We start from the raw sequence: 119,317 nt of genomic DNA on the forward strand, positions 1-119,317 counted from the left end.
GAGAACAGGCCCTTAGTAGTTAGTAATAATTAGGACTACAACAAATGATTATCAATTGCAAAAAACAAAAGGCGAATTACCCTTACGCTATGTTTGGATAACAATAATGGAGGGAAAGGGCCGGTAGGGGAAGGAAAAAGAGGGAAGGGGAAGGAAAGAGAGGGAAGGGAGAAGGAGACATTTCATTTTCCTTCCAAATCTCTCTAATAATGGAGGGATGATCCTTTCAATTCCCTTCCCTTCCTTCCTTGCATTAGATATCCAAACAAGAGAGGATGCATGCCTCCATTTCTCTTCTCTTCCTTTCCCTTCATTTGCCTCTATCCAAACATAGCGTATGTTAAATTATGTTAATATAACTAATAGCTGAGATTAATAATAGTGAATTGATCAAATTTGATAAATAAACTCAATTTCCCTAATTTTTAGTGGTTATTAATTAGTAATTTTTAATTAGGGGTAACAAAGTCTTTCAACATTGCAAAAGCCAAAAGCTAGCTACTCTTGTTAGTTTTTCCATGTTGGTTTAAAAGCCACATTTTCACCCATTAACTAAAAAGTCAACAACAAAATGTGTTATTTTTAGATGTTTGAACACATGATCAAGCCATTATTTAATCAAATGGCCATAATTTATATTTCGTGCTCTATTTTGTTGTCATCAATTTATATATAGACACATTAGAAAATAAAAACTAGAAACAACTCTTAAAATCTCTATATAATAACTATTGAACTCGTAGGCCATAGACATCAAAGTTACAAACCACAATGAACCCATTCAAGAGGATCTAAGGATACAATCGTTGATTGGTACAGGCGGGTGTACTAGCATTGTACACCCGGGAGTACATTACATATAAATGAAAGAATATTGGGACAAATTTAATGTTCTTTTTATATATTTATATGTATTGTTTTTTATTTTATATGTAATGTTCATTTTCAGAAAACATGGCGTACTCCATGTTCGCTTGTAATGTATAATATAAATTCAAAAAATATTATTCAAGTAAAAAAAAATTATTCTATAATGTAAATAAAAGAACATATTTATATGTTATGTTCTTTTATTAATATGTTATGTCTTTTATTTATAAGTTATGTTGTTTTATTTATAGGTAAAAGAACATAACTTGTAAATAAAAGAACATTACTTATAAATTTCACTAAGGATATGTTTAGTTTACCTTAGTTTTTTATTTTATTTTTATTCTTTTTCAGATTATAAAAAATAAGTTTAGATTAGACAATATCAGAAACAATAAATTTGACATACTTTATCATTTTAAGGATTATTTTTTATCGCTAAATATTTTTAATTTCATAATTAAAAAATTATGAAAGTTACATATTAATAAAATATTTATTATTACGAATCTAACAAACCTAGCTTAAAATATTTTTTCTTTATAGATCATCCTACTATTAGGTAGTCAAATCAAACAATCAGATCAGATCTAATAAGTTTAGATAACAAAAATAGAGGGTCTCCAGCAATACATTGATGGACTGATTATCAGGTGCAGGCGGTGCAGCAAATAGAGTGTGGCATTGAAGAAAAGGGAGGTTGGGAACTTGGGATAGATAGTTGTAAATGTGATTGAACAATCCAATGCAGTAGTGGCCTAGTGGGGTTCAATTTCATAGCTAAAACTAGAAGAAGCAAAGTCATGAAATTTAAAAATAAAATAGTAAAAAAAAAATCTGAAAGTCTGACAAATAGGTAGAGGTAAATTAGCTGCAGAATTGAAATAAGAGGGGATTGGTTGGTGAAGTTTAAAGACACTGACCACACTCTGTCTTCTACCGCTATAACTTAATCACACTCACAGTCTCACACCTACCATAAAACTTACTCTTTAAAGGGTTAAATAACCTTAACATTGATGTATGTAGCTATTTGCCTATGTATGGTATTTATGTCTCTAATTTAATTTGTTGCGTGCATGTATTTACTACATGAATGCACTGCGTTAATTGTGCACTCTGGTCCACCACCGCGCGTTCACCCTTCACCCAATCACCCCTGTGCAGTGCATGTACATCTGCTAGCATCTGCAATAAGCATATGCATCATGTGTGCTTATGAGGCGCCTCTATAAATGCACGTTCGTGAGGGCGCCTCTATAAAATTATAAATGCACGTTCGTGCGTAGTCTGTAGTGAATCTTGTTCAGTTAAAACCTTATCAAACATCACATGTGAATGTCTCAAATTATAAAAAGAAAATGGAGAGTTATCGCATTTGAATAAGTGCATTAGTCTAACTTTTAGATTATTCACATACCAACTTTGATTTGATTTTTTGGACTATTATATAGAGGAAAATTTATTATTATGTAAAGTTTTGCTAATTAAATATCAACATTTTAATATTTTTGCTAATAGCCAATGAAAGAAATTAATGGTCAAAGTTTTGCCTTAACACGTGTGCCAATCAAGCAAATGCACATATTCACATTCATAGGAAGTACTTTATAAGACTAATGAGTTCCTCTTATTGTCATATCTCATCACATGATGATGCGTGATGCGTGCGACGCAAACCTGCTCAAGGTGAGGATAAATGCATAGTAGATTATAGGATTGAAGTACTTATAATGCAACTAGTGAAGAACTAAGAACTACTTTGTAAGACTGTGAGGAGATGAAACAAGCATGCTCTTAGTTTCTTACGTATCTGCTGTCTAGCGCGTGTAGGTGCTCAATAGCTAATCACTTTCTTACTTTAGATAGTATATCATCACCTTCTCCAAATTCAAAGTGTTGGTTTGTAACCAAGTATTAGCACTTAAGTTCCTGCAAACAATACTCAATTTCCTAGCAATTACACACAGAGCTCATCTAAACAGTCTAAATCAAAGACAAAGCAGAAGTCGATAATAGGAGGTAAATTATATACTTCGTATGTGGTATACATACTGTAATCTCGATTTTTATCTTACAAAATTTTTGTACAATTCATCAGGATAAATCAGAAATATGGTAGTGTCTTTTAAGCTGCATTCCTGCAACATGATGTCAATGGAGATTACAGAGAACTCAACTAAGATATATTACAATATTACAGAGGCAAAATTTTGAGCACTAAGTCACGTGCCAAAATGCAGGATGATCACTCCTATCGTCTAGAACAACCAAGAGCCATAGTTGCACTCCTTACTGCAACTTTAACTGCAGCTATAGCACCAAGCTGCCTCAATTCTGGGTTCAATGCTTGTCCATCTTGATCTATACAATCTTCCATATGAACCTCGACAAAGTATGCTACCTGCAAACCACAAAGATTGAGACAATGTAAAATTAAGCCTTTGATCCCAACAGAGGAAGATAGAGGACTACAGCAAATTAACAATATGCCACTTCAATTAGCAAAAGTGGTACACTAGTGTTGCATACAAGTGAATAAAACACAGAATTTTCATTCCCTCGGTGTCTTTTAAACAAAATATTGAGATTTCATAACATTTTCTATTCCCAAGTTCAATTGGATGAGCAAGACTCCAAAAGCGGTCCTTGTACACAACAAGATGGAGTAGTTAGGGTGCAATATTTTTTTTTTTTTGAAGAAAGTTAGGGTGCAATATTTAAACCACGGTAACATAGAGTACTAAATAAACATTAGATAAACGGGTAACAGCCTTTTGCAAAGCACTTATCCATAAAGCTGAAGGACAAGTCATGTATTATACACCAAGTGACAAAGTCTGTAGGCCAAGGGGTCTTAAAACCAAAGTGGCCGGCATAATTGACCCACAGGTCCAGGGTATATATCTGCAAGAGAACACAGTAAAAGCTAGGTGTTCTTCAAGCAATTGAGAAGCTTGAAGTAACTGAAAACTGCTCTCCAAAAGCATAGCACTATTTTTTTAGCGCTGAAATCCACATTCTAATAAGACTTGGAATCTCCCAAGAAAAAGGCTTATGAATCAACAAACAGCTTGTAGTTCCATGCACGAGATGCATCCATATGCAACTGAAGTGAATGCAACAACATATCGTTCATCTCATCAGAAATTTTAAGAAAAAGGAATTGACTTGATTTCAACACAAAAGAATAAAAAAAATTACGAAGCTTTTAAATTACCTTTCCAGAAGCATTTCGTACAGGTGATAAATGAAGTAGATTCCAGAATGAAGTCGTGTCTTTTCTGAAAAGTAAACCAGCCAACAAGATTATCCTACTGTCTCAAAAATCTAGAGAAGCTGTTTATCAAGAATTTAAACTGCTGTACTATACTAATTAAGGTACTAACCTATAATCTAGGATTCGCGCTGTGCATGGCTTGCCATTCTGAATGCACTCATATATCTACACAACAAAAATGGTACAGTTAATTCTTCTCAGTTCCAACCTCAGAGAAAGGAGGGGGGGGGGGGGGTGTGGGGTGTGTGTGCTGGACAAGCTGAAAGGTGCGATTGAATGATAGATAATAACACACTGATAAACAAAAGGCAACAAACCTAACAATAAACCTGGTACTAGGTGGAAATACCTGCAACAAGGTGGATGGATCCGTATCAGAGCCACTTAAGAATCTATGCTTGCGGCCCAACACTTCATGTCTACCATAGCCTACAGGACAACAATAAAATTATTCACATTCCTATTGATCCGACAAACATTCAAGTCATTAATTGCTAGATTTGCAGGTAAGCCAGATGATTATTGGGTGGACAGACGATCATATATCATTTGATCTCATATTGGATGAGAATGTTTGTTTTAAGAAATCCACAAAAATCATGATATTACTCAAAATAGAAATTTCACCCACTCAACCCATGTCATGTGAAACCCCCCACTACCTTCTCTTACTTTGTATATGTACTCTTAATCTCCCACTATCTACCAAAAAATCTACCCCATCCTATTAAAATCAGGAAAATTATTTGAGGATAGAGGGAGTATTGTAATAAAGGATATTCAGATTACTTGTTCTCTTCAACATTTTGTAATCCCTGATCTGGTTTGACATAGAAAAACATGACTTTTAGAAGCCTCCTACTCTTTTTAACTCAAATCTAGGCCAATGCAGAATTTTCCGCCAGTTCCCTCTAATCTCAGTAGTTGATTGTTCAAAGGAAGACCACTTGAACTCCCAACTAACACCAACAAAAGAAGAGCAGAAAGGGCAGATTAACCTAGAGTCATCATTTATGATTCAAATGTGAGTCAGAGCAGGAAGAGACAACTCTACAGATTGTCATTATATCCAATCATAGACTAGATATCAAGATATGGACATGACAAAAGAAAAATCCAAAAATTTAAAAAAATTGGAGACTAAAAGCCTAATAAGGAACCATAACCCACCAGTTAGTTTCAAGAATGCTTCACTTGCATAAATAATGGGCATGCTCGGTAAAAATGGATCAATTCTGAAAGCCAATGAAAAAGTTTAATTAGATATTCAATGCCTATTCAAACAACTGATTCATAATGAGCGGCAACATATAACAATCTTAATAACTCACAATACAAAGCTTTGTTTGATTCTACCAAGAGATGTTAGTAAGGCAGAATTTGGAATGCTATGCCCCTCCACACAGTAACTCCTCTCAGAAATAGGTTTGCCCCGTAATGCACTGTACTGAGTTAGCACAGACAAAATATTGCTAATAGATGTAGTAGCTTTTTGCTTATCAAGCTCACTTGCTTCACAAAATTCCTCAACCTCTACTCCTGTCAAGCACAATATAACACCTTAGAAATTAGAAGCCAATCAAGCCATATATGAACCAAATTTTATACTGCACAAAAAATGTTACATACAGACAGAAGTTAAAACAAGGTTATTTCGAATGAAATGAAAATGAACATAAAAAAGAGAATAAAATGCTCAGCTCACTAGCTCATAAGTTAGGGACTACTCTGTAGTTTTTTAAGGTCAACAGTGGAACAAACATTGTTCAAGTTACACACAATATCATGACTATCAAAGAGAAGCTTCCAAGAATGCAAAATTGAGATAAAGATGACAGTAGTACTGCAAAGCAACTCAAAAAGCTATACTAATTTCCACGTCCCAGTCCAAATCAGAATGTTGTAATGCTTCAGAATACTGAGAAATATTGTTATGCATTTAGTTAGCACAATGTAAAAAGCTATTTAAGCTGCCAATACACCATAGTGACATACACATTCTAATGTCATATGCACAAACTAAGAACTGGCCAAACGAGCACAAGCTTTAAGCATTCCACAGTTAAAACCGCTAAATGTGGTTTAAAATCTTACCGATGAATAAGCTCCAAATACAAGCAGACTTCAGCTGAGTTAAATGATGCAATCAAACAAGCAAAAGAACAGCAATAAGCAAATCTTTAGTGGCAATGTCTTACCTATATCCGAGTCAAAAATTGAATCAAATGCGGCGCTATGACTCAATTCAGACACAGAATCCGAGCACACCTCTCTCCTACAAGACCCAAGCAAAAATTCACGCGACTTAACCCCATCTTCACATAAGCAAAAACCACTCCTACCATGTTCACTCCTCGAGCGCAATGGCTTCCTCGAAATTGGGACTTGAACAGCAACAAAATGGATCACCCTTCCATCTTCCCCACTAAAAACCGGACTCATACCAAACAAAATCCAAAAGGGTGTCCCATTTTTATGATAATTCAACAAACTAACTTGAATTGCTCGTTCTTCACGAATCGCCTCTCGAATTTCCATCACTGTCCTCCTACTAGTCCCTTCCCCCTGAAACATCCTCCCATTTCTCCCAACCACCTCATCTCTAGAATATCCAAACATCTCTAAACAACCCCGGCTTGCAAACACAATAGGGTTACCAGAAATACAAGGATCAGTTATAGTAAATTTACAGGGCAATTCATCTAAAGCTTCATAAACCCAATTTGAGTAATGGGCATCAACAGATTGTTTAATTACTAGTTCCAATTGTGATTCCATAATCCTTTCCCTTCTTTTCTTACAATGGTGCAACAATCCAATCCCATCAGGCAACTTAACCAAGCAATATCTTACCACCTAATTCTGTTACATAGTACAACAACAACAATGTCAATGCATAAATACCAATAAATTTGATGGGGTCGGCTACATGAACCAACCATATAATCTCTAGTGGTTGTTTACCCAAAATAAAACTGTTAAATAGTTGTTCAATCAAGAAAAAATAACTACTCCTAACATAAACAAATACAAGTATATATTTAATCAACTGAAAAATTAAGAAGATTAATACAATAATAATATTCTTAATTTGTAATTATAAAACACAAAGATTGAAAGGGTTTACCTTTTATTAAACTCCCTTTATCGGGATTATGTTTGTTTATGGTGTGAACTGTGAAGTTTAGAGTGATGAATATGGACCCATGATTAATGGAATTGAAAATATCTAATTAAATATGTGGATTTCAACAAGTAATAAAAACCCATAAAACAAACAACTGCTTCTGGTTCATCAATATTGATTTGAAAAGGAAAAATCAAAATGTTTATTAATGATTTAGAGAGAGAAAAAGAGATGAAGAATTTCGTTTTCTTATGAAATTGAAGTAGAAATTAACGAAAAGAAATATATGGTGAAATATTATTCAAAATCATTATACGAAATATAAAGTATTTATGTGATTCACCTGAAGGGGGAGAATTGTGGACCAAAGTTGAAGTTGGTGATGATTGAATGTAGAAGTGTTCCTTGGACTCATATAGTGTTATGTTTTTTTTGGTAATATTAATGGCATTTGGATTAGGCTGATGCAGATCTGAGTAAGCTAAATGTCGATTATGTAACGATATTAATACGGAGAATCAATTATAAGCCAGCTAAGGATAGAGTAGAGAGAGAAATGTTAGTGATTAATCCTTAATTAACCTTGAAAAATAACCTTAAAATTTATTTGATTGTTCTCTTCCGTAATACGAAGTACAAAATATAATAGGGGTATTCGTTCGGTTTTCGATTTGGATAAATTTAATCCGATCTGAAATATAAATGTGTTTTCAAAATTTGTCCAAGCTTTAATATTAATACAAGTCTTGATCTAGATGGGAACGTTAGATTGTGGTTGCTGCCTTAATATTAAGATAATTGGTAGGAAAATTTGCACAGATTAATCCCAACTTTGCTCCATACGCCGAAAATAATCCCAAAATTCGTTTATTCTTTTTATTAATCCTAACTTTATATCAGTTCCTATTTGGCAATTAGCTATTAGTTGTTAATTATATTGACTAGTTGTTAACTAGAAGTTGTTTGCATTAGCTGTTTTGACTAACGGATTATAAAACTCTTTATGTAAATCATTTGGTATATTATTTTTTTTATTTATTTTTTTATTTTTTTTCCCGGCTATTTCTCCAAATGCCACTGAGTATTGACAAAATTCACCAAATGTCATCAAGGTTTTCAAAATTCACCAAATGTCACTGACAAACAATACAATGACACCTCGTGCCACTAATAGCATATGAACGTTAGTTTTCCGTTAATGCAATTCTTATTTCACTAAATGCCATTACATTGGAAAATTATTTCACTAAATGCCATTACTTTTTAAAATTTATACAAAATAATTATTTATTTTAATGAATAACACTTTTTTTCGATTTTTGTGACGAATATTGTTCGGGTAAGGTTTTGGGGGTCATTTTGACTCTTTATGGGTACAAATTAAACTCGAAATTGACAAAAAATAACGTATATACCCTGTTTTGCATTTTTTCTCGAAAAAAATTACGATCTCGACATACAAAACGGGGCATATATGTTATTATTTTGTCAATTTCGAGCTTAAATTGAAACCATAAAGGGGGTCTAAATGACCCCCTAAACCTTACCCAATCAATTTTCATGGTTAAAAAATAATGACACGCTAATCGAAATATTTTTGGACACGTATAACGGAGCAAAGGATCAAAGTGACCCCCAAAACCTTACCCGATCAATTTAGATGGTTAAAAAATGACAACACGCTAATTGATATATTTTTCAAAACACAAAACGGAGCATTTACATTACTTTAATTTTGTCAATTCCAAGCTTAATTTGTACTTATAATGGGTCAAAATGACCCCCAAAATTACATCGAGCAAATTTTTCTATGAAAATCAAGAAAAAAGTATTATTTTTATTAATTAAAATAAATAATTAAAATGAATCAATCTTATCATAACAAGTGTCATGATTTAATCTTAATGACTAACGGAGACTGTTAGTCATTAATGGCATTTGGTGAATTTTTAAAAGCTCGATGTCATTTGGTGAATTTTGCAAACCTTGATGGCATTTGGTGAATTTTGTAAGTATTCAGTGACATTTGGTGAAATAATCGTTTTATTTATTTATTTATTTATTTTTTATTAATTTTTTTTTACGAGATTGGTAAATTATTGTTAGTTACGTTATTTTAGAGTAAAACCAACAAAATGGTTAAAGGCGCTTTCAAAAAGCTCCTCATATGTTTATTTTGGACTGAAAATGCTCTTTCAAACAACTTTGGAAAAATACACTTTAATAATCCCAACTATGGGTGATTTACCTACAATAATCCCAACTACTGTTTATTCTACAATAATCCCAACTATTAGGTCGGTTTTCCTCTAGCGGTCCCAAACCGGTCAACAAAAGTCAACAACCTATTATTGTAGGTTGTTTGACACGTGTCAGCGTGTGAGTGGTTCTAAAAAAACAAAAAAAAAAGAAAACTAAAAAAAAAATCTGGCCGCCACCTCCACCACCTGCCGCCCAAACACCACCTCCAGCCCTAACCACCACCTCCACCTCCTGCCGAACACCTAAATCGCACCACCTCCAGCCCCAACCACCACCTCCACCTCCTGCCGATCACCTAAATCGCACCACCTCCAGCACCAACACCCCCGAAACCCCTGAATCACACCACCAACACCCCCGAAACCCCTAAATCGCACCACCAACAACCCCGAAACCCCTAAATCGCACCACCAACATCCCCGAAACCCCTAAATCGCACCACCAACCGCACCCCCGAAACACCTAAATCGCACCACCAACACTCCCTTGCCCGTGAAACCCTTGCGCGTCACGACCAGCCGCACCCCCGAAACCCTTGCATGTGAAACCACCAGCAGCCCCAAATCGCCCCGAAACCCTTGCCCGTGAGCTGATTGGAGCTTTTATCCGCGACACCCCGCCGGAAATTGCTTCGCGAGATCGCAGGCGGTGGTCGGATGTTAGCTACGGGGCTGGGATTCGGGATGGTCGATCTCGGGGTGCGATTTAGGTGTTTCGGGGGTGCGGTTGGTGGTCAGATTTGGGAATAAAGGGCGGTTGTCGTGGCTGAAGGGAGGAGGGGGTGGCTGGCTAGGCTGAGTTGATTTTTTTTTCTTCTTTTTTTAATTTTTTTAAAATTAAGCCAATCATGTTCTGACACGTGGCAATTAAAAAACCAAAAAAAAAGGTTTACCATTTCAGCAGGTAACCGGTTTTTGGGACTGCTGGAGGAAAACTGACTTAATAGTTGGGATTATTGTAGAATAAACGTTAGTTGGGATTATCGTAGGTAAATCGCCCATAGTTGGGATTATTAAAGTGTATTTTTCCAACAACTTTTTACCAAATATCCTATGCCAGTTTTGAAAATGGTCAGCCAAAAAAAAAAAAAAAAAAAAAAGAGAACACCCCCTTAGTTATAGAGCTTCATTGGTATGTTTTTAAAAATAGAGCTTAATTGGTAGAGGATTAAAGGGAGAAGTTGAGATGGAAAGACAAATATTATTGTAGTAATTTGGATGCTTAGTGTTTAGGGTAAAAATTACCCTATAAACGTGGTCCAATCCCGTAGTGACACGTGCCCAGTCAGGGGCGACACGTGTCCCTATGGGAAGATGACGCGTGTCTGATGCCCAAATGAGCACCTGAAATCAGCAAAAAAGTGGCTTTCGTTACATCAGGGCCCAAATCCCGAGAGATACCTTTGAAAGCCGCAAAGCGGCGCCCCCGTATGACACGTGGCATTCACTGATTGCGCAGCCAATCATGTCACGAAATTTTAGGGCATAAACCCTAGAGGGGCACAAACTCCCACCCCTATAAATACCCCAATCATTTATGATGGGAGGGGTGGATGGTGACATAACCTTAGAAAAAAAAGGATTGAAGAGCTTCAACTTCTCTCTACTTTCTCTCTCTAGGTTTTCCATTTCTCGATATCTAACTTGATCGTCGGAGGCGAATATTCCGGCAAAGGAATATTCGTTCATTTTGCAGGTGTCCGTGTCTCATTGCCTGAAGTGCGTGAACAGTATCCGAGGAGATCACAAAATATCCCGAAACACTAAGAAGCAGTGCAATTGATAACACTACTCTCATAACTCTAAGGTCTCTAACATTGTGTTTTTACTTTGCCCTTGGTCTAGTGAAGACTGAAGAGTAGATTCAATCTCTACTAAATAAATTTAGGAAAGAGGATTCCCTTACCTTCCTCCCACTCTTCCAAATTGTTTAGTCCATTAACGTGATCTTCATGAAGAGTTTTGGCCCGATAAACTCTTAATCATACCTAATTTAACCAAAATAAAATAAAATTCTCATGCATAAAACTGTTTTTTTGGGACTTAAACTCCTGTAAAACTTTAGTGCTCAAGATAAATGAGACGAATTTTGTTGGACATAGTGAGTATTAACAAACACAACTCACATTAATTTATAAAGCAAATTTGGGTAACAGTAATTGGATTTAGTTGAGTGGATGACGATTCCATTAGAGTATGATCCAAAGAGCCTAATAAAAGAAGTTAAGTAGTCCGGCCCGTGTGAATGCTGCCCGTGTTCAAATGCAACAGCTTTTGTCCATACATTTACAAGGTTACACTCTTGAGCTCCATTTTTCTCCAAAAAAAGCCACTTTTAAGCACTTGCAAAGTTGGCTTCTTTCTTTTTTTTTTTTTTCCTCTCTCTCTCTCTCTCTCTCTCAATATTGCCACCATGAATTACTCGGCTAGTGTTATAGGGGTTAATCACGGTTAGAGATATGAGATATCTGAAAATATATGTGTGATATATTTTCCGTATTGATCTTATTAGGAGAATAATATATTTAGGTTTATAATATGTTAAGATATTGTTTAAGTATATCTTTTAGGAAGATTGTTTCCTATCTTATGTTTGTAGGTTTTGTATAAATACTCTACCTATTGATGAATAATAAACAGACCATTCTAGAGTTATAGGGGTACTCTTTTAGTGTTGTAAAGGCTACTTTGTTACGTATTTAAAAATTACTCAGTATGTATAATAAGGTGTTTTTTTTAAGTTTATAGGAATTACTTTATTAATTAGTGTTATAGGAGTTACTTAGTGTTGTAAGAGTTGCACAATTCTTATACAAGCAGCAGCCGCATAAAAATCGCGACGATCAAGTGTTGTTTTTTTACACCAAAATATTCATTTAAAGTCAAATTGGTGAAACTACAAAAAAAAAAAAAAAAAAAAAAAAAAAAACCATGAATTAATCTCTTATAAATCAAAATGTAATCGCCCTTTCCACGTAGATTTATTTATTAGGAGTGAAGAGGAAAGATAAGGAAATCTCCATCCTCCAAAGAGCCCTTAGTAGGATTTGATCTCACGACTTAGCTTAGGCCGAGCCTTGCTTGGTTATTTGCCTCTTTGGATAAATGATACAGTAATATATAGCTCATTGAGTTACATATTGTACCTGTCTAGATGTTGTGATTATTACTTCAATATGTTTGTCGGATCTTTTACCAAAATGGCTAGTTTGACAAAAGTATTTACCAAAATGTCTAATTATAAAATTGAATTCCCAAACTAGCTAAATTTATTGATTTGAAAGGATATTATTTATTTCTTATTTCCATTGAACAGGTTTGCCGCTTTGGTTCACTTTCTTTCTTTTTTCTTTTTTTTTTTCACTACAAGAAAATAACCTTTTTGTAGCAATTATTTTAAGCTTTAGTATCGATTGTAATTGCAACAAAAAGCTTTCCCAACGAATGGTCATTCGATACAATATCCCCCATTGCCTTAGCCTTTAGTAGTGGTTTTCAATATCGTTGGGGTTGGCCTCAATAATAGATACGAAAAACTACATCTAATCGTGGTGATTATTGTAGCGATTACAATCGCTATAAATGTTGAACTCATTTTCTTCAAAAAAAAAAAAAAGCATGCATATGATCTTTATAAGATTCGAACATGCAACCTCAAACTCTTATAGTAAATGTTTCACCAATAAGCTATGATATATTTTATGTATTCTTTGTTCAACAATATTTATATATCTAGTGTTGAAAAGACTTTTCGTATCGATTTTAGGGATTTAGTGGCGATTGTAAATGATTCGATTTCTCAAAATTATATAAATGTGTAAAATTAGTGTGGATATATATTATTATGTTTTTCGTATCGATTTTATTTGGAAAAACCATGGCGACTGTAAAATGATACGACTTCCTTAATGATTTCACAAACATACTTGCATATTGTAACGAATGTACTATCGCTACGAAATAATCGCTACGAAAAGATATTTTTCTTGTAGTGTTTATTTTATAATTTTGTTTTTTTGGTTTTATATTATTTTATTTCCTTAAACATTTTTTAAATTAAGTTGGAAAATTTAAGCACAAAACTACGAAGAACATAACTCGCAGAATCCTAATTTCGATCAAGAAAAAAAAAATTAAAAGCCCTAATTTTTCATCTTGATCATATCAATCACAAAAAATTTGGAATTTCAAGTAGTATTGTTCTATCAAGACTACCGCAAATTTATACGACGATCAGGGATTTTAGGTATTGTTCATCTTTTTCATGTCTATTAAATTAATTGTATGCTCTTTGTTAATGTTGGCTAATATGAATTTTTTTGTTTGTTTGATGTGTATTATAAATCAAACTTACATACATATATTTATGTGATATATAAAGGCAGACAAAGGATATGTTCAGGGAACAATCTGCTATTCGATTGCTTGATCTTGTAAGTCATTCTTGCTCCTCTGATGTGAATATGGATGACCTTATCTCGTACATAGTGGCTAATGAGGTTCCAATGTTCAATAATGAGATCACAAATAATATCACTCACAAAAATATGGAATTTCAAGTAGTATTGTTCTATCAAGACTACCGCAAATATATACGACGATAAGGGATTTCAAGGGATTGTTCATCTTTTTCATGTCTATTAATTGTTGTTGATCTTAAGTTTTGATGATGACTCAAGGAACCTAAGCAAACCCATAAGGGCTTTAACTTTTGTCTATTAGCTTTGATGTATTGACAGGTTTTATATGCAGCGAAGTTCTAGAGTCAGAATGGAGCATGGAACAAGGTCTAAGGATGAGCTGTGGACAAGCATAGAAGACAATCAGAAGCCAAGTTCCTTGAGTGAGGAACTAAAGCTCTAGAGTCGAAGCTTCACTGAGTTCCAAGGAGTCTATTGTATCTTTATTATTTATTTTAGGCTTCTTTTATATATGTTAAGTATGTTGTTAATTGATAGGATTTAAGTGGATTTAATTTCAGCTTATAAAGATTTTATTTTCCTTGATTTAACAAGATTTTATCTTCTTTCGGAAAATTATCTTTTAAGTGAAAATATCTTATTTATTAAAAGATTTTCTAGTTTGATTTCATCCTAATATTTTGGAAAATCTGACTTGGTAAAACTATTTTTAAAATGGCTTTTTACTTGGTCAAGGAGGTTGAGAAAATAAAGGAACCTCTTCCTTATTGTGTGCTTCAGCTTGCTGCCCAAGCATCCACGAACTGCACTTCCTTATTTCATGGAAGTTGTGGTGCAGTGGGAGTTAAGGCAGACGAGAGGTTTTCAACTGCTTTCCTCCTGTATAAATAGGATTAGTTTTCTGTTTTGAAAAGTACACTTGAGCATTACAATTTCTAAGCTTTTTGAAAAGAGTCAAAATCCACTTAAGTCCTTGAGTGTCTTTGTACTTAGCATCTTAGAGTTTTAACTTGAGTTGTATTGGGGTAGAGTTTGGGTAAACTCTAGAGTGTTTAGATTGCTTTGAGTGAAGCAAGGAGAAATAGATAGATTTGAGAGCTCAACTGATTGAGGGATCAGTTGAGGGGGAACTTAAGTTCGTAGAGAAACTTGAGTTTAGAGTCTTAATTTGTAATAGGTTGTTTGCCCTATTATTATTAAGAGTTAAGTTTAAAATCCCTTGTGGTCGTGGTTTTTCTTCTTGATTAATTCTTGATTAGGGCCAAGAAGTTTTCCACGTAAAATCTCTCTTGCACTTTAAAGTTTTTGTTTAAGTTTCTTTTAGAATTCCGCAAAAATTACCCTAGTTCCTCCACAATACAATTCACCCCCCCTCTTGTATTGTTCATTCGAGTCAACAATTGTATACTCTTTGTTAATGTCGACTAATATGATTTTTTTTTTCTTGATCGAAATTAATTAGGGTTCGGCGAGTTACGTTCTTCGTAGTTTTGTGTTTAAATTTTCCAACTTAATTAAAAAAAATCAAAGGAAATAAAAATAAAATAAAACCAAAAAAACAAAATTATAAAAAAAAAGTAAGAAAGTGAACCAAATCGGCACACCGGTTCATTGAAAACAAGAAATAAATAATATCCTTTCAAATCAATAAATTTAGCTAGTTTGAGAATTAAATTTTATAATTAGCCGTTTTGATAAATACTTTTGTCAAACTAGCCGTTTTGATAAAAGATCCATGTTTGTCACTATTAATATCATTTAATTAGATTATTGTTGGTTACAAATGATTGTATTAATCTTGGTTGAGCACCTAATAAAAATTCGACCCCAACAATTTTTCGGGGATAAAATCGAAAACAAATGTAATAATGTACAAGTGATGATTAACTGATTGTAGTATATCACTAGTATGAATTAAGAAGATGTAGTTTATATGTTCTCCCCACAAAAGGAAAATGGTTTAATTCTGAATCACCTTATTGATCCAGTTGATCTGTATTTGTACTTACATGCCCAAAAGAGGTAGTTTAAAAAGTTTAAGGCACCTAAAACACATAACAACCAGTAAAACCTCTCAAGGTGGTACCGATTCAAATTGCTCCCGGCTAACCAAGCATTATGCTCATCATGCCCTCTTCTAGTAGCCGCATTAACAATAGAAACAATAACCGAGCTAAGGTAGTAACCAATGGCCAACGATGCCCAAGAGAGCGAGGTTGCAAGAGACCTCATGCTTGATGGAGCTTCAGTAAAAAAGAACTCTAGCATCCCAGCTAAGCAAAAGAGATCAGCAGATCCAAGCAACGCGTACTGAATGGCAATCCAAAAGAAAGTTACTGGCAAAGGTTTAACCGAGTCAACCATTCCTTGGTCGATTGCAACTTGTTTACGTTTGACCTCAACTAGAGCAGCCACAGCCATGGCTGCAACCGAGAGGATTAGGCCAACACCAATCCTCTGTAGGTGAGAAACACCGGTCTCTCTTTTAGTAATGGTACGTGCAAAGGGGATAATAATGTGGTCATAGACCGGTGCAAGGACCATGATGATGACTATTGGGAACACGGGGAGTGAGGCCGGGGGTACTTTCAAGGAGCCGAGGTTGGTGTCCATCGACGCAGCTTGTTCTACCGAGAAGGTAGACAGTTGGGCTAGACAACAGTTGAGAAGTATTGTACTTGCAAAGATTGGAAAGATTTTTAGAACTATTTTCACTTCTTCTACCTCTTTTATGGTGCATTTTAGAGACGGAGAAAAAGGGTTTGAGTTCACTGCATTGTTTAACGGTTTGAAGCTCTCAGTTAGTGTTTCCAAAGGATCAGATTCTATGATCTCTTGGCCACCCTTCATTGACTCCTCGCTTTCCTTCGAGGTTTGTACTGGATAACTTTGTGGGCTCGCGGCCATGTTTGCTACTGCATTGCTGGTGTTTTTGCTCATGCAGCTGTTGAGTGTAGCAGCTATTAATACCTGCATTTAGAAAATTAAAGCAACGTTAGTTACTCTTACATCATTTATATGGGTAGATAAAACAATAATGCAAGGCCTAAACATCTTGATTTCAACAATATCACAAGTTGATAAGTCTAGTGCACCTTTTGAACATAAACATATCAAATATTTACAACATAATAAGGTGATCAAAATTTGGGCTGCACCGGGCCTTAGCATCAAATATCATGTTCAAACCCGCTAATAAGTGGCATGGATTATGGGGCTAAAGCGGGTTTTTTGGGACCAAATTTGGGTTATTAACAAAAATTGTGTCGAGTTAGGCTAGCGGTTGGGCCATAGTCATTCACTTGAATATATCTTTCTAATATGAATGTCACTATATTTCGTGGCAGTTAATAATTTTTGTCTCATGTATACACCATTTCTTTGGCTCCTTATATCTATCGTATATGGAGTAGGTTATGTAACTACATAAAATACCCCATGTCACAATTAGTGAGAACGAAAGTTGTAAATTAACCAAAAAGAAACCAATTTAGTCGCTAATTCAAACACTTTGGATGCACACTAAATTCACATGGTATGATTGTTGGACCTATATTCATTCCAAGATTTTTTTTTTTTTTTTTTTTTTGAGATAATAATTTTATGTTAAAAAAAAAGTAATTATTATGTCAATTTTGCATACCTTTGATATGGTAGTTAAAGGACTTCCAGAGGGGATCTTGTTACGATAAAATGGAGAGCCACCAAGAAAGACAGGAATAGATAACAATATAGACAAGGTGGAGATAAAGAAGCCCCATTTCCATCCCTTGTTGTCCTCCACCCACACCACGAACGTCGTGGCAATGAGGCCACCAGCTGATAGGCAGAACACAAAGTAGTTGAAGAACGTAGATCTCTTTATCCTTCCTTGAGAAGTGCTCTCATCAAATTGCTCCGCGCCATGGGTTGGTAACGACCCTTTAATCCCTCCAACACCCGCGGCCACTAGGTAGAGTCCTATGTAGAGCATTGCTGCTTCGGAGGTGTTAGGTTCCCGGCATGGTGTTGTGGGGTCCTTTGGGTTACATTGCGGCGGTTGTAGGGAGGGTTTGTAAGCTTGGACGGTTAAGACAACTAATCCCTGTAAAAAAAAAAATAAAAAAAAAGTCATAATCACGATTAGTTACTTTCAAACTAGATCGAACAATATGTTGTCTTGTTACATTTATAATTTATAATAATTCTAATTCGCCAATTTATGATTCGAGTAACCAATGGCATTACAATTTCTATAACTTGATGTATAAATGTATAATGTTTACGCATTTGTCAATTACTGAAAGGTGAAAGTGTTTTAGGACCATTTCTCTTCACAAAAAGAAACAAAACACAAAAATGCATGCATTTTTTTTCATACTAAGAACAAATTTGTGAGAAATTGCTCATTGGTTGATATCAACCCTATAGATTAGGAAACTAGTGGGCCATATGGGCATATGGCCCAATTATCATGCATAATAAAAACGTAGACATTGATATTTACATAATTTTCGTAGAATACTATTTAATGTCAATTTCTTTGCGAAAACACAAAAAAACTGTTGGGTCACTTCGTTCATGTGGGATTTTGTCTTTAATGTTAGAAGACTGGAGAAACTATACTTTAATGCGGTTTAGAATTTTTTTTAGGCAAACTTTAGCAAAAAAAATCACAATGAATTATCATCCGATGTTCCTCCGACCAATCTATATATGCTGACGAGACATACACATCAAGTTACTCCTCAACGATATAGAAAAAATCCCTTACATCATAGTTACATTGATGAGTTTTATTAGAATTATCACACTAGAAGGTTACACAAAGACACAATTATTAATCTTTTTAGGGATGAACATCATAATTGAGGCCCTAAACCTATGCCTTGGCAATAAAAAAAGAACAATTATGAAGTACTCAACGTGTGTGTGTATATATATATATATAGGGTATGATCCAATGTTGAATGTCTTAAACAAGATGAAATGGACATGTGATATTTTGAAAAATCTACTTAATTATAAAACCCATAAAAATTTCCGTCCCAAAACTGCTATTACTCCTTGATGGGAAAGTATGTAACTTTACAAGCTTACATGTGTGGTGATTTTTCCCTCTTCCCTAATATGGAATAGTTTACATGTGCATACTAAAGCAGTCTAGCACTTCAATAACAATATTAATTTTTTATTATTATTATTATTATTATTATTTGATCGGGCTAAGATTCATATATATCATCTCAAACCAACCTAGATTTTTAGAAATGTGTGAATTGTGAACCGTTATGGTAAGACTAATCTCACATTAGATTTTGCAAAGAGAAATAAAGTACTCCGTGTATCCATGGTCATCGTAAAACACAAGTCAGGTATATAAAGCTTTACACATAAAAATTATAATGCTCATTTATGCAAGCACCTATAATCCACCTTATCCACTCAAAAATAGAACATAAGGGCTTTATTAAATTTCATTCTTGTTCTTGTTGAAAAAGTAAAAATACTAAACCAAGAGAAAATCTTGATAATTGGTACGAGTACATATTTTCCATAGCATATTTTATTTACTTATATATCTTTTTTGTGTGGATATCCATCCATAAGCAAAAAATTAGTTGGTCAGCCAAATGACAAACAAAACAAAATATAACCAATCCAAAACAGAAATTGTTTTATCAGCAAAAACGAGGATAATGGAAATGCATGGGTTTTAGCCATTTCTTATAATTCACACCAATGACCACTTATAATATTGGAGTTTTTGGTACACTACAAATTTAATCGCTCATAAGTCAATAGTCATTACTTGCAATCTTGCATATGTTGCGTGTGCATGGGAGATGGGACCCTAATTTTCCACATATATTTAATTAAAGGAAAAATTAATTTACCAATATTATTTCTATATGCCACGTAAACCCCCTCACTGTGTCATGTCACGAACTCAACTCCAATTATGCCATGTCATCTACTCAATTTCTCAATATGCAACGTCACCCGCACTAGTGTTTTACTAAATAATACTACGTATTATTTTAAGCTGAAATAAGTCTAAAGGGTTTAGAGCGGTACAGTGAAGGATTAATTATTTAAATGCGCCTAATGAAAGCAAGACATGTGGCACTAATGATTGGTCAAATCGAATAAAAATAAGTAAAAGACCATTTTGAGGACTCCCCTTAAAGTTAGGGTCTCCTTGAGCTAGCTAGACGATAATTGGAACATTTTAAAGAAGTCCGATCATAATTTAGACAACTAAAGTCGATTTTTCCTACATTAAATCCATTCTTTCATATCCGGAAAAAAAAATTGCAATTCATTTCTCTTCCTAATTAAAAAAATATTAAGGCCAAGTTTGTAAATTGGCTCCTCGTACCTTGTATATCTATCTATACTTAGGGCCTGTTCTGATTGACTAAACTGAATTGAACTTAATGGAGCTGAAAATAAATTGAACTAAACTGAATATTTTATGAGAAAAAGAAATTAAAAACTGAACTGAATTTATTGGAGCTGAAGTGAACTGAAAATAATCTGAAGAGAGGCCCTTAGTTAGTACACCCTTTGTCCCTTATTGATAGTCCCTTATGACCAACTTTTAGTTCCAAATTGATAGTCCTATTTGTCTTTTTCTAGTACCGTTAATATCAAATTTTTACCAAAATTCCCTCCAATATGCAACAATATTTGTGCAAATTTAACTTTCCCAAGAAAATTTTGCAAATTACTTTATCTTTCTACTTTTTTGCATACCCAATGTAAATTTACCTTTTCAATGTACTTTTGTGTTCTTTTACTAGTACTATTATTTATGTTTATGAATTCCTGTGAAAATTGCCAATAAAAGACTATCAATAAGGGATGGAGGGAGTATATAATAACACAAACCATCATACATAAATAATAGCACCACATATCAGTATATTATGTTCACTATTTAACCTTTTATTTTCTTTCTTATTTATAAAACATTTATATTGAAATCATCAATAATTTTTTTTAAAGTTAATTCATTACATGTAATCAACATTATTTCTTTCACATTCTCATTAAATTAAATATAGAGATAGATTATATAGCATTAAACGGTTAAAGACTCTAAACATTCCATAATTTGCATTTAAGTAATAAAATGAGGTGTTTCATTTTGTTTAACACAGCTCAAAATTTTTATAAAAAATAATCCGTGCATCAAACGGGTCAAAAGGCTAGGCAGTTCTTTAATAATATATGGAGTAGTTGTTACACAATTGGTTTGAATTATTTGACCAGCTAATAATTTAATTTAAGCCTGGCCTGTAACGTTGATTGATCATAAAAATTGTTTCCAATCAAATTCTAGCAATTAACAATCGAGACGCTGAAGTTTATATGGAGTACAAATGTATTTTCACATACCATTCTATAAGAAAACATTATTTCTTAACAATATCAATAACAATTGATCATAATGCACAATAATGCATTTAGTCCTTTAATATGAAATAATCAGCAATGTATAAATAATTAAGCTTTTTAATCACTTTTTTTTTTCCGTTTTTTTTGATGAGTAAGCTTTTTAATCACTTAATTAACATAAACTTCATGTATTATTTCGAAGTGGTTGTGGTTTGACTTATCTATAGTGCATCCAACGTTATTCAAGTGGTCAACTCTTCCTTGGTCAACGTAATTTCCTAGTTTTTATTGTTTATATTAACTAGTTGTTGGCCCGCGCGCTACGCGCGCGGTCCCCCAATGGTGATTTCGCTTCGGTGATTAGTGTGTAATTAGTTGTTGTTTATCTGTTCATGTAATTGGTCTCATTTTGATTGTTGATTTTTCTTTGCTTTGATTGGTTAGTGTATAATGATCACTTTAGCTATAGTTAATAAATAAGTGCACAAAACTAATGATGCAACTAAAATTGAAGCAGTTTAACTCAAATGGAAAAGCTATATGCATACAAAAAGTTTTTGTCAACAATTTGCATCATCATTAATATGGCGTATGATCCCCCAATTTGGCGATATTTGATTGGTTTTTATCATCTAATTAGCTTATATTTTATGTTAATCACTACTTTATTAGTTTACTTGTCATAAAGTTATGTGTATTTATAAGTGCTAAAACATTTTTGAAAAATCATCGAACATGTAATTCTTTATAATGTGTATATATATCCAATTTCTCTAAACAATTTGATTTAGTAAATTATACGATTATAAATTACAGTTTTGTAGACAGAGGCTTCATTGTATATGTATGTATATATATATGTATGTATATATATATGTATATGTATATATATATATATATATATATATATATATATATATATATATATATGTATATATATATATGTATATATATATATATATATATATATATTGTGAACAATTAGTATTGTTTGGAAACATGTTATTTTGGGGCGTGTTTATTAATTTGAATGAATTCAATTTCTTATTATGCAACAAATTTATTGATGTTTCAACTTACATGTTGCAGTTGCACTTCCAGTCAACATTTACTTAATACAATACCAACCTAGGTTAGTTAAGAGTCAATGAAATAGTCATTAAGAATATTAATGGTGATTGTAAGTCTGTGACTAAAACTGATTGATTAATGTTGAATGTTATAAATTGTTTATTTATATAGCAGGTTGAGCTATGTTGAGCATGACTTATTCATCTAAGCATTAGTGATTGATAATTCTGAGTTGCCATATGAAATATATTCAGGAGTCAAATATCTAAGACCTTTCAGCTTTAGGAATCAAATATCAAAAGGGTTTTATTCTTTTGTAACACTATACATACATTCTTCTCATAAATTTTAATTGGTTGTTATGATTAAGGAGATTAGAAGATTCGAAAACTGGGTGTTATGATCATAGCGTTTAGAGGATTGGAAAACTGGGTGGTGCAATGATGGGGATGTGAGGATTGGCAAACTATGTGGTACAATCAAGGCAATTGGAGGATTTGTAAACTGAGTGTTGAGATCAGGGCCATTATAGGATTGACAAACTGGGTGGTGTAATCAAGGTGATTGGAGGATTGAAAAACTGGTGCGATCAGGGAGATTGGAGAATTAGCAAACTAAGTGGTGCGATCAAGGCAATTAGAGGAATGACTTTAAAAGTTGAGTAGTGCGATTAGGGAGATTGGAGGATTGTAAGTTGAGTGTTGCGATTAAGGAGATTAGAAGATTGGCAACATCCAATTTGCCAAATTAAAATTGAAATTTAATGATTGAAAAATAAACTTCAATTATCGATTAACCTTATAACTTTGAAAGTTTTACCAATTGTTTGTGTTGACTGAATTAAATGAATTCAATTTCTTATTGTGCAACAAATCTATTGGTGTTTCAATTTTCATGTAACAATTACACATTGAGTCAACATTCACTTAATACAATACCAACCTTGGTTAGTAAAGTGTCAATGAAATATATAGTCAATAGGAATATTAATGGAGACTATGAATAAAATTGATTGATTAACGTTAAATGCTATAGATTGTTTATTTATATAGAAGGTTGAGCTATGTTGAGGCTTACATGACTTATTCATCTAAGCATTAGTGGTTGATAATTCCGAGTTGCTAAATGAAATATATTCAGGAGTCACGACATTCCAGCTTTAGGAGTCAAATATTACGGCTTATATTCTTTTGTAACACTATACATACATTCACCTCGTAAATTTAAACTGGGTATTGTGATCAGGGTGATTAGAAGATTGACAAATTGGGTGTTAAGATAAGAGCGTTTGGAGGATTGGAAAATTAGGTGGTGCGATAAAAAGGATGTGAGAATTGGCAAATTGGGTGGTACAATCAAGGCAATTGGAGAAATTTGGTAAACTGGGTGTTGAGATCAGGGCGATTGGAGGTTTTCCAAACTGGGTGGTACAATCAAGGTGATTGGAGTATTAACAAACTGGGTGGTGCAATTAGGGCGATTGGAGGATTGACAAGCTAAGTGGTGTGATCAAGGCAATTGGAGGAATGACAAATTGGGTGGTGCGATCAAGGCCATTGGAGGATTAGCGAACTGAGTAGTGCGATCGGGGCGATAAGAAGATTGCAGATCGGGTGTTTCGATTAGGGAGATTGGAAGATTGACAACATCCAATTTGCCAAATTAAAATTGAAATTCAATAATTAAAAAATAAACATCAATTATTGATTAAACTTATAACTTTTAAAGTTTTACCAATTGTTGTTACCTTATGTCACTTTTGTTGTAGTGTACACTTTCTCCCTTTTTTCCCTTTTCTCTCTATTTCCGTTTTTCTTTTGTTCTCTCAATCTCTTTCTCTCTCGGGCCTTCTCTCTATCTCCCTTTTTCTTTTGTTCTCTCAATCTCTTTCTCTCTCGGGCCTTCCCTCTTTCTACCGACCTATCTTTCTTTCTCAACCCTTATCTTCCTGTATTGCTTTAGTTCTTTCTCTTTTGATTTCTCATGGTCGTCACTCTCCTAGTCTCTTAATATTGCTCTCCTTTTCTCCCAACTCCTCAACTTTCTTTGTCTCTTTTTTGTAGCTTTTCACTTTGGGTCTTTTTTCTCACTCCTGATCTCTCTCATGTCCGCTCTCTCGTCTTTCTTGACTCCTCACTTCTCCCAACATGCCTTCTCCTTTCCTCTCCTCTCCTCTCCTGGCCTACCCTTTTTACGTTGGCCCTTTTCTTTCTCCTGACCCCTTTTTTTTCTCTCGGCCCCTCTCTCTTCCACATCCCTTCTCTAACTTGGATTCTTCTCCAACAACACATACCTCTATTCCTCCTCCTCTATTGCTCTCTCGCATGTCCCTTAATGTTCTCTCCTTCTCCCTCATCACCCCCCCGCCCTCCGCCCCCCCTCTCTCTCTCTCCCCCCCTCTATCACAATTTTACATTAAGGTTGATTTTTTTTCCTAATTATAATATTATTGATCAATTTTCTTTCTATACAAAGTATCAAATATTGAGTTTGAGCACATAAAATTGGCAATTAAGTGACCACATCTCTCTTCCTCACTCCTTCCTTCCATTACTCCATCCTTCCTTACTTTATAATTTTACAAAATTCATAAAGTTAATCTTTACTTGCGTTCAATTCAAACCACTTCTCCAACCCTCACTTGTTCTCCTCTCCTTTTCCATATTCCTTAACATTTTTACACTTAACCTGTATGGTTTTTAAAATCTTAGAATCTTTTTAAAAAAGTAATTTTTATCACTTCTTTGATTACAATCTATAAAAATAGTCATTGAACCACCTCCTTGTTTTTCTTTTTTTCATTTTCACATTCCTAATTTCTCTCATTTATGTATCTCCTTTGTGACAGTTGTATCTTAATTTTAAATACTAAAAATGATCTCTTAAAGTGCTTTATTCTCACCTACTCTTTCTATTGTCCCAAAGCTCTCCTCTCTTTTTTTGTTTCTCTTCCCCTGACCTTGTCTACTTACTCTTTCTTTGAAAATTATTGATATACACTTGCTTACCTTTCACAATTCCTTCCTTTATTTAACCAAACTCCCTCTTTTTTTACTAATTATTCTTCTCGTAGTTCCCTCTCTCCTTTTTTTTTTATTTTAAAAATTGGATATAAAATAAAATTATAGGTAGTACTTGTTCACCCTTCTCTTGATCCCCCCCCCCCTTCACCCCCCAATCTAGCACAAAATCTTTGTTAAAAATGCTTATAATTCTTGTTGTTACGAGCTATTCAATAAGTGTATCATAATTATAAGTTTTAATTGTTGAACAATTATCTTAAAGGTCTTTATGTTATTACAACATAAATAGCTTGTTCTTGTGTTATTTTACGAAAGAGGTCTAAGTGCTGTAATATCAATAGAGTAAAAATCTTCCATTCATCTTACTTACTTACTTGTATCCTATTTATTTTCTCTAGTAATCTATTTCATTTAGGAATCTCTTTTTAAGTGGTTTATATTCCATCCTCTATTCTCTTTTTATTTGTTAACAATTTGGAGAGTTTATAGTTAAGTGCTACTTGCATATGTACTTTCTTCATTGGGTTTCACATTTATAAGAATATTTATCCATTTCAATCTTATTATTAGAGTTTGTACTTTCTTCCCCTCTATCTTCCTCTGTCTCTCTTCTAAAAAGCACATATGTATAAATCCAGCATAATTCTACTATAAACTCTCATTATTATTGGTGTCTTCTAACCCCACCTTACCTCATCGCTATCTTGTTTCATTGCTTACCTTCTCCTTTAACTTCACCCCGTCTTCTAAGGTTTTACAACAAATACTCTTTTTCAATTTGTTTTTTTTTTTTTTTCATTCCCCATATTAAGTACTTAAGTACTTTCCTTACTGTCTCGTCTCTTATGATTTTGCATATTTCATTGTTGATTTTCTATTTGCTTTGTTTTTCCATAAAATAAAGCATACACTAAACAGTAAACACTAATGATGTTCTTTTTTAAAAAAATGATCAATATACCCAAATTGGAGGTACCGGTCATTTTACCTCCAATTAAGTCATTAGCCACCAGCTATCATAATAGTTTTTTCATTTTACTTGCTAGAAAAATGGACATATGAATGAGTTTAATTAAGATTTAATGAAGATGGATGGGAGTCAAGTGGAAAATCAAGGTTAAATAAATAAATAAATAAATAAATAACCCAATACGAAGTATTTTACAAGAAAAAAATTTATTCTTAATCAGAAAATGAGTGGAATTCTGTTGTAATAGTGTAATAGCAAGTTACACTTAATATATTTATACGAAAAAACTTATTCTTAATCAGAAAATGAGTGGAACTCTGTTGTAATAGTGTAATAGCAAGTTACACTTATTATATTTAACATAACCAACATTAACCAAAAACAAATACATTAAGTTCCAAAATAATTAAAGCTACCTCTGCATGTTAAATACAAACAATTAAGCCCTAAGAAAGTAAAGAGCCACAAGCTGATATTTCACATTTTGAAGATCAAGTATGGGCTCCCTTGTGTGATCCTGCTTTTTTAAATCAACAATACCACATCAATGAGGGCTATAATCCAACAAAATCTAGATTCAATGGAGCTATAAACAATTCATATAAAGAGATAATCAAGAATTTAGCTGCTATTTTCCAAAAATTTAAGATATTAATGACAATATAACAACAATAATTATGAAATCAAATTATACCAAATTCCAATTAATTAAACAAAAATAAAAACAAAATAATCAATTTAATTGCAAAAAATACAGAAAATCTCACCCATATCCATACCCATACGCCATGATCGCAAGATTTGATAAAGAATCAATACTTTTAAATCAGGTATTAACACTCCACCAATTATTTAACAATGCAGGGGTCGTGAGCACTATGGCTGCTCTTATGTGGGCTGCGTGGAGAGGGAGGAACCTAAAGCTCTTCCAAGGTGAGAACCCAAATGCTGTAATGTTGGCTGCTGGCTATGTGCGATTGGTGTCTGATTACAATATATATGCTAAAAAGGTTCTGCCTAGCCCTCATTCTGGTGGGCAGATTTCTTTGAGTGCTGCATTACTGTGGCAAAAACCTAGTCACGGATGGGTCAAGGTAAACTCAGATGCACATGTGCTAGGGGGAAGCAAGGTGGGGCTTGGTGTTGTCATTCGCAATGAGGAGGGCCAAATCCTAGCTGCTGCTGCCAGGGTATCACATTATACTTCCTCAGAGGTGGCTGAAGCTATAGCAATAAGGTATGCGCTGCAGGTGGCTAGAAGGTTTGGGTATGATCGAATTGAGGTAGAAAGTGATGCTCTGAATGCCATTCAAGCTGTGAAGTCTGCTGCTGGTGGGATGTCTCCTATTCACTTGGTCTATGAAGATATTAGAAAAGATAGCTTGCTGTTTGTTGGATGTAATTTTGCTCACATTAAAAGATCTTGTAATACGGTTGCTCACCTCGTTGCAAGGTGAGATACCGGCACTAACTCTGAGCTTCTTCGTTTAGGTCCGTTCCCTCAAAGTATTATCACTTTGGCGGAATTGGACCTCGGTTAATCTTTAATACATGGCTATCTTTTCTTTCAAAAAAAAAAAAAAAAATTTAACAATGATAACAAAAATTTATCTGATATGCACTTCAAAAGTGAACAGTCAAAATCAAACAGCTAAACAGGGGAAAACCACATAAAGATTACTTTTTATTTAAGAACTCACCTCTCAATATATGTTGGCAATTGCACATCATTGTTTTTCTGAGCAACTTGAAAATAGAGAGTTAGTTGTCAGCCAGACCTATTGGTAATTTTACCACTCAACCCTTTCACACATTATTTAACTGGCTTGAGTTTATTTTACCCAATGACATTCTTTTCATAATCAGAACCAGTGAAGCGAAACCAAAAAAAATAAAATAAAAATCAAAACCGATGACTAATACTTCAAAGATCTCAATTTGATTGTAAATTTCCAGTCCAAATTCTAAGGCATTGATTGAAAACCTAATTAACATCAACACATTTTCCCAGCATTAACAACACAAAGTCCAGTAAGTATGATTGCAGATAAAAGCTCAAAATCCCAAAAGTACTACCACCTCATTCCCCTTATAAAAGCTCAAGCTAAACCAACCCACATTCAAAAAGTAAAAAAAATCCATCAAATCACCCAACTAAAACAATAAACAACCACATTTCACAAAAACAACAAGCACCGAAAAACAAAAATCACACAAAATAACGAATTAATACAAAACCATTAATTAATACAAAGTATAAATACTGTATCTAAACAGTGTAGTCTCCAAAGCAAATTTCCTTTCCCACTGTAACCTCCAAAGCCAAATTTTTATTAACATACTTAATGAGGCTAAGTTAATCTCTAATTAATTTATAATAGAAATCTACAGGAAATTAATTTTTGTTCACAATTTTATTAGCTAAAGCTAAAACATAACATACTTAATTAGGCTAATGAACTAATTAACTAACTAAACTAAAACAACATAGCAATGAACTAATTAATTAATTAAATCAACCAAATCACATTACTCATCAAACTCAACAATAATTAAACTAAAATTCGCAAAAAAATGCGAAACAATAACTAACCACACCTCACACATAGCAATAACCAGATCCACAGCTGCGACCAAAGAAGCTCCTTCAAACCACTCCATGAAATTAACAGCTGCCAAAACAAAAAAACACTATTATCTATTTACAATTAACAACAAGAAGCGGGAAAAAAATTGTTAAATTTTAAAACAAAGCCACATACCTTACAAAGAACGAAATGAAGAAGATAAAAGCTAAAAATGGTAATAATTCAAGGTCGATCGCCATTTTGGTACAACGGAAGAAGCAATTAACCCAATGCACCTCACATCCGCTACACCCAACACTTCACTGACTACAATACATACACAGCTTCAAGCTTCTTCTTTTTTTAAGTGGGGAATTCCAATTAAAATACGGCAAAAAACAACTAATTCTCAACCTTACTCAAGTAGACCCAACATTCATTAATATTATACTTCAGACAATACGGAGTACTTATATCGTTAAGCAAAACTACAAATCTACTCAAATCAGAGCACAAAATACTAAAATTCATTGAATTGAAAAAAATACAGTAAGACCCACAAAAATAAAGTAAAAACAGAGCAAACCCAGGTGAGCAAAAAAAAATCATAATTCATGCAAAAAAAAAAAAAAAAAAAAAAAAAAAACAGGTAAATTAAGTAATTAAGATAAAACAGATATAATTAACAAATAAACCCACCTCATTTTCAAGCTTAGCAGTTCTTCCATCCAAATCTTCGAGATCGTCTCCATCCCTAACAGCAATCGCACCTCCATTTTCAGAAATTCGTGCGCTAGAATTAGTATTCGGCACTGGAGTTTTCTGATTCTCTCTCCTCGGCGACAAAGACCAATCCGTAAAAACCTTCTTATGGGGTGTAAACATTGCTTCAAACTACAATTCAATCGATTTACAGCAGAAGAAATGAACCCAGTAACTCAACTTCATCAAAAAAGATGAAGAATTTTGATTAAAGCAAATCAAGATTTGAGTATCTTGAAAACCAACCAAAAACCCTAACCCTAACCCTAACCCTAGAATTTCGAAATCAGGCGAAAAAAAAACAAAGGATAAAACAATAAAACCTCCAGAAAACGCCGGACTTAAAAGTTGAAAATCCAATTCACCGGCAAAAAACTCAAAGTAGGCTTCAATGGATCAGAGAACTCAGAGTGCGCTTTAATGGAGAACTCAAAGTGCGCTTCAATGGAGGAGAGAAAGGGGGAAATTTGAGGATGCTTAGGAGAAGTGATGATGAGAGGAGCAAAAGCAAGAGAGAGAAATGGGCAACACGAAAAGACCAAGAGGATGAATGCCACGCGTCAGCTCATTCAGAACACTTGGAATGTCAAAGCAAAAAGACCAAACCACCCCTGGAAATTTGGTCAATCAAGGAAGGGTGCTAAGGGCAAGGGAGGGCAGAAACGTCAATTTCCTGTTCATAAGGAACAGTAAATGTGAAACAGTAAGGGTGGTTGGGGCTTTTATAAGGGTTATAGATTTAAATAAATATAATATTTTGCTAGCAAGAAAAAGATGACAAGCCATATGAGTACAACTGTACCTTTTACTTAAGAATAATTATTTTTATAAATTCAACCATATCTTATATCCCACTTGCTGATCGACTTGCAAGTATATTGTAACACCGGCCTAAATCTTGACGCTGATCCAAATTATTATTACATATGAATAAATTACATTTTGGTGGACTTTTGATCCCATTACTAAGTAGAATTTTTTTTAAGATTAATTATCCTATGCATAAAAAGAGCTTATTATTAATTATTTAAGATTAAGTATCCTAAGATTAATTATCCTATGCATAAAAATAGCTTATTATTAATTATTTAAGATTAAGGGTCTGTTCACATTACTTAATTTCAGTTCAGTTCAGCTCTAATCAGTTCAGTTCAGTTCAGCTTCAATCAGTTCAGTTCAGCTCAGCTCCTAATTTCCCTCTCTCATAAAATATTCATTTCAGCTCAATTTAGTTTAGTTCAGCTCCAATCAGTTCAGTTCTGCTCCAATCAGTTCAGTTCTGTTCAGTTCAGTTCTGTTCAACTCAGTTCAGTAAATATGAACATACCCTAAGTATCCTAATAATAAACCTTTTTATAATAATGCTCTGATTAAACATACATCTTATTGGCTATATATGATCATTATGGTAGGATTATAAGTATACCTTCCCCTATTAACGTGTTTTTAGCACACAAAAACTCTAGCAGTCGATCATTTCCTAATTAGTGTTTAGCCCTTGTACGATTAAAACCGTAATTCAAAAAAAGTGGTCTATTAATTGAGAGCCCTTCCATAATAAACAACTTATTCTTATATTATACCAACAGATAAGAACATCTTCTAGCAATATGGATGAAAGTAATACTATTAAAATCTATATTTATCATTATCATGCAGATCAAAGAAAGAAAAGTTTATTTCAGTGTATCAATACTAAATAATGAAACATCTAAATAAGATGTATTAAAAGCTTCAATTGTAAAGATTCTTGATTGCAGTAGTGAAAGAATCATATACTCTAATTAAGAAATCACACTTGTTACATATTCAATTCATGTCAATAGACAATAAACAATTGAGTGCATAATTACTTTAATTAATTATTACCCACTAGTTATGGGTTTATGGTATCAACATGTCCTAAAATTATGTTATACAAGTATACGACAATCATAATGCATCCCTTATTAATGGAACAAATCAAATCAGAAGAAACCATGCATTAATGCATATGAGTATTTTTTTGTCCTTAAGTATTTTTTATAAATGTATCTCATATTTTCCATTTGATCAATATATATATACGCTCCAATTCTTAATCCACGTTTCATATTCCCCAAATTTAAAGATTTTCCGATTCAAAGTTTAACAACTACTTTATGTAAAATTTATTGATAAAATTAGTATTCCTTAGTATTATAAGTAAAAATTCTATAAAAATTTAAAAATATGTTTCAATTTTAATACTTCGTATATTTAGATCTAAGAAGCCAGGCCATGTCCTATGGCTTTTCGGGTAATCCGAGAGGAGTATATAGCATATAAATATAGTGTTGACTGATGAGTACATCTAGCTCTAGGTATATATGGTGGAGACATGCTTCTTAATTATGATCTGAGGTTATGATCCAAAATTGTTTTAAAGTATTGTACTCCGTATTAATTTAGGATTGTATGACGAAATCACACGTACATTAACGATACTGTTGAAGTGTATCACCACATGTAAGTGTCCCACATTGGTTTAAGATGAGAGAATTAATCACTTTATAAGGCTAAGGGGCTACTCCTCCTATTGCCATATGGTTTTGTGATGGAACCTCCTTTGATCTTGTGAAGTAGACTCTCTCTCTTGATTTGCGGGTGCGGCCCAGGCCCGCGTTTAACAGATACTTCAATTAACTTAAAAATTTACTTATGACTCAATATAGGTAGAACTATAGATCGAAGGCTTGTACATACGTATCACTTTTCTATCCTTGGAATGTTATCTTGAAAAGTTGAAAGTGAGAAGGTTTAAAAATAAACAAGCTAATGTGAATAGTCAAGTGCACCAAATAAGCAAAAACCACTACTCAGATCATTAATTGTTAAAACTTGTGGGCGCATTTAATTTATTAGCAAGAAACCACCGCTTTAGTATTTTAGCTTTAGACTCAACTTGCAAAAGTTTAATAGAAAACAAAATCATAAAGAGAGAATTATTATGAGGAAGAAAGCTAGAAAGAAAGAAAATAAAAACAAGATGTTTGGAGGATAATCAAGTTGCAAAAGGCAAAAGCAAAATAAAGGATGATGATATTAGGGAATGGAATAGATGAAGCAATTAATAGTGTATGTAAGTCCAAATAACAACCCAAAAAAAGAAAAAAAAAATGATACATTAATTTACACATTACACATACACCAGACAATATTGCGCTCCTACATTTGTTTGTTGGTCTGCCCCAAGTTTGAAGTAATTGATGCGCATAATTCAAAGGAAAATGTTACATACAGTTTTTAAAGACCGCTACGTGTTATATCGACATGTTTTGACTTTGTAATGTGGTGTATTTATCTATTTATAATTTAACATTTGTTGTGTTTTATTAATAATTTATACTCCTAAGTTCTGTACGGATTGTTTTTCTAATTTAAAATCTTTTTGTGAGATAAAATAAAGTAGAGAAAACACTATAAAACGGTGGAAATAAATTTAACTCCATATTTAACAAATAATACTTGGCACTATAACAGCTATTGTCATATAATATGACATTGATTTTAAAAATGATTGGTATTTTAACTAATAATTTAAACATGTACGAGTATTGCATAATATAATGCTTATACATTATACCATTACACGTACTTCATGTACACGAGTATGATGAGTAGGAGCTAGGGCTACATATAACAATACTCAAAATTAAAATAATGGTTTATGTAAGGTGGGCAACATCTGTTTCAGTATCTTCTACTATACGGATAGTCCTATCCCGATCAGAGTCCCACGTTGTTAAGACCATGGGTTCAGTGCAGTTAGTTATACTGTCTACATTGGAATGCGTGGCGATTTATAACACTCCAATACTGCACTTATCATATCCGTCCAACATTTTATCAACAGATTTTATGAACCCTCTGATTTTTTTTTTTTTTTTTTTTTTTCTAAATGAACCCTCTGATTAATTCAACTAAATTAATTTAATAAAAATTAAATATTGAATACAAATCCACCGGTGGATATAATTTTCTCTGTCCCAAATTAATGTTTTCGAAATCATATTCAGCATCGTGTAGGAAGGAAAATATAATTGGATAATTTAGGCCCTGTTCTCTTCACCTTAAAAAAATAATATTAAGTAAAAATAATTTCAGTTCAGTAAAAATAAGTTCAGTTCAGTAAAATTAATTTCAGTTCAGTAAAAATAATTTCAGTTCAGTAAAAATAAGTTTAGTTCAGTAAAAATAAGTTTAGTTCAGTAAAATTCAGTTTTCTTAAAGAAGAATTATAATAGAAAATCAGTAAAAATAATTTCAGTTCAGTAAAAATAATTTAAGTTCAGTAAAAATAATTTCAGTTCAGTAAAATTAAGTTCAGTTCAGTAAAAATAAGTTCAGTTCAGTAAAAATAATTTCAGTTCAACAAAATTAAGGTGAATCAAACAGGGCCTTACTATGCCGAAATTTATTTTTTAGGTGAAAAAGTTTGTGCAATTGAAAAAATAACTTAAATAAGTGGTTCTTTGAGAAATTACTAAACACTGAGAAAAACCTTTTTTTTTTGACACAAAAATTGAATGAAGTGAAGGTTCATTTTTTAAGGGTTTATGCCTTTACTCTGAATTATTTACTCCATATATTTTATTAGAATTTATAGAGCTTTTCAATGTACGAGTATTATTATTAATACTAAGATAATTATTACTCCCTTCGTCCCCGAATGATAGTCACTTTTGCCATTTTTAGTGACCCAAAATGTTAGTCACGTTTGCTTTTTTCAAGTACCATTAATATTATTTTTTTATCAAAATTCTCTAACTTTTGCAAAAATATTTGTGCAAATTTAACTTTCCCATGTACTTTAATTACTTTCTCTCTCTACTTTTTTGCATATCCAATGTAAATTTACTTTTTCGATGTACTTTCTTTAATTCTCCTTAATTCCCGTGATTTTTCTTCAAAAAAAAGTGACTATCATTTGGGGACGGAGGGAGTATTAAATAGACTTACGTAATTGACTTGATTAATTAAATATTATGGAGTGCTTCGTAGTACATATTAAGCTTGATATCCACTCCTTAAATTATGATCCGTCTTACTTACAAGTCTTATAAATGTTAATGTATGACTTACCCCTTAAAACTAAACTATTACCATGACAAGTAAATGTGAATTTGAAAATAATAAATGGATTAGCAACTATAATTATTCACCCTTTCCTTTTCATATAAAAGCCAATCATTCTCTAATTAAGACAATATGAAATTCATATTATTACTACCAAACAAATTTAGGTTGTGTTTGTGAAAGGAATCACCCATCATTAAACGACAATATAGATGAAGTAAATTGACATTAGCAACATGGGTTTTTCCTTAGCTTTCGGGGTTTACTATTATTTTATGTTCTTTTTGAAACCAATTTTTGTAAAACTACTTTATCTAAACGTTTATTGTCCATATACTAGCAACAAAGGTTAGTTGTTTTGCTATTTTCTTTTCCTAACTTTAAAGTGTCTTTACAAAATTTATTAGTTTTATGTTTCTATATATATAGGAGGTTCATGACCAAATTAGGCAAATTGAGTTCTTTTTTTCACACATTGGGAAAATTAATTTAAAAATTATTTTCATTTATTAAAAGTAACTAATTGATTGATTGGTGACGAGTAAAAGAAAGTGTTAAATTATAATACGGAGTAACTTACAACTTTATGTTTCGGGTTATTAATGTCAACATCATTATTGTAGTCATAAGTATATACGAAGTATAAAAATAAAATTAAAGAAAAATTGTTTGATCAAAATAACAGAATTACATAGATTTGTTTTTCAGTTGACACCCCATGGCGATGCATATGTTAAACCATTGACAACTATTAAAAATGTAAAAGTATTATTTCTAGTAAATTAAAAACTATTCCTTAATGTGAAAAGGAAACAATTGCTTCATTTAATTTAAAAAATATATTCAAAAACGGAATTAAATTAGACTCCAAGAAGTAAAAAAGTGAAACCCAAGATTAACAAAACCAAATAACTATTTGGTTCAACCATGCAAATATTCGATTAAGAGGCAATTCCTAAAGAAAAATCAAATGGTATATCGAATCAAATCATAGAAAAATACTCTAGAACTTTAATTAAATAACAGATATCATCAAAGGCAAGTTGACTAATAATTGTTGGAAAATAAAAAATAAAGAAAAAACATATTGAAATAAAAGTAGAGGAAAAATTGAAGAAACTTACCAAAAATTCAACGAGAGCACTAGTAAGATAGACTTGATAAGTTGTGAAAAAGGCATCCGAAAGAAAACCACCCAACAAAGCAAGAAGAAAAGCGGTGCCCATGAAATTTGTGACCGTATTTGATGATTTTGAGGGCGTAAAATGCATGTATTTTGATACATATAATACTAAATTGCTTGCATTTGCCAAGAATGCCATATTTTCCATCACTTCCACCACTGTTACATAATAATAATAACAAAATCAAATATAGCGAATTATTAATTTTGAATAAATATACGTTTTTAAACGGGGGGATATTAATAATTACGGATAGAGTATAAAACCAATCCTAAGACTATTACCACCATTAGCTGAGGTTGGAGTGTCAGGATTGATTTTAGATACTTTAATTATTGATTATTACCTAAAACAAAAGATGCGGATATAAACCCGCCATGGCGGCCACGGCGAGCTGGCCGGCCCTTCCAATCGACGTAGCCTTCCCATTTTTCACCACCACCACAACCGCCTTGTTTTTGTGCAAGTTGGTGATTTTCTACATCCTGCAAGAATGAATTCAATTGTGAAAGATTTTACAAAGTGATGTCAGAAAATAATTAAAGTGTTAGAAATAATTAAAACTAACCATTTTATTTATTTATTTTTGGTTAGGAGGAAAAAGGGTGGAAGTAGAAGAGGGGGAAAGGAGCGCGTATGTAATTGTGTAGTGATAAAAATAAAAGGTCAAGGGAGAGAGAAGTTAAGGGGAAGGTGATTGGTAGAGAAGATGATGGATACGAGAGATTTATAAATAAAAAGGGGGTTGGAGAGAAGGACTTGGGGAGGGGAAACGGGGTGTTATGATGGGACACTTTAAATAAAAGAATCAACGCTTTCAAAAAAAAAAAAAAAAAAAAAAAGAATCAACAGGGTACTTTCTCCGGGTTTTTATTTATTTATTTATTTATTTCAAAATAAATGTTTTAATTTGACTAATATATTTATCAAAGCATAATTTTGATTAAAATTATCTTTAATCATCAATAAACATAATGATAAAAGTATATATCAGTCCAAAACTATAGATTGAGAAAATTCTAACAAGTATCTTCATAATTGTGCTTAATTTTATATATATACGCACATATACATTAATAATTGTGCTTAATTTTATATATATACGCACATATACATTAGTCAATGTAGAGTATGTACTGCAAAAGTCAAAATGAGACATTTATTCTGAAATGGGGCAAATATTTTTTTATGGTTTTTTTAGCCATGTTTTTTTAAAAAAATGTCTTCAACTTGGTTTCCCCTCAAAAAAAAAAATGTAAAGATTATTTTGTATAACAACAGAGTACTATTTCTTATGTTCCTTTTTATCTTTTCATTTATCGTTCATATAAAATACAGTACTCAGCTTAGTAAGTGGAAAGTGGATTTTTTTTCTTCTATTTGTTAGATAGGAGAGAAAAAGTTGTTTAGAAACATTATTGATATTATTATATAGTTTTAAGTGGACCATGTGGTGGAATAAGAAGTGATCAAAATTTCTTTACCATAAAAAGGAAAAAAAAAAAGAAAAAAAAAAAAAAAAAGCAAAAGTAGGAAGATTAAAAAAATAAATCAAAACTAATAGTGGTTATCAATGTTTCAAAAGTATTTGCGGTTAATAGTGAATATTAGACTCACAAATACGGAGTATGTAATAATTGGACAAACAAATAGGAAAGTAGGGAATATTTGTGTTTTATTCATATCGGTTAAGGGCCTGTTCACATTTACTTAATTTCAGTTCAGTTTAGTTCAGCTCCAATCAGTTTAGTTCAGCTTTTAATTTACCTCTCATATAAAATATTCATTTTAGCTCAATTCAGTTCAGTTCAGTTCAGCTCAGCTACAATCAGTTCAGTTCAGCTCAATTCAGTAAATGTGAACAGATCCTAAGTATCTGACACACAACATATGTAAGATAATTTTAAGAACGTTTTTTATAAGTTAATAAACAATTTATTATTTTTAATTTATACGAAATATATTTCAAACAAATTTATACAACGCATGAGCTAAACACTTACTAATTATTGAGAGCCAACTAATCATACAAGCACTTATAATGTTCATTAGTGTGATTAGTAACAAGTGCTATACTTTAACCCAATATACTTTATCTTTTTTGTTGTAAAAAGTAGCAAATTCATGTTTAAGAATTAAGATGCACAAGAGATAAAATTGAAAAAAGAACGGATGTTATTGAGAAAATGAGGTAATGACGTACATTATTGAGCATTTGACACGTAATTACATTAAAACTTAAAGAGGCATGTCAAATACATTTATATGCTTTAGCTAGGGATTTTTCTTGTGTGGAAAGTCTCAATTATTACCTTATTTTATATATATTGGTCTGTTCGATATATCTTATATTCACTTATTTCAAATCTGATAAATGGGTTACGTTGTTCATTATTCAAATTTAACTCGAAACTCAATTTAATCCAAATTGAATTATTAATATAACTCAGATCGCACTCGAATTTAAATCAAGTTGGATTGGAATTTTATGAAAATTTGAATTTTCGAATCGAATTGAATTATTCTCATTTGGATCAAAGTAACTTTAATATGATCGTGATATTACAAATAAAGATTAATATATTAAACACGTAAAATTATGTTTTATTACATTAATATAATTATTTAAAACTATGTTTTCAATTATTGCATTAATCGTGTACATGTGTACAACTATATATGCTTTTATGACTTGAATTTTTCTAATCGCATTTTATTTTTAAACTCGCATTAGGTCCTTGTAACTTATTATGATTCGGATTTTTGGATCAGATCCAAATAACGGTAGGAAATTCATCCTATCAGTCAGTCGATCGATCGGATCCAACATAGGCTTAAGAAGACCGCGTGAAGGAAATGCTAGAATTTTAATTTAAAATGAATCTGATTGGATTTAATGAGAAATTTGAATCAGATTGGATGCGAAAATTTAAAACTAATTTTTATTTCGAAACATATTGAATTTGGCCTAAATCTAAACCGAAAATCGAATGAACACCCCTACTCATAAGTTTAAATAAGGCCAGATAAGATAAATTTAGGAAATTTATGATAAGGATTGCTCAAGCGCAATTACAATTAAAATAAATTTTAATAATGTCGAATAAGTTCTGAGTAGTTCACTTAAATAAGTTCAGATGATAAGTAAAAATCAAAAGCGTAGAACGCACCCATATATTTTACAGTAAGCTAGAAGATCAAAGGATCCTGATCAAATCATAATCCTCTCATTATTTATGGTTTACTTTTTGCAACTTAAGCACTTGGGGGCATTGTGGATGCATGTACTCCCTTCGTATTTTTTTTTGGTAAGTGTTACATTTTGACCGACACATAAATTATGTGACTAAATTAACTTAATATAAAAATATAATGAAGTGGAGTAGTTGGAGTATTTAAAAGGTATAAGAAAAGATAGTAGAGTTAATGAGTATAAATTACAAAAAAGTTGATATTTAGATATAATTGAGACATTCTAACAAGTGTGCATATAACTATATATATATACTACGTACTATATATATACACTACGTATATGTTTGATCTATGTATAAAGCACATATAATATTAGTAAAATTGGTGTATGTAAATAGTGTAAAAGTCAAACTAAGGTGCTTAATAAAACCTCGTTTCTTTTTTTTTTTAAGGAAAAATACACTTTAATAATCCCAACTTTGGCCAATTTACTTTAAATAATACCAACTTTCGCTTATTCTGCAATAATCCCAACTTTCACTTGCGTTTTCTTTCTTCAATCTTGATTACCGGTAGCCTGGAGAAAAGGGTTAATTTTTTTTAATAAAAACATTGATTTCCACATGTCGTTTGTTCATTTGTTCAAAAACAATTTAATAAGGTTTTTTTGAAAAAAAAATGGATTTTTTTTTAAAAAAAACAAATCCCAAGCCTACTAGCCTACCATCGTGGCCATAGCCTCCCCAGGCAAGCCCTAATCCAACCTTGTTTTCTGTTTCTGGCACCCACAACCAATTTCCGACACCTCCCTTGTGCTGCTTTCCTAGACCTCACTTAACCTCACCCCAAAACCGCAAACGTTGGGAGCTTGGGAAAGGTTTCGAAGGTAAGGTTTTGAAGGGGTTGGGAATGAAGAAGGGGTCGGTTTCAGTGCTATGGGAAGGGAGGGGGCATCAGTTTCGATTGTTTAGGAAGGAAGGAGGTCCATTTAAGGGGTTGGGAGGTTTGGTGGCGGAAATTAATGGGTTGTTTGGTGGCGATTTGTGGTGTTATGGGTTGTTTGGGGGCGATTTTTAGTGGTATGGGTGGTTTAGGGGCGATTTATGGTAGTATGGGTGGTTTGGTGAGAGGCTAGAAGGGGGTGGTACGGGGGTAGGCTAGAGAGAAGGTCCACCAACGGTGGCGTGTAGTTTGGATGTTTTTAAGTTTTTTTTTCTTTTTGTTTCTTTATTAAGTTTTTTTTTTTAATTTTAAACCAATCACGTGTTAACACGTGTTAGGTAATCTAGAATAATGAGCTGTTGACTTTTATTGACCAGTTTGGGATTGAAGAAAGAAAACGCATGTAAAAGTTGAGATTGTTGTAGAATAATAAAAAAAAATGGGATTATTTAAAGTAAATTGGACAAAGTTGTGATTATTAAAGTGTATTTTTCCTTTTTATGGGTAAGGAGAATTCCCTTGCAAGTAAGGGAAAAATTGGGGATCCTCCTTGCTTGGGGCGAGAATCGAACCCCTTTCACAGGGTGGAAGGAGAGTGTCAAATCAACTAGGCTAACTTTGATTCTCACCTTCGTTCTTTTATGTTTTACTCATTTACTATAGATACACAATTTAAGAAATTGTTGAATTCAAAAATAAGACTGGGTGTAAGATAAAGTAAGGGAGAGAAAATAAAAATGTGGATTAGTGAAAGAAAAAAAGTGAATAAAATAAGAAAGATATCATCATTACATACTACTCCCTCCGTCCCTAAATTACATTCCTCTTTGGAAATTTACACGGGAATTAAGGAGGGAAGAATAAGACAAATAACAATAATTAGATAATGCAATGGGAAGTACAAAAATAGATTAGTTATTACTCATGACATGTCATCAATCCTTTGCGAAAAAAAGGACCAATCACATGCTCCTAATTGAAATTTTTAACCAATCATATTCATTGTAATTTGGCACAAGGATTATGAGTGAGAGTAGGTAAGGATGAGTGAGAAAGCATTAAATATAAAACAGAAAAAGAGAGTTGATTTACTAAAAAAAACTTACCAAAAATAGAAAGGAGGAATGTAATTTTGGAATACCAAAAATAGAAAGGAGGAATGTAATTTAGGGACGGAGGGAGTACTAAAAACGAATCTAAAAAGACACTTGGCAATCTATAACTAATACATCGTACTAAAGTAGCAACCGCTAACATCAGTCTATTTAAAAGTAGACACATGTCATGTTGAAATTAAAAAGTTTCCCTCTAAAACTATAAATGATGTCATCATTTTGTGAATTTTATTTTATTTTATTAAAATTTTGGTTAGCTACATTATTATTATTTATTATTATTATTAGTATCAAATTCTTAAAAATGGTATATTCTCTTTAACAATAATTAATTTTTCTTCCTTAGTTACCCTTTACATCATTCAATTTTTATAAGAGTTTATTTATTTATTTATTTATTTTTTAATATTTTATGTTTTATTTTCTTTGGGGATATTTTTGTTTTTAATTTTGGTATGAAATAATAAACAAATTAAGAAAATTTTATTTGATCAAACTGTTCACCGCACGAGACTTATCTAGTATATTATTAAAAAAATTCCCACCAAAATTACTTTCTAAAAAAAAAATCGGTGCTATATAAAAATAAGGTTACATTTAGATTATGACTTTTATTTTATAATAAAATCTAAAGTAAACCTCCTAAACTATCAACTTGCACATTATTACTATTATAATTTAAAGATTTTTTCTAACATATTTTTATTATTTGAAGATATATTTAATGCGTTTAATATTGGGTTAATCGATTCAATTTTTTTATATAATTATATTTTATTATAATTATTCAACATCCGTGCATTGCACGGGATTTAAACTATTAGTTATTAAAAAAAATATATGATAAAAATGGGTATATATATTGAAGCATATTGAGTTAAACATAAAAGAACGACCTAAAATGAAAATTGAATAGAACAAAACAAAAAAGGAGAGAGTATCTTTATTTTTTTTTTATTATTTTTTATTTTTATTTTGACAAGAGCGAGTATCTTATTTCCATATCTTTTATTGATAAATAAATCCTTCATATTAAACCTTAAGTAAATGCAAATAGTAACATTTGTTCTAGAATGTCCCAAATCTTTCAAAACTAATTGTACTTCATATTTTTTAAATGCATAACTTTCTATTTAGGAAATAGATGCATTATATTTTTTTTCTTTCTCTTTTAGGGTAAGCTTTTGCATCTGAATTTTTTAAGCATACAGTTTTCATCTGGTCTGCAATGTCCTTTCTTTCACTAAAAATTATCTAGGAGTCTGTAAAATTTTGAGTGATGATTCATCTTAAATGTGAAAGTTATAAAATATGTTCCTCAGATAAAATAATGTGAAAAGAATATATCGTAATAAAGAAAGTTGGTGAAAATCATGATATTAAACCCAATAAACACGTTTACATTTTTGTATCTAGAAAACTATGAAATAAAACATGTTATTATTCTTTTACTTTGTTCATACTAACCCGAAGTCTAGAAATAGAATTAAACATAATGGGAAAGATGAACTAATGCAAGCAAATACCTTGGGACAGAGTTCTCTCTGTTTTTGGGCTTAGATTCAAGGCCCAACGTAAGGAAATGAGTAGCTTGCAAGTAAGTCTTAAGTAAAGTTTGTTATGATGAAAAGTTGCTCACTATTCTTACACGTTTGTCACATTTGTACTAAAATCTTTCATGTAGGACTTTTTTTTTTACCTCATGTTCACATTGAAAATTTCCTCATTCTCCTGTTAGTTTCTAGAAATCTAGGAGTAGAATATATTCTACATGTGTGTTCATGTTTCTTTAGAGCTGTGCATTTTACATGCGTGTTACGTTTGTACATGTGTTCCAACGCAATTTCATGTATGTTACACATGTGATCCAACATAACTTCAGTATGTTACAATATTAATTATGGATTGAAGCAACATAAGAAAATGCATGATTAAAAAAAAAAAAGCAAACAATTGCCATAATTGATCAGTCGGATTAATTTTATAGAATTTGTAATTATTTAAAAGATGACGTAGTGACATAGTCATTCATGATGTAATCATATAAGCTAAACAAACCCAAAAAATAATTTGAACTTGTTTCACAGCCGTATTAGGCATACATCATAGTGGCATGCCACAAGAGTTTTTCAAATTTTTGCTCAAACTAAACTTGGATAAAAAAAAATTAATACATTTATACGGAGTGTTGTGCATGCTCTTTGATCCTCTTTTATCCAAAACAAACCTGAGATAGGTTGACTTATTAGACCAATCTTTATTGTACGAACTTACTGTATCAATTATGGATACTATTACGGGCTTTCTAGAATCAATCGTCATTCAAATATATAAATAATCCAAATATTTCAGCTCATTTATAAACAACCTAGAGCCTCACATTCATTTACCAATCATTGAAAGATAAGGTAACGGCTTATAATTATAATATACTTACACTTGCATAACATTCCAAAATTTGTGATTTAATTGGATTAATTTTGCCCTACAAATAACTCATGTCAAATTTTGACCAGACAAATGGTTTTCAGGTAAGATCATAGGCAAATAATAATCCAATTTTCCTAACTTTTGACTGAAACGTGCCATATTTTAAGAGCTTAGTGGACAGGCTTAGCAGATATGTAGAACATTAGCAGACCAAAATGTGACTCACATAATTGGAGTCATCTTTGTTAATTATATATGATTATGACCTTCACATTAATATAGATTTACCATTTACTTTTTTTCATGTAAAGATTACGTTAGTCATTATAAAAAAATTTATATGAATCCCACTACTATAATGATAATATCATCATTGCACCAAATATATAGTATTATGATCAATAACGTCATTTCTATGCTTGTTTGTGGCCAATTGGCCATTATAACTGTTCCACAAAACCAGGCCAGCATTGCCATGAGCCCATGACCTATGCGTTGTCGCCATTGTTGGTACCTCTATCTTGTTTCTAGATACACCCAGAGATATACTTCGTATTTATCCAAGATTTTTATCAATTAAACTCTAATTTATTTTCACTAATTTAAATTCACAAATGAATGCACCTAACTAACTTTTATATATGGCTAGTGTCATATTGTAACCAGCCTTAATGCCTTATAGGGTTACTTGATAAGTAATATAGGAATTCATCAATTAGGGTTATAAGGGGTTAATTAGTTGTATTGTACTATTGTAGGGGTTACTTTTTTTATAAAATAAGAGATTGAAATAGAATTATAGAAATTACTCTGTTTTTTTTTTTTTTTTTTTTTTTTTTTTTTACAAGTGAACATATGGTGTGACCAACCGCATAAAAAAAAGATGATGTTGGATAATACCCATAAACTAAACATTTCCAATAAATTATTAATAGTTTACTTCTATAGGGAATTCGGTATGTAGAAATGTTGTCCCACGATTGAAGATGAAAGAGATGTTGATAACTTTATAATTTCTGATAGTGGTTTAATTTATACTTCGTATAGTCTATCAACTTCTCATCTGACAAGATAGGTAGCACTACTACTTGGCTGGAGGTGTGATTAAATTCACACGTTTATTTTAGAGTTACTTAGGCCTGTTCTCTTACGTTGAAATCCACTTCAGTTCAGTTCTGCTCAATTCAGTTCATTTCAGTTCAGCTCCTAATTTCCTTCTCTTATAAAATATTCATTTCAGTTCAGTTCAGTTCAGTTCAGTCAATAAGAACAGGTTCTTAGAGTCTTTTTTGTTTTTTTTTTTAATAAAGTTTGATTTATAAATAAAAAAGTCATATGACATTTATACAAGTAAAAAAAATTTATATCGAATAAATAAATGACAGTTGAATCAAATACAAATATCCTTTTAGCAAAACTATGGGTCGTTGTTGCAAATTGTACGATTTTAAATACTCTCTTTGGTATAGCTGCACTGTGATTTATAGTCTTCTTCGATAACGGGGGTCTATCAATCTGTTGTAGCCATAAAGAAAATTTCATTTGATTCATATGATTGTAATAGGGGTACTTACTGCACTCAAATCCAATATAGAGGTAATTACTACACTCAAAGTCTCAATAATGTACTAGTTTTATTGAATTTAGTGCTGTCAAATTTCAAACCGAAACCGTTTAACTGCCCGAAACCGACCGACCCAAATGAGAACCGAACCGATTAAAAACCGATTTTTTTGAAACCGAAAACCGACCCGAACCGTATTTTAGTAAACCCGAAACCGAATAATGTTAAACCGTATAAGAACCGAACCCGTTAACAAACCGAACTAAATATAAACCGAACTGAAAGAAAACCGAACCGAAAAAGAACCGAACCGTATCTAACCCGAAACCGGTTCCAACCCGAAACCGTTTAAACTGGCAAAAAAACCGCTTACACTGAAGCGTTAGCAAACTGCTACCCATTTGCACCAAACCATTTAAAAACCGAACTGATTGTAAACCGAACTGGTTATAAACCGAACCGTTTATGAACCAAACCGCTACTTAATCGAACCGTTTACAAACTTTTTTATATAATTAAATGGATGTTTTTTTTTACGGGAATATAATTAAATGGATTAAATGATTAAATAAGAAGCATATAATAACCTAATTGTAAAACAATAATACATTAATACACTAACTCTTATAATCTACTTCGTAATAAACTAGTAAGATCAGTATGACTAAACTTGAAACAGAACATAATATGTATTTATAAAATCAATGAGAATTTGTTTATAATATGATGCCTAAATATGAAATGATTCGCGACTTGCCGACTTTATATAAAACTTGTGAACGCAAAAGGTTAGCAATAACTATCAAATTTCAAACCAAAACCATTTAACTTCCCGAATCCAAACAACTTGATAAACAATTTATTTTTTGAAACCGAAACCGACCTGAACCGTAATTTAGTAAACTTGAAATGGAACCGATATGAATAACGTTAAAGTGGTTAAACCATCGAAGAACCGAACCAGTTAAAAACTGAACCGAAAAAGAACCAAACCAGTTAAAAACTGAACCGAAAAAGAACCGAACCAGTTATAAACTGAACCAAAAAAGAACCGAATTGTTTCTAACCCGAAACCGTTTCCAACCCGAAACTGTTTGAACCGGGATAAAAACCGTTTACACCGCACCGTTAACAAACCGCAACCCATCTGCACCGAACCGTTTACTACCCGAACCGAATTAAAACCGCTTAAGAATAAACCGAAGCCGAATCGAACCGATAACTATTTAAACCGAACCAAAACCGACCCGTGAGACAATTAAACCGATTCCAAACCGACCCGATTAAATACCGAACCAATTTCAAACCGAACCGAAACCGAACTGTCAAACCGTTTTACAGTGCTAATTGAATTACATAATAAACATAAATTAGATAAAGGGAACAGGTCGAAAATAGCCAAATTTCCAGAGAAATTGCTATTTCTGGTCTATAAAACACTTATTTAAAGAATTCTAAATTGAAAAAAGAGAGAAAAAATAGAGAATAGACAACTACGGTTTTCTCAATTCTTTTTTTTTTTTATAATTTTTTTTACAACAGATTTTCTCAATTGTTATGGACGCAATAATATATAGTTAGTTTTTGAAAAAATTGATTCATAAATAAAAAGTCATACAACATTTACAAAGAGATTTAAATCTAATAAATACATGATACTTGAATCAAATAAAACAACCTTTGAGAAGAGCTACGATCATTGTTGCAAATCGTACACTCTTCAAATTTCATATAGTTGTGATTTACAAACTTCTTCGACGAGGGGGTCTATCGATCTGTTGCAGTCGTGAAGAAATTTTTTGTCTAATTCATTTGATTGTAATCGAAGGATTAACTTCTTTTTCAATTCCACACAAATCTTCACCCATGAAACAACTTGTACCATACTAAACTCAAAAAACAAAAACAAAACTACAACAAATAAAGCCCACCATATGGACACTTATTACACTAGCTCAAACCCACTATAAGGGTACTTACTACCTTGTAGTTACATTGAATTCAATAGCAAAAACATAAAAACAACTAAAGGAAAAGGGTCGGAAATAGCCAAAATTCCGTTGCCTTAGTTTCTCATCTTCAATATATATATTTTTGCTTACATACATGGAAAAGTATAAATCATCAAAAGTTAAAGTGAACTTCATCAGTGTTAGAAATTGGGCTAACTATATTAAAGGTCATTTAAATCCATAAATATGTAGGAGATGAAATTAAAGTGGGTCCATTGCCATTAACTAAGCTATAGAGTAATAGTCAACACACATCACTAATTGTAGCTTAAGCTAGCCCTATTCCCTTCTCCTTATTTATGCTAGACCAAAATTATTTTTACTGAATTGAAATTATTTTTGCTGATGATCTAATTTTTTTTTATTAAACTGATATTAATTATAGTTGAATTGAAATTACATTTTTTGATTTAAAATTATTTTTTTTATTAATTCTATGTTATATTTCTTCTATGCAGTTACCGAATTTAATTGAACAAAATATTTTAATTGAACTAATTATTGTTACTAAATTGAAATTTTTTAACCTAAAATTTATCTTACTGAAATGAAATCATATTACTAAGTATTTTTTTAGGGTAAAGTGTACATGGTCTTAATTACTCTGATTATTATTGTTTCATGTCAAATAATTGAGGTTAATCCTATTCAAAATGTCCATTTTGATTAACTTAGACATTCTTAATTATATTAGGAAAAATTGGTTTTGAATAACTCCAACTTTGGACAATTTATTTTATTTTATTTATTTTTTACTTATAAATTCTAATAAGTTTTTATTATTTGGAATAATCACGTACAACTTTTAGGGTGCCTTTTTTTGTAATAGGTCAGATGACCAATGACTAGATGGAATGATTAAAAAAAATTAAAAACTTTTCTACGTGTTGAATGCTAATTAATAAAAAAATTAAAATAAACAAAGAAAAAAAGCAAACCCAGCCACTGCCCCACGACCACCCCCTACCATACCAACCACCGATTCACCACTCCCTTTCCCTCAAAATCACTGCAACCCTTTCCCCCGATGCCACCACACCCGAACCTAGCTAGGTTTTTGAGGGGTTTTGGGTGGCCATGATGGGGTTAAGTTCTAGGTGCTTTCAAGGTGGGGCTAAGGTAGGGAAGTCGGTTTCGGTGGGGGTGGCTGGGGGAAGGGAGTGGTTTCGAGTGTTGTGTACTGTGGGGCTAGGAAGGGATGGTTGTCGGAGGTGGGGTTGAGGTGGGTACAATGTTTTTAATTAAATTTTTTTTTTATCGTGTAACCATTCATGTATTGACACATGCATGTCTAAGCCAACAATATGATATAATATAGATTTTTTTTTTTTGACAAAGGCTCACACGAAAAGGAAGAAACTAGTACACATAATGAAGTAAGTGCTGCATCCCAGCAGAACCCGCCAGATGGTGAGCTGGGAGAACCATATGTCTAGAATCCTTCTGGAGAAGACAAACTTGAAAAGCGGGTAAGAGATCGATGATCTGCTGCCGAACCCAAATCGTAGAGACGTCTAAAGGAGAATAATTCTTTAGGGCGTAAAGAGAGGTCATACAATATGTGTGGATTCGGATTCTAGTAAACCCACGCTAACTTGCCATTTTAAGGGCAAAAAGACAAGCCAGTAGTTCCGCATGAGAGGCCGAAATAGCAAAACATGCCTGAGCATCACCACCAAGATCCGAATTTGTAGCCATAGAATAGAAACACCAACCAGTACCTGTTCTGCAATCCTTAGAATCCCAAGCCCCATAAATAATAAGAACAACGGTCGGTGAAGCATTATCCACCCGATGAAGATAAACTGATTGAATCTGAAACCCAAAACCCGGGGGCAAAGGAGAGGGATGAGTAAAGTGATGTCGAGCATCAGAACTTCTTGAGCTCCAAATCTGAGCGATGCGGAAGACAGAGATACGGGAATACTCCTCCCGGCGAAAACGAATATTGTTACGGAGAACCCAAATTGCCCAGGCAAAGGAGAGGATGGAGTCCAACCCATTCCAATCTCCAAGCTTAATAACCGATACAAGCAGTGGGAAGAACCAGCACAACAACGGAGTATCCGGGGGTGGAGGCCGAATACCCAAAGGACCACAAGCCCAGAGACGAATAGAGTAGGGGCAATGGAGTAATAAATGATCCAGAGACTTCGGACTCTGATGAAAAAAGGAGCATAACGGATCCACAGGAAGACCCTTATCCCGTAGTTTTGCTGCCACCGGAAGGGCGTCGTGAACAATCTTCCAAAGGAAAATTTTCCATTTAGGAAGAATAGGAATGGCCCAAAGCCTAGCCCAAGTCAAGGGAAGGATGAAGTTGGGAGGATGCAAGGCCTGATGTAAAGATTGAATGACGTGAGCATAGGCTGATTTAGTAGAGAAGGTGCCATCCCTAGTAAATTTCCAGTAGACAAAATCATCCATGGGCTGAGGAGGACGTTCAAGACCGAGAATCTTAACGACTGTGGAAGGTGGAAAAAGAGAATGCACTAAAGTAGCATCCCAAGCGTTAGTGCATTGAGAACCCGAGAAAGAAGAAGCTGAGGGTTCTGCAAAATACGCCAAGATTGCTTTGCAAGCAAAGAGGAATTAAAAACTCCTAAATGACGAATGCCCAAACCGCCCATACCTTTAGGAGTGAACAGGAGGGAAGGCAGAGCTAAGGCCAAACCCTTAGAGTGCACAAACGTCTTCCACCAGAATCGAACCAAAAGATTATTAATCTTGTCCGTAATGGAGGCTGGAATTTTAAAAACAGAAAGAACATGGTTAAGGGACGCCACCAATACGGAATTGATAATAACTAGCTTTGCCGAGGGTGAAAGATGAAGAGGAGCAAATACCGTGAGACGGGAAGAAATCCTATCAAGGAGAGATTGAAAGGCCTGACATTTGCTTCTACCCAAATCAACAGGAAGACCTAGATAGGGACCTAGATTTGGAACAACCTTGAGGCGTAAAGTGGAGGCCAAGTAATCTTGGAAGTCCGAAGGAATGTTAGAACTGAACCGAACAAAAGACTTCTGCAAATTAACCATTTCACCAGATAGATCACAAAATTGATTAACCACCCGAAGTACATTATCACAAGACTCAGGGGACGGTTGAAACAGCAGGAGAGAATCATCTGCGAAGAATAGATGCGTGATCGAAGGAGCCTGGCGAGAGATCTTAACCCCCCGGAAAAGATTGTCACGTTCTGCCTTTCGAATCATAACCGAGAAAATTTCCATGCAAAGGACAAATAGATAAGAAGAAAGGGGGTCACCTTGGCGAAGACCGCAGATTGGTCTAAAAACCTTTGTAGGATTGCCGTTGACGAAAATCTGATACGAAACTGTGGAAACACATTGCTTGATAATGTGAATCCAGTAGGGAGGGAAACCAAACATCTGCAGAACTTTCCAAAGGAACTCCTAGTCAATTCTGTCATATGCTTTGCTTGATATAATATAGGTTGTTCATTAGTTTTTGACTGATTGAAGTTGGTAGAAGAAAACACACCCTAAAATTGAAATTATTCAGGAATAATCGAAAGTTGGGATGAAAGTTGGGATCATAGAAGGAAAAATGCCCAAAATTGGGATATTAAAACGAATTTTTCCTTAATATCATGGCACATCTTAACTACCTAACATTCATTTGTGTTTGTCCCTTAATTTACCCCATACCATGAATTTCTTTCTTGATCTAAAAAGGTATATATTGCAATATATTTCTCTTTATAGGAGGAGGCATTAAGAACTTTACTCTTTAGGCATTACGAGCAATTCTCATCCTCAACTAAGTTGAGGCATGAGTGACTCAACTAAGGGCAAATGTGGAATTCCACATTTTGCCTTTGAAAAGCTTCTGGAAAGCGTGTGGTGGTCCCCCACTCCCACCCACACGTTTTGATTTATTAATTAAAGAAAAAAAAAAGATTAATAAATTTGAAAGAAAAAAAAAACTTCCCAAATAATTTGAAATTATATGCTGTAAAAGAGGAGAGAGAAAACCAGTTTCCCAAAAACCCATTGAGATCGAAGGATTGAGAGTGGAGGCCAAAAAAAAAACTGCTAAGAAGTTGGAAGAACAAGTTGCCAATTTCGCGTCGATTTGTTTCAATTCAAGCGAAACTAGGAGCATTGTCTGTGGGTTTGTGTTGCCAATCAGTGTTATTCTTTCGCGCCATCTAATGTAAGTATGAACCCTAGTTTTTTAATTTTCGAATGAATTTTTGTTTTTGTTTGGTTTTTGGACATGTTGTAGTTTGTATGTGTAGTAGTATGTTTTTAAATTTTTGTGAGGAAGTTGTAAAAAGTTAGGGTTTGAATTTGAGAAAAGTTAGGGTTCTTACTTGAAAATCCGGCCCTTTATTTGTCGATTTTAGTATCAATTGTTGGGAAAATTGTTATGGTTGTTTGAAATTGTTGTGGTTGTTTGAAAATGTTGAAATGTATGTGAAATTAGATGTTGTTATGGGAAATTGTTATGGGAAATTGTTATCTGGTGTGTAAGATTGCATTGTAGAGTATGCAATATGTCATTTACACTCTTGTGTTTGATGGGGAATGGTGATTGCTATTATGTTTGGTGAAGTTACATGCATTTGAACTTGGTGATTGCTATTGTGTTTGGCGAAGTTATCATGAGTATGTTGTTGATAGCGTAAGTAGAGTGGTGAAAATGGTGAAGTTTTAAGTATTTGTTGAATGTACTCTAAATTCTATTGAATTCCCGTGTCTGCTTTGTTGTAGTTGTTTGGTTGGTTATTCATACCAAATAATCTGTTTTTGATACCAATAATGTCTATGTTTGATATCATAATCTGATACCATAATCAATGACTTAAGATACCATGTTGTTCCTTGTTGGTACTTATTTTACAAACCATTGTGAAGCATTTTGATACCATTGAACTTTTATGTTTGGTATAAATGATGAATTTGTTTGGTATAAATGATGAATATGATGAATTTGTTTGGTATATATGATGAATTTGTTTGGTATAGCTAGATACTGATAAATGTACTGGTAAAGAGTTTTTAAAGTAGTACATTGATTCTGTTTTATTTCCTGTGTGCTTTAATGTAGCTAGTGATGTCGGAGCAGTTTAATGAGACTTCTGTAGGATGCAGAAGTAATTGGGGGGTATGTATATGCATGGTTCATTTTAATTTGAGGAGTATATATCAGGAGAAAATGTGTTTATTTGGCTGTGTGTTGTATGCATTTTGCAGTCTAGTCTTAAGCATATAATGAGGACTAGAAGTGGTACGCCCGCTGCTTCATCTAGCCAACAAGCAGAACAACAATGAGAAAGCAAGAAAAGGAAGATGAAGGCGCCTGTTGTCGAGGATGTCGACTAAGAAGGAAATGACTACGACGAAGTGTTCAGTGGAGGGGATGATGATTCCAATGATGCAGATTATGAGGTGGAAGTTGAAGAACAACAGTATGCTGAAGATGATTTATTTGGTGGTGACTATGAGGTGGAGTCAGAGTATTTTGTTACTGAGCACACTGATAAGAAGCGGAAAATAGTTTCACAGAGACCCCCACCACAGAAACCCCCCACAGAGACCCCCTCAGATACCCCCACCACCATCGCAGACTAGAGTTGTTAGAAGAGTGAAGAGGCCTGTAGTAATCGAAGAACAAGATACTACGATGGATGAGGTACAGGAAGAGTTAATATGTAATCGTTTTGTCCTGTTACTGTCTATTGGTGAATGTGTAATATTTTATTCTGGTGTAGTTAATATGTTTGTTTGATTATCTGTAGTTTGTTGTTGGACAAACGGGGCAGACGTTAGGTGAGACTGCTAAGAAAAGAGGGCTTTTAGTTGCAACACAGCTGAGGAATTGCAGCTGGAAGGTTAACTCTATGAACGATATAATCTCTTATGTAATTGTATGCTGAAATGTGGTTGTTGAAGTGTAGTTGTCTAAATTGTTGCAGCCAGCAAACTTTAATTGTCGTGTCAGTGCCTTTGTTGATCTCATCAAGGCAATGAAAATAGATGAGAAGAAAATAGAGTTGCTGCAGGATTGTGGGTTTGGGACCTTGGTGAAGCTGCCTTCAACCAAGATTGATAGGAGATTCTGTTACTGGCTCATGGGAAGGATCGATCCCGAGAAGAAGGTTCTCACTGCGGGAGATGGAAGGGAGCTACCGTTGTGCCCTGAGCAGTGGAGGTGCATTTGTAGCCTTCCTCGTGGTACAAACCAAGTTCCTGTTAAAGTAACAAATGCTGTCATGCTAGGGAGGGTTGACGGCATAGTTCAGCACTATGGTGAGGTGAAGCCAGATGGTTCATGTCACATTAAGATCCAGCAGGCAGTTGATGAGCTCCCTTTAATGCCGATTAACACTGAGCATGAGAAGGATGAGTTCATGAAGGCGTTCTTGGTAGCGATGTTGGGACTACTGATATATCCGACTACCAATGGTCAGAGTTTAGCTACTTCATTACTGCCCGCTGTTTCAATTGGTGATGGTGCGCAGTATTTCGATTGGTGTGCATGTGCACACAATTGGTTGATGACCTGTGTGAGAGATTTTAGGAAGAGGCTTAACAAGAGAGGGTTTTCTGCCGGTGGTGGTGGATGTGTGTTATTCCTACAGGTATTATGGTATACAAGCTTATTCTAAATCCTGTCACCTATTTTTCTATTGTTGTTTAATATGCATATTTTTGTCCAGATTTTTTACTTGGACCACCTTGCGTTGCCTCCTTTGAGCTGGGGGCATTTTCCTAGATCGGAGGTGTGGACTGAGAAGAAGTTTGTTGTTGCAATCCAAGCTGATTTGCTACCTTCTTTGGACTATGGGAAAGTGAAGGTGGATGTGTTGTATTATTGTCAGATTTTTTTAATTTGCAATTGTGTTGTTTGAGCAATCTGTTTACTTTTTTTATTTTGAATTCATTGTAGACTGTTGATGTAGCATATGGGGAGCGGCACCCTATGGTAGGAAGGGACTCATGCCAGCCGCTAGAAGTTCGTGTTGCAGATGAGGTAAACATTGTTTCTGTGTTTAGTTATAGACTATGATAGTTTTGTGTTTAAACTAATGTTTTTCCCTTGTTTTGAAGGTATTGGATATGATCAGGCCGATGTATGACAGAATGGAGAAGAAACTGGAGAAGAAAATTGAAAAGATCTTTGAGAAGAACATGGAGAAGGCGTTTGAGAAGTACATGGATAAGGCATTGAAGAAGAATCTGGAGAACTTATTGGAGAAGAATTTGGGGAAGGTCATGGAGAATAATTTGGAGAAGATGTTGAAAGCAAGCAACAGCGTACCTACATTTTGGGGTGCGCTGAAGGAAAGGTCTCGTGTTCGTACTCCCCGTAATCCAACTGAAGTGGGTAGTTCTGGCTCAAGCTCAATCAAAGAGCAAGAGTTGGAGAAGGGGGAATATGGAAACTCTGTTTCTGGTACTTTTAATTAGTTGGATGACTTTGTTGCTGTTGGGAATATGTCAATGAAGGTTTCAGAAGTGCTTGAGGGTGTGACCTCAAGGGTGCGTTATGAATTTGTTGATGCTGATGATGATGGGGGGAGTGGTGGGAATGATAATGATGGGAATCAGGGGAATTATGGGGCTGTGCCTAAAGCTGTTGCTGATGTGGTGGATGGGACTGATGATGATGGTGGGAAAGGGAATGGGAGTGACACTGCATTGCCAAAGGCTGGGGGCAACACTGTCCTCGCGGCAAATGTAGTAACACTTGGTAAAGAAAGTCAACCTGAACTGGCCTTAAATGAAGAAAAGATAGGTTAAGATGTACTCGATGCAGAGTCAATTAAACCCGAAGTTGATTTAGATGGGAAAAAGGTTGATTGGGAAAAGCAATGTAACCGTAGTGACAGCAAGAGGACATTGAAGCCTTCGCTGAAGGTCATTTCAGGTGAATTTGCGGGGAATCGACGGGCTAGACTGTCTAAGCTGAAGGCACCTGATCTGAATCTTTTGAAGTGGATTCGATTGGGATCTTGTGGAAGTGCCAGGTTTGTATATGTTTAATGCCTTGATAATATTTTCTTTCAATGGTATGGTTCAATTTAAGTGACTTGCAACATCTTTTGCTATATATTTTTGCTGCTGCTTAGTACTTCTTCACACTGTTTTGGTTTCTTCACACTGTTTTGGTTCAATTTGTAGTATCTTTCTAATAGTTCTGAGTTGTAAGTGTTGGTTTTGAGATGCTATTTCTTTTGTTGAGGTTACTATAAGATGCTGCATAGCTGTCTAATTTAACTTTCCTGTATGCTATTTCTTTTGTTGAGGTTACTATGAGATGCTGCATAGCTGTCTAACTTCCCTGTATGCTATTTCTTTCTACTGGTACTGTGTTAATTTGTAGTATCAATATTTCTATCTGTGATTTAATATTAACATCCTGTTTGTGTTAAACAAAAAAGGTTTGCATAGATGTTATAGTGTTGTTTAGGTGTATTTGTATTTTATTTGGGGTATTATTAGAGCATATCCTGATGGATACCATCCTGATACCAGATAGTATGTATGAGTCTTTGAGGTAAGATACCATCAACTTATCTTGTCATACCACTGAGATAGTAGGATGGTATACCATCAATATAGTACAATGATGTTGTGTGTTTTGATTTAGCTATGACTTGTTACTAATAATGGGTATCCCTTTTTATGTTGTAGTCCTGTTTTGTTGGAATGTGATGGAGAGTTTGCTGATAAGGAATGTTGCCTTAATGTTCTGCACAGTCGGCGTAGGGTAGGGACAGAGTATGTGTCTGTGGTATCCAAGCTTTATACAAAGGAATGGGGTATTAAGTATGATGGTCACAACAAAAGGATTATGCTCCATCCTGCGTTTGCCGTACGTATCACTTTTCATTTATGTAAATTATATTGGAATGATATAATGATATGTACGGAATATTTATTCAATGACTTGTTGTAAATTAAGCTGGTGACAAACATGGAAGATGCTCCTGCCCTGGCAAAAAAACATGGACACCCATTGCGGGGGGTGGATTGTAAGAAAATTGCTGTGGTAAGGGCTCATTTTTGTAACATGTACCTGATGAATTAGGTAATTTGTACTGGTGTGAACATGAATTTTGGTTTTTTTGGATTGTTTTGGTGTTGTTTTGATTATATGCAGATATTTGTCCCTGTTCTAATGGGGGAACACTGGTGGTGTGCTGCGTTCTCCTTCAAAGAACAGAAGATATGGCTAATCGACTCCATGTACTCTGACCCTGCTACGGAACACGAAGCTTTTTTAAAGAAATTGGTAGAAACTTGTCCTTAGTTACATTATTTCACTAATTTTGTTAACTTATTGAATAGTGGTCATTTGATAATGCATTTTGGGTTACCAGATTAGGGTGATGGAGGTGTTGATTAACACCCATGACAAAAGTTGGGAACTGGGTAGTTTTTGAGGGTGGGCTATTGAAAGTGTTGAAGTTGTTCACCAGCCTGATATGTGAGTTAACTACTGCTTATTCTTCAGTTGTTTAAGTGTCCTGTTTGTTTTCAATAATATTATTCTTTCCTATTCGCACAGTGTCAGTTGTGGGGTTATCATGCTGGCTTGCATTCAGGCTTGTACAGAGCGTTTTCAGACTAAGTTTCAAGTGGTAAATGTGATTTGATATTGTTTTAGTTATGTATGGACTCTGGCTATGAGTTGTTTATTGTTGGTTTTGAACTTTGTTTGTGGTGATCTTATTGCACAGGAAGGAGGTGCTGATTCCCAAGACATGGAATTTGCCCGGGCTTCGCTTCTTATTGAGGATTTGCGCTCTGTTTGCAATGAAAAGAAGAACGACTTAGATGGATTAGTTGTTTTGTAATTTGTGTTTAGATGGATTAGACAGTGTGTAGGTCTTTGGTTTAGATGTGTGGATTTGATTTGTTTTGGATTTTATGTGTGGCTTTGACAATTGGTGCTACTGTGACTCCAGCTCTTTCGGCATGCACTGTACTTTCTCTGTTATGTGCTAGATACTGCAAAGGAATGCAATTATGTTCTAATTAGATCTTTATTTTAGTGTATACTGTGATGTGATGTGTAATGGTACACCATCTTACACCAAGCATACGATTGTAGTGCTTAGATGGTACACCATCTGATACTCAATGGTGTATGTTGGTTATGACATAATAATATCAGTTATGACATTATAATTTGCTGAAACCACTTATATAAATATTATGAGTTACGAAATGATATTTTATAATATAAGTTTGGGCTTTACATTTGAAATAAAAAAAATTGTGTAAAAATAAAGGTGTTTTATGAATTACTAATATCAGTTTGGCCATCTTAAAGTGAATGGTATACTATTTTAAAGTAAATGGTATACTATTTTAAAGATTATGTTATACCATCTAAATGTGAATGGTACACTATTTTAAAGTAAATGGTATCAGCATGAAGATAATGGTATACCATCTTAATTGTATGGTACACTATCGAAAAGTAAATGGTATACCATGTTATAGTAAATGGTATTACATGGTATTGACAGTAGGGTTATATGGTTATGTACCTACTCTCATGGATTGAATTGTTGTCATTGTTTTGAATCTGGTCACACTTTTCAAGGCAAATTAATTCGTAAAAAAACAAAACAATCCTTTCAAAACCCTCTCACAAAAAAACCTTTTAAAACGATCATTGTTTTGTGTTCAATAAAACCTCCACCTTCTTTTCTGAGAGGTGTTTATTTTCATCACTAAACACGCAAGTCTTTTTATACTTGCACACCCTAGTATTAATTCCCTCTTATTTCCCCTCTAAAGTTAATGCCCTTGTATTTGCACTCTGTCCATGAATGAATGCTGTTAGGACGATAAATGTATGGTACAATATCCAAAACTGAATGGTATACCATGTTAATGTCAATGGTATTAAGAGTGAATTGGATGGTACTCAACTTAAAGTGAACTGTGTTTGGAGTTCAATACCATTATATTTCATTTCGGTATCTGTTTCTGAGACTATCTGACAAGTGATGGTGTTTAGATTAAGGTAAGTCGTTGGGAGTGCATTAATGCATTTAATGCTTAAATGTTTGTGTATAAATAAGAAGTTAGATGTCATGCTTTTGGAAGTGGTGTTACAAACATGGTCAATACCTCTCCAAATATATGTATGAAACTTAAATCAACACAACTCTCACCATCAAGACGAATTCCATATCATCCTCCTTATGTTATGTTCTTAAAGCCCCTTAGTAGTTATGTTCTTAAAGCCCCTTAGTAGCTGTGAGGTGGAGCTGAATATAAACCACACATTGTACTATTCTAGTTATGATGATACTGAGTCGGGTAATACGATACCCGTAGATGCATTACGGGTCGGATTGCTCTCTTCTGCATTGTATGCAGACCCCTTTCCGGGTAAGTGCATGCTCATACCACCACCAAGTGTTAACATACTCCCCGTTCACCTACCTTTATTATGTGATTCTTATGGTTTGCACGGGGTTTGTGGGGGTACTTGGAGTGGGAATTACATAATTTGTCACTAAATTTAAACCAGCATGTCATAATACAAGAGAATTTACTGCGGTGTTTGATCCAACACCTGCATACCATTTTGATCAAATTGGTATATATACCATACTAACAAAAACTTGTCCACTCTTTATTGGTTCATTTAGTGATTCTATTCATGTCATGGAGCTGGCTACTTTATCTGTAGTTTTGCATGTACAAGTATTTTATTCTTATTATAAGAAATTTCAGTTGCGATTTCACGTTGTCAAAGTGAAGGCAGCTCTCACATCACCAACATTCAACTCACCTCCTATCATACCGAAAGGAAATAAAGTTGTGTGTTGGAACGCTAGGGGGATGAACCGACTTTGTTTTGTGAGGCACTTTTTGGAAAATTACAAACGGTTCGACCCATCGGTGTTGATTGTGACGGAGAGTCAAAATACTGCTGAGGACCTCCTTCTGTTAAGACTACGTCTGCCTACAATTTATGAAACGGCTACTTTTGGGCCTCAAGCTTCTCCGGGTGGGGTTGTTGTATTTTGGAAGAAGGCAGAACTAATACCTATGGTCACTCCACCTCAACAGCGAGAAGAACCGTTCGTTGTCCACTTGTTAGATCTTTCCTTCCACGTACGTATTGTATATTATCAATTTTATGTTCTTTCTCCATTTTACTGTATGCGTACTATGGTATTAAGTTGACACCATGTGACTTAGTTTTAGTATTTCTTAACAGGAAAATGGTACAGGGTCTCCACCACCCCCAGGCAGAAGGTCAATCAGAAAAGCATTAGGTTATAATAATTGTAACAAAAAAGGTGTAACCCATGTGTAAGCCAATCCAATGACTTCACAATATTTTGTAAGCGTTTTGTAAGACAATATGATTAATATTTTGTAAGCGTTTTTTAAGACAATATGATCACTATTTTGTAATCGTTTTGTAATACAATATGATCAATATTTTGTGCAAACGCATTGGAATGGGTTCATTTCCATTGAAATTAAGACAATTTCGTACATAAACAACGATTACATGAAAGTGGTTTAAATTTTTTGGAAGTGCTAAACACTTTCTTAAAATCTTAAAATTGCAAAAGTAACAACGCAAACTAATAACACTACAGCCAGCTTCGTAACAATCTTGACCCCCAAATTAATCTGGGAGATATCGGCTGACATCTTGTCCATGCCCACCCAAACTAGCTTCCCTGGTAACATCTTATCGGATCGAATGACGCTTTCCTCGTCAAGCCATTGGAAAAAATCATTGTTGCGGCACTTGTAGTATAAGCGTCCCGGGAAAGACAAGTTGCGAACACGGACCTCGACAACACCGGCCTTGCAAGTGGGGCAAGCGACCATCTCTACCCATGCGACAGGTGGTGCAATATCCACCTGTTGTGGCAACCTAGTACCGGAACCCGTGGATCTCGACATGTCAAAGTAGAGAGTGTGGTTGAGAAAATTTAGGATATGAGATGATGTGCTTTCACACCTATTTTATGCCTTATATGCCTTCAAAAGACACATACCTCTATTTATAATGAAATTATTTACATTATGGGCGGGAAATTTTCCTCCGATTTTTAAAATACCATTAACCACTGTAATGGTACTGCGTACCCAAACCACTCTGTAATCAAAGGATACCTTTCTGGACATGATGACAGTAATACGGCCTTAAATTAAATTCGGGGCAAAGGGCGGGAAAATAGGTGTGTCCAACCCTAAAATATTTGAAAAAGATTTGAAAAGATATGACAAGAAAGGCCTTCTGAAAAGGCTAGGAGTAGCTGACGTTTTACTAGAGTAGGTGAACACGTAACCATTGACAGCTGGATATAACAACTGGTATCATGTGCATTGAACAAACAACTGGTAAGATGGTATAAAGGCAATACCATCCTGTTACCATTATACACCAACTTAATCTTAGATTTGATAAACAGCCTGGAGAAGTTCTATTTGAGGACGTGTTTGTTCTTACTACATAAGGTACATAGATACACTTCACCGACAAATTTTAACTCCAAAAATAATAATACCCCAAAAACTAAACCAAAGGGAATAGAGAAACCATCACATAAGTTCTAATACTATGTTTAGAAGAGTTTTTGGGCACAATGGTAAAACCAAATCCATTAACTCACAAGTATCCAACAATGAACTTAAGGGTGGGCAACAGCTAACGTACCACCCTCGCGCTATGATTTATTTCACACCACCGTCGTCAAGTACTGGGAAGGCAGAAGTCGATTACAACGACATGTTTTACTACACGACGGCCTCGACTACCGGCAAGGCAGACCAATTAGTTCAGAATATGTCAAAAAAGGCATACGGTCACAGGAGTATGACAGAGATGGGTTTGAGCCCAAGTGGATGTCAAAACCAGGCAGCGGGAGGCCTGTTGTTGCACACCTCCCATATGCCCAAGATCATCCCAACATGCATCTTGGTTTCTGGGATTTTTTGGAGTGGACGTCTTCGAAATTGAAAGAAGCAAACTCCCCCAAGATGTTTCCCGATGAACTACTACCTGTTATAGATCCAACCCCCACTATAAACGTCCAAAACCCGGTTATCTACAGCTTCCCAGATTTCCTTGCCCCTTTGTTTGTGGCTGAATACGCTGACTCCATTCATGTCATGTGTGTGGACTCTCTTATGCACTATCTATGCTTTAAAGTGACATTCAAGTGGTTTTGGTTCCGTAAAGGAAAATATCATGAGGTAGACATCCATTTAGAGCGAAGAAGTTATGATGCGAATGATACTAAATACATTTCGAAGGGAACGGTAGCACTCCATTGGAATGCCATAAGTATAGATCGTCCTTCATTTATACCGCATTTCAAGGCTCTATACAACAACCTGAAGCCATGGGTCTGGGTTATCACTGAATCTCGAGTTAATAGATCCACCTTGATCGGTGTAGTGGGTCAACTTCCGGGTGGTTATAGAGTTTCGGGTTTTGCACCACGGGGATGCACTGGAGGTGCTGCGTTACTGTGGGATCCAAGACTAATCCCTCGTTTTACTGATACGGATCAACTTCACAATTTCGACATCTTTAGCGTCAATTTCCAACTTAGATAGTACCATGTAGCTTAGATAGTACCACGCAGCTTGCAGATGGTCTTTGATTTATTTGCAGGATTGTTTTAAATTATGTATTACTTAATTTTTGTATTGCTGGACAAATTTCAGTTTGAATGTTTATTATGAATTATGTTTACTTTACTTTGTGCACTTTACCTTTACATGGTTAGCAATTCTTATACATTGTATACCAAGTACAAGTACAGTGGTATGAAATGCTTTACATGTGGTAGGGTCATGAATATTGGTCATGAATATTAAATGGTAGGGTCATGAATAATTGAAATAAGATGATCAGAATATTAACCCCGAATTCAATGGTGATCATCATTTTCTGCAAAAGATAGGGTGTTCTCACACCATTTTCAACACTGTAAATACGTGTATATAGATAAGCATTGACCTTTATGAATAATGGTAGGAATAATTCAACAATTTGCTGTATCAATTCCCTATTTATTTGCTATTATAATTCAGTATAAATAGGACACCACTATGAGTTATAAAAAACCAACATAAGGAGAGGTAACAACAAAAATGGAGTATGAGAGTCTTCCATGCACAACAATAGTATTCAAAAAATCTATGAACGACAAGCTGGTAAGTTTAACGTTTACGTTATTGATAAACAAGTTGTTAATATTATTAGTTAATGTTCGCTACTATAAAATTAACCTATTCTTTTTTTAATGAAGCCTCTGCCGGCCGCGTGGAGATCATGGCTTCGTCGCCCTACAGACTCGAGTCATGCGGGGAACTACAGGTCGGGTGTGGGATGTAATTCTCTCTGGAACTGAAGTTATTTCCCAAAATCCAGTGTTTCTCCACCTTCGTTGGGATGCATTTGTCACTGACAACGCCATTGTCCCAAGTGAAACACTGAAGATTTATTATGGTACGGGTGCATTATTCTACGTCCGCATTTTTTCACCAACCAATGAGGAAAGACTTCCAAATGCAATCGACTCTTAGCGCAAAATACGGAGCCTTCAATGTACCCTTTAATATTATTGGTCTAAAATAATGTTTCTTTTAGTCATTTACAAGTATTAAGAGTCAATATCATATGTTCCACATGGTACCGTTATATGTTCAACATGGTACCATCTAGGTCATTGATTGTAACACTATGAATACTATGTTGATGCAAGATGGTATTGTATTATGTGTATGTTTGAGCATCCTTACATTGTATGTGTAATTGTTATAATTTGTAACTAATTTCAACTACTAATTATCACTACTACCCCATTAAATGAAATACAAAACCTAGTGAGTACTCTGAGAGTTCATTAATTGTAAGTACTCCTCACTTCTCTTTAATGCAATAGCCCTTGATGGGAATAACATCATTACACATCTAGTCTTTCTTTCACCTACATTTAATGGAAGAAAAATACTAAGTAATTCTATTAAATGAAGGCTAAAACATAATATGTATATGTCAACAACATATGGCGTGTGTTCCGAGATTTCTTTACGAAAAATAACTCCACTTTCAACGATGGTATAATGTAATGTTTAGTTGGTCTCTTGCCAATCCCACCCTAACTGTTGTTGGTACCGGAATTGTTAGTGTTGAACTTAGCGCTGACTTGATATCCGTACCTTTGTATTAATTAGGTTTTACTGAACAAAAGTTTACATACATTAATGCCCTCTACCTAAGAACTGTACTTACATAACACAAGGGTTTTTTTTGAAAATTGCCTTTGGGATTTATCCTAAATACAAATCAAAGCTTCTACTCTACATATTTTGCTTTCATTAACCTACGTATTCCAACAACATGGAAAACCAAAACAAAAACCCAAATAACATACAAGGTTCATCATCCTCTTCTAACTCAACACCCAAAACACCAATGACCCGTCGGTATACTTACGCTGAGAAGGGAAAGGTGAAACTGGAAGACTTTGATATATGCAAGGAACTTGAAGAACCGGGAGAAAGGGATGTGAAGAATACCATCGCCTCAATTGTTCTCGAGAACCGGTCAAACAGTCTAATCCGGCCATTTCAACTTGCCGTTTATAGTGGTAAAGGATCGGGTGCTATATATGGTATAAGATTTCATCCCGATTACCCTTACTTAACACCACTACAACTAGGGCCACCTAGAGAGTTCAAAAAGGATGCATATTGTTTCTTGTTTTACTTACTAGATGTGTACAATATTGCTTTTATTTTTGATGTGGTGAAATTGAAAAAAATCCTACCAAAATGCATGCAAGACAAACGTGCATATAAATGGCTAGGTAAGTTCTTTGGCTTGTTTAAGCCAATAGAAGGTTGGTTGGAAGACGTTGTTGAACATATGGAGAAAAATGTGCCAGAGTCCGGTAAGTGGGGTATGATTATCTTAGGTCGCAAATTCTCGGGAGAAAATGGAGTGGGAGTTCATGTTGCTAATAAGATAACCATCACTTACAATTGGGTGAACTTCTCCCACGAAAATTTGAGATACGAGCTTGAAGCCGACGAAGAGAACTTCCTCACGTTCAAAAACATGATGATGGAGGCCAATGGGATAGATGTCATGGAAAACATGGATATTCTACTAACTAATCCTTACATCACCGATCTACATCCTCAAGAATACAAGAACCAGATGGATTTGGCGGTGAAGAAGCTTGCGGATCGGCTGTTTTGGGATATGCATTTGAGTTCAGATTCGGACTACACAACCACAGACAGTGACACGGACGGAAGTGAAGATATATGAAGACGTTATTCGCTGGTGTTATGTTTACCCCCGAATGTAGGCAGTCCACACCATCAGCTAGTAAGATGGTATAGACTACAATGAAAACGTACTACCATGCGATGCAATAGTATCAATACTTTTGTATAAGTTCTTTAGGTTTCTGGCTAACTTTTTAGTATTTCCTTATAGTTCTTTTTAAGTAGAAGTAGTAGATCATTCTCTTTAAAAAAAAAACAAAGAAGTGGTAGATCATATCTACTAAACCGTTCTGGTGTTATGTTTAAGCTTTAGTGGTACTAATATCTATTTGGAAATTCATTACATGTCTATGTGACTCATGTTTCGTTTTAAATTGTGTATGTATCACGTCTCCTATCAAATGTGTAACAATCATGTTTCATAACTTATTTTGCTTCCTTTAAATGTGTACACTTTATCTATTAATTTTGTTATAACATTAATTAATATTGTACACTTTGATACCATCCTAATGAAAAATGGAGTGGATCAATTCCATGATCCCACCATCTGAGCCTGTAATAGTATAATAACCGCTTACCAAACCACGTGTCAGTCACAAACATAATAACTAATGAACTACACCTATATTTGTACTTGCCAGACACCTTCAATTACTGACTCATTTATATAAATGTGTACTTGCAACACCCATTCATTTACTACCTCACTTAAAACACTTAAACCACGACACAAACATGGAAAATAAGAAGGGAAAGGCAAAGATGAACGACTATGACATGGAAAATAAGAAAATCAACAAAGAAGGGAAATCTTCACAAAGAATGCAAACAAGGTCCATGTCTCGACGCTACACATACGCTGAAAAGGGAAAGGCAAAGATGAACGACTTTGACATTTGTGAAGAAATGGGTGAATCCGGTGAAAGGGATGTAAAGGACACCATAGGCTCCCTAGCTCTTGAAATGAGATCAAAGAGTTTAATTATCTCATTTCAGCAAGCCGTTAAGAGTGGAAAGGGGTCGGAAGCCATTCGTGGGATACGTTGGCATCCGACGTACCCTTGCTTGACACTACTTGAACTTGGCCCACCAAACCAGTTCAAAAGGGAGGCATACTGCTTAATGTTTTACCTCTTGGACGTGTACAAGATGGCTTTCATCTTTGACATGGTAAAGTTGAAGGAAACCCTAATTAAATGCAAGATATACAAGCGTCGGTACAAATGGCTTAAACAATTCTTCTGCATATTTAAGCCATTAGAGGCATGGTGGGAGGATGTTGTTGGACATCTTGAGGGGAATGTCGCCCAGTCTGGGCAATGGGGTATGATTATTTTAGGCCGAAAGTTTTCCGGAGAAAGCGGTATAGGAGTTTGATCTGTCCATTTTATATAGTATTTTACCCCCGTCCCTTGGTCATAATTAGTAGTGTTTTTGGCTCTTTAGAGCCACTTTTGTTACTAATATGCGTTTTCTAGTGTTTTCGTAGTTGTGGTTGAGTTTAGTAGGGAATTGCACCTTTGGAGCATTTTTCCCGGGATTTTATGAAGCTACTACGAGCATTGGAGGAGTATGACCGTCGTTGAAGCCTTAGGCCGGCTAGAGCCATCGAGCCGGTGATTAAGGGCTCGGTATTTGGAATACCGAGGTTTGGACCGAGAATTCAAGACCCGAAGGGGAGATCCGGATTGGGCCGAGGAGTCGAGCCCAATCACAAGTCCAAGACCTCGAGGAGCCACAAGGGCCCGATCGGGCAAGCATAGCACGATCGGGCAAGGCAAGAAAGCACCAAGCCTCGAGTGCTAGGCGCGCCCGATCGTGCGAGGCCTAGCACGATTGGGCGAGGTGCGTAGCAAGAGGGAATGCGAGCAAAGGCGCGCCCGATCGGGCGGCCCTTAGCCCGATCAGGCGCGTGTTTCTGGGAGCTAAAGTTGTCGAGGCATTTAGTTCTAATTAGGATCGTTAATTATTTTCGTTTAAGTACGTTTAGGATTGAAATTTATTACTTACTCTTTCCCTTTTCACTTTCTCTCTCTACTTAATATTTTCTCTCTCTAGACATTTCTCTCTACCTTACTCTTGATCTTGACTACTTTGTAATTTCGCCGTCTTAGTACGATTTCTATTTCAATTAATTTCAGTAATTTCTTCCTTTTCAATTCCTTATAGCTTACTTTATTTCTTTGCATGTTTTAGATTTAATTATGTGTGAGTAGTTTAACTCTAGGGTTTATGGGGATCCATAATTAATATGAAGGGATAATTTGTTATTATTGATTATTGATATTGCATGATAATTTCTTATTGAATTGTTTTAATTCTTTGCAATTAGATTATGAATCGAGCATATGTAATTTGATTGTGAATGTTGAGCAATATTGAATTGATGAATCGAGCAGATGTTAATTTAATATTAAAGGCTATTTTCAATAGGAACTTAGATCTAGTAAATTGCGAGAGCCTGTTAGATCTATGTTGGTTAATAAATTGCGAGAGCCTGTTAATCATGTTATCCGTGCAATGTTAATTGATTGATTGTTATGTTTTGTCCCGGAATATTAATTATTGGTGAACCTATGACCCTAGGCCTTCTTATTATCGACTTTCTCCCTAAACTTAATCTTCATAGTATAGTTTCACTTTACAAACAACAAATTGGTTACCTTGATAATTTAGATTATAATTAATTAATTAGGAATAGAAAGACCAGTTTCCCTGTGGATTCGACCCTACTTCCCTATCTACTTTAGTTAGAGAATTTAGGTAATACTTTTGATCAGGTGATACGACTTTAGCCTGTCAAATTTTGGCGCCGTTGCCGGGGAAACGGTTTTATTTCTAATTGTTTTTGTAGTCTAGATTATTTTCCTTTTTGCCTCAAAGGACATTAGTTCTTTGAGGTAGTTCTAATATCTGTCTTTTTAGTTCTTTGTTTGAGCGCTCGTTTATGCCCCAATTTATAACGATGATAGAAAGAAAGCAGTTTAGTGGAGCTAAGGGTGAAGATCCTAATCTTCACATTGCAGATTTCTGTCAATATTGCAATACTATTAGGCAGAATGGGGTAACGCAGGACCAAATCAGGGAGATTCTTTTTCCCTTTTCTTTATGTGGAAAAGCTAAATTGTGGTTTAATGGTTTGAATAGAGCTGCACTTGGTATTACTAACTGGGAGACTCTTGCTTTAAATTTTTATAATAAATATTACCCTGTAGAGAAAACAGCTTTATTGAGAAGTGCCATTCAGAATTTTGCCCAGGAGCCAGATGAAGCATTATATGAGGCTTGGGAAAGATTCAAGGATCTGCAGAGGGAGTGTCCCCACCATAACTTGGCAAAGTGGCAGCTAATTCAAGCTTTTTACAATGGATTGGGGAATGCATGAAGGACAATTTTAGACTCCGCAGCTAGCGGTAGATTTATGAATTTAAATGTTGATGATGCAGGTCAGGTTATTGAAGATATGGCGATCCATAATTCCCAATATGGGAATACTAAAGGTTATGCTAATAAGGGCAAGCATCATGTTGATTCAGTAATCCTTATGCAAGCTCAGCTTACTTCTATTTGCCAGAAATTAGATAGCCTTACTATAACAATCCTAATTCCGTTGCTAATGTTTCTGCTGTTTCTAATAATGCTAATGATGCTTTCTGTGAAAATTGTGGAAGTGTAGGTCACTATGAACAAGATTGCAGGAGTTTAATGGAGCAAGTTAATGCTTTCCAAACTTACAAGCAAAATAACCCATACTCCAACACCTACAATCCTGGCTACCAGAACCATCCCTACCTATCTTACCGTAGCACCAATGTTCAAAACCCTCCACCTCCACAACAACCACAACAAGCACCCCCTCCACCGCAGAAATATTACCACCCTCATGCTAACCAGAAAGCCCCAACACAAACCCCTACTACATCTTCTGACCCTGCTTTGTCAGAAATTAGAGCAATGCTGACCAGTATGCAAAAGTATATGGAGAGTAGAGACCAACAAATTGACTCTATTATAGCCCATAATAAAGTCATGGACACCCAAATTGCCCAATTGTCCTCTACCCTTCAATCTCGTCAGCAGGGAGCCCTACCAGCGTAGGGAATTCAACCTAAGGAACATGCGAATGCAATTACCCTAAGGAGTGGTTCACACTACGATGGGCCCCAAATGCCCAAAGAGGATGAACCTGATTTAATTGATATTGCTAATCCTGATTCCGTTGTACCAAATGCCCCTGCAGGGCTCCAGGGTAAAATTATTAATACTAATATTTCTGATGATTCATTGCAGGGTACAACCTCAGGGAAGGATGCACCCCAGGAGAAGAGTAGGGAAGCACCACCAGTTATCAAGCTACCTTTCCCCAACCGTCACTTGAAGACTAAGTTGGATAAACAGTTTGGTAAGTTTTTGGAGGTAGTAAAAAATTTGCAGGTAACAGTTCCTTTCACAGAACTTATTACTCAGGTTCCTGCATATGCTAAATTCATGAAAGATACTTTGACTAGGAAAAGGGCCTTTAATGAAGTAGAAACTGTAGCATTCACTGAGGAATGTAGTGCACTTTTACAAAATAAATCCCCTCCTAAATTAAAGGATCCCGGTAGTTTTTCTATCCCTTGTCATATTGGAAATGTTTTCATTGATAAAGCATTATGTGATCTAGGTGGTTCTGTTAGTGTGATGCCATCGTATGTATGCGCTAAATTAAATATGGGTGATTTAAAAGTTACTAATATAACTTTGCAAATGGCAGATTGTTCTGTTAAATACCCCTTAGGTATTTTAGAGGATGTACCTGTTAGAGTTGGTAAATTTTTTATCCCTGTTGATTTTGTTGTTTTAGACATGGCTGAGGACACGCAAATTCCCATTATTTTAGGTAGACCTTTTCTCCATACTGCAGGAGCCATTATTGATGTCAAAAATGGTAAACTAACCCTTTTTGTTGGCGATGATAATATCACTTTTAACTTAGGGAAAGTTTTAAAAGGTCCTATGCTTGAAGAAAATTGTTATCTAATTGATGTGCTTGATGTAATGGATGATATTTGTGAGGAAAGCTTACCACAGGTTCTTACAAGGGACCCCTTGGAGGAAATTCTTTGTGGAAATTTGTTTGCAGGTGACATGAGCATATGGAGCAAGGAGGTGGATGACATAGAAAGAGCTCTTGCCACCAAGGAATTTGATGCTAATGATTGTGTGAAGGTAGTAAATTTGGTTCAGGAATCAAAACCTGCAGAGGTGAAGAAACCTGAACTAAAACCTCTCCCTTCTCATTTAAAATATGTTTTTCTTGATGAGCAGGAATTGTACCCTGTGATCATTAGTACTGCACTGGATGACCCACAAACTTCCCAACTTTTAGAGGTTCTAAGAACCCACAAAAGGGCAATAGGGTACAGTATTGATGATCTCAAGGGTATAAGCCCTGATTTTTGCATGCACAGGATACACTTAGAGGATAACTACAAACCCTGTATTCAACCCCAGAGGAGGTTGAATCCTAATATGCAAGAGGTAGTTAAGAAAGAGGTTATGAAATTACTTGATGCAGGTATTATATATGCTATTTCTGACTCCAAATGGGTAAGTCCTGTACAGGTGGTTCCTAAGAAGGGTGGGATGACTGTTGTTAAAAATGATAAAAACGAATTAATTCCCACTAGAACTGTTACAGGGTGGCGTATGTGCATTGATTATCGTAGATTAAATATCGCCACTAAAAAGGACCATTTCCCTCTCCCCTTTATTGATCAAATGCTTGAGAGGTTAGCAAATCATAAGTTCTTTTGCTATTTGGATGGGTATTCGGGATTTTTCCAAATCCCGATCCACCCTGACGATCAGGAAAAGACTACATTTACATGCCCTTATGGCACTTTTGCATATCGTAGAATGCCTTTTGGTTTATGTAATGCACCTGCTACCTTTCAACGTTGCATGATGAGTATTTTTTCTGAGTTCATAGAGTCTATCATGGAATTCTTTATGGATGATTTTAGTGTTTATGGTTCTTCATTTGATGCATGCTTAACTAACCTTGCTAAAATCTTGAAAAGATGTGAAGAATGCAACTTGGTTTTAAATTGGGAGAAGTGTCACTTTATGGTGATAGAGGGAGTAGTCCTTGGTCACATTGTATCTGATAAGGGCATACAGGTAGACAAAGCTAAGATTTCAGTGATTGAGCAATTACCTCCCCCAGTTAATGTTAAGGGAGTTAGGAGTTTCTTGGGTCATGCGGGGTTTTATCGCCGTTTTATCAAAGATTTTTCTAAAATTGCTAAACCACTAACTTAGCTTTTGCTTAAGGATGCCCCTTTTGTTTTTACTGACGAGTTTCTTGAGGCTTTTGATAGGATTAAGCAGGCTTTGATATCGACACCCATCATATGTGCACCCGATTGGAACCTTCCATTCGAGATCATGTGTGATGCAAGTGACTTTGCTCTAGGAGCCGTGCTTGGACAAAGGAAGGATAAAGTTTTGCATGCTATTTATTATGCAAGCAAAACTTTAGATGAGGCCCAAATCAATTATGCCACCACTGAAAAGGACTTTCTTGCTGTTATATATGCTTTAGAAAAATTTAGATCATATCTTGTTGGTTCTAAAGTCATTGTTTTTACTGACCATGCAGCTTTGAAATACCTAATAGCTAAGGCGGAATCCAAGACAAGGCTACTCCGGTGGGTTCTTTTGCTCCAAGATTTCAATATCGAGATAAGAGATAAAAAGGGAGCAGAGAACGTAGTGGCAGAGAACGTAGTGGCAGACCACTTGTCACGTATCAGGTATGATGAGGGTAAGGATTCTCTTCCTATAGATGATTCGTTCCCTGATGACAACCTGTATGTAGTAGTAGAGCATCACCCTTGGTATGCGGATTTTGCTAATTATTTAGTGGGTGGTACTCTACCTTCTGACTTGTCCTACCAACAGAAAAAGAAATTCCTTTCTGATGTTAAACATTATTCTTGGGATGATCCTTTTTTGTTTCATGAGTGTGCAGATGGATTATTTCGCAGGTGTGTTCCCAAATGGGAGGTTCACGGTGTTCTTACAAGTTGCCACACTTCACCCTATGGTGGACATCATGGCCCCACTAAAACGGTGGCTAAGATTAACGAGTCAGGCTTCTTTTGGCCTACCATGTTTAAAGATGCTAACACTTTTGTGCAGGCTTGTGACTCTTGCCAGAGGACTGGCAACATTTTGCGGAGGCATGAGATGCCCCAAACTGGGATTCTTGAAGTTGAAATATTTGATGTTTGGGGTATCGATTATATGGGGTCGTTCCCATCTTCCAATGGGAATTGCTACATACTTGTAGCCGTAGATTATGTGTCCAAGTGGGTAGAAGCCATAGCCTCACCAAAAAATGATTCTAAGGTAGTCATCAAGTTATTTAAGAAGATCATATTTCCCAGGTTTGGTGTTCCACGAGCTATTATTAGTGATGGGGGTACCCACTTCCATGAGAGACAATTGGACAACTTATTTAGGAAGTATGGTGTGTATCATAGAACCGGGCTTAGTTACCATCCCCAAACTAGTGGTCAAGTTGAGGTCTCTAATAGGGAAATCAAGGCGATCTTAGAGAAGGTAGTAGCCAAGTCTAGGAAGGATTGGAGTATGAAGCTTGATGACACACTTTGGGCATACCGAACAGCATTCAAGACACCGATTGGTACTTCACCTTATCGATTAGTTTATGGTAAGGCATGTCATCTTCCCGTAGAATTGGAGTACAAAGCTTTTTGGGCAATCAAAGAGCTTAATATGGACTCTAAGGCCGCGGGTAAGAAGAGACTTCTCCAACTCAATGAATTGGATGAGTTTAGATTGTCAGCATATGATAGTGCACGGATCTACAAGGAGAAGACCAAGAAGTGGCATGACAAGAGGATCCAACCAAAAGAGTTTGCACCGGGTGATAAGGTTCTTCTCTTTAACTCTAGATTAAAGATTTTTCCAGGAAAGTTGAAATCTAGGTGGTCCGGTCCCTTCACTGTCACAAAGGTGAACAAGTTTGGTTCGGTGGAGTTGGTGAATGACAAGGGTGAAGAGTTCAAGGTAAATGGCCAAAGGTTGAAAGTGTATCATGAAGGTGCTACCATTAGAGATGTGGAGGAGACTCTCCTAACTCCACTTCCAAAATGAGCTTAAAGGTGGTAAGAGGGTCGTGCGGGACCTAGATAAACCAGCGCTTTGCGGGAGGCAACCCGTATTTCTTGCTTTCTAGACTAGTTTCCTTTTCTCTTATTTTTATTTTTATTTTGGAGAGGTGAGGAGAGTGATATTTTACCGTTTATAAGTGTTGTTGTACAGGTATGAATTTGACAGGTAAAAAGACTTAGAAAATTTGAAGAAGAAAAGAAATCGGAGAACTCTAGGGCTTGGTACGGGCCCGATCGGGCGAGGCTCGTCCGATCGGGCGCGCAAGTAAGGCAAAAATTGGAGAAAAATTTGCCCGATCGGGCGAATATGCCCGATCGGGCGCGCAAGCAGAGCTGATTTCGGGGCTAATTTCGCCCGATCGGGCGCATTTTTGTGGAAAATCGAGTGAAGGAAAAGAAATATCGGGCGAAGCTCGCCCGATCGGGCGAGCAATTTGGCAAAATTGAGCTTCGTGTTCGCGCCCAATCGGGCGCGCAAGTGGATATCTGGAAATTGAAGTTTTCGCCCGATCGGGCGCGCCATCAGCCACGATCCCCCCTAACTTCTTTTCTTTTCTTTCTTTCCTCACTTTCTCCTTATTTCATCTTCTTCATCTTACTTTATCTCTCTAAAACCTCCATTTTCAAACCTTCAACTCTTATTTCAATCTTAGATCTTCTCCAATTCTTCCATCCAAACTCACAAATTCTTGCATTTTCCAACTCCTCTCATCTTCCTCTACAATCTACACTAAATTTTCAACACTTTCTCTCAATTTTCACTCAAACCCTAAGAGAGAGAAAGCTTCAATTTCTACTAATTCACAAAGAAAATGGCATCAAAGAGGTCTAAAATGCAAAGGGGTGAAGGATCGAGGCAACAAGCATCAAGTATTGACCCGGAGCTTCAAATTCTGGGGTGGGAGAGGGTGGTCATCACCACCCAAGAGCAAAAGCTAAGGATGCTCAACCTCATCTCGCGGCAGGTAATTCCTACCCGTTTCATTCATCACCCCACATTATCTAGACTAGGAATTGATAAGCATGTTGAAAAATTGTTTAAGGGAATAGGCATGAGTGGGTTGTTCAAATTACATTATGATACATATGATTATTTGACCTTAGAATTTATTTCTAGTTTTAATGTCATAAAATCAAATGCTTTAATCTCTCATGTTCAATTCGTTTGTTTAATAATAATATTAGATTGTCTTTGAAAGAATTTGGGAAATTGTTTGATTTGAAATTGGATAGACCGATTGAACCACCCCAAGACAACATCACCTTTGTCTACCATGCTTTAACGGGGAATCCTAATTTGAACCTCCAACATGCCAAGGGCACTTGGATTCAACATCCCGTGCCAAAACTTTGGCAACGGTTTGTTGGCCTCACCATCTTTGGGAGGCATGAACCCGCGAATGTGAGGAGGGATGAACTAGAATTATTAGGGTCTTACATGATCCCTAGGAGTGACAAATTAAACATAGTTCATAGGATGGCCCAACATTTCCAACGGGTGACCAATGCGGCCGAGTCGGGTAGGTCTAGGGTCCTAATTTATTTTGGTGGGTTAGTAACCCACATAGCGGTCAAACACCTAGGTTGGACCCCTAGCGGTGATGGTAAGGTAGTCGGCCCAACTCTTATGGATGCACCCTATTTAGGAGGGCTCAATTGGATAAATGTGATAGGGGGTGAGACTTGGTGGGTTATTCAAAGGGAGTCGGGTAGAAGGGAGAATGCTTTCACTTTGCCTAACCCGACCATAACCAAATTTGAGAAGGGTCTTCCCTCCTATACCTTCAAACTAGGAGACCAAGGAGAGGCCCAACCACACCACCAAGCACCTCCTTCACCACCACAACATTTCCACCAACCATCACCCCAACACTACACACATAACATTCCCACTTCCTCAACCAACTACAACATCGACCCTAACGCCCCATATGACTTCTCGTCTTTTAGAAGCCAATTAGACCGGATAGAGAGTGGGCAAGGGAGGATGGAGGGTATGGTTAGGAACTTGGACACTAGGGTAGGATACCTAGATGCTAGAGTTGGGGTGGTGGAGAGGAACCTAGGGCGGGGTTTATACCCCATGTATGATGATTATGCCCGTCGGGGGGCTATTCCCCCCGAATCACTAGTTCCCGATTGGTTCCAACCTCCCCAAGGGAGGTACACGGACCCAAGTGCCTACGGTACCTATGTGGACTATTCATCGGTCCATGGATATGGGACCGATGCTCTTTTTGGTGGGCTTGGGGGGAATGTGGACCCTAACTATTTTGCAGGTGGTTCGAGCCATGGAGGGGCCGGCCCTAGCCATGGTGGTAGCGGCTATTCGAGGATGGATGAGGATGAGGAGTAGGTTACACTCCCAAGTCAATGAGGGCATTGCTTGATTTGGCTTGGGGGGGTAATCTTTCGCTTGGTAACTCTCTTTCTTTTCTCTCTATTTAATTGCTTTCTAGTGTAGTTTTTATTTGCTTTCTAGATTAGTTTTATTGCTTTCCTCATATGAAAAAAACACAAAAAAAATCAAAAAAATCAAAAAAAATCAAAAAAATACGAACCAATGAATTGTAAATCATGCTTCCCTGTGCCCCATACTTGAGAAAAATTGTTTTGATTCTTGGTTTTTGATTTTGAGCATTGTGGATTTGTTGATCATGATTTGAAGTTTAATTACTTGGATTCCTAAACTTGCGTCAATTTTGTCCAACTACTTGTGAATATAGCGCTTGACTAGTTGATTTGGTTAGGAATGTGTGATTAGTTCCTGGTATGTCAATGAATTTGAGTATTGGTTTGCAACTATGAGTAGTGTTTCATGACTCAATATTATGCACATGTGGAGGACGAAGGCATTTGTTCTTTAGGTAGCCTTCAGATGATTTTAGATACATTTGTTCCCTTCTTGCTACCCATGTTGTTGCTTGTGCCCTTTCATTGTTTTTAGCCACATTACAAGCCATGTTTGCCCCATTGGTTACTAGTCCCAAGCTTGGCTTGGGGGAGCTATTAGTGAGTGAGGTGAGGGAGTTTGTAGTGTGCACATTATTTGCACAATTTGGGTGGGTTTTGAGAAGTTATTTGTTCTTGATCATATTTTTGTTTTGATGAGTTTAAGAGTGTATATATTCTTGGAAAATAAAGTATGATGTTTTGATATGAAAAAAAGAAGAAGAAGTTCAAGAAAAAAAGTGAGAAATTTGAAAAAAAAATAAGAAAGTGAACTTCTAGAAAAAGAACAAAGAAAAAAAAGAGCAAAAAAGGAAAAAAGTTTGATGTTCAAGTTGTCTAAGTGAAGGTTAATAAACAAATAAAAAAAAAAGGGAAAAAAATTGAGTTTCATTGTAAATGTTTGAGTTTAAAGTTTGTTTATTCACTCTAGTTTATATTATCATATTTTTATGAGTGAATTTTGTAAGTATTGGGTTTGGTTTTATGATTGGAGTATATTTGGTGGATTTGTGTTGGAGTTAGTTTTGTTGGAGATGTGTATGATCATTGTATTTGATCATGGGTTTATTAGGATATGGCTCCCTTTTTGCAAAGCTTTTCTCTCACATATTCCCAAATTTATCCTACCCTTTCACCCTAGCCTTACATTACAAGCTTAAAAGACCTTTTGACCTTGTGCATAGAGTTGTGTAAATGTGAAAGTGTTGTTTATCAATGCAAGTTATGACTTGACATATTCCGAGTCGACTATTAGGTTGAGTGTATGTCTTTTTAAACACACAAGTGTTGTGAGTTTAGGAGGGCATTGTTCACATTAAAGGGGTTGGGACGGAGAGCGATCGAGTACATCTTTTACTCGCCACATATATGAGAGTTGAGTGTGTGAGCACTAGTCTTGAATTCTATATGCTCTTGTGGTTTGCTCTACTTGACAATTGTTGGGGAGGAAGGGTGATTAGATGAATAAGATTGGTTGATTTTGAAGCATGTTCACTTGATTTGCCTTGAATCGTTTGTGCTTGATTTTTTTATATTGGGGTGAGGCATGTTTTATTGTTCATTGGGGAGCTCTTTGCTTAGGGACAAGCAAAGGTTTGGCTTGGGGGAGTTTGATATGTCCATTTTATATAGTATTTTACCCCCGTCCCTTGGTCATAATTAGTAGTGTTTTGGCTCTATAGAGCCACTTTTGTTACTAATATGCGTTTTCTAGTGTTTTCGTAGTTATGGTTGAGTTTTGTAGGGAATTGCACCTTTGGAGCATTTTTCCCGGGATTTTATGAAGCTACTACGAGCATTGGAGGAGTATGACCGTCGTTGAAGCCCAAGGCCGGCTAGAGCCATCGAGCCGGTGATTAAGGGCTCGGTATTTGGAATACCGAGGTTTGGACCGAGAATTCAAGACCCGAAGGGGAGATCCGGATTGGGCCGAGGAGTCGAGCCCAATCACAAGTCCAAGACCTCGAGGAGCCACAAGGGCCCGATCGGGCAAGCATAGCACGATCGGGCAAGGCAAGAAAGCACCAAGCCTCGAGTGCTAGGCGCGCCCGATCGTGCGAGGCCTAGCACGATTGGGCGAGGTGCGTAGCAAGAGGGAATGCGAGCAAAGGCGCGCCCGATCGGGCGGCCCTTAGCCCGATCAGGCGCGTGTTTCTGGGAGCTAAAGTTGTCGAGGCATTTAGTTCTAATTAGGATCGTTAATTATTTTCGTTTAAGTACGTTTAGGATTGAAATTTATTACTTACTCTTTCCCTTTTCACTTTCTCTCTCTACTTAATATTTTCTCTCTCTAGACATTTCTCTCTACCTTACTCTTGATCTTGACTACTTTGTAATTTCGCCGTCTTAGTACGATTTCTATTTCAATTAATTTCAGTAATTTCTTCCTTTTCAATTCCTTATAGCTTACTTTATTTCTTTGCATGTTTTAGATTTAATTATGTGTGAGTAGTTTAACTCTAGGGTTTATGGGGATCCATAATTAATATGAAGGGATAATTTGTTATTATTGATTATTGATATTGCATGATAATTTCTTATTGAATTGTTTTAATTCTTTGCAATTAGATTATGAATCGAGCATATGTAATTTGATTGTGAATGTTGAGCAATATTGAATTGATGAATCGAGCAGATGTTAATTTAATATTAAAGGCTATTTTCAATAGGAACTTAGATCTAGTAAATTGCGAGAGCCTGTTAGATCTATGTTGGTTAATAAATTGCGAGAGCCTGTTAATCATGTTATCCGTGCAATGTTAATTGATTGATTGTTATGTTTTGTCCCGGAATATTAATTATTGGTGAACCTATGACCCTAGGCCTTCTTATTATCGACTTTCTCCCTAAACTTAATCTTCGTAGTATAGTTTCACTTTACAAACAACAAATTGGTTACCTTAATAATTTAGATTATAATTAATTAATTAGGAATAGAAAGACCAGTTTCCCTGTGGATTCGACCCTACTTCCCTATTTACTTTAGTTAGAGGATTTAGGTAATACTTTTGATTAGGTGATACGACTTTAGCCTGTCAGAGTTCATGTAGCCGACAAGATAAGCATTACATATGACTGGGTGAATTTTTCTGAAACCAATCTTAGACTTGATTTTCAGTGGCAGGTGGAAGATAACAAATTCCTCAAATTCAAGAACATGATGATGGAGGCTAACAGTGTGGATGTTATGAGCAACATGGAAATCCTACTTACAAACCCGTACTTAATAACTTTACACCCCGAAGAGTACAAGTTTCGTATGGATTGTGCTGTGGCTAAATTGGTTGAGCGTGATTTCTATGACACAGATTCGAGCTCGGACACAAGCTTCTGCACCACCGACTCAGAAAGGAGTGAATAATTAACCTATATGCATTTCTCTGCTTTTTGATGGTATGACATTATACCATTACTTTACTAGATGGTATGTCTTAACTCTAGATGGTGTGTCTTCACTCTAGATGGTATGTCTTACGTATATCATGTTTTTATTACGTCTGTATGATGATCAGTAAGTACTCCAACCAGCGTTTAATGTATGTTAATTGATCAATTTATTGAGTGTTTTTATGTTTTAATGATTCTTATAAGCTTTTGCAGTCACTACACAAAAATAAACAAATAAATAAAACAATAATATAACCATAATACCATTTTATACCACCAAAATACCATCATCTAATACCACCCTTACACCAACAAATACCACCCTGATACCATCTTAATACCATCTAATACCATCCTAATACCATCTTATACCACACTAATACCATCCTAATCACAGTCAAGTCCCTTTAAAAACTACACTGTGAACACTATCATTCAAGAGGCTAAGCCCGCACTTGTAATACTGAAAGGACATCGCCGGCCTTGCAATGAGATATTTGTGCTCTTTAACACCATCCATTCTCGGTACCAAGCTTTGTTTTGCTGTCGTATTGGTTGGAGATAAACATCTTGTTTGGAATCATACTTTCCCACGAAGTGCCAAGCGAGGCCTTTATCTGTCGGCCAGAACTGTATGTGCTTACGGTGGCCGCTACGCACCCCGGGTGGTTGTCGAATACATCAACAACCTCGTTGACCACGATAAACGCGAGATTATAATTACTTGCTATTTCTTTCATTTTCCTTGCTACTGCCTGTAACGTGCGTTTACACTCCATAAAGCCTTCATATGTGTTGTCGTGCTCATGCCTGAACAAATACGCAATCTAATCAAGAACAACAACCCTAGTATGCTTGCATCCTTCATGGGATTTAAAACCATCAACTCAACTTGGTTCAGAACTAGAAATATTTGTTCAGCGTTATCAATTTTTTTGACATGCACCAAGCTAAGTGGATTTTCATCAATTGACTGGGGAGGACACAAATGCACACTAAGATTGTGTAGTCGTTGAGCCGGGAAAACTGGACATGCTTGTATATATATGGATGATCCATAGAGACTGCCATCCCCCGGATACAAAAGACACGTCAATAGCATTTGCAGACATATCTGGGTCTTGCCTACCCCGGATTCACCAAAAATTTCTGTAACTTCACCAGTAGTAATTCCACCGTCAAGCATCAAGTCTATTCTTTGACATTTGGTTCGACATTTTTGTTTCATTTTTGCATAACTTTGTGGAATGAGGTAAATAATATTTATAAGATGAATGTGAGGTGGATATGTAAAAAGAATCTATTGGATTTCATTATCCACACAGTACAACTTTTTTGGATTGCAATCAGTCCGTGACATTAAAGCCAAAGGCACATTATATACATAAAGTACAGTTTCATTGAAACCATTTTAACACTTAGTGGGATTTTAAAGAAACACAGATGGTACCTTTACACTACCAACCTGAGTGTAATGGTGTTACTTTACGATACCATCCCAATTACAAATGGTATCTGTCATAAGACTCATAACACAATTATCCAATTAGGTAAAATTCAAACAAACGTATTGAATTAATTATTATACAAATCAATTAATTATTGAATGATTTGAATCCTGTTGCAAATGATGTATGGACATATTGGTGGGAAACCCATTGTTGTTGTATACAAAGGCTTGAGGGGGAGGGAAATGTTGTTGGCCATGGTACGCGCTGTTGGTGAAGTACCTAACTGCATCAGTGTGCTCGTTCATGTGAATTCTACCTGCTAAAATCCTTCCACCACCAAACACTGACGGCCCACTACAATTACTTCCAACTCCATATTGCTCCTGGTGGAAGCAAAAACAACAAACACTGTAACGATGACTACTTGCTGGGAGAAATAGGAACATATGGATCACCAAGTATGTGCAAAAAAATGTTACCTGCTGCTGGAACACTTGTTGTTGAAGATATGGAGCACCAAACATGGTAGGAAAAGGAACCTACACATGATCGCCCCAATAAGCAAGCGTACTTTACATAATCATTACAAACTCAAAACAAACACACAACACTTACCTCGTTCTGCAAGCTGAATGTCTGTTGAGACCCATTATCCACACCAGTCTCTTGTCTTGTCATCTGTTTCTTCTTACCGCCACCTGTCTTCGCCTGCTTATTCAAAGCCCCTTTCTCTGCAGGTGATACAAACCGAGAAGTTCTTGGTCTGCCCTTTTTTTAATCCGAGGTTCAGGATCTTTTACATTGGAATTTGGTGAATCTTCTGGTTGTACACTGCTCCCTTTGTTGACTTAGCTAGGAGTTTTTGGAGTTGGAGGAATGGCCTGTTGCACTATTTCAATTTCACCAGGCCTGTCATCGCCACCGGAGCCTTGACCTGACCCTTGTGCCTTCACCTGAAGTTCATCAACCTTTATGCTCATACACTGAATCATATCCATCAACACTTCAACAGCTTCTTCAGATGATGAAGCTCGCATAACAACAGGTTCAAGAGCTAACATCAACTTATCATATCTCATCACATCTTCCGTTTTGGACGCATCATGGTAAGCAACTTTGGTCAGGGTATGTTTCCTAGTAATATCCTTTCTCCACCTATCTAGGATATACATAGGAGGGACCTCAGTCACACCATTCATGTCTAATACCTTGATTATGTGTCTGCACACAATCCCATGACATTCAAAGTGTCGACAATCACAATAAGCCTCTTTCTTCTCTGTGTTATACAATACAGTGTACTCCTTCATCCTATTTTGACTCTTATTTTGTAAGGGCACTTCTCTCCTCCTTTTCTTGCAATAGATCCAAATACGATCTGAAAAAACATGCTCTTCTTCGGTTAGTGACACCATCTTCTTTGGCCCAACAGGGGTCAGATATGCCACTCGGTTGCACTGATTTTGTACCTCAACAAACTTTGCATCCGTATACAGTTTTTGAAATTTGCATTCCAATCTGAATTCAGATAGCAAAGGCCTTACATAACGGGCTGAGTTTGCATTTGCCTCCTGCTCATCAGTTGCACGGCTTTCCATGGCCTTGCAATAATTTGGGGCAAATTCAGAAGGCGAGTGTGCATGTGAATATACCAATCAAAAAAACTATTGATGCTCTCAACCCTTTGAGTTGTCTGCATTCCCTCCCAAAACACATCCTTCACATAGCATGGAATCCACATCTCTCTTTCCTCAAACAGGCCTACACACACAACACACAGGTCGAATTTAACTTAAACAACACTGAGTCATATATAATGTCTCATGATGGTATTAACTTAGGAACCATCCAAATCCCTTATGGTTTTAGCTTAGGTACGGACCATAGCTCTGATGGTATCATGAAGTACCATCAGTATTAGCTTGGGTACCAACCATAGACCTGATGGTATCATGACCTACCATCAGGGCTATACCATCAGAAACATGCAGGACAGAACACAGAAACAGGAAACAGAATGAAAATAACATCAGTGTACACATTAGTTATAGGACTCACCTTCCAGCCATTCATAGCAATCATACTGTTCGAGCTCGTACTTTTTGATCACTTCCCACCAGGACTCAACAAACTCGTCCGGGATAATGCTATTGTAGATCACATTTTGCAAATCCTCTTTCACATCTTTATAGTTAGCCAAATTGCCATGTTTCAACCCAAACTTCTTCATGATATGCCACATACACCAACGATGGCGTGTATGAGGCATGGGAAAGACTTCAACAATCGCCTTCCTCATTGCCGCACACTGATCTGTCATGATCGCTGCCGGGGCCTTGCCTCTCATGCATGACATCCAAGTCTTGAATAACCATTCAAAGGTCTCAGCAGTTTCATGAGAAACCAAGGCACAACCAAGAAGGATAGTCTGCCCGTGGTGATTCACACCAACGAAATTCGAAAATGGAAGTGCATACCGATTTGTTAGGTACGTCGAATCAAAGCATACCACATCCCCTAAATAATTAAAGGCCTCCCTACTCCGAGTATCAACCCACAATATGTCTTTCAACCTTCCCCTATCATCAACACGGTGCATATGAAAAAAAATTTGGTTATCCGCAGTCATCCTATCAAAATAATCCAACATAGCAGAGGCATCTCCATTTTTCAACTTCAACCTCCTCTTTCTATTCACCAAGTTGTGCATATCTTTTTTAGTGAATCCCATATTCCCAACTCCATGTCTTTGAGTTGCCATATTGTTGAAAATCTGACCAATTAGAGCGCCAGAACCATGATCATTTTCAATCCTATACTCCAAGTGTTTTGTAATATTCTCCTTCCTATACATAGCTATGTGTTTGGACATCTCAGGACTCACTACATGATTGTGCTCATTCACAACCTTCTTTACAATCCACCCACCTTCATCATTACCTTGCCCGTACAACATAACGGGACAATCACATTTTTTAGTCTTCTTCTTCACAACTGGTTCTTCCTTAACCAAAACCCTCTTACCATTAACCTTCCTCCTGTATGTTACCTTCCCATAGCACTCACACTTCCATACATAAAGTGCGATATGAAGTTGACTTCCCTGCATTTTTCGAGGAAGGCTTCCCACCACCTATACATACAACACCAAACCCTTCTTGCCTCCCATAACCACGATAAAACTTATTCATCTCATCCCAGGTGCTGAACACCATTCCCACTTCTGGTTGAGGTAATACACTACCTGTACAGCTATCTAACTCCCTCTCTACACCATCATTACAGTCTTCATTTAAATCAATAAAATCACTGTCCCTATTTATAAATAAATAATGAACACCCTCAGATGGAGGCTCCTTATTCAGGTCAAAAGCCTCCCACCCATCATCGTTCACAACACTATTAAGATTTTCATCACTGTCTGAGCTATCTGAACTACTATCTGAGCTATCACAGTCATTCTGCTTAATAACATAACAACACCAATTAGGGAGGGGAATGACAAGAACAACACATGAAGAGATCCTAACAAATAAGTAAATACAATTTGAGCCAACAAGTATCCCACCACAATAAAGCATATTTCATAATACATAAAAGACCACAATTTAAAACACACAATTTCACCAATACAGATTTCCAAACAACAATTTAAAACACACAATTTCACTAATATAGATTTCCAAACAACAATTCATACACTACACAATTTCAATTACTGACAACTTAACCTAACTACTAATCTTATTCAATACTTTCAATTTCAGAATTATAATCAATATACACCATCATTTAAATTAGCTAAACAACTTTTAAAAAAAAAGCTGAATTCATACACTAAACTATCTGAATTACTGAAAACTTACCTCAATTATTTCAATTTCTCTATTCACACAATCACCATCATAATCCATTTTGTCGAAAACCTAATAAGCTCGCCGCTCGCCACCCACCTCGTCTTTATCAGCTCAGCAATCAGGTTCACTTGCAAGCTTCACTCCCGCAATCAGCTATTAACTCTCATCGGCAATTATTAAATAAGACAAAAATTGGATTTTGTCTTAATTCTTGTGGCAAATTTGGGAAAATTGCAATCAGTGTAAATGGTGTTATGTTGGCAATAAAGAAAATTATTCTGGAGTAAATGGGGAAAGAATAAGCAATTACATTATTATTTTTCAGTGTAAAAAAATTGGGAGGGAAAATTATTGTTAATATTTTGGGGGAAAATTTTTGGAGAAAACATCTCCCCGCCATTAATTTGGGTGGGTGGAGATTTGGTCTTCTTCACAAAATAATAAAAAGATTCCTTCTTTACTGACTAACCTTATTAGTGGGAGCCACATGTACTACACCCTCTTTATTGATTTTAGAAAAAAAAAAAAAAATTCCCTTTTTTTTCACTTAGTTAGTCACTCATGCCTCAACTTAGTTGAGGATGAGCATTTCTCAGGCATTACCAAAGTTGTCGGCAAACTTTCAATTGTACTGCTGAAAATGGAGCATGATACAGCATAGCAAACTCTAATTTTCAAATTTATTTTTTTGGTCTTAAGGAAGATCATTAGCAGCTGATCTTATGAGTTAAGTATATTAAATAATTGAATGTGCTGATCAGAGCTCCTATTTTAATAACCTATATAAATCTTGACTGGATTAGACCAACACATGGAGGATAAGAGTAAAATCGATCAAAATGTTTTTCCTGTTTTAATTATATAGCCACCTATTAAAACTTTAATTTTTTTTTTTTTTTTTGAGGCCTATTAAAACTTTAATTTTCTATTATTTATTAGTTTTTTTTAAAAAAAGAGCTAAACGTAAGAATAATAAAAAGAATGGATGGAGTATGATGACTCTTATATGATATCATAATATAGTCATGATTATAGGTTCACTGAGAGTCTGAGAGGGAGGTGAGTTATAGTTCAAGCGGTTTAAGCTTCCCTTTCGATTCTAGGAGATCCGTATAATATTTTGTTGTTTGCTTCAAATCTATTTTAAAGAACTTGTAACATTATTTTACTAATTCCTCTCGTCATATCATATTTTTAATATTTTTCGTATTCACTCCCTTCCCCACTTATACTCACTTTTTCTTTTAATTATTATTTTCAATCAACCCTAATTCCATCATAAAATAACAATTTTTGCTATTTCTCCTAAACTCAATGTCTAAAAAATGGAGCAAGTAATAAAATATAGATGCAGTAGTTAATTAAAGCTTAAATAATACTCGTACTATGTATGAGTTTTAATATTTGCATTATAAATTTATAATTACAAAATAAAATAAAAGTTTCTTATTTTAAGAATATATAGTTAAACCGCAAAACACTCTGCACCAAACTGTATTTTCTGGTTCAATTTGGTTATAATTGCAATTTGTTGCGGTTTGAAAATATTGCTACCAATTACCGTGCATGAACAAGCTTATTGGTGCTTTGTCAAAAAAAAAAAAAAAAAATGCTTATTGGTGCCAATTTTAAAGTACTCCATAGTACTTTCCTCGTTAATTATTGGTGGGGAATTCTAAATACCTAGAATTGAATCCTATTCTTATGATTTTTTTTTTTTTTTTTTTTTTTTTTTTGAGAAGTCCTATTCTTATGATTAGACCTGGTAAGACTAACTTCACGTAATTTATTGTTTGATAAGAACTTTTTTAAGAATATGTTGCGTACCTATGACATGCATCTTATAATTTTAGAACATATATCTTAATTATTGACTATTTGACTCATGTCTTGATCATTGGAGATTTCTATAAAAAAAAAATTATCTTTGAAGTTTGTTTATATAATTTTCTCATTATGTTCGGTTGTTTTCACCTTAAAATAGTTTTAATTTAGTAAAAATAACTAGTACAGTACCCGTACATTGCACGGTTTTAAAAGTTCAAATACAAATCTCACAAAATCAATTAAGGTTAGCTTAATGCACAATAGTGAAATATTATACATTAATTAATTATTCATTACAATAAAGTGTACTCATCTTATCATAGTACCCCCGTCATAAATATAATGTTAAAAAGTTTAGTTGATTTTGTGATCATCGTACCCATACCGCATATGCAATTCGCTAACCCGTATGGCCGTATCCCTATGGATACCAAGCACTTTGATAGTTTGATACATAGTTTCAAAGCAACTTTTATTCAATTTGATAAATTTTTGAATGTTTTTTTTTTATTTTTTTTTATCTTTTATAATAATATAAAGTAAAATTTATCAAACACATACTATTGACAATTTATAAAATATTATTTTAAAAGAATATATTATACCATACTTAATTTTTTTTAAAAAAAACCTTTTACCATAATTAATTAGCCGTACCATATCCTCTACTTGAAAAACAAATGTATTGCGTACCCATTTTGTGTTCATACTCGATCCATCCCGTATCCGTTCAAGCTAGTGCAACCAAGCTAATTTTTCATTTTACATTTACATGCGTAATGAAAATGCCAATCTAATTCTTGGTAAGGTAAGTTTTTTCTCTTTAAAATTTCTTAGTATAAAATTGAGATTTAAAAATAAAGATATGTTATTGATAATGTTTTTTATCTTGATTTTTCACTTAATTTTGAGATCATATTATTTATAACAACTTCTATTAATTTTCTAGAGGCATTATATTAGAAAATCGAAATAAAAATGCCACGGGATAATTGAATTTTTTCAAAGGTGAGGTTTTTTTGTATCTATTTACACTGTTTAATTTTAAAACTGTATACTTTTAATTGACTAATAATCTTAAGTGTATTTGTGTGTTTTTAGTTGACTAATAATCTTACGTATATTTTTAGGAAAAAATTGTAACTTATTGAAAATTCTATTAAGTATAGTTCTTCGAAATTTATGAACGATTTCACCTTATTGAACCAAATAATTCAATTAAAAAAGGGGCTTTGAAAAGGCTTTTTTCAATATAACTGGATTCACTTACTATGACTCATAATCCAAAGTTGAGATTATTTTGAGCGAACAAGCGAAAGTTGGGATTATTTTTGTCAATTTTTCCTATGAAGTATTAATAATTGGATTTTTGAATTTCAAATTTGATCTTAAACCCCAAAAATTAAATTTGACATTCATGACAAGTTGATTTGTGCAAGAGTGTTAATATCTACGCACCATTTTACAAATTTGAGATAATTCTCATGAATAAGACAATTATACCCTTGAAAATATTTATTTACTTATTTTTCCTTGTTAATGTTAATGTCTTTTTTTTTTCAAAAGATAACTCTCATGAACAATGACCCAATTGATGTTGTTAAACCGAACTGTTTCAACTTGTAACATGTTGAGGTCGAACAGTTTACAATATGTAACCTGTCGAGAACGAACTGTCTATGACCCGTAACCTGTTATGACTGAGTCATTTACAACCCGTTACCTAATATGTTTTTGATCTGATTCGTTTCAACTTACTACTCAATAAACCCAACTTATGTAAGACTTAACCCGATTATTATTTACCTGACTCATTCCTACCCATTATCGGATTAACTCGATAATGATCCTACTCAATTTTAACCTGATATAATTTAAACTAAAACCCCTTCAAACTTGGTAAACTCGTTTTCAAACCAAACAAAATCAATCCAAACCGATTATAACCTGAACCGATAATGACCCAACTCGATTTCACCTGATATATTTTGAACCAAAACCCGTTTTCAAATCGGCCCAATTCAAACCAAACTGATTATAATCCAAACCTAATTATCTATCCCTACCCCCTAGAGTAGGGAGCTCTACCTACACCCCCTATCAAAACGTTAGGCTTAATCATCCTACCTCCATACCCACTACACACAAACTGATTTTACCCCTATATATACAAAGAAAAAAAAATCGAAACCTCCTTTTGCATTTTCTCTCTCCTCACCCATTTTCCATTTTCTCTCTCCTCACCCATTTCTCAGTCATATTCTCTCTCATCAAAAGTTTTAATGGCAAAATTGTTACAAAATTATCACGAGAATTTGTTCACTCACTTCGAAATTCATCAAAACAAAGGCGAAATTTAAAAAGTGTAAGTTATTTTGCTCAAGTTTGGAACGAAAAAGAGTATAAACCCAAGGTTTCACTAATTTTTTTGTTGCGATTGTATTTCAAGAATATAATTGAAAAATCAACTATGGAAAATGTACCAAGGTAATTAAGTATAAAAAATACGAGTAAAAAACAATTAAATTAAACCAATACATTCTTTATTTATTTATTTTTTTTGCAAAACATAGGAAACAGTTTCAAAGAAGAAAAACAAAGACTCTGGAGAAATGCAAGTATTAATAAATTTAAATCGTAGTATTTTTTTTTTTTTGAATGTTCATTTTAATTTTGATAAATGTTCATTTATATATTAGTATATAGTCATTATTAACATATTAAATAGATAAATAATGTATATAAATGTTCATTTATATATATATATATATATATATATATATATATATATATATATATATATATATATATATAAAAGTTCATTTATATATAAATGTTTACTCATATATTAGTACATAGTCATTCACGTAATAACATTCATACTTTATCATAGTTTGGAGTGGGAAATTATTTGATAAATATTTATTTTTATTTTACTTGATGTTCAATTAATGTTCAATTACATAATAGTCATTTTCAAACTATTATATGTTCATGTATGTATTATATTTTTGTATTAATAGTTGTTCATTTTCATATTAATAGATGATCATTTCCACACTGATATATGTTTCATTTATATATTAATTAATATATATTAATTTATATTCTAATAGATGTTAATTTTCATATCGACCATGTTTTATATTCATCCATGTTTAATTCATATGGTTCATTTTAAACATTTATTTTTGCTCAAATCCAATACAATATGTTTTTATTAGTTATAAGATAATCGTACATAAAGTGAGTTAGACCGCACAGTAGCAAGGAAAAAAGGTAGATGGCAAAAAGAAGGATACCAAGAAGGCATGGAGTCGTCATGCAACATGAACCAATATCACCAGCTTGAATTTTTCCGATTTGGATCAAGAAGTTTATTGTGTTTAATAATATATGTGGAATTCTATTGTACATTAATTTAATATCTAATTGTTCAACTTTTTGGTGGTATACAATTTCATTTAATTTTATTTAGAAGGAAATGAATTTTTTCCCCCCTTGAGTACTATTATAAATAATCATCTAGAAACACGATTACAAAATTATAATAATTTGAATATTTCATGTCGTACTAGCATAACTACTACATTTTTGATCAAACGCAACGGTAAAAATTTAGCTAATGCAACGGCCCTTTTATAACCGTGGCATTAGATAAGGCTAATGCAACGGCTTATAATTCAATGTATGAAAACATGGGCTAACGCAACGGCTTTATGAAGCCGTTGCATTAGAAGTTCTAATACAACAATTTAAAACACTATTGCCAAGGTAGCTATATTTATAATTTGAAAAAGCGCCCAAATTTTAAGAATTCCCTCCCTTGTTGTTATCGAAAATTTTAAAACCCTCCAAGTCTGAACGATTTGCCCAATTGGTGTTAAAAAATAAATAAATTACAAAAATAGTGTTCACTTAAAAATATTTCTCAAAGTAGTGTTCATGTAGGTTCGGAAATTACAAAGCTAGGAATTAAAAAATAATGGCTAATATAATCCAAATATATATATGTGTACCATTAAATTCTTTACGGTAATGCATATGAGTATATCTTTACGGAGTACTACTTAATCTTATCCCTGACAAAGACTATTGGACACATTATAATGGACCAAAAGTTGTTGCTGATGCTAGTCTCAAGCGTAGTCCCGGACGACCTCCTTCCCAAAGATTACGAAATGAGACGGATGAAGGTAATCGAGCAAAGGTGACATGTAGTGTTTGTCGACAAAGGGACACAATAAAAAAAATTGTTCGTCAAGGTTAGCTAATTTTTTAAGATTATTAAGTTTCTTATATGTATATATAGTTGTTCAAATGGAATTACTTTTCTTACTAATAATGTTGCATGTCTACTTTTTAACAGATCAAATGGAGCTTCCAACTCTACTTCTTGGCCAACATGACTCTTCAAATTTTCATTTGAAGCATGAGCACACATCAGTACTTTGAAGGTTGTTCGATCATCATCTCCAAATTCATATAAAATGGTGTTAAATTGAATTTTTTATTTAGCTAGTATGACATGTTTTGAGCTATTTTGTAATAAAGTAATACCATCTCCGATCCAAATTGATTGCATTGTAGAACTAGCAGTTGGTTTCAAGAATGGTGATTGAGTTCCCTTTGATAATTTATATCCGTCTAAATAATGCATTATATATCATGTTATATATAAGTTTTTTGACAAGGTTATGTCCATAACAAAAATGCTAGAAATTTTTAAACATTTATATTACTTCGAAATTCATAATCCACACTCTGGTCAAGAGACCGTAAGCATTAAAAATAAAGAATTTAATGGTATACATATATATATATTTGGATTGTATTAGCCATTAATTTTTAATTCCTAGCTTTGTAATTTCCGAACCTACATAAACACTACTTTGAGAAATATTTTTAAGTGAACACTATTTTAGTAATTTATTTATTTTTTAACACCAATTGGGCAAATCATTCTCCAAGTCTCCATAAACATTTTTGGCAAATAAAAAAGGATGAAAAGCTGAAGTACACTATACATACACTAGACTTAAAAAAAAAAAAAAAAATTCCTTTTTCTTCGTTCTCATCAATTGCTGCTCCAATAAACAGAGAAAAAGCTAAATGAGAGAAGGAGATCAGAATCGAATGCAAGCTTCTAAATTGCTTCACAAAATAACCGATCTTTTCCTTTTTTATAATTATATTCAATTGCTTTTCAGATTTTTCACATACGAATTCACCCTTGTGAATTTAATTTGCAATTGAACGCTACGATGGTGAAGGATGATAAGCCTTGGCGAACGACGAAGCTCAGGCCATTGAAAACGATAATGCTCAGGATACGGTGTTAGTCAATGTCTTTAATTTATTTTTGTCTGAATTATGTAATTAGTGCCTTTAATTTCTATCTGTCCCTAATTTTATATACTTAGGGTTCTAAATTCTTACTCCTTTGTCAAATTCACAATAAAGAGTGATGGTCTGTTCTTTAATATTTTGTTTTGTCTTCATTTTGCAGATTATTATGGCATGTAAATCGGATTCCTAGGGTACGAAACTTCCTATGTTTCTTGTAATTGTTTCAAAATTAGCCCTCTTTAATATACTTCCTGTTATTTTTTTGTTCTGCTCCCTTTGCATTTCATTTTAGATCTGTGAATGTTGATATTTGTAGATGGTTTACAAACCAACCTGAATTTTCTATGATTTTTGCTGGTTTTTGTTTTGGATTTGTTAAATTTATGCTACTTAAGCTAAAATATTGAAGATCTAAATGTATTGGATATTTGATGAGCACAATGTTGAAGGTTGTTTTCATTTGAATGCTTTAATGTTATTGTTATATTTTTGATAATGTTGTGACCTTTTTATCTTAATAAGTTTAATTTAACTTCCTGTTTATCTAAATCTTTATTACCTAAAGTTTATCTAAATCTTTATTACCTAAAGTAATAAGTTGTGAAAGGGCTCAAAGAGTATAGATGACAATACAATTACCCCAATATTAAACTTCAGTAATGACAAAATAGTTCTAAAAAAAACTATGGAAGAAGAACAACGATTTGCTCTAATATAAAGGTCTTAACATATAAATATCCACCTAATGAAAAATTTATTAAAAAATAATGCATCCTAACTTGCAGAGATATAAAAAAATTAAATAGAGGTCTTACATGTTATGACTACTTTTTGTACATTCTTATAGAAATAACAAAATTATTAAACCGATCTCAAACTGTATTACTACTCTAATTTTCATAAGATACATCCTCACACTCTTTCCTACATTTCATTGTCACTGAGTAATTTTTTGCACATGGATGATATAGAATATCTGTAACAATGTTAAATTATTACCACTCATTATTACATAAGGAGCATTGTGTGAGCAATTAATGATTAAAAAGGAACATTTTGATTGTAGTAGGCTAATGCAGTGCTTTACTTTGGTGGAGAAAAGGAAGGGCCAGTAAACAAATTGGTGTAAGGAAAAGGTTTGATCCCTCAATGGCTCAATTACCTTGTCCTGTCTTTCTAGATAATTCTGTTTGTTTTTGTACCCACTCAGTTGGTGAAGTATGATCATAAAGGTTTGATTTGTCAAACTTAGAGCAAGAGTTAGAAGTAAATTAATTATTCTCTTCTGTTCTTGCTGATTGTTTATATAATGATTCTATTGTGAGTAAATTAATGTTGTTTTCTGATGATTCTATTTTGATGTGGAGCTAATATATAGGGTATTATTGGGTTATATTATATCTTATTTTTCAGCCCCTTTTAATTTCCCCGTCCTTTTAGTTATGCAGGTGACTTGATGATTCATAGAGGAAAAAGGGTTGGACTTGAAGTGAATCTGAATATTGAAGTTTCTTGATACATATATCCCCAAAAAAAGCAAATTTGCATTGCTAATACTACTGAGTCTCTAGTATAGTAACAAGTAAGATCCTACTTCGAGTCTATCTATTAGAGTCTATCTCTACAGTTTGGCCATAGTACATTGACAGTTTGACACCACTGCCCTTGCTATTACTATACTGATCAATCCTCTGAATGAATCTTGATGGTGTTTATCTAATTCTTTTGTTCCTTTTGTTTTTGGTTGATCTCTATAGTACGTGGGTGGCAGGTACTTTATAAGCTCACTACTAAAATATGAAGTAATGGCTCATCAATCATCAACATTTGGTCTTCCTTGGTTATTTTTTGGCTCCCTACCTTTTGAAGCTATCGGTGATTCTACATTATATAATTTGGGAATAAAAGATGCAGAGATTTCATTTCGGTCTATTAAATTTTTGTAATAATCTTTCGAAGTTATTTAGCTATGAATTTTAATTTCAATTTAAATAGTGATAATTTATTAGTGTATAACCCTTTTTTTCATTAATGAAATTTAAATTTATTTGTCTTATTGTTTTACTACTATTATTATTATTATTATTATTATTATTATTATTATTATTATTATTGGCATACGGTATATGCACTATGTGGCATTTGCTTTAGGGAACCGTGGCAATAGGTATATGCACCGTGGCATTAGGTATAGGAAACCGTGGCATTAGGTATTATAGCTAATGCCACGGTAATAATATTGTTGTTGCATCAGTTATTGATCTAATGCAACGGATCATTGCTGCCGTAGCATTAGGTGTCATATGCCGTGGCATTAGACCTACTGCAATGCCAGCAGATGCCACGGTACATGGCCGTTGCATTAGGCCTAATGCCACGGATTTTGACGCCTAATGCAACGGATTTGAGGGTTGCAATAGGTCAAAAATGTAGTAGTGATAACTAAACATTTAATAATTATTCTATAGAATTGAACATTTTAATAATACAATAGTGAACATTTACAATGATGAAAATGAACATTTCATAGGTAATTCGGAACTGAAAAAACATCCAAAATGACGTCATTAGGAAGGAGTGGGGGTGCAGGCAGCTCTGCCTACCCCTGAGTGTAGGCAAAAATTTGTAATCCAAACCAAGTATAACCCGACCCGATTAAGACCCGAACTATTTCGAACCAAAATCCGATTTAGACTAGCCAAACCCGTCTTCAATCCGACCTAGTTCAACCCCAACATGATTATGACCCCAACCGATTACTAACCGACCCGATTATAATCCGACTATATTCATTTTTTAGTAGGTTGTCCATAGACCATTGTACCTCACTAGTATTATAGAGTAAAGACCAAAAAACAAGTCATAGAAGACGGGACATTAATTTAAAGTAACGACAGAAAAAAAGAAAAAAAATAAATTCAAAGTTAGTAGGCCAAGCTCATAGTCCGTACTTGGAATATCTTAGTCAGTCAAGGACTAAAATGATACAAGAATTAAATATTAGTTTGTGGCACTCCAATGTAGAATAATTAATATTAAAACATCTCAAATTTTCGCATTAATCAATTCTAACCATCTTAATTGTTAAGTTAATTTAATTATAGCTAACAATTTCCATCATTCAACAAATTTTATATAGTCACCCTTTTACGAAAATAATAGTGTAGCAATAATTGGCCTATTAACTTGGCCTTGTATAAAGCTCATACCTTTCAACCTTCACTTCACACAAACTTCAATCATTCAACTTTTAAGTAGTAGAAGATCAAAGTTTCTTTTTGTCTTGCATACTTTCTCTTACATTTATTGGATAACTTGACTACGTACTTGAATTATTGAAGCAATGGCATCAGTTCAAGAAATCCGTAATGCCCAAAGAGCCAATGGTCCAGCAACCATCCTAGCCATTGGAACCGCCAATCCTCCGAATGAAATGTACCAGGCCGAGTATCCTGACTTCTACTTCCGTGTTACCGAGAGTGAGCATATGACTGATCTCAAGAAGAAGTTTAAGCGCATGTGTACGTCTTCTATACTCTCATTTGTTGCATTGTTAATTCCTTTTAATTAATCATTCTCTTTCTTCTTTTTTGAAGAATATTAAGTGCATGTTATATCGGTCGTTTAAGCTGGAAAATGTCTAATCGTGTTAAATTATAACGAATACTTTCTCCGTTCTATTAATACTGCAACAAGGGTAAAACTACACAGCCCAAATCACATTTTATATGTTAAATATCTTTAATTGTATAAGAGTGAAAATTATAAAAAGTTGATATTATGAAACTATTTTAAGAGAGGAATCTAACAAGATCTCATATGATTAAATTTTGTTTAACGTATAACTCATATTATATGGTCAAACAAGAGTGATAAATAGTGTTAAAAGTCTATTGTTCCAATATTATTGGAGCGGAGGAAGTATATAATTTTATACTCGTACATTCATATTTTTGTTTTATTAATCTAAGATAGGCAACAATGAGTTTGATTTAATCAAGGGCATATGATTATATTACGGAGTATATGATTATCATATTATGAAATGCTGAATTGATGTTATTACATGTATACAGGCGAAAGGTCAATGATCAAGAAGCGGTACATGCACGTAACTGAAGAATTATTGAAAGAGAATCCACACATGTGTGATTACAATGCTTCATCCTTAAACACCCGCCAAGACATTCTCGCAACAGAGGTGCCCAAACTCGGTAAAGAGGCGGCGATTAAAGCCATCAAAGAGTGGGGACAACCGCGGTCCAAGATCACCCACGTCATTTTTTGCACCACCTCTGGTGTTGACATGCCCGGGGCAGACTACCAGCTTACCAAACTCCTAGGCCTCCGACCCTCGGTCAAGCGCTTCATGCTCTACCAACAGGGTTGCTATGCTGGTGGTACAGTCCTCCGCCTCGCCAAGGATATTGCTGAGAACAATCGTGGAGCTCGTGTACTGGTGGTTTGTGCTGAGATTACTGTCATTTGTTTCCGTGGGCCTACTGAAACCCACTTGGACTCCATGATAGGCCAAGCACTCTTTGGCGATGGAGCCGGTGCTGTTATTGTGGGTGCTGATCTTGATGAGTCCATTGAGAGGCCCATCTTTCAGCTAGTTTGGGCTGCTCAGACCATACTCCCTGACTCTGAGGGAGCCATAGACGGACACTTGCGTGAAGTCGGGTTAGCCTTCCATCTACTCAAGGATGTCCCTGGATTGATCTCTAAGAACATTGAGAAAGCCCTTGTTGAGGCATTCAAACCAATAGGGATCGATGATTGGAACTCGATCTTTTGGGTGGCACACCCTGGTGGTCCTGCAATACTAGACCAAGTTGAATCCAAACTCGAACTCAAGCAAGATAAACTAAGGGATACTAGGCATGTACTAAGCGAGTTTGGAAACATGTCTAGTGCTTGTGTGTTGTTTATATTGGATGAGATGAGGACTAGGTCATTGAAAGAAGGTAAGACTACCACCGGAGAAGGCCTAGATTGGGGTGTTTTGTTCGGGTTCGGGCCTGGTCTTACCGTCGAAACTGTCATGCTTCATAGTGTTCCTATAACTAATTAAGCATCACGGTACGGTTCATGTTCACACTTATCTTTCAATTTTTTTAGCATTGAATAATTGCCACATATGCAGATTTGCTAGTAGCTCTTCTGTATTGCTCTCTAAGATTTGTATAAGATCATATAATTTTTTCATGTGTTCAATTTCACAGCCAATTTTTATTATAATAATGTTATTTGGATGATCGATTTAGATGGAACTACATTGCAAATAAAATGAATCTCAATGTAACATTGTGTAAATAAATCAAATAAGTAATGGATCTAAATATATTCATATGCGTGTTTATCAATATAATATTCGATCTAAGAAAGATGAGATCATGCTACATTCGATCATGATAAATACATTATACTCCTTATTCATTTTATTTAGAATTTAATTTATACTCCGTAGTAATCGAGTATATTATCCAAACTTGTGGGAGTTCAACTTGTGATATTGAAGTCACCAGTTTGATCCAAATCTATTTTGCTACAACTCTCTAGGAGACTAGCAGTAAGCTTAAGATTTCCCAACTCAGAATTACTTTATAAAAAAATAACAATAGGATCTTATAAGGGATGGGCCAAGAAGCCCATAAGTAGCCATGCAGTTTTTCATTCAAATTAATGATCCAGCCCACTAAAATACTTTTAGTAAGAAGCCCAAAGCCTAGCTAATTGCAAATCCTTTTGCGTCCAGTTACTAATACCCAAACCCTTGTGTAGCTATAGGCACATATGCATTCACCCACCCGGCCACCCCAAGTATAGACTTTAGAGGTAATTATCCATAATCCGACAAAAGATCAAACTAATAATATGGCGTTCATCACAATCTAATGTACATAGAATTAGTTAATTAACTAGTGTTCGGCCCGGGCGTTACTCCGAGTATTACTTTAAGTATTTTTATCATTATTATTAAAGAGCTTGAAAGAGTTTTTTTATTGTCGAAAATTATAACATTACAATAACAATAATAAATAGTTTTGAATAATTTTTGCTTTTATTTCTAATATGTATTTATATATTGATGTGCATAGATAGAACAACATTAGCTTATAGCCTGGATGGTAATAAGTTGGTCTTCATTCAATGAGTCTTGTGTTCAAACCTTATTGTATGCATTTTTAGTTAAATATGACATGAAACAAAAATATGCTAGAAGTACACATGGCATATTGAATGATGATGTGGCATTATGCTAGTGTAAGAATGAGATACACGTGACACATTGACATTTTTAGAAACACTTTTTAATATATAAGTATAGATTACTCGACCAATTAAATTTAAAGCTAAATTTGTCCTTCACATGCATGGTGCTTCAAATAATTAGTTCCACCGAATTAGACTTGTTAATTATCCATTCTTCTTCAATTTAGATTTTTCTTATAAACAAATTAAAATAAATATTAAAGATATTAAAGAGGCTAAAATATACCACCATCCTAGACAAAATGTGCTGATAACTTCGATTATTACTTAATTAATTATGTATGATTGCTAGATAATCCAGATCATGTCGCTACAAGCTACAACGTTTTTTTGCAAGAAAAGAAACTAGTTTAGGGATTGTTTGACATTATTTTTTGTTTTCAGTTTCTAATTTTTTTGAAAACAAAAAATAAGAAACAAGAAAAAAGGTGTTTTTACTTTTCTGTTATCAGTTTAAAAAATTATCATGATTTTATTAAGTTTGACTAATTTTTAATTCATTATCATATGATTTTAAAAAACAAAAAACCAAAAAACAAAAAACCACAGTGATGCCAAACGAACCCTTAACAATTGACTTTTAAATTAAAAATTTGTGCATGAGTAATGTGATTATTGTTGCAATCACTTTTGTATACACCCGGTTTTCAGTAATTTACTGTACATCGGGTTTACTTTTGTCAAATTTAGTGTCACTTTTGTCAAATTTATCAATAAAGCATAAATAACTCTTATATATGTCAGAGTAACTTTTGTACGTTTTAGTGTAACTTTTGTGCATTTTATTGTCACTTTATAACGGATGTTCAGTAATTTTCTGAACATCCGTTTTATTTAAAAGTTTGTGTTATAGTTGATAACCTGTTGCTTTCACTTTGGTTTTTGTTAATTGTGAATGGAATAGATAATATAAAAAATTTGATAACTACTTTTATTTTGCATGTAGTCGGAAGCTAATCGAATTTATCTGAAGAAATATAGTGCATTATGGATAAAACTCTGCACAATATGAGGTCAAAATACTCTTTGGATTAAAGCACTTGAGTGTTTTCATATTATTTGGAAAAAACGTAACTAACATAAACCCTAGAGCTTACTATGCTATATTATTGTTTCTACTCGACCTCTCAACCATGTACTTTCTCTGCTTTTTAATAGTTGCAACACACATTTTTTTACGGTATTTAAGAAAAGTGGGGTTCACATGATGTAATACATGTACTTAAAATGGGGCGAGAGGTTATTTGGAGTATAATTTAGTAGGTCATGTGCTTTAAATAAGTGAAATAGTATAATTTTTCTCCAAAAAAAATTTCATTTATTGTGTGTTGCAAGTATTGTGACATTTTCATTTTTGGAAAGTGTTGCAAGTATTAAAAACGGAGGAAATATATATTTTTTGATAGCTAAGAAACAAAAGAACATTAAATACCCTTTTAATATTTACTTAAAAATTCAAGATTTATATATACATTATCATGAGAGATAATTTTTTTTAAGGCAAATTTTCATATGTGAATGACCACTTGGTGTGGCCAGGGTTAGTTGTCGATTGGTTTACTTGTTCAAGGGCTACACAATTCCTAACCAAATAATTACTTGGTTAGGAGTTGTGTGGCCGGGGTTATAATAGGGTCAGGGTTTTCTCGGTCGATCAGGAATTACCTAGCGAGTCAGGTACTCAATTGGTCAGGGGTTATCTGGTCAATGTTTTGGTGTGTGTCAGCTTGCCGCACGGTGTGGCTACAAAAAAAAGCGCTATTGTCGTAGACATATTTTAGTCAATTTTCTTTTTACATGAAGAAAATTTAAATTTAGGAAATATTGCCCACAAATAATTCAAACTTTAATTTCAATTAGCTTCTAGAGGTCCCGAGTGATCCGAAACCTGATTAATAGGTAAAACAAAAACAATTGGTTTACTGTCAAAAATTAAGAAAAAAATTTAAATTATAAAAAATAAAAAAAATAAACAAACAAACCAAACCCAGCCCCCGACAGTTTGTCGACCACCCCCTCCCCCACCAGCACTCAGCCGCTACCCACTCAGGTGCCAAAATCCTCCCTCCCTGCCGGGCGTCTTGTCCTCCTCCCCATTCTCGCAAATCGCTGAAAAACTCAACCATCAATGGCAACTTCATCACCACCATCTCCAGTTCTCCACCCAGCCGTACAATCTTCCAACCCACCCATCGCCACCCCCAACCATCAAGGCCGCCCATGGACCGAACTCCTCGGCCGTTGTGCTGTCTCCAAACCCAAATCCATCTTCGAAGCCACCACCCGAATCCACAAAAACTACTCCGATCCTACTTCCGTGTCAACTACCTCGCTCTTATCGGCGGCGGAAACAGGGATTAGAAGGAAGGGGTGCCAAAAGTAGCCGGGACTGCTGCCTACTGAAGGTGGCAGGGTTGCCGCCAACCGAAGGTGGCAAGATGGGTTTGATTTTTTTATTTATTTATTTTAATTTAAGTTTAAGTTTAATTTAATTTTTTACTTTAATTTTTTTAATTCTTTTGACCAATCACGTGTTGACAAGTGTCCAATAACTTAATATCACAAGTTGGTTTATTGGTTACGACTACTACGAGCAAATTGAAGTTCAAGATCGGATTATTAAAAAATAATCCAAAATTGGGATTATTTTCAGCGAATGAGGAAAAGTTAGGATTATTGTGGACAATTTTTCCTAAAATTTAAACAACTTTTTTTTATTAGGAAGAAAAAAGATTTCATTAATAAAAGATACGAAACAACACTTAGAAACAAGGATTTTTTTTACTTTTACCACCAAAAAAAAATTAAAAAAATTGTATTTTACCATCAAAACTTCTAATACATACTTTTAATTTACCACCAAAAAAATTCTAAAAATTGTTTTGTAACACCTACCATCAAGAAAACCGTTAAATCTAATGGTTTTAAAATAATTCATCTTTAATTTTCATGCGCAAATATGTTCTTCATAGGTTTAGGGGGGCATTTTGCTCCTATGGATCCAATTTGAGGTCATAATTGACAGAAAATGATTGAAAATGCCTCGTTTCCATGTTTAAAGCAAATCGAGGTAGTTTTAAACACGCAAAACGAGACATTTCCGATCGTTTTTTGTCAATTCTGACCTTTAATAGTTCCAAAGAACCAAAATTCCCCCCAAAACCCCTTAAGACCATGTTACATGATATGATGCACAAAGAGGTGGAGGTCTATGTTCATGATATGATCGTCAAGTCAAAGGATCGCCCAGGCCACATCATTGCGCTTCGCAAATAATTTGAAAGACTCGGCAAGTACAACATGAGATTAAATCCAGCAAAGTGTGCATTCGGAGTTACATCAGGCAAACTACTTGGCTATGTGATCAGTTCTCGAGGGATTGAAATAGATCCCACAAAAGTCAAGGCAATCATGGCCATTCCACCACCCAAGACTAAGAAGGAGATTCTAGGTTTTATCGGAAGATTGCAATATATAAGTAGGTTCATATCCAAACTCATTGCGATATGTGAACCTATATTCAAGAAATCAAGAAGAACTTTTCAGTTACATGGGATGACGATTGCCAAAAAGCTTTCGACAAGATCAAAGAGCTGAGTATCTGGCAAACCCACTCGTGCTAGCGCCAGCAATGCCTGACCTTCCTCTCCGACTCTACCTTACGGTCACAAGAAAAACGATGGGGGCAATGCTAGTAGAAGAGATCGAAAGTAAAGAGAATGCAATCTACTATTTGAGCAAGAAGCTTTAAGGATATGAGACACGAAACACACCACTTGAGAAGTTATGTCTCGCACTTGTGTAGGCTGCACAGAAATTAAGACATTACATGCTCACTCATACAGTGCATGTTGTGTCTAAGATGGATCCTCTCAAGTATTTGTTTGAAAAAGCAACACTCAATGACAGATTATCAATGTGGATAGTCAACCTCGCTAAGTTTGACTTGAAATTTGTACCACAAATAGCCATCAAAGGTTCTGCAGCATCTGACTTCTTAGCAGATTTCCCACTAGAAGAATTTGAGAAAGAAGAAGAAGAGTATGATTTCCCTAACGAAGATCTACTCATGGCCGAAGATGATAGTTGGACGCTTTACTTCGATGGAGCTTTGAACCAAAAGGGTTGTGGTGTGGGAGTCTTGCTCGTATCACCTAAAGAAGAGCACATTCCAATTTCCATGAAGCTCGAATTTGATGTCACCAACAATGCCGCAGAATTTGAAGCATGCATCTTTGGGATTAGAAACAGTTGTGGCCTTGGTTATTAAGAAGCTCAGAACTTACGGTGATTCGTCACTAATCATCAACTAGATCTCCAAGAGATGGAAGGTGAGAAGTGAAAGTCTCGCTACGTATCAAGCTCATCTGGAAACTCTCACATAGCAACTAGAGGAAGTGGAATATACGTACTAGCCTAGAGAAGAAAATCAGTTTGCTGATGAGCTGGCTAAGTTGGCATCAATGGTGCAAATTCCAACAAACACAATCAAAATGCCATTGACCATAGAAAGAAGATATGAGCCGGCTTATGTTCATGCACTTAATGATGAACAAGAATCACAAGAAGAAGATGAAGAACCATGGTATACATATATCCTTAATTACGTGTCCAAAGGAGAATACCCTCCTAATACTGATAAGAGGGCACACCATGCTTTGAGGCTCCTGGCCTCACAGTATGTGCTCACAGGAGAGAACTCCACAAAAGGACTGCACTAGGGTGAAATCTCTTATGCATCGCTAAGAAAGAAGCGTATAGAACCATGGAAAACCTTCATGCCGGAATATGTGGAACGCACATGAATGCTCATGTTAGTCCAAAAGATTCAACGACAAGGTTATTATTGGACTACCATGGAGAGAGACTGTCACGATGTATGTCAAGAAATGTATGAAGTGTCAAGTCTATGCAAATTTGCAGCACGTTCCACCCTCGCTTCTCTACACATACACTTCTCCATGGCCTTTCTCTCCTTGGGGTATCGACATCATTGGAAAGATAACACCACCAGGGCAAGGAGGACATAAGTTCATCCTTGTAGCTATCGACTACTTCACCAAATGGGTCGAAGCTGCCTCATATGCTAAGCTCACAGCAAAACATGTAGCTCAATTCATTGAGAAAAATATCATATGCCGCTATGGGGTACCTCATGAAATGATCAGTGATAACAGAACGAATTTCCAAGCCGAGTGTGCAGAACTATTAATGAAATATAATATCAAGCATCACAAATCGTCACCCTATGGACCACAAACAAATGGTGTGGTTGAATCAGCCAATAAGAATGTGAAAACCATCATCGAAAAAATGACAGAAAATTACAAGGATTGGCCAAGCAAGCTACACTTCGCCCTTAGGGGTTATCGAACTTCTGTTCGAACATCAACGGGGGCTACCCCCTTCTCTTTGGTCTACAAAGTCGAAGTTGTACAACCAATAAAGCTCAAAATTCCTTCTCTACGAATCGCGTTGGAAAGCCAAATTGATGAAGTCGACTGGATAAGAGCGAGATACGATGAACTAATGTTACTTGACGAAAAACGCTTGAGAGCTTTGCATCATGTCCAAACCTACCAACAGCGTATGGCACGAAATTTCAATAAAAAAGTCAAGACTAGGATAGCAAAGAAGGCGACGCCATATTTCACCGTGTCACGCCAATTAATATCATGGTACGGTAGAATTTCAACTACAAAACGCAGCAGACAATTCTCATGTCACGGTACTTACCAGCATGACACGACAGATTTTTTCGTGGAGCGGTAGGACAAGATTTTGCAAATTCTGTTATTTTTATTGTTTTACGAATGTTTTATTCGATGATTATTATTATTCTTCCATTGCATCCGACTTCTTGACTTGGATATAAATAATAAATAAAGTCATTGTCATTTTAATTTAAGGCGAAAATAAATATGCTATTATTGAAATAAATGCGACTTCAATTATTGGCATTATACGCCTTATTTAAAAAATAAAAACTTAAATCATAAATGCAAAGCAATATTGATCTAATACTTTATCACTTTTGAAGATTCATTCTTCTTTTCCACAAGGTCGACCTTTACCATTAGTGTATCTTTTGTTGCCCGAACCGTTACACCTCTAGTTGAACTGTCACTCCTTTCACCCCTTTTATAATCCTTAGGTTGATTTTCCCTATAAACCATCTTTTCTTTACCCTTTCCTTTTACATAATTCTTTTCTTAGGCATTATAGGAGTCTATCAATCCCTTGTTTTCTCGGACCAAGACGATCTTTAGGAGGCGACTTCTTGCTTCCAAGTCGTCCCTTCACATCAAATATATGTGATCCAAATCGCTCCCTCCTACGCCGAGGATTCAACCAGGCCTTTTATGCACTAGATAAGGGGGGAGGAGCTTGATTACTTGTAGAAACGGTCCATATAGGCCTTCCAATTCAAAAAGTCTCATACTTGTGAACATTAATTTCATGCAATGATACTTCACGAGGACTATCATTATATCGTGGAACTACTTGTTCAAGTCCGTATTGTCGCATCAATCGGGAAGGGCATTAAAAAATCAACTGTGATATATTAGGAACACATCAATATGGTGCATCATTCGTCCCATCCATCCTAGTAAGCCTCCACCAAGGCACTACCCATCGAATAGAGAATTCCCTCTTTGCGAAGAACACCTTCCAATCATCATAGGACATGTTTGTAGAGTAATTTTTCTTCCTTCAAACTAGATCATTGGGACCATATTTTTCTATATTTTCGGGGGCTTTAAAGAGTTCTAAACGCTCCATCAACCAAATCTGCACCAAAAAAAAAAGTCAATTCGGAAAAAAAAATCGAAAAGTCAAATTTGCATCGTAACACGGTAGAGTGCACCGTGTCACGGGAAGCAGTACCGTAACACGGTGAAAGCCACGTGTCACGGGGGCTAACCAGAAGGCTTTTTATCTGCAGCAATACTAGAAAGCCGTTCCTGATGGCTTTCCGATCAGATTTTGCTTCGTCAAGGCAACGCAAGGTTTCTCCAAGGCAAGTAGGCATAGGGGATCTTCCCGATTCAACATACGCTAAACAAGCATGTCTAACTCTATCGTTTGCAAATAAAAGCTTGCTAAACATGCAAAAAATATAAGCCCTTCTACGGTATACATGATATGACTCAGAGATGGGACAATTAAAATATAAATTTGCAAGCTTTTCTAGATTTACTTCATTACCACGTACAATTCTATTTAAATCTGGATCTATCAGATTCAGATGGCGTTCAAAATCTTGGTAATAATATTCGCGCAGAGCAGGCGTTGCAACGAGATTCCTAGCAGGAAAGCCAAAGATAGCACCAAATTCCTCCGGTAAAGGACAAAGTTCATCATCATCAAACTTGAAACAATGGGTTTCCGGACTCCAATAGTCTAAGGCTGCTCTTAGAAAATCATGTTCAATTGCTACATGCCTTAATGCTAATAAACCTCTGACGTGAAATAATTCTAGCTCTCTTTTGTCTGCATTAATCAAAAAATATGACCAGTCACGCAATATGTTATCAAAATTCTGAGACATTATTATTTAAATATGAAATTCTAACTATTTTAAGTTTCGTAATTATGCATATAACGAATTAACCGGCTGTAATTTATAGCCAAAAGGGTTCAGAAACGCGAAAAATCTATCAAGTTTCACGCGTAAAACACACTACAACAATATTTGCCCGCCGTAACACGGGAAATTCCACCGTGTCACGAAAATCAATGTCGTGATGCGACATTTTATACCGTGACGCGATACATGCTGACGCATCACGGTGGTCACGCGCTTTCTAATTTTATCCTTTACCTATTTATTCCGGTTTTTTGTTGTATTTTCCTTTACTGTTTATCTTTCAATCTTGTTTTCGAGAAGTTTTATTCCTAATAAAATTCTCCCTTTATTTTATTTTTATTTTCCTTGTTTTATTTTAATTTATATTTACTTTTTATTTTTGGGAAGTTGTAAAACTTTGTCACATTTTTATTTTTATTTTTTATTTTTGGGGGAGTTGTAAAACTTGTCCCATTTTTATTTTTATTTTTGGGGAAGTTGTAAAACTTGACCCATTTTCATCCTTTTTTTGTCTTTTTTCTTTTGGGAGAAGGTCGGTACCCTCCACTTACGAAAAAATAACGGAATTTTTTCGCGGGTCAAAATCAAAAATCCCTAAATTGATTTTTCAAGGGTTTTCACAAAGAAATTACTCATCTGAAGCAAAAATTAAAGGGAACTCACATAGATCCTTGTAGGAATTCGAAAATGAGGAAGATAGCAAGAGATTTGAGCGAATTCGGTGGAGAATTGAGCGAGAAAAGCTCGAAAAACTGCAGCAAGAGGCCGAACACAACAGCTTCACCACCGGGGCACGGGACTTCACTCTATGACACGGTACCTGACCACCTGTAACGGTGCAGTTCCACCCAACGCGGCGAAACGACAATGGCAGTAGCGACGTAGCCAAAAACCTCCTTAGATACACCGTCAGGCGGTCAGCAACACTGCTGCACGGTATTAAACTTCGTGCGCCGGTAGTGTTCCGTCGTGAAGCGGTAATTTCAGCTACAAAGAAGAACGGGAAGAAGAAAAATGAGAAGATGAAAATGGCAAAAAATGGCAGCAAGATGAAATTTAGAAGAAGCTGCGAATTTTTTTCAAATTTAAAGAGCACCACAGAGGACCGTGACACAGCAATTGATAGCATGTCACGGTAAATCGTGACATGCCACGATAACATGCCACGTGACGCGGTAAAACAATCGGTCAAAGCTGCAAAAATCAAAAACTTCGTGCATGACTAACTGTTTCAACAAACATAGCAGCACCACGTCACGCTATACAATGCTGCGTGACGATAAAGATTCCCGTGTCACGGCATTGCGCCACGTGGCACAATTTAATTTCTGGCAGTTGAACCGTAAAAAGCAGAAGCGTGTTGAACAGAATAATGCCGCATGAAGCCAAGATTTAGAGTGTCACGCTGCTGAGACACGTGGCACGGTAACACACATACCTCTAGCGAATATTTCAGGAATATTCCGGGTATTTTTGTTCAGTTTGAACGATTTTTCCGCATCTTTTTGGAATTTTTTTTTTTCACTGAAAATACGCGGAAATTTCTTACTGATATTTAAAGGGTACCAAAATGACCGTTTTACCCCTAACAAGCATCAAGTCATATTTTCGACATTTTAAACACCCAACATGGTCGGAGAGTCGACTTGAAGGTGTAAATCATCTGCGGCGCACGTTCAGGGACAATCGAACCACTATCATTTCATGGCGCAAGGTTCTCGATACTCATAGACTTGCAATCTCATCATCAGACAAATTTTTCCTCAAGCATGGAAATTTTTTGGTCGTTGCTACCTCTCCAGGCGAAGAAGTTAACAATTATATCATCTATCGACTTTCCTTAAGCAAGGAAAGTATCTCAACCGGTGGGTTTCTTCAAGCATAGAAAACCGACAAATTCATATGTCGACTTCCCTCAAGCATGGAAAGTATCATCCGGTAGATTTCTTCAAGCATAGAAAGCTACCAAGCTCATTTGTCGACTTTCCTCATGCATGGAAAGTATTTCAACGAAACGTCATCCGGTGGATTCCTAAAAGCATAGGAAGCTACCAAACTCATTTGTCACTGATACACTGGTGTCAGATATGTATTATATCCCCTTACTCTTTTATCTATAGATTTAACATTTTTCTGCAGGTATTGGCGTATATAGAGTGATTTAGGATCGCAGATTGTCTTAAAATCATTCTCCATCCCTATCGACTACTTGGCCATCGTTTTTGAAACTGACCTTTCTACAAACTCAGTCAAAGTGGGGGCTCTTGTAGACACCTAAAAATGTCCGAAACAAAACCTGATGATGAACAACCTTTCACCGCAATTATTGGTCGAGTTGAGTACTTAATCCCGAGAGTGCTTAAAATTCATGTCAAATCGAATTCAGTTCATAAAATAGTCAACGGATCAGTCCTAATGTTTTGGTCGGGTTGAGTATTTAATCCCGGGAGTGCTTAAAATTCATGTTCAATCGAATTCAGTTCATAAAATAGTCAACAGATCAGTCCTAATGTTTAGTTAAAGCATAGTTTAATTTTTATTTTAGCCCAAACCTTTTTTTTTTATTCATTTTTCATTTTTATTATTTTAGCCCAATTTAATAATAGTAAATCAGAAATAGCTCGAAAATATAAATCCGCACTTAAAAAAGCTGAACATAATTAGGGCAAAAATGTATTTGGACGGAAAAAAGGATACAAAGTCTGCCGCTGTAAACACCCATTTGTGTCTCCACAAAACCAAACCCAGTGATGAATACCTTTCGCGTCGAACCATAATCAAATGAAGTGAAAGTGTGAAAAGTCAAGTGTTGCGGTTAGTTTTTATTAAAAATTATTTCTCTCTGTTTTCGAAAACAACTCTATTTTATGAAAACTTACAATACAATTTAGTTTTGTCCGTGATAAGGGTCCAATAATGGTGTAGTTGGATGGGGCTCAAAAAGAACTTTCCAACGATATATTATAAACCCAATTCCGATGAATAATGAGGAAGTTATGGCCAAAATACTAAACTGGGCCCAAACCGGATTTTACCTACGACCCAATGATCATGTGGAGGGTCCAAAGGTTTAATCCTATTCCTAAACTAATTAGGATTGATTAGAAGATTCTACAAGTTTCTAAAAGGTCTTAGTTCTCCTTTTTTTGAAAAGATAAGATCAAGGAATTTGATTTAAATATAAACTTTCCTTTTTTAAAGTCCTAATTCTATTCGGATTTAAACATGTTCAAAGACAGTCAGACATTATTTTCGTGACACATATTTTTTTTATCCAAATTTTATATGGTTGGATAGATCTTGAAATTATCTTTCCAATGATATATTATAATATTAATTCCAAGCTATAACGAAAAAGATATGAAAGAAATACGAAACTCTATCCAAAACTGACACCCTTCCACTATTTCGGCCATATCTTTTTATCTAAAAAATATTTTAATCTGATTTTAAGTTCATTAGAAATTAGATTTCAAGAGCTTTCCAACGCCATAATATATGACTTATTTGGACTTCTGGATCAAAAGATATGATAAAAACAAAATCCGCAAAAACTGTCTTTGTCGCCAAACGACAGGCTTGTAGCGTGGCGACAGTTGGCGACAAGGTCGGTTTGTTGGAGACAGCATAGAGTTTTATTCTTTATCAAATTCTACCTATTTTCAAACTGTTTTCATATAAGTAGGGTCCTGGACCTCCGTTTTTAATCATCTACAATTCACAATCACCTATTCTCTCTTGAGCAATATAGCTTATTCTTTATCTCTCTTTCTAAACTAGCTTTTTACAAACACATTCCGCACTCACAAGATCTAGAAGTACCTAGCCAATTTCGAAGCTTATATTATTTTCATTGAAATTTACTAACGCGTGTATTTTGTTATTAGAAAGAGGTACGAGGCTTCAAAGTAAGTAATTAGCTTACTCTCTTTTTAATTTCAATTGTAGAAAGCATGTTTAGATTTGTTTAATTCCTAGTATCATGTTAGGATGTATTTATTGCTTTCTATTTTCATGTTTAGGATGCCTTTTATCTTTTCTAATATCATGTTAGTACCATGTTAGGTTTAAAGCTTTGATCTTTAATGTTTACTGACATGCTAGGATTTGTTATTAATCTGGTTAGTATCATGCCTAGGATCTTGCTATTATATTTAAGCTTTAACATGATTATGATTATTTGTTACGATGATTATTATTATGTTGCTTGATATGCTATATTTTATTATTATTGCTTGATCACGCCTTTTATGCTTGTTTAAAGGGAATTTGTACTTGAAATCACGCTTAATAAGATAATTAATAATTTGGTTTAGGCTAATATGATTTTAACTCAAGTGATCGCCAATAATAGTTTTATTTGTGCATTAATATTCAACCAACATAGATTAAATAGGTTTAGGATTAATATAATGTTTGCATGTTAGTCAGGAAGCGCACATAAATACGAGTAGAATAAAGTAGAGGCCTATTTTATAGGGCGAGTCCTCTCTTTTGTAGATTGGATTCGTACCCTCATCCCCGAACCCTATTTGGTTCAAGACCTTATGGAGTTGACGATCTCATGGATCTTTAAGGGGTGTAACCTTCACCCTGTGAACGGTTTATAAATTCCTAAAACTTGTTGGCGACTCTTTTGCTCTCTTTTCTTTCCCTTTGGACGCCACCATACTTTAGTGTATGATCACAGTGGGGTTCAAGCTTGGGGTTATGATGCTTGAAATATTCCCTACAGTTTTTTGGCGACTCAACTAGGGAGGATTTCTATTTTAATTCCTGAAATTTATTTTGGAAATGATTTAGAATGAGCGAATGAGACTCGAAAAGTTCTAAGTATTTCATGTGCGTAATTTTGATTAACATTATTGTCATATGCATAAAAAAGGTCCTCATTGGATAGACCATCCGAAATGAGTCAAAAACATAGGATTTTTACACGTAGGAAATTTGAGAAATATCTTTCACAACTAGAATCGAAATAATACTGCAAAATCTGGAAAATTCTAAGAACGTAGATACCTGCTGAGGCATGTAGGAACTAGCGTCAGAAAACAGGGCTTGTCGCCTGTAAAGTGTTTCTTTCGCCTAACAACCGTTCTGTTGCTTGGCGACATGGGTACTTTTGCGGCGACAGTCCCTATAGTCTGGCGCCAGGTTCTTCCAATACCGAGCCAGGACTCTGCCTTCTTGTTTTGACCATTTCTAGCACTGTTGGCTCGATTCTACTTCCTGATTGAGTTTTTCTCTCTTTTCTGAAACCCATATGTGTTCTACATATGGACATAACCCTCTGAGGGTTCACGCTCCATCTACCCAATCGAACGCTCCTGGCAACGACGGGTACATTCGAGTTTGTGAGTCCACCAAACCGTGGAAGCAAGTTTTTAACTTGCGGGGTCCCATCCATACGCGCCAACCCTTCCAAAGGTAAGGCTTCCGTGCAATGCATCCGGACTCATAACCATGGACCCTCTTTGACTAACCCATATCCTTGAACTTTAGAGAACTAGAGTCATGGTTAGGTTGCAAACTCATTGCATCATATTGTGACTACTTAACTACTTGTGCATCTCTTACTTGTGCATAGCTTATATGTGACTATACTAACCGTTTGGTTTGACTTGTGTTTGTAAATAAGTCTAAATAAACTAACCAATGACTAAAGGAATTTGTTTAATTAATTAATTAATTAATTTGAACTAATAAAATTGCCTTAAATCGAGTTAATAATTCCTTTGAGCCAACCCGGAATTTTATTCCCGTATACTGCACAAGCATCAACTTGTTTTAGTCATAGTCGGAGCTCTAGGAAGAGTTACGAGTCAGATAACCTATGGATCTGTAGCTCTGAGTTTTATCTTTCATTAGGTGTTGGTTTCGTCTCAATCAGAGTCAGATCAAAAGTTATGACTAAAATACTACAGCCTGTCCAGTTTAATGCACATACGTGAGGTCTTAACTTAGTCTTTGCTTGAGTCTAGTCACATAGTCTAGCCACATGGTCATGAAACAAGTCTTAACATGTCACCTACACTCACTAGTCTTAGCAAACACTTTGTATATGTCACAATGACCATGTCTTAGGTTCATGCATGAGTCGTCTTTCCGTCATTTGAGTTGGAGGTCCATTCTATTCCTATTTCTTCCATATCACTCCATCCACATCATCTTGACACTATCCACATACTTTATCCACACATATCATTCCCTTCATTCTTTCACGATCTCTTCTCATCTATGCATGTTGAATCGAGTTTGAGTCATGTGATTGACAAGAAAAAAGTAATGATGAGACAAAATATAAGGCAAGCTTCTCACCAAGATTTCATGCTTTCTTATTCTTTTTTCAAACCTTTCCCCCATAAGTCTAGCATAGGCACCCTTCGTCATCCTTAGATTTATTTCATAGGTTTTTTTATTTTGTTCCCCTTTAATAAAATGAGCATTTCTTCCCTCGCATATGATCATTGCATTGGAAAAAAAAAATCCATGTCGAATTAAGCACAAGGTATACCAATGATTTGAGGCACCCCTTGTAGCCATATCATATCACTTTCACCTTTTACATTTCAAATATACAATCCTTTTTTCATACTCCACTTTGAGCCTCGTCTAACGATAGACCTTTCATTTTTCAACCCATATCTACCTAACCTTGGGATGGGATGGTGTGTAACTTATGCAAGTTCAAAGAGCAAAAGCTTGAGTGATCTCAAGAGATTAAAAATAGCAAAAATAAGTAAAAATAATAAAAGTGTACTAAAAGGGCAAGTGTTCCAATGTCTTTGATATGAAAATATCTTTGGTAAGAACACGTCTCAGATTGCGTCTCTTATCGAGTGCTCGGTACCGTGCCTGAGAAACATGAATGCCAAGTGAGTGATATACCACATGATCGGGATTGCCCACACTTATTGAAAAAAATTCAAAATAAAAATGCAAAAGCAAAAGAGAGCAAAATAAACAAAAACAAGAAAGAGAGCTCAAAAGTGAGAAAAGCCTCAAGCATAAAAATATAAAGATTCAAAAACAAGGTTGCATACCATGGGGGCTTATCTAGGGTCTTGAGCCTTTATCTCCTTCTTCTCTAACCTTTAGTCTAACCACGTTACAACCCTTAAAAAGACCTTTTTGAGGTATACACACACTTGTGCGAGGTTCGGCTAGAGCTACGTTTGGGCTGATTCCTAACGGATACGTAGGCAACCTCACATTGGGGTGCGGCCGTAATAAAAATGCATTCATATTCACATTCACACACTTACACCATGATCATATCAAGGGATCTCCTATGCTCATCCCTCTTATCTTAGAGCTAGACTTGGGGGCTTGATCCCTACATCATTAGCCTACCTAGCCTAAGAGTCACCATCTCTTGACTCTTTTCAATATATTTTTCACACCGTTAGCCTTTGCAGCCTAACTTAGTGTCCCCTTTCACACACAACACAGATAAATGACCAAAAGATACTTCCTTTAGGAACCCTTTGTCATTGTAGGGAATACCTCAAGCATTATAACCCCAAGCTTGAACCCCACTGTGAACATACACTTAAGTATGGTGGCGTCCAAAGGGAAAGAAAATAGAGCAAAAGAGTCGCCAACAAGTTTTAGAAACTCATAAACCGTTCACGAGGTGAAGGTTACACCCCTTAATGATCCATGAGATCGTCAACTCCAAAAGGTCTTGAACCAAATAAGGTTCGGGGATGAGGGTACGAATCCAATCTACAAAAGAAAGGACCCGCCCTATAAAATAAGCCTCTACTTTATTCTATTCGTATTCATGTGCGCTTTTTGACTAACATGCAAACATTATATTAATCCTAAACCTGTTTAATCTATGTTGGTTGAATATTAATGCACAAATAAATCTATTATTGGCGATCACTTGAATTAAAATCATATTGGCCTTAATGAAATTATTAATTATCTTATTAAGCGTGATTTCAAGTATAAATTCCCTTTAAACACATAAAAGGCGTGATCAAGCAATAACAATAAAATAAACCAAGCAACATAATAATAATCATAACAATAATAATCATGGCATAATTCTAATAAGGCATAATAAAGCTTAATAACAATAGCAAGATCCTAGGCATGATAAGATTAATAAAAAATCCTAGCATGTCACTAAACAATAAAGATCAAAGCTTTAAACCTAACATGGTACTAACATGCTATTAGAAATAATAAGAAGCACCCTAAACATGATACTAGAAAGCATAAATAATATCCTAACATGATACTAAGAATTACAACAATATAAGCATGCTTTCTACATTGAAATTAAAAAGAGAGTAAGTTAATTTACTTACTTCGAAACCCCGTACCTCTTTCTAATAACAAAATACACGAGTTAGTAAACTTCAATGAAATAATAAATCAAAGAATTAAATTAAAATTGAAAGAGAAAGAGTTAAAAAGTTTAGACTGGATTTGGGACCAAACCCTCAGAAAAGTATAAACCTTTCACGTCTAGGACAAAGGCAACTTCGAACTTGGCTAGGTGTGTCTAGATCTTGTGAGTGCGGTATTGTGTTTATAAAAAGCTAGTTTAGAAAGAGAGAGAGAAAATCAAGTAAGCCTTGATGAGAGTTGATGATTGAAAAACGGAGGTCGAGGACCCAATTTATTTATAAGAAAAATAGTCCGGAAAAGCATAGAATTTGATAAGGAATAAAACTACACGCTGTCGCCAGAAATCCACTCTAACGCGTGGCGACAGAGTCTGTCACGAGGCGACAAGGTCTGTCGCGTAGCGACCGACCTGTCGTTTGGCGACAGCCTGGCTTTAACACGCTTTCCACGCGGAATCCAATCTTTAACCAAATTTGATCTACAGAATCCGTACTGGAGCTAAAATCGTATAATAAAAATAATAATATTTTATTTCCAAATAAAAATCCATTCATTAATCCTAACTCTATTAGAATTTAAAAGAACCTTCTAGAGACTTCTAGAAAATTATAATTAATAATAATAATTTTAGGAATAAAAATTAACATTGGGCCCTCCTCTAGATCATTGGCCACACGTAAAGAACAAACTGGGCCCAGTTTAGTATTTTAGCCATAACTTCCTCAATATTCATCGGATTTGGGCTTATAATATATTGTTGGAAAGGTCTTTATGAGCCCTATCCAACTACACTATTATTGTACCCTTATCATGGACCAAAATAATCTGGATTGGACATTTTCAATAAAATAAGGTGGGTTTCAAAAACAGAAAGAAGAGAATTTTAATAAAAATTAACCGCAACACTTGACTTTTCACACTTTCACCTCATTCAATTATGGTTCGACGCGAAAGATATTTATTACTAGGTTTGGTTTTGGGGAGACACAAATGGGTGTCTACAGAAGCCCCCACTTTGACTGAGTTTGGAGAAACTTAGGTTTCGAAAACAAAAGTCAAAGTAGCGATAGGGACGGAGAATGATTCAGAACGTTCTGCGATCCTAAATCATTCTTGTAACGCCGATACCTGCAAACTAGCGTTAGTCAAACAGATAAAGAGATTTAAGAAACGTGTATCTTGCACCGTCGAGCACAGGTCTCTGAAGTAACCGTTTTTTTTTCATTTTGCGACAACCTCCACAGTGCCTCGTGAATGCCATCGTTGAAGGTAACATTACTTTGCCATCTTCAATATTTTTGGTGAAAATCCTCCATAGTACCTCGGGAATATCGTCGAGGTGAACGTACCTCGTCATCTTCAGAGTTGTGGCAGTATTTCGCCACGGCAATGCTTCGCCGCTATAGACAATCTCCTCCATACATCGGAATATCGTCGAAGGTGACCATACTTCACCATCTCCTGAGTTGTGGGGCAGTGCTTCGCCGCTATAGACAATCTCCTCTCTATCTTGGGACATCGTCAAAGGTGACCGTACCTCGTCATCTTCAGTTTTTCGTGACAACTCTCCACATTAAGTGCTCTACATAAAATTCCAGCACTTTATTTTAATTAAAACTTGCTGTAATTTAGCCTTAAAACACTTTAATCAAAGATCTAAACAACAATACATCATAATCCTTCAATTATTCATAAATCAAGAACCTAGGGTTTAAAAAATTGGGCTTTTTAATTAGAATCATAATTTGAGAATTAATCAACATAATACTTATAATCAAACAACAAAATTGAATCCCAAAACTCATAATTAACAATTAGATTTACGCATAGATTAGTTTTAAACAATGAAGTTTAAGTTTTTTTTTCGAAAGAGGAGGCTGCCGACAGAAAACCGACGCCACTGCCGGCTGCTGCCAGCGCTGGTGGCCACCGCTGCTGCCGGCTGGGTTGCTGGTGGTGGTGGTTGCTGGTGGTAGTGGTCCAAAATAAAAGGGGAAGGGGAAGAAGAAAGGAAAAAAAAAAAAGAAGAAAAATAAGGAGAAAAGGGAGAGAAGTTTACCTTGGGTTTTCTCCACTCTGGTCAAAGTTGATTTGTCTCATAGAGGGATAGTTATACCCCTTCTCTACCAACCCTTTTCCCTAAACTTTCCTCTTTTAATTTTTCCTAATCCCTTCCCTAATAAACTTTGCTAAAATTATACTTTCCTAAAATAAACCCCAACTTTTATAAAATACTTAATAAAATAAACTTCCCTTTTATAAAATATTTCCAAACTTACATAGAATAAATAATTAAAATACCATAATTAAAACATTAAAATTATTTAAATACCTTTACAAAATACATATTTTTTAATAAAACACGTATAAAAATACGGGGTATTACATCATACTTAGACATAAGCAAATCAATTTTCGAACGTTTCACTTCATTAGTTCCCTCATGGGTAACCTGAAGTAGATCCCAAATTTCCTTAGCATTTTTGCACCCCATTACACGATTGTGTTCATGTGGTCCAAGTCCACAATGAAGCAGTTTAACAATCGTGGCATTGATTTCCATTTTATCAAAGTCTTCCTTCTCATATTCAGACATTGGTTTAAAAATTACCTCGTGTTGAGCATTGATTTTGGTTACTTTGAAGTCTCCTACCTCGATGACTCTCCAGACTTGATAATTTTTTGCTTTGATGAAGGTCTCCATCATGTTCATCCAGTATGTATAGAATTTCCCGTTGAACATAGGAGGTTGTTGAGTGGAGTACCCTTCTTCAAGCTTTTTGTGAGTATTCATCTTGTGCCAAGATTCTCCTCTTCTTCATGGTGTTTTGATTTCGAGAGGATTAGGCTCTAATACCAATTGTTACTTTAGAAGAATACTACAAGAGGGGGGGTGAATTGTTGTTAGGGAAAATTTAGCTAACTTTTTTTTTTTTTTTTTTTTTTTTTTTTTTTTTTTTTTTGCGGAATTGATAAAACTAGGCTAAAGGAACTTTAAAGTCACACAGAGAGATTTTACATGGAAAACCTCTTGGCCCTAACAAGAGGAAAAACCACGACCACTTGGGATTTTAGGAAAGATTCTTCACTATAACAGGGCAAAGAACATTAAAAGCTAAAAAATCTATCTTCAAGTTCCTCTACGAACTGGAAGTTCCCAGCAGCAAGTCCCTCTACTTGCTATTCTTCTATTCTCTATTCTCTTCTCTCTCTTTCTCTACTGACTTCTCTCAGAGTTCACTCAAACTCCCAATTCCCAGTTACAACTCAAATAGACAATACTCTAGTGAAAGTAATTAAGAAAGTTAATACTTAAGTAGAATGCGGCTCTTGACTCTTTTAGAAAACAAGAAAGATAGAAAGATATGATTGAGCAAGGTGAAGTTTTCCAAAGAACAACTTCGATATTTATAGGAAAACATAGCTTGATTAAAATTCCAGAACTTCCACCACTTACGCCACACTGCTGCACATCAACGTCACTTCTTTCCACCACTACCAAAGCTTCAAACATGTCCTAAAAACCAGGGCACTTTGAACCTCTTAGAAGCAGTTTATGCTTTAGTGGTGAAGACTAAATCAACAACTAGTTGCGCAAGTTTAGGAAGTTAGTTTGCTAATATTTTCAAAGATATTTTTTTGAAATAAAAAGATGTTAAATAAAGATAAGATTAGAAAAGATATATTCAAAAACCATCTTTCCTATTTTTTAGCAACCAAAGAAATTCTATCTTTTTAACCATTAAATCGCATTCCACTTATCATCAACTCCTAATTATTCTCACTTACATAAAACCTAAAACATAAAAATATTTTAGACTTTAATTCTCTAAGAAGTCTCTGCTCAGAGTCTTCTTTCCTTAGCTTATGCTCCGAAGCTTCAGTTCCTTCACAAGAACACTGCAATTGGTCTTTTAATCTTTTAGCTCTTGTTCCTTTGCCTCAAATTAATCCTGCAACTTAACATAAGAAAACTACAAAACTTATCAAGGCATTAGTCCATTTATTTGTCTTATGTTATCATCAGAACATCAAGGGCAACAAAAAGTTCGATTTCAAACCAAGTTCGGACAGGAATCCCACTTTTACTATTTAATTGAATGCTTGCTTATCTCTATTCTCGCTTATATTAGCTTTGTTCCAAGCTTCTTTTCAACTCATGGAATCTACTTTACTTAAGAACATACAAACACTTAAAGAGCTTATCAGTTGATTTTTTTTATTGCTGTATTTTTTTTGACAGGATTTTTTTTATTGTTGTTGATCTTATGATTTTGATGCTGACACAGGCTAACTTATTTATAGAGTAATAAGTGCTTGATTGTTTAAGTGTGTAATTAGATGCTTGATTAGGAAAATTGAGTTGTCTTGCGAAAATTCTGTGAGGAACAAGATGAGACAGGACAAAGTAACCCAAAATAGAAGAGTTTCATCACGGGAACTAGTGCTTCAGAGATGGATCCTTGAGAAGAGAAGTTCCCCTCAGGGAACAGAAGCTTCGGAGTAGAAGCTACTCCATACAAGAGAAGTTCCTTCTATGGACCAGAAGCCTCGGAGCATGAGCTTCAACAGAGAAACATGAAGAGTAAAATATTTTAATGTTTTAGGATTTATGTAAGTATAAGAATTAGTTACACTTTAAATTAGCTGTGTGGAATTGGTCTATAGGATAGAATTGTGCAATGCTTAGTTTTAGGAAAACAGTTGGCTTTAAAATCTTATCTTTTTAATTTATGAAAAGGATTTTATTTTCTCTTATTTTGGAAATATCAGTTAATAAAATAAAATTTGATTTTTGTTTTCCAAAACTTGCGGACCACTCTCCATGACTTAGTCCATGTCATAGTCTTGCACATTAAGGGGTTCGTGTCCTTAATTTTAGGGCATGTTCTACTTAGTGGGTTTAGAGTAGTGGCGACATAGATAAGCAGCACAAAGAAGTTTTCCCAAAGCAGATTTGGTCTATAAATAGTCAGTTGATTTCAGTTGGAAAAACTCACCCTTGCTCAAATAGATTTCATCATTGTTTTCTTTTAATCGAGTTAATAGTACAATTCCACATTAGTGAAATAGAGTGTTTTTATGTTCTTATACTAGAGCTAATTCTTTCAAGTTGTATTTTGGGGAATTGGGAAGTTTGAGTGAACTTCTATTTTAGCTTTGAGTGAAGGTAGGAGAAAGAGAAGAGAAGAGTAACAGGTTGGATGACTTGTTGCTTAGGGCTTTGAGTTTGTTGAGGAGCACAAATTAGAGTCTTTAGTTTGTAATAGGTCTTTGCTCTATTCTAGTTAAGATTCTTTTCCTAAAGTCCCTTGTGGTCGTGGTTTTTATCCTTGTTTAGGGCCAAGAGTTTTTCACGTAAAATCTCTCTTGCACTTTTAGTTCCTCAAACTTATTTTTAATCCCGCAAAAAGTTTGACTAATCTGTCATACTACAATTCAACCCCCCCTTTCTTGTAGTATTCATTGAAACAACAATTGTCACCATCAAAAACTTACATGGTCAACATGTTTCACACCATGAACAACATAAAAAGCACATGTAGTTAATAAATTTCATACTAGCTAGTCTCTCGATTCTCAAGTAGATGTGGTATTAAAGATATGTTAAGCTCATTCAAAATAAATATGTCGAATCTATGACATTATTCTCTTCATCTGAAACGAATAAACAAACATATCTTCATGTGAAACGAGTTAATAAACAAACATAGTAGAGATTGTTTACATGTATGTAGCACAATGGAATGGACACAAATCTATGACATTATTCTCTTCATCTGAAACGAGTTGTTTCAATCTAAATTGTTTGAAGATATCGTCCAAAATACATGTTTTAAGTATGTTTCGTTTCAATCTTCGTTTTTAAATATACTCTGTTTCCGTCTCTTTTTTTTATTTCTTTTTAAGTATGCTCTGTTTATTTCAATCTTCTTGAACCTGATTTGAACCAATTTTTTTCAACATTGTTTAAATTTTCACTAACAAAAGCCAAAATTAAATAACACATTTAGTCAGATCA

General features: G+C 34.9%; 6 protein-coding genes, 2 long non-coding RNA genes and 1 other non-coding gene across 11 annotated transcripts; 2 read left to right on the forward strand and 7 right to left on the reverse strand.

Annotated features, from left to right (window-relative positions):
* Positions 1-2,879: 2,879 nt before the first annotated feature.
* On the reverse strand, positions 2,880-7,739 carry LOC145602133 (protein TWIN LOV 1-like). 2 transcript variants are annotated; one of them, XM_081658298.1, is made up of 8 exons: positions 7,621-7,739; positions 6,349-7,012; positions 5,482-5,689; positions 5,321-5,385; positions 4,500-4,579; positions 4,260-4,315; positions 4,091-4,154; positions 2,880-3,274 (listed from the first exon to the last, which is right to left on the reverse strand). In XM_081658298.1, the coding sequence occupies exons 2-8, from the start codon at positions 6,926-6,928 to the stop codon at positions 3,125-3,127; spliced, it is 1,203 nt and encodes a 400-aa protein (XP_081514424.1). In that variant the 5' UTR covers positions 6,929-7,012; positions 7,621-7,739; the 3' UTR covers positions 2,880-3,124. The 2 variants fall into 2 exon arrangements, with proteins under 2 accessions (XP_081514424.1, XP_081514423.1); XM_081658297.1 differs by lacking the exon at positions 7,621-7,739 and adding an exon at positions 7,278-7,559.
* An 8,012-nt stretch (positions 7,740-15,751) lies between these two features.
* Positions 15,752-36,745, reverse strand: LOC145601528 (protein NRT1/ PTR FAMILY 4.6-like). The gene is made up of 5 exons (XM_081657563.1): positions 36,585-36,745; positions 36,363-36,501; positions 35,957-36,174; positions 17,603-18,043; positions 15,752-16,929 (listed from the first exon to the last, which is right to left on the reverse strand). The coding sequence occupies exons 1-5, from the start codon at positions 36,585-36,587 to the stop codon at positions 15,931-15,933; spliced, it is 1,800 nt and encodes a 599-aa protein (XP_081513689.1). The 5' UTR covers positions 36,588-36,745; the 3' UTR covers positions 15,752-15,930.
* On the reverse strand, positions 26,656-30,166 carry LOC145601529 (uncharacterized). Its single transcript, XR_014104411.1, has 3 exons — positions 29,673-30,166; positions 29,005-29,078; positions 26,656-26,923 (listed from the first exon to the last, which is right to left on the reverse strand). It is a non-coding gene; the product is annotated as an uncharacterized LOC145601529 (long non-coding RNA).
* Positions 36,746-48,864: 12,119 nt separating the features above from the next.
* Positions 48,865-50,669, reverse strand: LOC145600681 (uncharacterized). Its single transcript, XM_081656564.1, has 2 exons — positions 49,907-50,669; positions 48,865-49,826 (listed from the first exon to the last, which is right to left on the reverse strand). Exons 1-2 carry the CDS (start codon positions 50,667-50,669, stop codon positions 48,865-48,867), a joined length of 1,725 nt encoding a protein of 574 aa, XP_081512690.1.
* A 17,113-nt stretch (positions 50,670-67,782) lies between these two features.
* Positions 67,783-67,889, reverse strand: LOC145603279 (small nucleolar RNA R71). Its single transcript, XR_014104797.1, has one exon. It is a non-coding gene; the product is annotated as a small nucleolar RNA R71 (small nucleolar RNA).
* A 12,990-nt stretch (positions 67,890-80,879) lies between these two features.
* Positions 80,880-81,629, reverse strand: LOC145600682 (protein FAR1-RELATED SEQUENCE 6-like). The gene has a single exon (XM_081656565.1). The coding sequence runs from the start codon at positions 81,627-81,629 to the stop codon at positions 80,880-80,882; it is 750 nt and encodes a 249-aa protein (XP_081512691.1).
* A 300-nt stretch (positions 81,630-81,929) lies between these two features.
* LOC145600683 (protein FAR1-RELATED SEQUENCE 5-like) lies at positions 81,930-83,945 on the reverse strand. Its single transcript, XM_081656566.1, has 5 exons — positions 83,898-83,945; positions 83,372-83,492; positions 83,175-83,299; positions 82,090-83,080; positions 81,930-82,000 (listed from the first exon to the last, which is right to left on the reverse strand). The coding sequence occupies exons 1-5, from the start codon at positions 83,943-83,945 to the stop codon at positions 81,930-81,932; spliced, it is 1,356 nt and encodes a 451-aa protein (XP_081512692.1).
* A 6,817-nt stretch (positions 83,946-90,762) lies between these two features.
* Positions 90,763-93,120, forward strand: LOC145602350 (uncharacterized). 2 transcript variants are annotated; one of them, XR_014104535.1, is made up of 4 exons: positions 90,763-91,052; positions 91,225-91,255; positions 92,505-92,646; positions 92,822-93,120. It is a non-coding gene; the product is annotated as an uncharacterized LOC145602350 (long non-coding RNA). The 2 variants fall into 2 exon arrangements; XR_014104536.1 differs by having other exon boundaries at positions 92,513-92,646.
* Positions 93,121-94,404: 1,284 nt separating this feature from the next.
* On the forward strand, positions 94,405-96,153 carry LOC145602340 (chalcone synthase-like). The gene is made up of 2 exons (XM_081658532.1): positions 94,405-94,585; positions 95,141-96,153. Exons 1-2 carry the CDS (start codon positions 94,408-94,410, stop codon positions 96,136-96,138), a joined length of 1,176 nt encoding a protein of 391 aa, XP_081514658.1. The 5' UTR covers positions 94,405-94,407; the 3' UTR covers positions 96,139-96,153.
* Positions 96,154-119,317: the final 23,164 nt, after the last annotated feature.

This window comes from Chenopodium album, chromosome 21 (genome assembly GCF_948465745.1).
Source record: "Chenopodium album chromosome 21, dcCheAlbu1.1, whole genome shotgun sequence".
Taxonomy (NCBI): Eukaryota; Viridiplantae; Streptophyta; class Magnoliopsida; order Caryophyllales; family Amaranthaceae; genus Chenopodium; species Chenopodium album.

What these genes read in the sequence shown, in the direction of transcription:
- LOC145602133 (XM_081658298.1), bottom strand. Translation starts at nt 6,928, where the DNA reads ATGGAATCACAATTGGAACTAGTAATTAAACAATCTGTTGATGCCCAT. An exon ending in ATCAAACAAAGCTTTGTATT is followed by an intron (nt 5,386 to 5,481) that starts GTGAGTTATTAA and finishes ATTGGCTTTCAG; the next exon opens with AATTGATCCATTTTTACCGA. An exon ending in GCGCGAATCCTAGATTATAG is followed by an intron (nt 4,155 to 4,259) that starts GTTAGTACCTTA and finishes TTTACTTTTCAG; the next exon opens with AAAAGACACGACTTCATTCT.
- LOC145601528 (XM_081657563.1), bottom strand. An exon ending in ATCCGCATCTTTTGTTTTAG is followed by an intron (nt 36,175 to 36,362) that starts GTAATAATCAAT and finishes ATTATGTAACAG; the next exon opens with TGGTGGAAGTGATGGAAAAT. An exon ending in GTGCTCTCGTTGAATTTTTG is followed by an intron (nt 18,044 to 35,956) that starts GTAAGTTTCTTC and finishes TTTTTTTTACAG; the next exon opens with GGATTAGTTGTCTTAACCGT.
- LOC145600681 (XM_081656564.1), bottom strand. Translation starts at nt 50,669, where the DNA reads ATGTTTGGTTTCCCTCCCTACTGGATTCACATTATCAAGCAATGTGTT. An exon ending in CCTCCTGTTCACTCCTAAAG is followed by an intron (nt 49,827 to 49,906) that starts GTATGGGCGGTT and finishes CGTATTTTGCAG; the next exon opens with AACCCTCAGCTTCTTCTTTC.
- LOC145600682 (XM_081656565.1), bottom strand. Translation starts at nt 81,629, where the DNA reads ATGGAAAGCCGTGCAACTGATGAGCAGGAGGCAAATGCAAACTCAGCC.
- LOC145600683 (XM_081656566.1), bottom strand. Translation starts at nt 83,945, where the DNA reads ATGGATTATGATGGTGATTGTGTGAATAGAGAAATTGAAATAATTGAG. An exon ending in TAAGGAGCCTCCATCTGAGG is followed by an intron (nt 83,300 to 83,371) that starts GTGTTCATTATT and finishes ATGATGGTGTAG; the next exon opens with AGAGGGAGTTAGATAGCTGT. An exon ending in GGCAAGAAGGGTTTGGTGTT is followed by an intron (nt 83,081 to 83,174) that starts GTATGTATAGGT and finishes TGCTATGGGAAG; the next exon opens with GTAACATACAGGAGGAAGGT.
- LOC145602340 (XM_081658532.1), top strand. Translation starts at nt 94,408, where the DNA reads ATGGCATCAGTTCAAGAAATCCGTAATGCCCAAAGAGCCAATGGTCCA. An exon ending in GAAGAAGTTTAAGCGCATGT is followed by an intron (nt 94,586 to 95,140) that starts GTACGTCTTCTA and finishes ACATGTATACAG; the next exon opens with GCGAAAGGTCAATGATCAAG.